General features: G+C 42.5%; 3 protein-coding genes across 8 annotated transcripts; 1 reads left to right on the plus strand and 2 right to left on the minus strand.

Annotated features, from left to right (window-relative positions):
* Positions 1–21,935: 21,935 nt before the first annotated feature.
* On the minus strand, positions 21,936–27,374 carry LOC140895850 (uncharacterized). 2 transcript variants are annotated; one of them, XM_073306623.1, is made up of 4 exons: positions 26,607–27,367; positions 24,925–25,027; positions 23,453–23,596; positions 21,936–22,481 (listed from the first exon to the last, which is right to left on the minus strand). In XM_073306623.1, exons 2-4 carry the CDS (start codon positions 24,997–24,999, stop codon positions 22,035–22,037), a joined length of 666 nt encoding a protein of 221 aa, XP_073162724.1. In that variant the 5' UTR covers positions 25,000–25,027; positions 26,607–27,367; the 3' UTR covers positions 21,936–22,034. The 2 variants fall into 2 exon arrangements, 1 of the variants encoding a protein (XP_073162724.1); XR_012154374.1 differs by lacking the exon at positions 24,925–25,027 and having other exon boundaries at positions 26,607–27,374.
* Positions 26,813–72,528, plus strand: CREB1 (cAMP responsive element binding protein 1). Of its 2 annotated transcripts, XM_073306621.1 has the most exons (8): positions 26,813–27,072; positions 49,539–49,660; positions 53,432–53,578; positions 55,356–55,456; positions 59,354–59,496; positions 60,729–60,911; positions 62,203–62,353; positions 65,856–72,528. In XM_073306621.1, exons 2-8 carry the CDS (start codon positions 49,547–49,549, stop codon positions 65,998–66,000), a joined length of 984 nt encoding a protein of 327 aa, XP_073162722.1. In that variant the 5' UTR covers positions 26,813–27,072; positions 49,539–49,546; the 3' UTR covers positions 66,001–72,528. The 2 variants fall into 2 exon arrangements, with proteins under 2 accessions (XP_073162722.1, XP_073162723.1); XM_073306622.1 differs by lacking the exons at positions 26,813–27,072; positions 49,539–49,660; positions 53,432–53,578; positions 55,356–55,456; positions 59,354–59,496 and adding an exon at positions 60,111–60,364.
* A 12,727-nt stretch (positions 72,529–85,255) lies between these two features.
* Positions 85,256–94,697, minus strand: METTL21A (methyltransferase 21A, HSPA lysine). Of its 4 annotated transcripts, XM_073306624.1 has the most exons (5): positions 94,084–94,299; positions 93,092–93,978; positions 92,500–92,676; positions 90,909–91,020; positions 85,256–88,012 (listed from the first exon to the last, which is right to left on the minus strand). In XM_073306624.1, the coding sequence occupies exons 3-5, from the start codon at positions 92,656–92,658 to the stop codon at positions 87,615–87,617; spliced, it is 669 nt and encodes a 222-aa protein (XP_073162725.1). In that variant the 5' UTR covers positions 92,659–92,676; positions 93,092–93,978; positions 94,084–94,299; the 3' UTR covers positions 85,256–87,614. The 4 variants fall into 4 exon arrangements, with proteins under 4 accessions (XP_073162725.1, XP_073162728.1, XP_073162727.1 ...); XM_073306627.1 differs by lacking the exons at positions 93,092–93,978; positions 94,084–94,299 and adding an exon at positions 94,645–94,697; XM_073306626.1 differs by lacking the exons at positions 93,092–93,978; positions 94,084–94,299 and adding an exon at positions 94,318–94,352.
* Between the last annotated feature and the right edge of the window lie 19,585 nt (positions 94,698–114,282).

Genomic DNA, 114,282 nt, shown 5'->3' on the forward strand with positions numbered 1-114,282 from the left:
TCCTCCTCCTCGTCGTCGTAAATCATTGAAATTGAGTTAGATCCTCTCAAATTGAGGCACAAAAAGCCAGTTATAGATCTATTTTGCAATGCTGGCTGACATGGCTTCCATTTGTGACTCAGTGAGTGACATTACTTACTCAGAGTGCTTCTCTGACAATATATGCCCTTACTGTGAAGACGTGTAAAATTACAGCGCAATGAATGAAACCCAGGAATGCTTTTCTAGGCATCCTCTCAATTTCTCTCTCCTAAATTAGGGTTGGGGTGATGTGTCCCCTGCCTGTGCCTTTCCCTAGCGTGGGTTCTTTTTTCCTCTTCTGCATGTAAGCAACTCTCGTGAGCAGGAGTGTGCACTGAGGGGTGAATAGACCCCCTACATTTCTGGAACAAATACTCAGGCACTTAAAGACCTACACTGAAGCAGCTCAGTCTTCCAAGTGCAACACTCGTATGGAAATCACATTTGCTCTGGTGCAATTTGCCTGAAAGCAAACATTACAGGTGACCATATTAACCTGATTTTTCAAACAGATGAGCTCTGCAAGGGGTTTAAGGAACCATCGATAAATTACAACATAGAGTAAAATTCCTTCTGCCGCCTTTACTCTCCCTTATTGGTGTGAGTGTCAAACGGTCACACTCACATATTCGGCAGAATATCAAGGATCCTTTTCTTGCATTGCAATCTACAGTGCACAGCACAGGGCTCATTCTGTCTCCTGCACAGCAATCTAACCGACAAGACCAATAGTGTTAAAAGCAGCATTTTACTGGTTTACATCTGAAATGTAGACAACGCAATGTGAATGCCTCAAGCTGGTCACGTGGTGCAGGGAGCAATCATAATAAGCCTGGCCAGATTTCACTGCCAACTGGAAGGGCCAGATGTGGGGAACAGATGTGTTGTGAAGGTGATGCCCTCAGCCATCAGCAGGGGGAGGATGGATGCTGCTCTCACAGCTCTTCCAAATCAGCATCCCTACTGGTAACTTTAGAGCTCAGCATTAATGCCAGCTGCTAACATTTCTGCCATCATCAGTGCTCCTGGCCACCAGGAAAGAAGTAATCAATAAAGAGGATGGGGTGGAGGGTGGGGCATTTGAGCCTTAGTATATTTACAAAAAGAAAAGGAGTACTTGTGGCACCTTAGAAACTAACAAATTTATTTGAGCATAAGCTTTCGTGAGCTACAGCTCAATGTTTACAATACATTGCTTTGACGCTGCTGTGAATGCACTGACTTTACAGTGCAGAGTCAACACTGTTTGGTTATCTTAGCCACTACCATGGGGGAGCTATCTATTCTACAGGCACCCAGGGCTGCCAGGCACCTGCCTCCCATGGACAGCCATTGGCCGTCGGGTACCTGACTCCCATCTCTGCCTGTGAAAAGCTCCCTGTGCCTTCACATTGTTCAAATTCATGCCTGTTGCCCTGCAGCAGGCTCAGCACAGCTAAACACCCGTGCACTGGACCCATGTCAGCTTTGAGCTACTGAACGCTGTGCAATCAATACGCCTCTGTTAGCGGCGTGCTGGAGAGATCCAAAGCATATACACGTCATCAGAAATACCTATCTGTCTCCCATCTCCTTAATCAATAGCTTTGTTATTGTTTGCATTATCTGCCTATACGTTTGGTCAATATGTCTAGCTAATGGGCAACATGAGACAGGAGAGGATTTCAGTTTCCCCAAGGTGTGCAGCAGCAGTAGGACAGTCACAAAGCACTATACAGCCAGTGCAACGCACTGTGTGCCGAATATCAAGTTGTGTCATGATGTGTCACCTGATATTGAGTATAACACTGGGGGAAATGTTGAGTGTCAGGTGGAGCAGGTAACAAAACACCAGCTTTGTGGGAGTTCTCCACTGTACCCCATAATGTTCTCTGCACGCCCTGTGTTAATAGCAGGTCGCTCAGTGTACCTAGTTGGCTGCAGCTGGCCAGTCAGCCATGTTCCCTGTTTATTACAATTAGCCCACACAATAATGAAATCCAAAAGGGAGACAATATTTTGATCCACTTGCTGCACTTTAAAATATTTACTGTTTTCTGAAATACAGATTTGGCACCAACCTTGCATACAGTATGCACACCTCAGGGAATAACTGAATTACTCACTTGTGAGTGATCACTGTGAGATCATTCCCATTCTCCTTGAAGTCTTCATCATCCTGCCTTCAGTCATTAAGTATGCTTTCATCTGTATACATCAGTTGATATGTATCATCAGTATGATGCATGCACACACAGAGCCCTCACAAAGACACGACTCAGGTTATTGCTACACTAGCTAAATCTTGGCTTTAATGCATGCATATACATTATAACTGTTTGTTGCTTTATATAGCATATCTCACAAACACCAATGAAATTTCCAAAATTAAAAACTAAACCTAAAATGAGACTCACTTTCACTTCATCAACACTGGAATGTTGCCATCTCTGGGGTGGGACAGAGCTGCTATTATGCATTTGTTTGTAGTGTACATTCATTTAAGACCGGTCACTGTAGCCTTCATAGCTTTCCCAAAAAATAATCTCTCCTATTAAATTCAAATCCCACATAGAGATTTCTGGTGGTGTTAAATGTTCTTTTGTGTGAAACAGAGTTAAATGTGAGAGAAGGAAGTTTGCCTTTCCTTACAATGACCTCGGGAATGATTTAATTAAGCCCATATTCCAATCCCAATTTATATTCTGAAATAGTGTCCTCATGACAGCTGCTCCTATGTGCTGTGTTTTCCAACAAGCAGAAATGCAATAAGTTAAATTAAAATGCCATTCTAGTTTCTGCTGCCACCAAGAGATCACCTCCAACAATGCACTTGTCTCTGAATCATTACTGATGAAAAAAAAATCTTTAAAAGGGTCTGAAAAGCCACCTGAAAGCCGACACCTTCCTTCTTTTTCATCAGGATCTGATCTTACTAGCTGACCTCCACAGTTCTTTCGTTTCCGTGGAATCCCCCACTGCGCCAAAAGCCTGATCCAAACCGACTGCAGTCAATGGAAAGTCTTCCATTGACCTCCATTGGAAAGTCTTCCATTGACCTAATGGGCTTTGGCTCAGATGACAGTTAGGAAAGTAGAGCTATGCTGTGATGCCAAATATCCCACCGGCCATTCCATAACGGCCTGAAGAAAGAAGCAGCTTTGGAAATTAAGGAATGGAGTAAAACTAAGCATGTGAATCAAAAATATGCAAAGCCTCAAAATAGCTGTCCCAGGAAATGAGGTGCTGTGCTGTTTGGAATGGCTCATGACCGTGAGTGCCAGCCCCAGGGCATACTGTCAAGAGGCAGGACAAAAAACCCCAAATGGGTGTAGGTTCTATAATTAGATGTCATCTACCAAGTAGCAAGTGTGAACACCTCAAGCCTTGACCTGGAGTCACTGACAGTCCCCTGGGCATTCCAGTCTATCTTGCCACCCAGGCAAGCTTGACTTGATTCAACAGCCGGTGAGGGTCCCGTTCTTTCCTAACCCCAATTCCAGCTGATGCAAGTGTTTAGGAAGGGGCTGTTGCTCTTGGGCTTGCCACCAGGATAGCATGGTTCCCTCTTGTTCTGTGCAGGGGCCACAACAGCGGCTACCCAGTGGGTCTGGGAGCATCAGAGATCCAAGCTATAGGGTGTGGGTGATCCAGAGTCTATAATGCCTGTGCGCAGCTGCCTGGGAGGAGGCCAATGCAGGTGGTGGGCTGTGAGCACCACAGGGTTTAACCATGCCTGCTTCCTTCCCATGTCTCTCCTATAGAATGTATCGGAGCAAGAACAAATGGATAGAAACGGGCAATCGGGAAGTTTAGGCTTGAAATTAGACGAAGGTTTCTAACCATCAGAGGAGTGAAGTTCTGGAACAGCCTGCCACGGGGAGCAGTGGAGGCAAAAGACATATCCGTCTTCAAGACTAAGCTTGATAAGATTATGGAGGGGATGGGATGATGGGATAGCCTAATTTGGCAATTAATTGATCTTTGACTATTAGCGGTAAATAGGCCTAATGGCCTGTGATGGGATGCTAGATAGGGTGGGATCTGAGTTACTACAGAGAATTCTTTTCTGGGTGTCTGGCTGGTGAGTCTTGCTCACATACTCAGGGTTTAGCTGATTGCCATATTTGGGGCCAGGAAAGAATTTTCCTCCAGGGCAGATGGGCAGAGGCCCTGGGGGGTTTTCGCCTTCCTCTGCAGCATGGGGCACGGGTCACTTGCTGGAGGATTCTCTGCACCTTGAAGTCTTTAACCCATGATTTGAGGACTTCAATAGCTCAGACATAGGTCAGGGGTTTGTTACAGGAGTGGGTGGGCGAGGTTCTGTGGCCTGCGTTGTACAGGAGGTGAGATTAGACGATCATAATGGTCCCTTCTGACCTTAAAGTCTATGATTCTAGGAGAGCATGCTTACGGCTGGAGATACGGATTTGTGAGCACAACATGGTGCACTGGTTTCACGAGTGTGTAATTCAGCAAGGGGCTTTCAGCTGGGCCTTGGGCTGGATGTGAATTTTGTCTTGGCAAAGCAGGTAGGTCATGTGCTGGGAACAGCTTATGCCTCCATTGCATGGGGGCTGGTGCCCTGTGAGGACACATCAGACGTCATTGTTATCTGCCTGGGGAGAACAACCTGGGAATGTATTCTGGACTCCAACTGATTTGGAAGGCTGAGCAGGATATAGGGCTGCTGGTGGACATGTTTCCTGGCATGGGGATAGTATGGTTGGAGATACTAACCTGCAGGGTTTGGTGGACTGCAGTCCACCCATGAAAGGTGGATAGGGCCTGGAGGATGGCCAGATGTAAAGTATCAGTTATTAGCCCAGAGGGCAGCTGAGCTTTATCAAGAGAATGGAGTGGACCACTCTGATATAGGTGCACATTTGTTCCTGGGTGATTTCGGTATTGGGTTGGCCAAACTTCTTGGTAGCCTGTGCAGAGTGGGGTGAAGGCCACCAAGCTGATGCTGGCACCTCCTTGTGGCAGGTGCCCAGTGCAGGAACTTGCTTATTTAGGCTCCAGATCCAAAAAGGTAACACAGTGGGCATCCTGAGGGCATGTCCTTAGGAGATGGGGCATTGTGTCTAACTCCCTGGGGGCAAAGGTGAACCAGGGGCATGGGCATTACTAATAGGCATTGCCTTGCCAATGCACTTGAAGTCAGTGCTGGCTGGAGGTCAAGGTCCCCTCTCACTTTAACCGCTGAAAGGGGGAGGGATGCTAGTGGGTGAGTGGAGGTGCCCAGAAACCCTCCTAATGTGACAATTGGCTTCCCCTGTGGTGGGAGGCCCCAAGAATTGGCAAAGGATCAATGGGGTAGGAGTCACTGTGCTGGGCTTTCCCATGATGGTTGAACCTTGGATGTATCTGACTAATAAAGGTGTGGTCTGGTTAATACCCATCCCACATGTCCTTGCCTTCTTCCCCACAGTGAGTACACCAGTAGCTACAGGTAGCCAGGAGATGCTTTAAAAAAAGTAGAAAAAATAATGCACAGGCAGGGGCTGATGAAAGTGAAATCCTTGGATCCTTGGGATTTGAGCCCCAAGGTCAGATGCAACGGTAAGTCAGAGGTAGAATGGGAGATGGGCAAGAGTCCATTTGGAGCAGGGGTGGAAGACTCTGTCTTGGGGAGGGTAACCTGATAAAAGATTGTTTCTTGGAGAAGGGAGGAAGGAAGAGTCAGTTCTCTGGCCCCCAAAGCGGGCTGATCTGGATCCCTTGTAGCCCTAATGCAGGACACAGATCAATGGATCTGCTTGCTCGTACCATAAGCCACTACGCATAACTAGAGATGGCGCTAAGATGCAAAGTTTTAATCCACTTTCTCAACGTTCAGGGATTTTTTATTTTTATTTTATTTTGTTTGGTTCAGACCCAGGTCTTCTCACAACTTCGTTGCAGCAGAGCAGAATTTAGAGTTACATGGGTGAGTTAAATAGACTCACTGAGGAATAGTGCAGAAAACAAAAAAATGTCTCCCAGTTTTCTTTAATAAAGTATAATCGGAGCCCAGCTGGACTGTGCAGAGAAAGAAGTGCTGGCTTTTCATTAAGTCTACTGTGCTTCAGAACTGAGCAGTGCTTGGCATTAGAGCTTCCTAGCGGCCTTACTGTTGTTTGTACAGTATATGCCTAGCCTGCCCTTTAGTGTTCATCAGCTAGAACTGCATGGGCCAGTGTTTGAAATCTACAGTCTGTCTCCCCTGTTATTTACAGTGAACCAGTTTTACGTTGCTTTAATGCCACCTGACTTCAATGGAGATATTTACTCCTGATTTACCCTGTAAGAGAGAGGATAGTCAGACCCATTCTTTTCTCTCTGCTGGCTTCCATTTATCAAAATCACAGCAGTTCGAGATGGAAACAACCCACCACCATGATATTGAGTCCATCCCCTGGCATGTGCAGGATTCTGTCTTCCGATAAAGCATATCTCAGAAATGGAACAGATACTACACTTGATATTAGCCAAAATCAATATGAAATATGTATCAAAATTCCTAGTTTGTTTCTAGATCCCAATATGAAATTTTCAAGCGTGAACATTCACAGTGACAATATAAATTGGCCCAAATCCTGCAGTCCTTACTGGGGCAAAACCACCATCAAATTGTAATTATTTGTATCGCTGGGACAGCAAGAGGTACCAACTGAGATCGAGGCCCCAATGTGCTAGGTGTTGTACAGGCACAAAGTAAGACACAATCCATGCTCCAAAGAACTTAAAAACTAGATAGACAAGACTGACAAAGGGTGGGAGAGTAAACAGAGTGACACGGGGTCAGTGAGAGAGCAGAGAATAGCCCCCAAGGCCCCAGTCCAGTGCTCTAGCTACTTGCCATCTCATTAAAACCAGTGAGTAAGACCTGAGTAAGGACTGCAGGAGTTTATCCCTTATGGTTACCTTTAGTGTTATTTCTAGGGCCTCACTTTCTCTGCTGTGGTTCCTATAGGGTAGCAAACACCAAATTGGACAAAACCCATGGAAGATAAACTTCTGGGTATGTGGCTTACATTGGCAGAGGAATGGCCAATGGACTTAATTGTTAAAGGAGACTTTCTTCTTCTTCTTCTTCTTTTTTTTTTTTTTGGTGAGTGGGATAAATGTAGAACTACTGCACCCTTCCTAGGAAATCCTTTAAGGCTGATATAGAAAAACAACCAGTGAAGGTGCTTAAAACATTTACATTTGTTTCATTGCAGATAACAGACAACTGCTACCATTTCAAGAGCAAGTCTTGCTGTGCTGAAGAAAGTTCCAATTGAAACATTACAGTCGCTCATTATCTGCCGTTAAACAAATGTAATAACGATATCTCTCTTCTGTGCTTGTTTCAGCCTCAGGGCTTTTTTTGCTTAGGATGCACAGATGTTCTTTGGTTGGTTTGCGTAAAATAAAGTCAGAGAAACCTGCCTTGGCAATCAAGAAAGCTACAGTCCCTCACAATTATTTATGGATTGAGTGTTTGTGACAATGTCTGGACTGACAAGCCTGAAGAGTGATGCTTCCTGGTTATCTGCTGAACAAGATATAGCATGCAGCAGCAGTGCCTGGTTTGGTACCTCAAACTAGAAGTGAGGGACCACACATAGAGGTGAGAATGTAGCTCTTGGCCTCTATACTTCTACTGCCAACAAAGGCTGCCATTTCATGTCAATTTCAGTTGTGCTTTTGTGATGTGAATGCCTGTCTAATAGGTATTGAACTGAGACCGCCAACTCATTTTATGTAGAACAGCCATCATTATATGGCAACAACTGAGAAAGTTACTGGGTAGCAGACAAACACTAGAGAGTTTCCATTTCAGTGGGAAAGTCCCAACCAAAAGGACGAAAAAGCTGATCCAAAACTCATTGAAGTCAATGCAAAAACTCCTATTAACTTCAGTGGGTTTCAGATCAGGACCTAGGAGCTACTGCTTAGCACTGATGAGGTCTTTAAATTAAAAACAGTGAAAAAACATTAGTACAGGAGGAAGGATGGAAAGAACCTAACAGTTCCAATGACATTGACTAATCAGTCGTTTAATTATCTTATTTGTTTATATAGCACCCATCACCACGTATATTGGGTGCTGTGTAGAAGTTAAAAACAACAATCATGAAAATAAAGCTGTGTCTTATTATCCAGAGAGAAGCAACCACCCTGCTAAAAGAAAGACATACTAAGAATATTCTAAAAAGGAAGCACCAATTAAAAAAGAGAGGACGAAAGGATCAAAGATGAGCTGACCTAACAGTGAACCTTGATATCTACCAGAGACCAATGTAAAAGAGGAAGGATTGTTTTATGTATAAGGGGCAGGAATGGGATTAGGAAGATCCAACTTCTGATTCTGCCATGGATTTGCTCTGTGACTTTGGATCATCAGAACCTCTCTGGAACCCACTTCCCCAGCATCCGTAGAATGGAGATGATAGTATTTCCCTCCCCCACTAGGGTGTTCTAATTCATTCATGTCTATAAAGTGCTTTAGGACCCCTGGATGGAAGGCGCTATACAAGTGCAAGGAATGAGAAAATATTTATTATTCAAAGGGACTTGGGAAGACACACTCAGGAAGTGAGTCCCTCAACAAAGAAGACCTAGCCCAGCTCACTCCAGATCAAACTTGGGACAAAGAGCAAGGGCAACCCTGTCAGCTTCAGCAACTTTGGAGGGACTCAGCGGGAGAGAAAGACACTCAAGTACCTCAGATAAGCTGAACACAAGTATGGTAATTCGTTAACCTTGTTCGTTTCACTTGGGAATGCTTGTATGATATGGATTGGCATGGCTGGAGTATGGGTTGATATGTCATATATGGTTTGAGTTGGGAATCTCACTTTCAAGATGTAAAAAAGTTTGTAACTAGAAATTAGGGCTTCCTTCATTAGTAAAGTACAGGATATTCCACCATCTTAGATAACTCAAAAGGAAGTTCTGGTGAGGAGAATATAGGAAATGGGTACATTACCGACCTTTTCTGTGCCTCTGCTGGGCACACTAAGCTGTCTTCTGCCTCACTTAAGAAACACTAATCACTTTACAATGGAGATGACATCAAGCAGAGAAGAAGGTTATAGAGAATTAATGGGTCAAAGGATTTTATTAGCAGGATATTTCCCCTATAGGTCACCATTCTGAATATGGTCAAGGTTGGTAGTGATCAAAATTTGGTACAGTCTAATGGCTGGTTAATGCCCTATACAAAATTAGTTATTCATTCTTGTTCCTAGCAAGCAGGTATCCATAACCAAGAAACCCACCATCACAAGTGACACCCTTCCTGGCAGTCTCAGAAAACAGGCAGTGCTTGAGAGCACAAACAGAAACAAATTGAATGGCCGCAGCTCCAAGATAGCTCCAGTGCTGTGCTGATCACAGTAGTAGTGGTATTCCCAGGATTAAGATCTGCAAAGTTGTTTTTCTCTTGTGCTTTCTTTGTCATAGTTTTCTATGTGCAACTGAAAAGGATTGTTTCTTTAGCATTACTGGTATGGTTTAGTGCTGTCTGACCTGTAAGAATATGTGGCATTGAAATTCTAATATATTGAGCTATCTTTTTGCTGAAATTCATGGCTTCTCTCCTCACTTAACACATTGGGTTAAATCCCAAAACCTGCTGAGTATCTGTAAATCTTATTGAAGTCAACAGCCGCTTCCAGAATTTGGCACTGTATTTTAATTTAGATTTCAAAGTTTAAAAATAGCTGCAGATGGGTGTGGTACTTGAGTCCAACCATAAGGGATGAGAATACATTGGAATGCAGTGTTCACGTACAAAAATATCTTGTAATTCTGGGATCTCATACCGAACCTGTACCTCATGAGACTTTGCCATTGAGGACAAATACAAATTATAGAGATGAGGAAAATCAAGACGGGCTATGGTTTGGTTTTGCAAAGTATCATCCACTGGGTTTTTGTTTTGCAAAATCAAAATCAAGCCTGGTTCAGATCCTGGTTCCATTGTAGCTGAATCTCTAAAGTTCAAACAACAAGGAGACCTTGTGGCACCTTAGAGACTAACACATTTATTTGGGCATAATCTTTCGTGGGCTAAAACTCACTTCATCAGATGCATGGAGTGGAAAATACAGTAAGGAGGTATAAATACACTCTGTATTTTCCACTCCATGCATCTGATGAAGTGGGTTTTAGCCCACAAAAGCTTATGCCCAAATAAATGTATTAGTCTCTAAGGTGCCAAAAGGACTCCTCATTGTTTTTGCTGATATAGACTAACATGGCTACCACTCTGAAATCTAAAGTTAAAGTAACATTTAGATCAATGGTTTGGGGTCTGACCCTTCTTAGACAAAACATTAGGGGAAACCATAAAGGAGACATTATTTCTCAAGGAACTTAAGTTCTCTCAACCATCTACTTCTCAACCATCTTCCTTGCTGTTATGTTCTTGAATCTTTTTCTATATATAAGAAGTTAGGAATGGAGGATGCATTTCCTTACTCTGAATAACTTGTTTTCTATTCTGGCTAGGACCTTTTCAACATGCAATCATTTGAATTACATCTAAAATCTTTTCCTGTAGTGATGGCACCATATTATCTTTCCAAGCCTGATGATCCTGTTTTGGCCATCATAAGGCTCAAGGCTCTAATGCAGAATGTCATTAGCCTCTTCATAAAATGCTAGTGCACACAACACAGGAGATACAGGGATCATTGATTTAGAGATGACATTGATTGATCATGCTAGAGAAGGACAAAATGGCCTTAATGGGGCTGAGGATCTGGCCCTACCCTTTCTAGATAATAGGATATCCTGTATATAATTCTGTGGCTACATGTTATAGTTATATGAAATTTTACAAAAATCTCTATTTATGTTGACAGTGAGCCAGCTCCTCAGCTCTACAGTTAGTGTAAAATGGCATAGATCTATTGACTCCAGTCGATTGTCACTTTCCATCATCTGAAGGTTTATCCCTCTGTATTTATTCTTGGTTTACAGAAATTTTCCCCTTTTTTTTTTAGCAAATAGCAAAGTTTTAGACTAGCTCTGTAAATTTATTTCACAAGCAGGCATTGGATCATTTGAAATACTAATCTGATCTCTTTGCTAGTGTTAGGTGTATTTGCCCAGCAGTCATTGCCTGTCCCAGCTTCTTTTGAGAGCTTAGACAGTATCAGCAGAAATTCCTCCATGGAACAACTTGTCATATTTACAGGTAATAAAAGACATTTCAACTGCATAGCTCAAGATCGTAATGGCTCATCCCCACTGTCATTTAACAAACCCAAAAGTCCCAGGCATGCTAGGTGCCTAGGCTGCAGTATGGAAGGTGGAAGATAGTATTCAATATTCTGAAATGATAATGGAGGTTCTGTTTATAAACTGTTTAGAGAAGATTATCCCAAAGCCTGATGTTTAACTGAAGAAGTGGCCTGAAGACTGGTCCCTTGTCACAGCTGTGGGAATGAATGTGACGATTAGAATATGCGCTGCTGGTCCTGCCCAGGTTTCCTAGACGTCAGGCCCCAACTCTCTCAGATGTTGGCTGTTTGATACACATTCTCTTGTAACAGGATTGTGGAAGGATACTTTGCAGTAGAGATGTTCTGTCGGTGTTGGGAATGTATGTTTGGGAATTTGCCGTATGTGATGGGGCATCTACCCAACCCAAGCCCCGACCGGGTTAATGTGGGCCAGAGTGGACCAAATAACCTTAATCGCTGCACCTGGAGGGGAACCAGGGATTGATAAGGCCTAATGGCAGATGAAGCCCAGCTGGGGGAGGAGCTGGGATAGGATTATGAACCTGGAAGTGAGAGCAGAAAGGTGCTCCAGGGAGGAGGTCTACAGTCACTCCCCAGAGGGAAAGGGAGTTGGCCAGGGACAAGGAGGAGATCCAAAGTGGGAGAGTAAACCCTGGAGTCCTGCCCTGAAGTGGGGAGTTTGACGCACAACTGAGAAGGGTGAAATAGCCATGGGGAGCAGAGGAAGTTGCAGTAGTAAACCCAGAGATAGGCAAGGAGATCAAGAGATGGGGTAGGAAGGAGCCCGGAGAAACAGCAACAGGGTCTGAGACTGAGCAGATGTGGATTGCTAGTCATAAGGTCTGAGGGCTGGAGCCCGGAGTAGTGGGTGGGCCCAGCTTCCCCTACCAGCCACTGGGAAAGTGGCACAGGATCCAGAGACTTGGAACAGAAGACTGTCAGAGTCAGCATCTATACAGCTTGTCTGGTGGGATTACCCCAGAAGGGGGGGAAACTACATAGTGACCTGGATGGAGGGCCAAGTCACAGGAAGGGAGCATCCTGTGTCACAGAAAGAAGAGGGGCCACAGTGTAAACAACCCCTAGACGGGGGCACCAGACAGGGCGAGAAAGAATTCCCAGATCTAGCTGTAAGGAGGCATTCCTGCAGAGAGTGGAACCCCCTGTACACCCTATCACGTAAAGTTCTAGAAACACAAATGCTAAGAAGATTTGTCTTAGGTGCACATCCATATTAAGTGTCCTCAACTCTTGTGGTATAAACCCAAGGCTGATGATACCCAGTGTTTTTCATAAAACTCATGCTGCTGGAGTCAGTAGATTGCAGGAGAATCTCATCTTCCATTTTACTGGGAAAAAAGTAAGTGTTTAGCCCTTATAATTGTGGAGATATGTGAAGTGAGTGCATCCTAAAGGCTCAAAAGACCGAAGGCAAATTTTTTAAAATTTAAAAAAAATTAATCTTATTATTTTTAAACCAATCACATGATTGGGGGGGCTGATATTTTGGACATGTGGGGTTGGCAATAATGTATGAGATTCAGAACAGTGCTGCTGGTATAATAATTACAAACGAAGATGTTAGTAATCCACGGTTGGAAGATGCGTTCAATACACCTTGAAAAGTATTGCTCATGTGGTTTGCTTAAGAATAAAGTTGCTGTACGTATTACACCTAAATTCTCAAAAGTGGCTAGTCATTTGAATGACTCACTTTTGGCATGCCCACTTGAGATACCATAGAAAGGACCGCACCTCTGAAAATCAAGCCCCTCTCAAGTATTTCCAATTGAGCACCCAACAATTGAGTCACCCAGTAGACATTTATGGAAATTTAGGCCATTTGCTTTATGTGTTATGTTTATTTTTACTGGCTTTCTTTAACTCAAAAGCAGAAGGCTATGATTCTTGATAGCTATGTCTTGGTCAGAGTTAAGGCTGTGACTGGAACAGGTAGAAGGGGGAAGAGTAGGAGGAGAAAGTGGCAGAAAATCAGAGGCAGGATTATGGAATGCTTTTAAAGAGAGGAGACACATGAACTTAATGAAGAAGAAGAAGGAAGGCCAATACAGAGAATGAAGTAGGAAGAAAACATAACTAGAGTAGCAGAAAAAGATGGTCTTGCCAGGGCATTTTGGAAGAAAGGAAGGCCAGAGAGGAAGTGGTTTTAATATTCAATACGGAAAATACCCAGAGCATGGACTAACATTTTGGCAGCACTTTGCTTTCAGCAGTTTGTCCAATGAGGTTTTTTCAAAAGAGCTATTTTATTGTACATAAGACATAGTACAGTGATAAAACTGCAGGAATCTGCTTCCAGGAGTCCATTTCACGCCTTTATATTCCTGGAAAATCCCCACCAGCCCTGGAAGGATAATGTTTTACTGATGTTTTTATTTGATTTTAAAACTCAGAAAAGGACTTCTCCTTGCTTGACAATGTAGTAAAACATATTCCAGAACAAGAAATTCTGTGCAACTCCTTGCCACACAGTTATGAGAAATCTAAGAGTTTTACACAAGTTAAAGAGGGGTGTTTACATACTACGCACATAGTTTCCCTAATAGTGCATTCATTTTTAGATGTACATTAAAACCATCTTCTGGGGAGCTCTGTTATAATGAAGTAGAATGAAGCTCCTGGGCTTTTCCCATACATTGCAATGTGAAAATCACAATACTGCATTTAGAGACAAATCCACCAACCCAGGTAAGTGCTGGGTAAGGCCCTGAATGCCATGGAACCAGAGCAGTTCAGCTACATGAGGAAGGACAGGCACTGGCCTCCTCAATATCATGGGGTACAGCACCAAACTACCTTTTGCAGCATCACAAGCTTGTGTGGTGTGTTGGCATGGTGAACTAGGTGTAAGGTCGTTTGATTGCCAACTACATGGATCTACTGGACAGACCCCTGTGCGTAGGGGGTTACAGATACTGTAAGCCAGGAATTGCAGTGGTAGTCATGAAGAGAAGCTCCTCTACTCTGCACATGATCACATCCCCTCTCTCTACTGCTCCTGCACATGCTCCATCTGTTTTGACTTTGCTCAGTAGAGAAGATTTCCTCCATTTGCTCTATGAAAAAAGTGACTTCACTCCAAGCAGGTTTCCACTGCAGCAGGATCCGTATTTCAAATTGCAGAGGTTAAACAAAGTCACCAATTTCCTTGGACTAATCGAGCGTGTGATTTGCCTTCTTGTAAAGCCTGTATTTGGCCAAGAAGATTTACTACTTGGTGTGACAGTAAATGTCCAAATGCAGTTGAGGCAGACCTGAGCTGCAGTTCATTAACTTTCAGTGGGAAGATGTTGGAAAAAACATTTCTATTTTTGGTTATTTTATTTTAAGTTGCCTTTGAATTTAGAGCTATTTAAGTAATAAAGCGCTGGGGAAATCGTGTGATTCTTATTCTTCATGGTTTTTGTTCTCATCTTGATGAGCGAGCAAGCCTCCCTGAAACAAGAAGAAAATGGGGCCACAGAATGCTCTTTTCTGTAGACATCTGAAGTTAAATCTCCGCCTTCTCAGAATCAGAGACCAAAATGGAGAATGACATGCCTTTGTGTTGTTTCTGTTTTCTCCCCAGAAACTCATGATCTGGGATTGTCTGCGCTACAAAATTGCCATGTTTGTCATGGGAATACCAGACATGGCAGTCTTACCGCTTCCCCTTCACTGGTGTCAGAATCAGTTGTCCCATTTATGTGACATGGTCAACTGAATCCAACATTCACTGCAGCGAAATGTGCTAGACCCTTCATTCTGCTAAGTGCCTAACATACTTTGCCACAATAGCTATTAAGCTCAGTTATCCCTGTCCACACTTGTGGGGAGGGCAGAAGCTGCTATGTTTCACACCCAGTGGTTCTGTAATGTAGACACATTCTTAATGGGAGGAGGCACTCTGTTGTTGAACATCTGGGGCCATTTGACTTCAGTGGAGCTACACTGATACACATCAGCCAAGGATCAGGCCCCATTAACTGAATGCAGTATGAAAATGAACCATACCATCAGAATATTCCTCATGTAATATATTTTGATGCTAAATTCAATGTTATGCTGCTTCCAAATTTTCAATGGGCTGCAGATTTTTGTATTGACAACGTAGCCTGCGTTGTAGAAACTGGCAGTGAGGGGCTGGTGAAGGCCTTTTGGTAACCTGGGAGGTGTCGAAGGTCATTTGGAACTGTGGGATAAACAGATAAGATAATGTTTCTGCTAAAATAATCGACAGTGACCTAGTTAATTGTGTTGACATCTGAATTATCATTAGATTTCTGAGTGAGCCAAATGAGACTAATTCAGAGCTATTGCTACAGATCTTCTGCAGATTCTGGAAGGCAGTGCTGCATTGATTAACAATCATCTCACGTTGGGAAGGGTTTATTTGGAGCCATAGGAGATGGAACCATAAGATCTAGAAGGAGAGTTTATATTCTGGAGCAGACTTCTTCAGCCAAGCGTAGATTCTGCGGCCACAGAATCACAGCATTCACTGGGATCCTGACAACTGGGCCCTAAGGTGCCTAGATTTGTTCATGATTTATGCCTGACGGCTCTGAGGATTTGGTCTGCAGGTCTTGAGTCATGGTGCTAGATTCTCTTTTGGATGCAGATCCTCTATCTGGGACACGGTTCCTATACTCTAACCATGCACTGGAAGGAATCCTTCCTTCTTTGCAGGCCACACAGTGGCAACGTCAAGACTAGCCCACGCAAGCGTTCTCTCTCTCTCTCTCTGCTTGGGAGAATAGTGAATAATTAGCGTAGCTGGAAATCCACAGGACCCATCGCATCTTCTCCTCTCTTCAATAACTCTTGTGCTCAATGGACCACTTACACAAGCTCCCCAGGTCCTAGCCCCACATTGCTCTGCCACCCTGGTGCAGCTGCATGGTCCTTCAGGATTTGGCAATAAGAGGTTTTGACGGTACATTCCCTGGTGGGAGTACCTTTTGTATTTCTTTTTCAGGAGCTCTGATTTCATTTCAGGGGTGTCAATTAGAGCCCTGCAAGTGTATATGTTTATTTTAGCAATATTATATATTGTTGTGGACTACCAGTGTTAGGTGTGAGAGAAGGACAAACCAGTCCAGATTATTATTTATTTACAGAGGATCTGCCACATATTGCAGCCACCTATGATCTTGCCTTGATCAGTTGTCTGCCACTATCCAGAAAGTACCTTAGGCAGAGGGCAATGGACGATTAGTGCTATACACAAGAAGCCAGCTGCCCAGGGGAAACTGACTTGAATTCTACAAAGCTAATTAATTTGCCTTTAAGGCTTAATAGTGAAGAAAACTAATTAATCTTGCTGGGTTTCACTCAGCATCAAGTAAAGCAACTCTGTGCATGTAGTAAGGATGAAGGAGACTGATTCCCCACAGCAGCCTTATCTTGGATAATATTTGACACTCTGAATAATCAGCATATCGTGATGGCACATTTTTACAAGGGTGAACTCCCCCCCCCTTCTCCCCCCCGAGACAGCAGTGAAAATGAACATGCAGGCATTTGGGAAACATCCATTCATTTTTAGGTAAAGATGGCTTTGCATCTTACAGTCCCAGTTTTGCCTATCTTCAATGTTTCGTTCCGATTTGATTGGGGGCAGGGGGGTAGAATATGTGGAAGGCCTAGGTGGGAAAGGGCCAAGAGTGAGATGGCAAAATAGCTGGCATGCAATTTCACAAGAACATGTACAAAACTTTCACACAGCTCTACTCCTCTTCCCGCAGAGGGGAATTTCACGTCCACCTCCACTGTAGAGATCTTCTATGGCTTAACCGTGGGGCGGGAAATTAAGAGACCCTGGAACATGATTCACAATCCCAGTCCCAGTGATGAACCAAGGGATTTTGTAAGGAAGAATTAGTCAGCATGAGAGCCATGAGTTAAAAAAAAACCACCAGCTAATGAGGTTGAAGAGATATTGAGTACTTTTGTGTGAATCTGTTGTAGTTATTAGTGGTGGTTTGCTCTACAGTAATTGCATGCAACAGTGAAGAAATATTTCCATCTAGTTTAAACTGAAGTTACAAAATCAAATTATTTAAACCCTCATATATAATGCTACCTGGAGGTATTGTGACATAAGTATAGAAAGGGTAAGCATTTTCTTATATATATATATACACACACACACACAAAATCCAATGAATTGCTGTAATATTTCAAAATTAGCCAATAAGAATTACATTGTAGAGTCTGGTTCATGCAGTTATTTTGTGGAGATATTGTTTGGGCTGTAAATTGGGTTTCAGGCTATGGCATGTTATAAAGACAGCGTTTGTTGCTCGGGTGGACAATCTCCTCCTGTCCATAGACAAGGGATGTAATGCATCCTGCTGGACTTCTCCCTGGCATTTGATACCATTAATCAGAAAATACTTCCAAGAAGGTACAGAATGGAAATGGCTCATGTCCTTCTTCTCAGACTGAACTCAGAGGATAATTATGGCAAATTGTTCCTCCTCCTCCAGAGTTCTCAGCTGTGGAGTCCTACAGGGCACAGTCATCTCCCCCCCATTATTAAATATTGATACAAAGCTATTGGAAGAGCTGGTGAAATAGCATGAGCTGAAGTGTTAATGGCACACAGTTAACACACAGGTCTACATCTCGTTTACCCCAGAGCACTGCCCCTGTCTGGAACATTTAAACTTCAATAATGGAAGGCTTGTGTGTGCAGGAGCAGGGCATCGCCTATGAAACTTATTCCCCCAAGAGATAAGAATAACTATCACTGTCACAAGTCAATGCAAACATTTATTCAATAGCTTTTCCTCAATAATTTTTTCACGCAGAGCTACACAATACACTCACATCCTAAAACAAACAAAAAACCCTTGTGAACTGATCAAGTTATTCTAGAGAGAGATAATAATTAGGTAGCTGCCAGAGCATCCCAGATATAAACGGCTAAGTTCTGCTTTACCAGGACTCACGTACCTGAGCCGTTGTTTACCTGGGAAAAGTGTTAGTGCTTTAAATGCCTCTTTGTATAGTAAAGAATTGTTTGCTGTGCCCACAACTGAGGTTGCAGGGTATTTCTAGTTGTATGTGATTTCATTCTCTGGCAAGATTTTCTTAACTGAGGGGAACCTCCCAGGTTTACCAAGAAGCCTAGTAAAGAAAGCTTTTGAGGCTGGTTCTCAGTTGCCCTAGACTTTACATAGTCATTACACCAATACAAACTGAATGCAAAGCGGATTACTATGAGGGCTGGTCAAACATTTTCCATTAAAACTATTTTTTGGTGGAAAGTTGGGTTTTCAATTATATGACTGTTTTTATGAAAAGGGCCTACTTTCCACAGAAAATTTCAAGCTTTCATGAAAAATCAAAAACCAAAAGATTTTGACCAACTGCCATGAAGCACTGTCTCCTCTCACTAAGCTGGGAATTCCATGCTGGAACCTAGGAAATGTAGTCCAATCAGAGAGCTTGGCTTATAGAGGAGAATGGGACAATCAGGCACCTGCCCTACATACAACTCCCATGAGGCATTGCGATGACATTTCAGAATCTAAATATTTTCAGTTGCATTTTCAATTTTTCACTGACACTTAACATTTTCTGTGGGAACAACCCTCCCCGTCACCATTTTTCAACCAGCTCTAATAACCATACTGATCTGGGAATGTTTTGCAGCCGCTTTGCACTGGTGTCAATGACTACACAAAGGGCAGACTGTGGAGAATTAGGCCCTGTGTGTATTGTATTTCACTACTTTTTTCTAGGAAGTTTCAGGTTTTCCATGTTATGGCGGAAGCAAAGGAGTTTGAATATTACATTGAGCCCGGTGAAGTTGGGGTTTTGCTGCCTGAGAATGTATTGTTCTTAAAATTGTTGTTATATATTAATTTCTGGTAGCACACCCTGTGGTTCTAGGCCCTTTCCAAAAGAAAAGAAGGCATGATCCTCTGGGTGTGTCCTTTCAGTTTTGAGGTTGGCTACTCAAACTTATAGGACTTTTAGGAGCATTTTTTCTGGAAGGCAACAACAATTGCCCTGAGCCTTCAGGACAGTTATTTCAGCACTAACTGGTTTTGATGTGGTCACAGCAGGCTTTGTGTTTATCAGTTATTTAGCATTTGTATCATGCTTTACAGCCATAAAGACAGCGTCCCTAAAGAATTTAGAGTCTAAGGCTATGTCTACACTACGAAATTAGGTCGAATTTATAGAAATTGGTTTTGTAGAAAGCATTTTTATACAGTCGATTGTGTGTCCCCACACACAAATGCTCTAATGCACACACAAATGCACACTCTAATGCACACACAAATGCACACACAAATGCTCTAAGTGCATTTAGTTGGCAGAGTGCATCCACAGTACCGAGGCAACCGTCGACTTCCAGAGCGTTGCACTGTGGGTAGCTATCCCACAGTTCCCACAGTCTGGGTAGAAATCCCAATGCCTGGTGGGGCAAAAACATTGTCGCGTGTGGTTCCGAGTACATATCGTCAGGCCCCCCCTTCCCTCCCTCCCTCCGTGAAAGCAACAGCAGACAATCATTTTGCGCCTTTTTTCTTGGGTTACCCATGCAGACGCCATACCACGGCAAGCATGGAGCCCGCTCAGCTCACCGTCACCGTATGTATCCTGGGTGCTGGCAGACGCGGAACTATACTGCTACACAGCAGCAGCTCATTGCCTTTTGGCAGCAGACAGTGCAGTATGACTGGTAGCTGTCGTCGCTGTACTCCAGAGTGCTCTTTTAGCCGATCTCAGTGAGGTCGGTCGGGGCACCTGGGCAAGCATGGGAATGACTCAGCCAGGGCATTACCCTTTTAAGTTTCGTCTCATGGCGATTCAGTCCTGCCAGCAGTTGTACTGCACCGTCTTCTAATGAGCAGCCAGGAGACGACGATGGCCAGCAGTTGTACTGCACCATCTTCTGCTGAGCACCCAGGAGATGACGATGGCTAGCAGTCGTACTGCACCGTCTGCTGCCAGCAAGATGTATAAAGATAGATGAAGTGGATTAAAACAAGAAATAGACCAGATTTGTTTTGGATTCATTTTCTCCCCCATTCCTCCCGCCCTCCGTGAAATCAACAGCCTGCTAAACCCAGGGTTTTGAGTTCTATCCTTGAGGGGGCCATTCTGTTTCTCCTTGATGCAAAGCCACCCCCTTGGTTGATTTTAATTCTCTGTAAGCCAACCCTGTAAACCATGTTGTCAGTAGCCCCTCCCTCCATTAAAGCAGCGGTAGACAATCGTTTCGTGCCTTTTTTCAGCGCAGACGCCGTAGCACTGGGAACATGGAGCCCGCTCAGATCACTGTGGCAATTATGAGCACTATAAACACCGTGCACATTATCCAGCAGGATATGCAGAACCATAACCTTCAAGAAAAGCGAAACCGGGCGAGGAGGAGGAGACTGCAGCGCGGTGACGACAGTGATGAGGACATGGACATAGACTTCTCACAAAGTACAGGCCCCTGCAATGTGCACATCATGGTGTCAGTTGGGCAGGTTCATGGCGTGGAACGCTAATTCTGGGCCCGGGAAACAAGCACAGAGTGGTGGGACCGCATAGTGTTGCAGGTCTGGGATGATTCCCAGTGGCTGAAAAACTTTTGCATGCGTAAGGGCACTTTCATGGAACTTTGTGACTTGCTTTCCCTTGCCCTGAAGCACAAGAATACCAAGATGAGAGCAGCCCTCACAGTTGAGAAGCGAGTGGCGATAGCCCTGTGGAAGCTTGCACCGCCAGACAGCTACCAGTCAGTCGAGAATCAATTTGGAGTGGGCAAATCTACTGTGGGGGCTGCTGTGATGTAAGTAGCCAATACTATCACTGAGCTGCTGATATCAAGAGTAGTGACTCTGGGAAATGTGCAGGTCATAGTGGATGGCTTTGCTGCAATGGGATTCCCTAAATGTGGTGGGGCGATAGATGGAACCCATATCCCTACCTTGGCACCGGAGCACCAAGGAGGCGAGTACATAAACCGCAAGGGGTACTTTTCAATGGTGCTGCAAGCACTGGTGGATCACAAGGGACGTTTCACCAACATCAACCTGTGATGGCCGGGAAAGGTACATGATGCTCGCATCTTCAGGAACTCTGGTCTGTTTCAACAGCTGTAGCAAGGGACTTGCTTTCCAGACCAGAAAATAACCATTGGGGATGTTGAAATGCCTATAGTTATCCTTGGGGACCCAGCCTACCCCTTAATGCCATGGCTCATGAAGCCATACACAGGCAGCCTGGACAGTAGTCAGGAGCTGTTCAACTATAGGCTGAGCAAATGCAGAATGGTGATAGAATGTGCATTTGGGCATTTAAAAGCGCGTTGGCACAGTTTACTGACTCGGTTAGACCTCAGCGAAACCAATATTCCCATTGTTATTACTGCTTGCTGTGCACTCCACAATATCTGTGAGAGTAAGGGGGGAGATGTTTATGGTGGGGTGGGAGATTGAGGCAAATTGCCTGGCCACTGACTACGTGCAGCCAGACACCAGGGCAGTTAGAAGAGTACAGGAGGGTGCTTTGAAAACCAGTTTCAGGAATGGCCAGGCTACGGTGTGAAAGTTCTGTTTGTTATTCCTTGATGGAACCCCCCCACGCCCACCCCGGGTTCACTTTACTTTCCTGTAAGCTAAGCACCCTCCCCTCCCTGCTTTGATCACCGCTTGCAGAGGCAATAAAGTCATCGTTGCTTCACATTCATGCATTCTTTATTTATTCATCACACAAACAGGGGGATAATTGCAAAGGTAGCCCGGGAGGGGTGGTGGAGGAGGGAAGGACAAGGCCACACAGCACTTTAAAACTTTACAACTTATTGAATGCCAGCCTTCTGTTACTTGGGCAATCCTCTGGGGTGGAGTGGCTGGGTGGCCGGAGGCCCCCCGACCGTGTTCTTGGGTGTCTGGGTGAGGAGGCTGTGGAACCTGGGGAGCAGGGCGGTTGGCTACACAGGGGCTGTAGCGTCAATCTGTGCTCCCGCTGCCTTTTCTGCAGCTCAACCATACACTGGAGCATATGAGTTTGATCCTCCAGCAGCCTGAGCATTGACTCCTGCCTTCTTTCAGCAAGCTGACGCCACCTACCACCTTCAGCCTGCCACCTCTCCTCGCGGTCATATTGTGTTTTCCTGCACTCTGAGATTGTCTGCCTCCAAGTATTTTGCTGTGCTCTGTCAGTGTGGGAGGACAACATGGGGTCAGAGAACATTTCATCACGAGTGCGTTTTTTTCGCCTTCTAATCTTCACTAGCCTCTGGGAAGGAGAAACATATGCATCGGGTGGAGGGAAAAAAAGGGAGAGTGGTAGTTAAAAAGACACATTTTATAGAACAATGGGTACACTCTTTCATGGTAAACCTTGCTGTTAACATTACATAGCACATGTGCTTTCATTACAAGGTCGCATTTTGCCTCTTATTGAGGATATGCCCGTTTGGTGTGAGAGATCATTCACGCAGGGCCGGGCAACAGAATTTGGCTTGCAGGCAGCCATGGTAAGCCCCAGTCTTTTGGCTTCTTTAACCTTCATAACATGTGGGAACGGTTTCAAACAGCAGCGCCCTCATTTCCCATACGAAGTAGCCGTTGGGTTGGCCACTAAAAATGGGTTGGCAATTTAAAGGGAGGGGGCTGCGGTTTCCGGGTTCACGTGCAGCAGAAACCCAACTAACCCACCCCGCCCCCCCCACACCCCCCAAATTCTCTGGGATGATGGCTTCACCCCTCCCCCCAACTCGTGGCTAACAGCAGGGAAGATTTCTCTTCCTCCACAGGCAAACAGCCTAGCAGAAATGGGCACCTCTGAATGTCCACTTACTAAAACCACCCTATTTCAACCAGGTGACCATGAATGATATCACTCTCCTGAGGGTAACACAGAGAGATAAAGAACAGATGTTATTTGAATGCCAGCAAACGCTGAGACCATATGCTGCAATGCTTTCTTCTGCAATGATTCCCTACTACGTGCTACTGACCTGGCGTGGTAAAGTGTCCTACCATGGAGGATGGAATAAGGCTGCCCTCCCCAGAAACCTTTTGCAAAGGTTTTGGGAATACATCTAGGAGAGCTTTATGGAGATGTCCCAGGAGGATTTCTGCTCCATCCCCAGACATGTTAACAGACTTTTCCAGTAGTTGTACTGGCCGTGCATGCCAGGGCAAATTAATCATTAAACAAGCTTGCTTTTAAACCATCTATAATGTTTATAAAGGTACACTCACCAGAGGTCCCTTCTCCGCCTTCAGGGTCCGGGACCCCGCCATGGGTGGGTTCGGGGGATACTGGGTCCAGGTCCAGGGTGATAAACAGATCCTGGCTGTTGGGGAAACCAGTTTCTCCACTTCCTTGCTGTGAGCTATCTGCAACTGTTGGATCATATTAAAGAAGTTCTGTATTAAAATCACAAATGAGTTTGATTCCCCATAGTTTAAATTCCAGGGTATTACTAATTAAGAGGTTTCTTGGGTTTTGGTACTGTTTCTCTCCCTCTATGTGTGAAACTTGCAAGCTGCTAATTGTGTTAGTACATTCTAAGACAGAGTCTGTTCTCAAAGCAATTCTTTGTAACAACAAGTACTCACACAGAGAGAGACTCAGAGCAATACTCTGTAACAACAGAAACAGCACACAGAGACTCCCCGCCCTTTTGTTGTATTCATCTCGCTTTGTTAACAATTGTGATTAAAATAGAGATAGAGGATGTATGTGGATGGATGCTTGGTGTGGATAATAACTGAATGATCAGGGAGGTGCCAGCCTAAGAATTCAGTGTCCATCGGCTGAAGAAGTGGAAGTGGAAATAACCAGAGGACCCCCGGAGGGCAGACTAGAATCCACCCAACAGCCTCAAGAATGGGAGAACCAAAGAACAAGAAAACATCTGGCAGCACGGAGCCGTCAGGAATGTGCCATCTGCTGATTGATTCAGCAACAGCATGATGAAGCAATTCCCAGAGACTGGCATAGGAAGAAATTCCTATAAAAATGGACTCTAGAAAGTGAGAACTTTGGGTTCTGATTCTGCAAACCAACTTCCAGGAGCATCAGATGTGCATCTGACAAGGCCCTGCTCCCTCCTCATGTTCAGGCCACCTGGCCAGTGGCTTGGCATGAGCAACTCTAAGGCTGGTAACTATGATAACAACCTTGCAGAACCTGTGAGTGTGTATGTGTGTATGAATGAATGTGTGAATAAATATGAAATTGAGTGGAATGTTATAGCTCTAACTAACTGCTTACTATGATTCTTTCTATATTCACAATAATTGTGGCATTTTGCCTTTTCCCCTTTAATAAGATCCTGCTGGTTTTTATTTTATTGGTATAACACAACCTCCTCCTCATCATCATCTTCCTCGCCCCCAAAACCCGCTTCCGTGTTGCCTTCCACTGCTTGGATGGAGTCAAAGCACAGCGTTGGGGTAGTGGTGGCTGCACCCCCTAGAATGGCATGCAGCTCATTATAGAAGTAGCATGTCTGGGGCTCTGAACCGGAGTGATCATTTGCCTGTCTGGGTTTTTGGTAGGCTTGCCTGAGCTCCTTAATTTTCACATGGCACTGCTGCGGGTCCCTGTTATAGCCTCTGTCCCTCATGCCATTGGAGATTTTTTCAAATATTTTGGCATTTCGTCTTTTTGAACAGAGTTCTGCCAGCACGGATTCGTCTCCCCGTACAGCGACCAGATCCCATACCTCCCATTCGGTCCATGCTGGAGCTCTTCGGCGATTCTGGGACGGCATGGTCTCCTGTGATGATGAGCTCTGCATGGTGACCTGTGCAGGTGCGCTCGCCACGCTGGCCAAACAGGAAATGAGAGTCAAAAGTTCATGGGCCTTTTCCTGTATACCTGGCCAGTGTATCTGAGTTGAGAGCGCTGTCCAGAGCGGTCACAACCGAGCACTCTGGGATAACTCCCTGAGGCCAATACCGTTGAATTGCGTCCACAGTATCCCAAATTTGACCCGGCAAGGCCGATTTCAGCGCTAATCCCCTTGTCAGGGGTGGAGTAAAGAAATCAACTTTAAGAGCCCTTTAAGTCGAAAAAAAGGGCTTCGTCGTGTGGACGGGTGCAGTGTTAAATTGATTTAACACTGCTAAATTCGACCTAAACTCATAGTGTAGACCAGGCCTAAGGCCATATCTATACTACAAGGAATATACCGGCATAGCTATGGTGCCCTAGTTATGCTGGCATGACCCCATAGTGTAGATGCAGCCTAGGCTGATGGAAGGGTTTTTGTTTTGGTGGTGTAGGAACACCACCATCCTAAGCAATTGTAGCTGGGTTGATGGAAGCATTCTTCCACTGATCTATCTGTGTCTACACTGGGGGTTTGGTTACCATAGCTACGTAGCTCTGGGATATGGAACAACCCTGAGTCATGTAGCAATATCAACCTAAATTTTAAGTGTATACCAGGCCAAAGACCCCAATCCTGGAAGGAGCGAAGTATGCTGATCCTTGTGCCAGCAAAGAGCTTCTTCAGGCTTGGGGCCTAAATCAGAAAAACATAACAGGAAGGAGAACAGAAGGGGTAGGGAAGAGGTGGAACCCAGACTGGAGGAGGGTTCAAAGGAGGGAGACAAGGTGGGAAGGATTTGGGGAGTGAGGATTTCTTTAGGATTCAAGAGGGTGTCGCATTGCTTGAAAGGAGCCAGGCAAGGTTAACGATGGGTGAGGGAGCAAGACAGGGTAGGGGTGAGAGCGCAGAGAGCGTGTCTGCAATGTGTTGGGAGGAGACAGGTTAGTCAAGTACCCTAAACTGCTGCTCTTATGAATATTGCAATGGAGAACTTAACGGTCCCTCAACGGACGGGGGCTCTCATGTCCCAGCTGACCCCCGCCCACGCTGCGGTACCTGGTGCATCTTTCCCAGGACAGGCGGGGAGGGCTGGCGGGGCATGGGGCCCGTGCATGGCATGGGGCCGGGCCGGCTGGGGTGGGCCGGTGAGGCATGGGGCCCGTGCCCTGCATCGGGCCAGGTAGGCAGGGGGGCCAGGCGGGGAGAGGCGGCGAGGCGCGGGGCCCAGGCTGGTCTATGTCAGCACTGGCAGTGGGCTCAGGCGGGCACGGTTCGTGGGGTGGTTGCTGGGCCCTGCTCCCACCTCCATGACAGCGAGGGCCGAGAGCTCTGAACATGCCCCACTCAGGTCTTTGGCTCCCTGCCAGGAGCCGGGCCCCACCACCCTGCAGGCCAGCGCCAATCGGGAATTTCCGTGCTTCTCCCCCAGCACTTCGGCCATTTCCGGAGAGCGGTGCTCTCCGTTCGGGGCCACGCTCAGCGACTCCTCCCGAGCTTCGGTCATTTCCGTGACCTTTCGGGGGTTGCTGTTCGTTTCCGATCGCTGCCCCGCGCTTCGGCCGTGTCCGTACCTATTCGGGCGCTGCCGTGAGTTTTCGGGCGAGTTGTCCTGCGCTTCGGTTTTTCCCGTACCTAATCGGGCATTGCCGTGAACCCGGTCGGCCGTTCGGCTTTTTCCGTGTTCCTTCGGGAGTTGCCGTGCGCACAGGTAGTCGCTTCGGACTTTTCCGGACAGATTCGGCTGTTTCCGTGATCTCCGGTCGGCTGCGTTCGGGCGCCGCCGCGCGGAGTGTGGCTTCGGCCTTCTCCGGGAGAGCTCGGCGTTTTCCGCGCTGGGCCGCGGCGCTCTCGGCGCTTGCTCCCTGGCTGGCTCTCCTCAGTCGGCCGCTGCCTGCCTGTCGCCGGGCTGGGAGAGCCTTGTGTGTGAGTGACGCGGCGGAGGTGTAGTTTGACGCGGTGTGTTACGTGGGGGAGAGAATAAAACTGCGGCGAGAGCCTAGGCGCGAACGAAAGCAGTGACGGAGCAGCCCGTAACCGGTAAGAGGAGGAAGGCGCCCAGCCGAGGGGGGGATGGAGCCGGCGGGGCGCAGGGAGCAACAGGCGCAGGACGCGGCCCGGCCTGCACCGCCAGCGGGAGGGGCGCCCGCTTTAAAGATGGAGCCGAGCCGAGCCCTGCAACATCCCCGCCGCCGCCGCTCCGAGCGCGGCGAACAAAGAGTAATGGCGGCGGGAGCCGGCCCGCGGCCGCTCTGGCTGCAGCCCGCGCGCGGCGCGGCGGGGGCAAGGGGGGCAGCGGCCGCTGCGGTCCCTTCGCCCGGCCGCGGGGGGACCGCTCCTTTCCCGCCTCCGGAGAGCCCTGCCGCGGGAGCGCCGGCCGCCGCCGGGGCGCCGCAGGTCCGAGGAGCCGCTGTCGGGAAAGTGGCGCCTCGCTAGTGCCTTGTGGCCCCCACCCCGCCCACCACCACAAACACACACACACACACACAGCCCGGGCTGGCCCCGCCGCGGATCGTCCCCCCCGGGACGGCGGGTCCCCTCAGCCCGCCCCCACGGATCGTCCTCCCTCAACAACCGCCCAAAGCCCGGTCCGCCCCCCTCCCCGCCGCGGATCAGCCCGCCAGCTGCCCCCCAAAGCCCAGCCCGGCACTGCATCGCCCGCCTCCCAAAGCCCGGGACGGTCTCCCCCGCGCCCCCCACTGAGCTGGCCTGCCCCCGCCGTGGATCGGTCCCCGCCGCCCCTCAGAGTCCGGGCTGGCCTTTACCCCCCCAGCCCGGGCCGGCCCTGAAGCTGTTCTCTTCCCCTCTCCCCCTGTCCAGACCGAGTTGTTACTGTGAGAGTAGGGCGATGTTTTACTCGATGAGAAATAGACCTCTTGAAAAGTGTATTTTTGACACCTACAAGGTGCTGCGTGCAGACAGCTCAGTTCAAAGGGTCAGTTACTATTAACACACCCCACCACGTATGGCACAAATATCTCTTAGATTAAAACTGAATTTGAAAAGCTTTTTCTCTTCATGCTTATTCAATTTAGTTTGGATACTGAACAGCCTAGTTAGTTTCACTTTCTGACTGGTATGCTACACTGTGCTGTCTGGGAATATCTGGTTAAAGAAACTGCAATTAAACTATATAAAAACATGTGTAGTGGTTTTAGCTTGTTGCAGAACTAGTTTTTCTCCAATAAAAACTTTTTAAGAGTTTATGTTTTGGGCCAGACTTGATTTGATGGGATCCTCTTTCAAAGTGGGGTATGCAAATATTCAATTCTTGAAAGGCCTGAAGAAGAAACTTTCCCAACGTCTACTACCACATTGCTTTTCATGAAAGTTCAGTCGAAATACTGAGGATGCTTATATCACAGAGCAAATAATAAAGATACAGATGTCTGTCTGTAACATACTCCTGGTATATAGTAGTAGAAAGATACGCAGTCTTGCTAATACTTTAAAATACTAAAAAATGAATTTCACCATAAGCATTTTTGTAGTTAGCTTTGGTTTGGCGCTCACTCTTGCCATTAATTTTGCAAGTTTCTTCAGTGGGAGTTCTGCAGGCAGAAAGATAGCTGGATTGGACCTATACTATTTCTCAATACTTCTGTTAATATCTGCTCTCTCTCCCACATTATCCATAATTCTGAAAAATCTTTTTAGATAGCTTATGCTTCTTTCTGATAATTGTGACTGTAGTTTTTATTCCCCCTCTTCAATGTCCGTACTAGAAATTCTTAATCTGTGATTTTTTTTCACTTGCTGTTGTACACCTGCTTCAGCTTTAGGATTCTGCATCTTCTTGGACAGTAACCTTTTAAAATACTCTGCAGCTCATTTAAAGGCACAACGTTCTCAACTTTTTTTTAAGGACTGTTGTGATACAACAGTGCTCGAACCCGGAAGCACACCCCTTCCTGGTGCTGTTTTGTGCCTGCCCAAAGATTGCAGTTTGGGGAGGGCAATGCCCATGTTAAAAAGTGGGGGCCTTGCCCTCCCCCATCCCCCAACACTTCTGCAAAGGTTCTGGTGCCCTTGTGAGTCCTACAGTAGGTTTAAAACTTTTTTTTTAATTCTTGTATATGTTTTTATAAAGTACATGTGACTTGTCTTTTCCCTCCAAAACAAATTTTTCCCTTTTTAATATATAAAGTCATGTTAGCAACCCAGTGTTTCTGGAAGAACTCTAGCCATCAACCGTGTGAAAGAAATAAAACTCTTCAGTTAGGGGGCAAAAATCAGTTTTTAACTTTTCCAGAGGTTCTTGTATATAAAGCTGGAAATTACGGGGGAATATTGAGTGTCTCCCTCCACTCCTGCAAAGAGATGACTGTAAAGGGTTAGAGTACCATGTGTTGATGGATTATTGTGCTTTTTTTTAAAAAAAAAAAAAAAAAAAAAAAAGTTTTGAAATACTCTGGTGAGAGTCTCTTCATTCCCTTCTGTTTAGCTGGTTTTTGTTTTTTTGGAGACCCTTTATGCCTTAGTCCTGTAATCAGGTCTAACTGTACCAATCAGAATGCAAGATTGGGGTCTTTAAATTACAGCAACTGTAAAGCTGGGATGTCCCAAAATTTAATTTTTTTAAGACAGTTTCTCATTCACAAAAATGTTGGGCTCTAAGTGAGTAGGTAAACTGTTTCTCATGTATGTGAATTCATCTCTAACCACCAGTGCCTTTCCTCTTTGCAGTGGAAGCCACATACTATTCCTGATTCCCGCATTGAGTAGTATAAACTTGACAATTAGAGGAGTGCTGGAAAATCTTAGGAAACTGAAGGGCTGATACAGCACTATTGAAATCAGTGGATCTTTCTGTTGATTTTAGGGGGCTGGTGATTCAGTAATTAAATATAATATGCTTTTGTTTTGTAAAAAGAAAAGGAGGACTTGTGGCACCTTAGAAAAGAAAAGGAGGACTTGTGGCACCTTAGAAACTAACAAATTTATTTGAGCATAAGCTTTCGTGAGCTACAGCTCACTTCATCAGATGCATTCAGTGGGGCATCCAATGAAGTGAGCTGTAGCTCACGAAAGCTTATGCTCAAATAAATTTGTTAGTCTCTAAGGTGCCACAAGTCCTCCTTTTCTTTTTGCGGATAAAGACTAACACGGCTGCTACTCTGAAACATTTTGTTTTGTGTAATTCATTCTTAGTGAAGTGGATTGTGTTTTTTAATACAAAAGTGTTAGTAAAGTGACAGTAAATACTTGCATCTTATTATTTTACATCTGCAAGACTTACCTCTCATCTATCCCAAACCTATCCTATTTGAGGATAGGAAGTAAGACACTAAATCACTGCTTTCTAACCTGCAAAATACCTGTTTAAGAACTTTACTACTCCCCTCATCAAAATATTAAAGCTTAAATTAGTTTGCTTTGAATGTGGCTATATTTTTGTCAATAAACTTAATGCCCTCTTTAGATTGTATGGGAATCTTGTCCTGGGAAGGGAGGAGACTGAACTTCTAGCAGAGGGGAGAGGGCAGTCCATTGGGTGTTGGCTGCCCAGCTGAACTCTGGCTCCTCTGTGGAGAGGCTCCCCTTAGGCTTCATAGGTCAGAGTGGGACTGGGAGTAGTGGTGGTATCTCCCAAGTACTGGTAGCCTTAACATGGGGCGGGGGGGGGGGGGGGGGGTAGACCTTCAGAACCTGATTATTTCTTACTTGCTTTAATCTTTAGTGACATAATCTAAATGTCAATATAGTTAGTTATCCTAGGGTCCATCTGCAAAACAAAACCTTCACTGGTGGTGGTATGCTGCTACAATCATCAAATGTAGATATGCCACACTGACACAAATTACTGCAGAAAATCACTGTTCTGCTGGAATAAAAAGTATCAGTACAAGCCCTGTCTTGCACTAGTGCAGAGCTCTACATCACTATGTAGCTGCAAATTTTGTTAATGTAGGTAAGGCCCTACATTTGTAAAGATACAGTAGATGTCACTTACAGTTACACACTACTCTCATTTTCAATGCTTTCTTTGCAACTAGCAGGCCTGGTTGGAGTCTTATTGATATGTATGAGCACATCAAGAACAAAATGGCATCCTTTTATTTATTTATTTAAATAAATGCAGCAAACTGTCCAAATTGGAGCATTGATCTTACATACTCCTACATCTTGTAAAGTTGTCTATGATACAGCTGGCATGTTTAAACGTTATTTATTATTTGTATTGCTATCTCACTGGAACTGAATCCTTAAAGTAAAAATTGTCACGCTACCTTGTCTGTGGTCAGTGATTATGAATGTCTGTAATCTTATGTCTGAGTGTTGAAAAGCATCCCTGTAGATGAGTGTTTCTCTTCCACTTCTCCCAGTTGTTTCCCTGTTCAACTGCTAATATTTGGTAAATGCTTCAAAAATTTACATTTAGACCAGAGAAGTGCAGCATATTTTAAGAAGAAAGGCAGGAGTGCACATTCCCATGCTGCTTTCTCCCTGATGCTGGCAAAAGCAGTAGTTCGAAATAGACAAGGATTTCCTCAGTTTCCTATTGCCTGTGTTTTCCCTCTCTGTGTGGGATGTACACTATCCATCTAGGAGAAGAAAACAAATTGTGGGAGTCTCCTGATAGTTGTTAAAATACAGCTCTAGACATTATCTTGCTACTACGGCTGACTCAATAACTCATGCGCGACCTTAAGCAAATCCTAATTATTGTGCAGCCATTTCCCCCTTAGTAAATGGGCATACCTACCTATCTCACAAGAGTGGTGGTTGTTTGTTATGCACTTTGTGATCCTTGGGTGAACGGTGCTAAAATAGTGCTAAATACATAGGAATTGCCATTCTGGATCATACTAGTGGCCTGGCACTAGTATTACCATACTCGTGGTCTGACAGTTAAAAAAGCTAACCATGTTAGGAACCTTTAGGAAAGAGAGAGATAATAAGACAGTCAATTTCATAAGGCCATTATATAAATCCACGGCATGCCCACACCTTGACTACTGTATGCAGTTCTGGTAGTCCCATCTCAAAAAAGATAATTAGAAATGGAAAAGGTACAGGGAAGGGCAACAAAAATGATTAAGAGAATGGAACAACTTCTTTATGAAGAGAGATTAACAAGACAGGGACTGTTCAGGTTGGAAAAGAGATGACTAAGTGGGGATATGATAGAGAGCTATAATATCATGAATGGCATGGAGAAAGTGAATAAGTGTTATTTTCCCCTTTGCATAACATAAGAACCAATGGAATTAATAGGCAGCAGATTTAAAACAAACAAAAGGAAGTACATCTTCACACAACACACAGTCAGCCAGTGGCACTCGTTGCCAGGGGATGTTGTCAAAGTCAAAAGGAATAACTGGATTCCAAAAATAACTTGATAAGTTCCTGGAGGATAGGTCCATCAATGGCTATTAGCTAAGATGGTCAGGGATGCTGTTATACCAATAAAATAAAAACCAGCAGGATCTTATTAAAGGGAAAAAGGCAAAATGCCACATTTACTCTGAATACAGAAAGAATCATAGTAAGCAGTTAGTTAGAACTATAACATTCCATTCAATTTCATATTTATGCACACATTCATTCACACACACACACACACACAGAGGTTCTGCAAGGTTATCATCATAGTTACCAGCCTTAGAGTTGCTCATGCCAAGCCACTGGCCAGGTAGCCTGGACATGAGGAGGGAGCAGGGCCTTGTCAGAAGCTCAACTGATGCTCCTGGAAGTTGGTTTGCAGAATCAGACCCCAAAGTTCTCACTTCGTAGAGTCCATTTTTATAGGAATTTCTTCCTATGCCAGTCTCTGGGAATTGCTTCATCATGCTGTTGCTGAGTCAATCAGCAGATGGCACATTCCTGATGGCTCTGTGCTGCCAGATGTTATCTTGTTCTTTGGTTCTCCCATTCTTGAGGCTGTTGGGTGGATTCCAGTCTGCCCTCCGGGGGTCCTCTGGTTATTTCCACTTGACGCCTTCTTCAGCCGATGGACACTGGATTCTTAGGCTGGCACCTTCCTGATCATTCAGTTATTATCCACACCAAGCATCCATCCACATACATCCTCTATCTCTATTTTAATCACAATTGTTAACAAAGCGAGATGAATACAACAAAAGGGCGGGGAGTCTCTGTGTGCTGTTTCTTTTGTTACAGAGTATTGCTTTGAGTCTCTCTCTGTGTGAGTACTTGTTGTTACAAAGAATTGCTTTGAGAACAGACTCTGTCTTAGAATGTACTAACACAATTAGCAGCTTGCAAGTTTCACACATAGGGGGAGAGAAACAGTACCAAAACCCAAGAAACCTCTTAATTAGTAATACCCTGGAATTTAAGCTATGGGGAATCAAACTCATTTGTGATTTTAATACAGAACTACTTTAATATGATCCAACAATGCAGCCCCATGCTCTGGGTGTCCCTGAGCTGGGACTGGATGGATCACTTGATGATTGCCCTGTTCTGTTCATTTACTTTTTGAAGCATCTGGCATTAGCCACTGTTGGAAGATAGGATACTGGGATAGAAGGGCCATTGGTCTGGCCTAGTATGGCCATTCTTATGGTCTTATGTCTGGTCTGAAGTACTGCCTCCAACAGTGGCCAGCATCAGCTGCTTTAGAGGAAGGTGCTAGAAACTAATAATGGACTTTTGTTACTCTGCTCTAGAGTCAGTTGGCTGATACCCTGAAGCATAAGCATGTATGCCCTTTATGTACATTTTCATACTGTTTCATGTGACTAGCCATATAAATCTCTAATCCTTTATAAGTATTATTTGAGCGATAGCATATTAGGTTGAGGATAGTTTTGTCCCTCATTCCCTGGGGTTAGGCAGGGTCTTTTTTTGAAGTAGAAAGTGCCTTGGATTGCTTTGTAGACAGACCGACCTTTTCTGTTCCGTATAAATAGTGACATTCTTTCAAGGCCAGACAGGTTGGGGAAAAAATCCTGTTGTCCAGCAGCCTGGGACAATCAAGAACCCAATCTGAAATTTACATACTGCCTTCCAGACTAACTTAAATTTTAAAATTATGGATGCATTTATAACTAAGGATGGATGATGTGGACTCTGATCCTTATTCGTGGCTGCAGTGCTGAGTGGTTTATGTAAATTTGAATTTTTTTATATGTGCAAAATAAATAAAAATGTGATGCAGCAGTTTCAGATATTTTGCAGTCACATGCACACTTACCTTGTCACATTCATTATTTAATTGTCTTCCTGTGGCACTCTTTACCTTGTATGTTATCCTTTCTCAACTCTGTTTCCTTCCTTGGTCATGCTTTATTATTCATCTTGTTAATTTTTCAACCTCACTGCCCGTTTTTTGAGCTTTCTGTTACTGTCGTTTTCTAAAGGCTCTCTCTAGCTGCAACAGAATTTCCCAGAACCTTCTAGCACTTTGATTATATCTCTTCGTCTGTTACATAGACACCACTAGAAAGAACGAGGAGGACATGTGGCACCTTAGAGACTAACAGATGTATTTGAGCATAAGCTTTCGTGGACTAAAGCCCACTTCATCAGATGTATGCAGTGGAAAATACAGTAGGAAGATATAGCTATATATACAGAGAACATGAAAAAATGGGGGCTGCCATACCATCTCTTAATGAGACCAATCAATTAAGGTGGGCTATTATCAGCAGGAGAAAAAAAACTTGTAGTGATAATCGGGATGGCCCATTTTAAACAGTTGACAAAAAGGTGTGAGTAACAGTAGGGGAAAAATTAGCATGGGGAAATAGTTTTTAGTTAGTGTAATGACTCATCCACTCCCAGTCTTTATTCAAGCCTAATTTAATGGTGTCCAGTTTGCAGATTAATTCTATTTCCCCATGCTAATTTTCCCCCTACTGTTACTCACACCTTCTTGTCAACTGTTTGAAATGGGCCATCCTGATTATCACTACAAAAGCTTTTTTTCTCCTGCTGATAATAGCCCATCTTAATCGATTGGTCTTGTTAAGAGTTGGTATGGCAGCCCCCATTTTTTCATGTTCTCTGTATATATGTATATCTCTTCCTACTGTATTTTCCACTGCATGCATCTGATGAAATGGGCTTTAGCCCACGAAAGCTTATGCTCAAATAAATTTATTATTTTCTAAGGTGCCACAAGTACTCCTCGTTCTTTCTGCTGATACAGACTAACACGGCTATCGCTCTGAAATAGACACCCATTCTAAATCTTCTGCTTGGTGTCTCAATAGCAGCAAAGAATAGACCATTATTCCATTCTGCAAACAGACCCACCAGCACATCTGATCTGGGGTTAAATACGATAACCTTCTTCCTGTATGGGTTTCCTTCTAAACCCCATTGAACTGTAGAAGAAAGCATGATTTACCTGAATCGGCCCTTATTCTGCAAAACTCTTCCTCTGGCTCTGCTTCGCTGGCAGTACCTTCAAATGTACTTGTGTGTGCTCTCCACAAAGTGCAGTAGGAGATATAAGCGGGGCTTAAAAAATCCACACCCTAGTGGGGTGTAGAGAACTTCCTCTAGAGAGAGTATAAAACCAGTACCATGAAAACAACAGGATTCTGGTCACGCTCTGTGAAACTGATCACAGTCATGGCTGTTTCTCTCTTGCTGCTCTAAAATCTCCTACAGGGGAACAGGATAGGAACGGTCTTTTCCCTTTTGCCTCATTCTCACAGAGTGACTCCAGTAGATGGAAGCAACAAATGCAGATTCCAAGTATAGGCAGAGGCAAGAACCAAAGACTGATTATTTTAACTGCGTCTGTCCACAGTGACCAAAGTCATGTAAACTTGTCCATACTGAAGCCATGAAAGCTGTGACTGGGCAAAGTATGTGGGTGATCTAGGGAGATGTTCCCCCTTTCAGAAGCCTGGACATGTGTGGGGGGAACATAGCTATCCCTTGTCAAAAGTCATGGGGAAGGAGGGGTAAGGAAAGAATCCCTGCAAGAGGCAAGGTGAGAGAACACCTTGGGTCCCCCTTTTTCCAGGTAGCCATGTGACAGGAAGAACTCCAAAATGTCATGTTCCTTCATTCGAACCTCATAGGTGCTATGGTAATACCGATATAAATAATATGAAACGTGAAACCCCCAAACAGAGTCCAGGGGCACTATCTTGGTGGGGATCTGAGCAGTCCCCTTCAGCTGCTGGAGCAAGGCAGACAGTATATTTTTCAGGAGGCACTGCCCCTTAGAACTCACTGATGATGCTTCCTACTCTGCAGGACAGTGGTGAATTTGGCCTTAGTAGTGTCCTTATCTCAAACGATATGCAGCTTGGCCTCTCTCTTTCTCTTTTTTTTTTTGAAGTAAGAATTGTGCCTAAAACTGGATTAGCAAGTTGTTGCCAGTTAGGATTACAATGCATTGCAGAGCGGTTCACATTTCTTTTGGTTGGTGAAAGCCAGAGAAGAACAATGTTGCCCATTGCTAATAAATAATCAACACTTTTTTCAGAGAAGCAACTGTAAGAAAAATGTAATTGCCTACCCATCCTCAAAAAGCCAGCACTGAACTCAGCAAACCTTTCCAGTTACCATCCCATCTCCAAACTTCCAGTCTTAGGCAAAATCATTGATTAAAATAGTGACAATCAAGCTCTATCTCATGATTCTGTCGACATCCTGGATACATTGCAATCAGGCACTCTAAAAGATGATCTCCTCCTGGAAATGGAGAGTGACTTAATCTTAATGCACATACTGTTTGATATGCCTGTAGTTTTGGCTCCAGCCAAGCATGGGGTGCTCCTTTTCCACTCGTATTCATGACATAACTAGATTTAGACAGGGCAGAACTACAGTGGCTCAACTCATTCCTTCTAGCAGGACCCAGAGAGTAGTGATGCTTTTCATCCCAAAGGCCCTGCCCTGTGGGGTCCCTTGAGGATCCATCCTGTTTCCCCATCTCTTCAGTATCTACATGGCTACTTACAGAGATGGTAAGACATCTGGGGCACTGATGCCAATGGTGCACCATTGACACCTACCTGTCTGTTTTATTTTACACCAAGGCAACCAACAGCATCACAAGCATATGCCAATGTGTACATGAAACAAATATCCATGAAGAGCAGCTGGCTCAAACTCAGTCCAATCAAGAAGTGATACTGGTTGGAAGCAGGGAAATACACTTAAGAACTAAGCTGGACATTGTCCTCCTTTTCCATTGAACTCATGTTTGACTAAAAGATAAAATAGCATCAGTACACGAAAAAACCACCTTTCATCTGTAGCTTGTTAAGAAACTCCACCTCTTTCTGGATCTGGGCACACTTATCCATGCATTTGTTATCTCCACATTGGATCACTGTACCAGGGCTGAATGTAGAAGCAAAGCAGAGTCTCCAGTTTTGTGCAGGAAGAGGCTTCTCACTACCTCAACAGGACAAGCTGCTGCAGGTACCTCAGCCATGTGTTCCACTCCCTCTCCTGGCTCCCGGTCTGATTCCATTGCCAGTTCAAGTTCTTAGTCCTGATTTTCAAAGTCATCAATACCTCAGGACCACCTCTCATTCCTATCTATCTACCAAGACAGCTATGCTGCTCTAGAGCAATGCAGTTCTCGAAATTCAAGATGAAGTATTAGTGTTCTAGCTTGGGGAGGTTTAAGTGTGGAGATCAGAGTAATCCAGACCACCCATAAGGCATATTGCAAGACCCTCTTTTGAGAATGCCTTCCTGCAATGGCCAGACTGATTAAAAATACATGGAAAAACTATTCACTGAGTATGTTTTTTTTTTTTTTAAGGCAGAGTAATTTGGGATTAAATTTAGCAAGTTTACGTTTAGATTTTTTTTGGGGGGTGCTGCCAAAAGTGGCTTACAAGTTACATTGTTTTAGTACAACAGGACAATTAGTATAGAATCAAGACTCCTTGTATCGCTTCAGAAACAGTTTACAAGAGTAGTGACATTGAGTTAAATGGGGGAGTTCAATTAAAGCAAGATGACATTGACAGTTTTGTTTCAAAATTAGTGGAGCCTGAAAGACAAAGTAGTTGTAGAGAATGGGGGTGTATGTGTATAACATAATTCTTTGTAAGTGTCTCAAAATTTAAGGGGTGACCTTGCGTGCACATGGCTTCTAAAGACTTTCATTTTGTGCCTAATGGAGCGAGTAAAACTTTAAAACAGTAACACTCTATAGGTTGAATTCATAGATATTGACTGTTGTTCTTAATTCACTACAAACATTTGGCCTCTGTTGTTTCTAGCTATCTTGCTTCCAGATTTAATCCACTTCACATAGTAATCCATTAATAAACTAGTAGAAAAAAATCAGTTTAATGAACATGTCCATTTTTGTTTTTTTCCCTTATGAACTCATTAAACAGATTTTAAAACAAAAGTCTTGTCAGTGTTCATCATATGATATAACCTCGTATTCATATGTTTGGGGTTGAATATTTGAACTGTCATGTATATTCCAAACATCAAACATTATGAAAAATGTTTTTTGTTTTGTTTTTTTAATAATCTATTCCTGTAAAAGCTGCAGTTTATACACGAAGCAATGATTTTGTACAACCTGACTTACAATAATGCTTACTTTAGTGCTCTAGATTCTAAAGTGGGTCAGATACATTCAAAATGAAGTTGTCACTTCTGATCAACTTATAAAATCTGAGCATAGAGAAAGAATAGTTGTCTGACATTCTGTTACATAGTACATAGAATTTATTAATTCTATTGATCACGTCTAAAACTTGACATTCTTGCACTGAACGTCTTGACTCAGTTGCCAGTTTTTATAATACAAAAACATTCCAGCTGTAAATGTTGGTTTTACCACTTTGGAGCTTCAGCAGTAGATTTTTCAAGTTCCAGTATTTTGCTTCATGCTCAGATGGTCTTAGTGTTCAAATCCACCCCAACGTAGAAAGGAAAGGAGTGGCCTGGATAATAGAAATCAAGCATTGAGTCTAATTTATCATTTACTTTTTTGTGACTGAATAACAATTTTTAGCTACTCAGAGTTGCCACCCAATATTATGGGAAGGGAGAGAAGACATGTTTTGTTGTCTGGAATCTATTTAGTTCCAGAATCGTGGGGATTTTCGCTAGGATTTTGTTTCAAAACATAACCTTACATACATAATAGACCAGGATGGCACCCCCATTCTGATTGTGATCTCTGTGGGCCATCAATCCAATCCTAAAATGGGATACCTTGATCAGTGTAAGGATTGACGTCTATGTTCACACCGTAACGTTAACCTACGGTCCACAAACAAATGAGTTTGGCTTGAAAGACTACAAATAATGGCACTACATTTAATACAGTGTGTAGTGTTTTTTCTGATACCTGCTTTTGTAGCCTTAATACATATTTATCTGTTATACAGATCCTCTGTAACCATATAAATCAGATAAGGAAACACCTGTGCTGAGGCAGTTTCCTTGCTTTCTAGTAGAGCTGCAAGATTGCCACTTGCGTACGGATGTGCAGCATTCCGGTTTAGTAGATTACTGCAGGTTGCATTTAGTGTTCTATGCCTGCAGAGAAGTTTTGAGCTACTGACTTTTTCAGAGGGCATTAGTTTAAAGAAAGCTGCAACGGGAAACTTACATGTCAGTTTTTTGAAGGAAATTAACATTTCAGAGTAACTTGGACTTTGTTAATTTAACCAGTATGTGAGGGACTGAATGATTAGAGTCTGTGAATCTCTGCACTGCAGAGGGAAAACAAAGTCTGTACAAGAGACTATCCTTATTAGACAGCCTGATATCTTAAGCCAGCTGCAAAGTATCCCCCCAAATATGAGTACAATTCTACTTCACCTTTCTTAGAAGACCACCTCTGTTGAGCAACCAATCTTTGCTCCCCTAACTAGTTGTTTAAACCCAGTTTCCCTGTATTACTAATATACCCTTCACTACCCACTTCTCGGCAGTAACTAGTTATTGCCTTATCGAAAGTCATACACTCAACATGCAGCCTAAGTGACCGGGATAAGTGCAGACATCCCCGTAAAGGGGGAATCCACCACCAACACCAGGCCACAGTGGTTCAGGACTACCGTAGCCTCTGCGGCTGGTGAATCCAAGCAGTTACGTCTGCACTGAACCTCACCCAGTGAATTGGTATGTATGAAGCCAATGTGGCACATGGATCAAGATCCTTAAATGGGTTCATCTCACTTTTTCCTGAAGCAGTTACTCTAGGTCTAACTGGATGGGGTCTTCAGAGATTAGAATATACTTGGGGGAAAAATAAATGTTCTATTTAAATGAAAATGACAGGTCTGCCATCAATTCCAAATCCTGATAAACTCCACACAGTGAGAAACGGGTGCATGTTTGCCTCTTCAAGTGGCGCTTAACCTGCTCTTGCTTCTTTCCTGGGTCTCATGGCGTCTTCATTTCCTTTCTCTGTCATTTTTCTTATTGTTCACACAGACATTACCCTGCTTTCTGTTCGCTTCGCTCTCCCACTTCCTCTCTCTCAAGGGGTCTGCTTTCAGAATCAGCTCTTCTCTCTTTTATTCTGCGCTGCCTAGCTCTTTTAGCCAAAGGACCATCAGATGCTAATGTTCCGAACCTACTGCCACTAAAGGAGATTCCCCAAAATATTTCACATGCTATTAAATAGTAAAAGAGAAGAGAATCACTGTGTTGTACCCCCTTACAGTAGTGAGCCTGACATTAGGGAGCTGCAGTATTTGAAAGCAGCAGTATAGGGGCCCCCATTTGAGATCATAAACCCAAATGACACATGTCTTAATACTGATGTGATTCTAGCTTTGTTTTTTTAACTGCCAATCAAAATGGAAACTGGTTTGTAGTTTAATGCTGGACACAAGTGACAGTGTTACAAGGGTTCGATTTATTACTTGCTACAGTCACTGGCTTCAAGGTAAGTTGTCAAGAAATGTAAACTCTCATGTGTCCTTTTCATTCTCCAGTCCTCAGTTCTATACCCAGTATGATTCTGGCCAAAGATAAAAGGAATAATTGACTAGGGCCAGAAATTAAACCCATTATCGAACAGTATATTGCTGAGCATGACTCTAGTTTACCGGGCCTACACCACCTGTCAAGAACTTGTTTTGTAGAAGAGGTAAGTGTCTAATAATATAGTAGGATTATCAGCTCCCAGATTCTGCCATCAAAAAATAACCTGACACCTGCTCTTTACATAGAGTTAAAAACTTTGGTGTTTAAGTCACATTGGCCCAGTCTAGTAAAGTGATCGTTTTAGTGGGCTATCATGCTGCTACAGTGACATGAGTGCAACTTTCTGAATTATATTAGCTTCAATATTTTGATCTTTGATATCAGCACCAAGTTAAAAAGGTGTGCTCTTTCATTTATTGACATTTCATTTTTGTCAGAGGAAAATGGTGTGTGTACTATTAAGGAGAACCACAAAAAACTCAGTGGGGTTAAAAATAAGGTACCGGTACTTTTGTTTTTTTTAAAGTAAATAAATAAAAAGAAAAGATACCAAGCTGCAGCGAAACACAATTGGAATACAGAAGTGAACAGACCACATAATATTTGTACTTAATTCTGTTCTTAATAACGTGTGCGGTATGCTTATTGAAGTCCATGGGAGTTGGTCACATACTTTCTAGGGCAAAATTTAGCCTTCAGAATCTCTATTGCTTGTATAGTTGCAATGCATGGAGGTGTTTGGGGATGAGGTTGTTTTGTTTTTATTCTTTTTGTCTGCATACTTATCAAAGGTATTTCAAATCCTGGAACATATATCAAAATTTCAAATAAAAGCAAACAAACTGATTATCCTTTTAGTATCCTACCTGTGTGCATCCAGCTGGAAGCAGTAAATCATATTCATGAATTAAAGGTGACTTGTAAAATAACTTTTTAAAAGGGAGTAGGGGTTGTGCCTTTTTCTGTTTTTGTTCTGTTTCTCTTTGATAGTGGAAGAATCTCTTTGGATGGTAGGGGGAATCTTTTTCGTGGTGGCTTTTTTAAACATCCACCTCAAATATTAAGTTTGGTCCTCCTTTTTTCTGCTGGAAGCCTCTTTAGAGGATCCAGAGAACTGGAATAAGAGCTTTTTTAGCTCTCAGGTGACGGGACAGGGTATAGAATCTTAAATAGTTAGCAATCGGGTATTTAAGTTAAATATTGTGCTGCTTCCCAGGGGTTCTCAGGGTTGTGAGGCACCTCGCTATCACCTGCCGTTAGCATGAGGAAGCCTTGTCTGTACCTGCCTCATCTGTACCTGGGTCAGCTTCCTGACTCCTCAGGCAACACAAGCACTCCCCTCTAGGCCAATGCAGACCTTGCTTTCTCTACAAACTAGCAATAGGCACCCCTGGAGCCCTCCGATCATGTCTCTGAAGCATCCAGCCCCTGGTCCATTGAACATGCACAGTATTCACAGATTTGTTGCCTCTAAAGAAATAGTATACCCCAGCTTACCCATTTCACTTTAGGTCACCACTCCACTTAACACACAGCACTTATACTTGTTTTCACTATTGACGTGTCTATGTTTATTTTAAAAAGAAGAGAGATAATAGCAAAGTAGAAGTATTGGAAACAAATTGTTACATATAAAATCATAACAAACATTCTACCACCTACACTTACTTCTCTAGATACTTTCATGTCTTACAGAGCAATGTTCACCCAAAGTCCTTCCAGCATTTTTACAGCCAGCATTATACCCCAACAATCTATTGTCTTTACTCATAAATAGGATCCCCTCCTGCTGTTTATCTCTTGAGGATTTTGCATTAACATATTAACATCATTAAATCTTGATTAACATTTGGCTCAGTATGCACTGTGAGACACACTTCCTGCTTGACAGGAATCTGCCTGAGACATATCACCTCCTAGTTAGCTACCTTAAGAATGTCATTTTCAGTAGAGACACACAAGTCCTTAAATACTATCTGTAAAACATAGTGCAGTGATGATGACAACCACAGGGCTGCTGGCTCTCTTTAGAGACCTCACATGTGCCACCCTTTAATGATTTATCCTAGTATCTGACCCAGGGAGTGCCTGTAAAACTTCATGCACTCTTTCTGCCAGTTGGCACCAAGAGGTTCCTGGGTCACAAAACTTGCTGTTATTTTTTTAAAAAAAGGAAGAGAGTTGAATAAAAATATCTTCCCCTCTCATTTAGGGTCTAATCCAAAACCCACTGAAATCATTGGTCATTTTTCAGCTAGGTCTATAGGGTATTTCTACATTCTGCACAGACAGACTTGCACTAGTTTTGCTCAAGCTAGTGAGCTAAAAATAGTGTGGCTATTGCGGTATGGTCGGAGGCTCAGGGTAGCCACCTGAGCTTGGACCTAAGGAGCTGAGTGGGCTTGGACTTTGGCAGCTAATCCAAGCCACTGCCCATGCCACCACGTCCACACTGCTATTTTTAGTGCTCTACCTTGGGCAGAGCCGGCACCTGTCTCTCTGCCTGGCTTAGGAGGCATGCTCCCAGCCGCAGGTAGGTAAGACCTGGATTTCTAAAATTAAAAAAAAATAAAAATCAGAAATTGTGTAAAATGACACACATCTCTTTCTATTCCCTCCATCACTTTCCTGAATTTCACATGCTCATGGCCTCCCAAAACATTCACATTTTGGACTAGAATATTCCATGCTTCTAGTCTGTGTAAATACTTGTAAAAAAAAGTTTTAGGAAAACTCTTTCAGCTATAAGTTCAGCAAAGGTGGGGGGAAATGCCCATTTAAAAATACTCTAGACATTCGTTTTTTTGGCAGAATACACAAAAAATGTCCATATCAAGTTTTAAATGTCAAACTAGTGACTTTGATCATTCAAAAAGAATAATTTTAGTTTATCAAAGATGAGTGAATTTGTGCATTACTAGTTCAGGCCCTGATTCTGCAAATGTCTGGCAATGGGATGACTCACATGAGTTAAATTATGCATGTATGTGTTTGCAGGACCAGAACATAAGTGCACACTTATGGAAAGTGTGCAGCAGGAAATAAACTCTGCAATTAGATCACCACCATGTTCTCTTTTACTTAAAACAAAACAATTTAAATTCAAAAAATCCTAGATAGTAGTGTAACATTCTGGTTGTAGTGTTAAGCGTTCAAATTAGAACATTCCAATAGTTAAAAATGCTAGACAACATTCACTCAGACATCTTGTGTGTATATTTTCTCTATCTCATTCTTCCTGTTAAAGGAAAATTTTACTGTATTATGGTTAGTGTGTGCCAAAAACTACACAGGAATTTCCTGACTTGGGTGTTCCACAGCTCTGATGTTACATTTTGTACTTATGATGAGATCAGACACTCACATCCTTGGTTGTGAGATTTTAATTGAGGATGAAAATAATTGTAGCCCCAATAATTTTTGCCAGTTGTTTGTCATTTAGATAGCCAAAATGAAGTAGTGAAATTATTAATGGGAGCTACATGAAATTTGTTTAGATACTGTAGTACAAAGGCACTATAATGCTAGATTATTTCCTACCTGAACATCCTTGAACTGATCTAATGCCAAAGACTGCCAATAATGTTTGCACAAAAGTGACATAGAAGGGGTCAAAATAGAATCCATGCAGTTTGTTACAGATTCAAAAACTGGATATATGTATCTATGTAAAGACACAGTGTTTCTTGAAATAGTATTTAAATTTATTCTGTTAAATATACTTTGGCTTTCTGATGTCTTAAGTATCAGTTTCTTTAAGGTAACGTATGAAATGGGTGCGGAGGGAGTTACATCCTTTTTTAAATTATTATTCTTATTTTTGTTGTATGAAGAAGGCCTGAAAGGTTTTCTACTTGATGATTTCCTTAAAAATATCAGGAATGTTTCAAGGGATGTTCATTTTTTTGTTGAAGACCTTACTGGAAGACTCAGAAATATGCAGGGATAGCTTGTTCACTCCTTTCTTGAAGGGGCAGGGTGTTAAATCTTTAACAACGAGAAATTTTCTCTGAAGTGTGATACCTGAATAGAAGGTAAGAGTTTTAAACAGTCTGAGTTTTAAACACTTCCCATTTCAATTAATCGGGGTTCAGTTCCTTTGTATGAGATGTCAAGATCATACTAATTTTCCAGTCATCCATACAGTATTCCAGGAGAGACAAGACTTCAATTTCTAATGTAGAAAACAAGAAAACAAAAAAACAAATCTTTTCTGGCTGCTGCTAGGGCATCTAAATCATGTTGAGGGAAAAGTCAGATCCCCAGAGTGTGGCAGCAATCGATTTTTGTGAAGGTTCAATGGAAAGTGAGAGCTGCAGGGGAGTGTGGAGATGCAGGGAGAGGTGGAGAGGGAGTGGAATGTGATGTTCAAGAAGGAGAGTGACGCACTTAGGAGAATACGTGGGATAGGAATAGACTGAGAGAAACGGGAATGTGGGGTACAGGAGGGAGACTGTAGAGGTACAGGTGGATACTGTGGGGCATATTTGTTAAGTTTACTCGTCTGTAATACCCTGGATCAATATCTTTTTTTTTTTTCTTTAGATATAGGTATAACATTTGCTACCCTCCAATTCTCTGTTATGGTAGCTGTTTTTAATGAGAGCTTATGTGTTTTTGCTAGCAGCTCAGACACTCAAGACTTTTCCAGAACCCCTGGGCCTAGTGACTGCTTTTTAAGTGATCTATTTGTTCCAGCAACTATTCTTCTGTCACCTTAGTCTCTGGTAGTATGTGATCTTTACTACCAGAAAGGAGTGGATCTGGGAGAGGAATAACATCCTCTGTTGAAGACTATTGTAAAGAAATCATTTAGCTTCTCAACAATGTCCTGATCTGCCTTATTTGATTCCATTAATCCCTGGTTTATAGCTGAATTTTGAACCTGAAATGATCATACACACTTCGTAAGGTTATGACAAAGATGTTAGATGTACACTCACCCAAATTCTTGTACAAATGTCCTTTCTGTCTCTGTTTTTGCATCTGTCTCGACAATAGGACTTAGAGGAACAATACCAATAGAGTTTAAGGGGGAAGTAGACCAACCGTTACTGTTTCAAAAGTCTCATGCATTTTTGCGCCTTGATAAGCAGTGCAGTGGAGTGCAAACTTGCAGTTTGTTTCATTTATGATGTCTTTGATTGCTATGGTAATACAACTAATAAGTAGTAATAGTGCATAGGACTGTTTTTTTTAAGTTACTTTTTTGGGGGAAATTAAATGGAATATGAAAAAGATTTGTGATAGTATAGCAAATAGTATTTTAAAAATCTAGCAGATTTTCTCCCTAGAGAAGTCTGGATAAACACATCGCTAAGGTTTGCCAGACAGCAAGAATGTGTCTTCCCTTCTTTGACACAGAACCGCTTTACTGTACATACCAAAAAAAGACTTGCACATATACACAGGGTTTCACAAATATTAAGTCAATGGAAAAGCCATGAATAGCATGTATGTAAACTATATACATTTTACAGTGAACTTTTAAATCTGTGGAAAGGTCTGATGACCTAAGGAAGACTAGAAAGTCTTCATGGTCTGAAGAAGACATTATAATATCCAGAATGACACTTCTGTGTGCTATAGATGTTTCATTGTTCCTTGCAAACTAAAATCTTTGCTGACTTCCTGAAGTCCTCAGCTGAAGAGCTTGGGTTGAGAGGTTTAGGACAGCTCTGGATCATGGACTAACTATTGCATGGATTCTCGTGAAGGTTCACACTACAAATATGTTCCTAGTTTAGAAGTGAATTATGTACATCAGATTGTTACACAGCAAATCTTAATATCTGTTTAATAACTTAAAGAGATTTCCATGCAAAAAACATAATCAAAGGTCAGAGTTAAGATTGTAAATAAATCTTTCTAACTTTAAAGATAGATAAACACTGGCGTTCACAAAATTAAGCATTATAAAGGAAGGAAGTTTATGGTTTTATTTTTAAACAAAATTTAATAACTTTGAACTATAGAACAAAACAACAAACTATAGAATATATAAAAATGATGAGTTAAATTGTCTCAAACAACCTTATCTCAACCCCATTATCCTATCTATGCTCAAACTCCATTCATGAGATATTCTTAGGCAAGCAACCTTTACATTTTCCAACTAAGACAAAATCAACCACATACTACACATCCCACAATTGAAATACTAATATCTGCATCATCTGCCAACCAAATGGCCATAGTATCTCCAGTCTGCTCTCTCCTGACCAACCAGCAACCCGAACATCACACCTTTTAGAGGTCAGACACACAAAGACCTATCCAAATCTCACCTTACCTTCCTAATATTGTTCCCTCAGACCCACCATTGGATGCAATGAACCAATCTTAAATTGTTCCGATCCTCAGTGGCAGGCTTCCTGTAGATACTAATAGATGAAAATTGTATTCTGTGTATGAACAATGGTGTGGCCCCTGCAATCTGAATTCTGATTGCATGATTCATGATGGTTACCCGGCCACAGGCTGTGTATTTCTTGAAGTCCTAATGAAAATTTGTAAGGTATAAACTGCTTAAAATACATTAAAACTACAAGATTCACTGCCAGATTACCAAATTATAGAGTATCAGGTATCTGTGAGCTGTGATATTTGTCAGACTCATGTCTGCCTTCTGTGGAATATACAAATTCTGGCATCAGTGGGAGGCAGGGCAGAGTTTGGAATGCTTTGGAGAACCTAACTTGCTTTTTCCAGAAATGGAGAGGGTTTTGTGCTTTTTGTTTTTTAAGTGTAACTTAACCTTGATTTCCTTCCTTTGCATAGTGTTTGGATTTTTAGAATCACTGTGTTCTTATGTTATATTTCCCTTAAATTAGTGATACTTAATTACAACATCACTCCATCTTAACCAGGGACTTTTCTAATTGTTTCCAAACTGATGTTGGAACTACATATGTGGTACTTGATAGCACTAAAACTAGGTTGCTGATTTGAGGGAATATTTTTTTGTATTGGAATGACCACGTTTTGGTTTATGCACAGTGCCTTCCTCTTTTCCCATGGAACATGACTAAGGTAGTTGGCACCTGTATCTTTCCATTGGTATTTTTCCTGAAGAAAACAAAAGTGCTTACGCAAAATTGGTCTTCTGTTGCTGCTTTCAGTATTTATGGAGCTTTCTCTTTAACAGTCTGGAAATATTCAGTAGAGGCTAAACTGGTCCAGAATTCACTCTTATTGTTGATCATCATTCCACAGATACTTGTTTTAATGCTGTTTACTTTCATTGGTCTGATATGCAGTAACTCTAATCCAAGCCATCGAGATTTCATATTTTACCCAGGACTGAAGTGTGATAAACAGAATGAATGTGAAAGACAATGATCGCTTTAAAAGAGAGCAGTGCCTATTCCCAAAGAATATACATTCCAGTAATTCTGAATCACAGTTCTTGTTGAAATGGAAGCTTCTCTACCATAATATTTCATATGAAATGTTTAGACCACCACCATTAAGAAGTGACTGGTTTGTACAATATTCAGGTGCTTATTGAAAGGTAGTGTGATTGGAAGACTTCTCTAAACTTTGAGGCAATTCTTTATTACATGCTAAATATTTTCTTTTGAGTATTTAAAGGCGATTGTAACGTCACTTTCACAGATTGGTGCAGATTTAACATTCAGTAAACTCTCCCTACATGCTTGCTTTTTGGAGTTATGCAACTTCATTGTATAGAATTTTGTATGTTCTACTGAAAAACACTTATTCAATTAACACTTAAAATAAGATTGTATTAAGAGCTGTCTATGATGCGTAATTTAGCCAAGGAAAATTCATGTTGTATACAAAACAGCATAAAGCCCTCCGACATTTTTATAAAGCTAATTCCAAAAATATTTCAAAATATTATGGGTTGATTATTGGAAATCATGCCAAATCCCTTATGTTGGTATTGGTCCATTCTGGAAGTGACTTCCAGTATTATCTATGTTTATTTTCTTTGGCAGGTGAATTTTACCCACAATTGTGGGTAAAATTTTATTCACAGGAACAGCATTTGTAAGAAACATCCTGCTCAGTCCAAGGGATGGCACATACTCACTTGCTCTGTGGGGATGGTCCGTGCACAGTGTGATCACAGATAGGATTTGTGGGGAATGGAGCATGAATAGTTCATATAGAATCTTCAGCGAATTTAGCTGCCAAACTTAAGTTGCTGAGCATGTGCAAACTGTAGGTTTTTTTGAAGGTTTATATAACTTGGCCAAATTGGGGCAGGTTTTCGTGGGGATGGCAAACGGCATATAACTGACGACAGGGAAAGCCTCCTGAGAGATTTTGAGTCCCTGGAAGCACTAGAACTTCTCAACAAAGCGGTTGTAAGAATATTTTAACGTAGGGCAAACAACGTATTTTCTTCAAGTCTTGTTATTAGAAATTGCTAAACTATTTTTACTGAAGCTTAACAGAAAATTCAGCCTGAGACAGACAGCTGGCACAGAAAATTTCTTCCTGAATGGTTAAAAGAAAAATTATAAGCAACTGAAAACGAGGTCTTATGATATGAAATGTTGGCCTACATTAACTGTATGCATTGCTACCAGCTCCACCGATAATAATGGAATTACATGGATACGTAAGCCATGAAAGAGGCAAACCCAAACTCATGACACACATCATTGTGATTGTAGGTAACTAAATGACCATGGAATCTGGTGCAGAGAACCAGCAGAGTGGAGATGCAGCCGTTACAGAGGCAGAAAGCCAACAGATGACTGTACAGGCACAACCGCAGATTGCAACATTAGCCCAGGTACAAAGTGGTTTGGTTTAATATTTTTACAGCATTGTTCCCAACTGCATAAGGTGTCAGAAGGAAACTGTTTTCTGAGGAGGATGAGAGAATGTTCCATTTTATGTGAGTCTGGAACAGGGAATATGTGTGTTTCATTTAATTTTGTAATGAGAGTTGTACAGTACTACTTGTTGATTTAGCTTCAGTATCATATTGGACTGTGTTAGGACTGAAGTAGTTTTAATGTATAATCCATTTATAAAGAGACTACAGATATAGACTTTTGAATTACTTTGTTTTACTTGTAGCATTCCTTCCCAACATCCTTTAAAGATACTTCGAAACTTTGAATTTCTGTGTTTCTGTACTGACTTGTATAAACAGGCTTTTGCTTAGTTTAGTTAGGAACTTTGTTATGACAGTATACCTGTTTCTTAAGAAAACAACTGATTTGTTTTATATGGTTAAATAATGCAGAGAATACTGCATTATTAACAAAAGGGATGGATATAACGAACATTATAAGCAACAGGAACAGACTTCCATTTGTTGTATGCTGTTTGCTTTTAATCAGAAACTCAAATTCTGCAGTTGTCTCCCTTTTACTGGGGCACTATTAGACCCTTTATTGTCTCAAAAAAAGTTACTTTGTAGAGGCCAGAAATAATGCAAATCTAATTATCTTCTTAATTTCTGGAACCCAGTTCTTTCCCAGGTTCCATTGATGTTTGCCAGGAGTAACTCCAGCGTGTAAATGAGTATAGAATATGGCCTATGGCATCAGTCCCTTGTGTAACAGTTTCACTTTGTAAATTATTTGCATTCCCCCAAAGTATATAAAATTACGTCTCACTCTCATCTCTTTTTTTTGTGAATTTCTGATGTCTGTCTTATGGCATGATTATGAAATCATTTACCACTTTCATGTTTACAAAAATACATGACACCTTGTAATAGGCAAGTGTTAAACTCTTTTCACTGGGATTATGGTTTTATATAATCGACATTGAAACACTCAGAATTTAGCTGTATAGTACTGCAAGTACTTTAGAGGACAGGATTTGAATTCAAAATGATCTAGACAAATTAGAGAATTGGTCTGAAATAAACACAATTAAATTCAATAAAAAGAAGTGCGGAGTTTTTCATTTAGGAAGGAAAAATCAAATGTACAAATACAAAATGGGAAATAAGTGGTTAGGTGGTAGCCCTGCTAGCAGGGATCTGCGGATTATAGTGGATCACAAATTGAATATAAATTGACAATGTGATGCAGTTACTTCTGGGATGTATTAACAGGAGTGTAATATGCAAGACACTGCAGGTAATTGTCCTATTCTACTTGGCACTGGCAAGGCCTCAACTGGAGTACGAAGTCCAGTTCTGGCTGCCACACTTTAGGAAAGTCCGAGAAGACCAACGAAAATGATAAAACCTGACCTATGAGGTAAGGTTAAAAAACCTGGGCATGTTTAGTCTTGAGAAAAGAAGACTGAGGGGAGACCTGATAACAGTGTTCAAATATGTTTAAGTCTATTATAAAGGGGACAGTGATCAATTGTTCTGCCTGTCCACTGAAGGTAGGACAAGAAGTAATCTGCAGCAAAGGAGATTTAGGTTAGATATTAGGGAAAACTTTCTAACTATAAGGATACTTTAACACTGGAATAGGCTTCCAAAGGAGGTTGTGGAATCCTATCATTGGAGGTTTATAAGAACAGTTTGGACAAACACCTGCAAGGGATGGTCTACGTTTATTTGGTCCTGCCGCAGTGCAGGGGCTGGCCTTGATGATCTCTTGAGGTCCCTTTGAGCCCTATGTTTCTATGATTCTATAATTTTATTGTTACATTTTTCGAGGGCTAGGGAATGCTCCCCTAGTAAAGAGAAAAGTTATACTTGCTATTTTGAATAAGGTAAACTGATTCCATTAGGTATGAGTCAGAAACATCTGCTGAAATCATTATCAGATGTTGGCTTAGCTCAACAGCACAACAGCCTTCAGTTGATCAGCTTTGCTTTCATTGGCAAGAACTGCTTCAGTCAGTTGGATTCATTATTAATAAGGCCACATGATGATGGAACTTAATTTGTCTTTAAAAATTACATTAAAAAGCGGATTTTTCTGCAAGTTTGTTTCCCTTCTGCCTGAGAAGCTTGTCTCCCAGATTGTTTACTACCCTTCCTCCAGTCAACTGACATCATGGCACAAGTGCCCCTCAACTGCCAAAGAAGAGTAGCGCTGTGCTACTGTAGCTCCTGGTTTCAGCTGCAGATGGCACATGTGAAATTGGTCAAGTGCCGCTGTGCAGCAATGCAGTGCATCTTTGCAGCAGCCATCTTCACAATAGAGAGCAAAAAGACAGGCACCAAATTTGGAGAATAAAGGGGAGACACCTGGGTGATCCAAGTACAATTTCCCTTGATTTTCTATCAAACAAGGCTTCCACATAAAGGATTGTTGGTTATGGAAATTCAGAGATCAGTCTTTTGAAAATCATTCATTTGTTAAGATATAAATGTGTTCACTTCTGCATTACAATAAATATTAATGCTGCTGTATGACATTATTTGAGGTTCATAGAATTTTTTTAGTCAAAAGTTATTAAGTTGCCTGAAAACTCCATTAAACATAGTGACATTGATTAGCATATTCAAACTTGGGTCTTCAAGGGCTTGTTTGCATGACACAGCAATATACACTAGTGCGTGTTAACGTAGCACTACACAGAACTTTTTATGCTCGCCAGCAGGGTCTGCGTGGCCCAGTTAGCGCACAGCACATTGGTGTTCTTTAGAAATCACACCCCTATAGTGTGCATTGCTTCACCATGTAGACAAGCTCTAAATTAAGCTTCAAAAACCATATTTAGGCACCCATGTTTGAAAATTGTAACCATTGTTCTTTGTAGCAATAAATTTACTCTTAGTTGTGTATCTTTCAGTATAACATTGAAATGACTACCTAGAAGCCATTTGTTTCCATTGAAAACATGCATTGTTACTCTGTTTGAACAGTTGGTCTGTAGGCTTCATTTAAAAGGACATTGCCAGCTACTTGATTTGATTTACTTCGTGGCTATACTTTCTAACAAGTCTCAAAATTTGACTCCCTAACTAATTTTGACTTTTTACAGTTGGCAAATACTCTCCTGCATTTTCTAGTCTGAAAACAAACAGCTCGGCTCCCATATGTTTCTGCTTGTGAGTCAGCAACATCTCATAGAATCATAGAATATTAGGGTTGGAAGAGACCTCAGGAAGTCATCTAGTCCAATCCCCTGCTCAAAGCAGGACCAACACCAACTAAATCATCCCAGCCAGGGTTTTGTCAAGCCGGACCTTAAAAACCTCTAAGGATGGAGATTCCACCATCTCCCTAGATAACCCATTCCAGTGCTTGGAAGGAAATATTCATTGTAGGAATATTCACAGTTCTAGCAATATTTAATTGCTGCAAGGGAGGGACGCATATTAGGTTTTGATTACATTACCTCAAAAAATAAGTGTTTCCTTCATTTCTTGGCAGTGGTTTTATAACATGATGTTTAGAGCCAGTGGGACATTCTTCAGAAAATTAAGTTACAAATTAGGACAAATGTTGGGCCGAGACAGGGGTGTGTTTTTTTGTTTTATTTTGTTTTCTGGTGTCCCTTTTAAACACTTTTGGTTACCAAAGCCCTTCCTAGGAGAAGAGGCATCATCCTTTTACTGCTAAGAATTTTCTTGGTAGTCAAATAATGAGATGCTGCAATAATCTAATATATATTCCCTCTCTCTCTTTTGTAGGTATCTATGCCGACAGCTCATGCAACATCTTCTGCCCCAACGGTGACCTTAGTACAGTTGCCTAATGGACAGACAGTTCAAGTCCATGGAGTTATTCAGGCAGCCCAGCCATCCGTTATTCAGTCTCCACAGGTCCAGACGGTTCAGGTATGTATTAAAGGCTTTCAAACTCCTAACTCATGCATTCTATATAACCTTATCAGTCCACCTTAATCAAACTTATGTGTGTTCTGTGTCATGTCAATTTAGAATATGTTGAAAGGAAAGTCTGTACTGTACTTGTTACCCCATTACTTTTGTCTCTTTCTTTATGGTTTATCTGCTTTTCATTTCCATACATTATTGAGTTTCATTTCCCTCTAGAAGTTGGTAAGCCTATTAGGTTGTGCTTTTTGCTGATACTATTTCTATATCCGGCTTTTACCTGCTGCAAGGTTAACCATTACTAGACCCTTTTTATGTCTGTTTAGTGACTTGTAAGATGTCTTATTTCTGTATCTTAAATGAACAACAACAAGAATTTTAGAGAGTGCCGAATTATTAATGTGGCTGATGTTCAGGAATCAAAGTTTTTGCTTCTTGGAAAACATCTGTACTGATTTGCATGTGTATTTCTACCTCTGGCAGGTTGTAATAAGTGATTTTAATATTTTCGTTTTGAATGTTAACTTTATAAAACCTTAATAATTGCTTGATGCTGTATAAACAAAGAAAGACCGTTCATAATGCACAGGATGAAAAGCCAATCTCAAAACTTATTAAAGACGTGGAGAAAGGCTTCAGTAGTCCAGAAAGCTTTAGTCTTAATCTCTACTGTGGTTCCTTCTCTGAGCAACATTTTAAATTACCTTTTAAATCCAGTGTTGCTGAATATGGAAGCAGGAACTATTTAGGCTGTTACTGACCACATAAGATAAGGATTGTAAATCATTTTTGGGGCATTGGGAACCCACAGAGATGAGAACTAAACTAAGTTAAAGGCTAACTATTGAGATTTTTTTTTATAGAGGTATTTAAACCAGTATTGATTTTAAAAAACATTAGGTGAAACTCATGCTTTAAAATTGGATCATTCTGATAATGATCTTGGTTATTTCCTTGCATTGCTTCAGTTCTGTACTTTCGTCAGCCTCTACCTACCTCAGACCACTGGAGTTAGAGTTTAGTGTTTTATCCTGTTAAAATCTGGAGATGCACAATTTTCAGATGGTATGTGGCACTTGTTTCTGGCTCTAGTGATTCAAGGTAAGAGACTGATGATGAAATCATGTTGGAATTCAGAACAGAGGATGAAATGCAAAAATGTGTTTGGAATGGTGATATTTACAGTCCAGTACTTCACAGTCTGCTATGGTTGTATAACCTGTTAGCATGGCACCAAGGAGGCCTTAAGCACCAAGTATACAGCATAAAACCAGGAAAGGCTCCTGCAGGACCTCCATATCCTTGTAGAGTTTTATAATTGGTTCTGTCACAACTGCACTCCTCATTCCCTTTGTCTCCAGACCCTTCTGCTTTCAATCCCACGTTGCTTCTAGTTACTGTGTCTCCAGACCTGACTGCCTACCTTGCTTTGGTTCTTTGGACTGGATGGAAGCAGGATAGAAAGAAGGAGTTATGGAAAGAAAAAAGTGGGTGGAACCATTATTTATAATAATTTGCCCATTATATATTCTCTCATTTGAGTGACTTAATTGTTAAATACATTTCTGAAGCTAGATGGTTGAGTTTGGGCATCTATGTATCCAGTAACAAGTGATCAGCTATTACTTCTGATTTTCTAGGTCAAAGTCCTGTATAGTACTTGTATTGGGAATGTCTTTCGCATACTGTGAAAACTTGCTTTTAGTGGTAGATTTATTACTGTAGAAGTAGCTTGTTAAACTTGCTTACAGTGGTAAATTTATTCTGTTCTTATTTACAGATCTCCACTATTGCAGAAAGTGAAGATTCACAGGAGTCAGTGGACAGTGTCACAGACTCTCAGAAACGCAGAGAGATCCTTTCCAGACGACCCTCCTATAGGTATGGATGTTAAAAGCTGAAGCATTTTGCTTGATGCATTTATTCAGCAAATGGGTAGACAAATAGTGTGTTTCTGTAGTTAATGTGAGATCTACTTTTTTATTAAAATATTCCTTCAGTGACACATTTCCATGACCAATTTCTGATGGGATGCCAGGAGATAAGCAGAATAAGATAAGGAGGAAGAGAAAAATATCTGCCGTTATGGAGAGATAGGAAAGAAAATCAATTGAGAATAAGCTGAATGCTAAATAAGTCTTTATGTGTAGCATTTAGATACAACTGTGAGAGGAGCCTTAGAAGTCGCTTAAATGGATATTTAATTCTTGGAGCGCCACTGAAATGTGCAGGCAGGTTGCTGCTGTATATTCTGTAGTCTCTGTAAAATCAACCTTTCTGTTTGTTGTTAATGTTGAAACACTAGCAACAGTCAGATTTAATTCTTTCCTTCACCTGAGACTTTCAATGGAAACATGACATTGTGTGGCTCATTAAAACTGCTGTAGGTGGTATTTCAGAATTTGCCATGCTTCTTGGGGAAAACTAGTTAATAACCAAACAGGCTGTAGGTGCCCAGCAGAGAGAGAAGTGGCCTAGTCAAGCTAGTTTACATGTATTATTCTCTTCAAAATGCTCGAAATCAGGAACGCCGTGGGTGTGAGTTAGAGCTAGCCTTCGGCATCTGTAACTTCCATGTAAGCACTTATGCAGCAGAACAACTGGTATTTTTCTTTAAATCAGACATTCATGTCTTCCTTCCTTTAGTAAATGCCCATGAACGTTACAAAGAACAGCTCATTCTGGCAGGGTTGAATTTTCTTCTGTATTTGAGTAAATGAATTACTTTTTAAAATTCAGTACCGTGGAGCAATTGATTATATGTAATTCCATTCAGCAATGCTTTTTGGTGTGCTGAAACTGACACTTATCCTTACTTTGACATGTGAAGGTCTAGAATGAGCCCCACATCCTCAGAAAATGTGCAGGGACAATGTCAGTAGCAGATATGGAGACAGTACTGGAATCACTTATTTGGATCAGAATTGGCCTTGGGACCCATAATCATACTTCACACTAACTCTGATTTGGGGAGCCTTAAAATGAAAATCTCACTTTTTGTTTTAAAACGTACTAACTATGCAGTTTTAATAAGCAGTCACAGCTCCCCTCAATGTCAAAGTGATTTGTGGGTGCTCAGTACTTCTGAAAATCCAGTTATACATTTCTAGCCCTTTTTTTGAAAATTGGCTTGAAAATATAAGCCAGTCACCTGGCTTGAAAACTTGTTATTCATTTTTCCTAGCGTGCACAGGTTATTCTATGTCCCCTTCTATAGCCATTCAGGGTCTTTGAGGGTCCATTAAAGCCATGACGGCAGGCTTCTAGATTTTGTGAGTGCCCCAGGTATGTTTGTAGCTGTGGAGGGCAGGGCTACTGGTGTTAAATCTGCCACAGACTTCCTCCTAGTCAGCTGTCTGCAGCTGAGCTTTCTCCTCTGTTGAGCACCCAGTATGACCTCTGACCACAAGGAAAAGGCAGTTGAACGAAATGAGGCAACAGAGTTTAGTGAACAAGACAGAGCACTGAGAACAAGGGACTCATGCATTCTCATCTCAGATTTAACACTGACTGCGTCTCTAGCCTTGATGAAGTCACTTAGGGCCAGATTCTGTTCCCCTCAAGTCAGCTTCTATGTGCCATTTAGGCAGGGGGCAACTCAACTGGTATAAAGCTCCTATGCCAGCCAGCCTCCCCACCCCAGCGGAAGGGTCATGTTGGGACAGAAAGGACCAGAGTACAGCCAGTTCTCAACTAGCATAACCCAGGCTGCTGTAATTTACATCAGGGACAGGGCTGGTAGAGATCAGCCCACAGAATCAGGGAGCCATAACGAACTCCTTGATGACCACACCTTCACCTTGCTTGTCCATTTTTTCCTCAGATATCTTGCACTTTTTCCACGCCACCTCATGTGCCTGTGAGAAAGTCCCCATCTAAATTCGTAAAGCCACCACCTTATCATCTTTGAAATTCCTTCTTAACACTTTACCTCTGCCACAGCACCTACCATGCCCATCCGGCATTGGTTAGGAAAGTGGTGAGCTGTAATTTCTGCTTTTCTGATAACTGCTGTTTAGTTTTATTATTACCTCATCCCCACAACCCCCCATCTGTTTTGTCTGTTTTGTCCACCTGTCTCATCTTTTCTGTCTCATCACCTGTCTGATGCCTACATTGTAAGCTCTCCAGGGAGATGACTGTTGTCTTTGTTACTTGTCTGTGCAGCGGCTAGCAAAATGGGGAGCTGATCCTCAATTGGGGTTCCTAGGTACTAACAAAGTCTAATTAATAACAACAACAAAGCCCTGTTTCTATCTCTGTCTTCCTCTCAAATTGTTTGGTAATTGACTAGCCTCCTTGGAATACAGCAATATAGGTTTGGCTACCAAAGCCAGGCAGGAAAATTCAGTGTAGTCTGGGCCTGGGTTCTTCAAATGTTTTTGGATGAGAACTAGGGGTGCAAACCACATCAGAACTAATAGATGCTTCATACAAAAACAAAAGAAAATCCCAATTTGCCTTGCTGCCTAATGAAGCCTTTTGCAGTTGCATACGATGGAGCGTGCAGTCAATAAAAGAGAGTTTGCCACTCCTCCGTATTCTTGGTAGAGAGAGTTATCAGTCAGATCGCATCACAGCGGGCAGGTGGTAGACCCAAGTATTTTGGGCAGCTGTTTTGTTGAGCAGCTATCCCAGTCAGTTCTAGACATAGTCAGTGAGATCCATGGCCTTTATGATTACAGTAGAACCTCAGAGTTACGAGCGTCTCGGGAATGGAGGTTGTTCGTAACTCTGAAACGTTTGTGACTCTGAACAGAACGTTATGGTTGTTCTTTCAAACTTTTACAACTGACATTGACTTAATACGGCTTTGAAATTTAACTATGAAGAAGAAAAATGCTTTTAACCATCTTAATTCAAATGAAACAAGCACAGAAACAATTTCCTTACCTTGTCAAATCTCTTTTTAAGCTTTCTCTTAATTTTTTTAGTAGTTTACGTTTAACACAGTACTGTGCTATATTTGCTTTATTTGATTGATTGATTGTCTCTGCTGCTGCCTGATGGCAAACCTCCGGTTCCAAATGAGGTGTGAGGTTGCCCAGTCAGTTCATAAGTCTGGTGGCCGTAACACTGAGGTTCTAAGGTATGTTATGTTTTGTCCATTTTGGCTTTAAATAATTAAGCCAACTCAGTAATTAAACCCAAATTGCTCCTTCCCCCCTTTACTATTGCAAGTCCCAAAGCTTTCTCAAGCAGAACAGTTACCTAATCTGTGGATTTAATTGTGTGACTTTCATTAAAATGCCCAGCTTTGTCTCCTGAACAGATGGTAGGTCATGTGCTGGTTGCACTTCACAATAATTTCTGCCAAGTTTTTGAAACTTAAGTCCCTGGGTGAAGTTTAGGCCTTGGTGGCCTCTGCAGCAGGTACACTCCTCTGAGTGTGGGTGGGGGCAATGAGGGGGTTTGGTGCTTTAAATGCTCTTGCTTTCTTTTTTCACATCTTTCTGTGACTGAAAGCAGAAAACTTGTAAAAAGTATATAAATGATAAAGAAGTTTTTGACGAAAAAGGGAAAATGTGAGTTCTAGATCCAAGTATGCAGAAACACACAGGCTATTCTAGATTGATTCCACAGCACCCTTTTCTGATGGCATTTTTAAAACAGTTACCTAAAATCGTTTTAAAGTGTGCTTTAACTTTTCTTCCCATCCCATGTATTTTATTTCCCTATTTGCTACACTTTTCAGTTTTCCCCAGCACCAAGTAGCTAGTAGAATTGATTTTACTTTCACTTTTTGTTAAAATTTTTACAACACACTGTCTTTGCCAGAAAAATTTTGAATGACTTATCCTCAGACGCCCCAGGAGTGCCAAGGATTGAAGAAGAAAAGTCTGAAGAGGAGACATCAGCACCTGCCATCACCACTGTAACAGTGCCAACTCCAATTTACCAAACCAGCAGTGGGCAGTACAGTATGTAGTTACGTTTATTATTGGTTGTGGTAGTTGGACAGGAAGAAAGAGAACTGTTAAATTCTACTTGCATGACTGTTTGGGCTGGGGTAAAAGAAGCCAATATAACACTAGTTTAATCTGACCCTTATGCAATGTCAGAAGCCTTATTAATCCTGTTCCATGACTCTCTCTATATACTAGGGTCTGTGACTTTTAAGTACATTCCAGCTGTGGGTGTGTAAAATGTATAATTTACATTCCCAAGCCCTGTTGGTTGCTGTTAGTATGGTACATGTTCTACTTTCCATCAGCTAAAACAAACAGATGAACTCCTGTTAAGTGTACAAGAAGGGGAAGAGAAGACCTATCAAATGACTTATTCCTCTTATAAGTGTCCTTTTAAAAGCATTGTGCTATAGTTGCTCCCTGGTCTGTTCCCCAGTCTGCCTCTTGATTTTTTTTAGAGATTGATGTTGCTGACACTCCACTTCTACCATCGATGTACAAATACTGTTCCTGCCAATATCTGCTCTGTCTGATACATCCTGATATAGATGTGGAAAAGCAGAGAAATACTCTAGAGGCGCTGAATGAGGGGATCTGTGTAAGATGTGCTCCCACTGCAGCCTGAATACTGGCATGGAAATTATTGGATTGAGGAAGTGAAAGGGAAGAGGAAACAAAATTATTAGACGGAATGAGAGGCTGGATATGTGTGTGTGGAAACAATGCATGGGAAGGGGATGGAGAGGTAGTGGAGAAGGAGATTCAAGCAGGAAAAGACACTGGAGAACAAAATGGACACAGCAAGGTGAAAGTGGAAGAGAAAAGCGTGTAGGAGAGGAATTAGAGGAAGGAGCAGAAGGAAAAAAAGAGAAAAGAGCAGGTAGCCAACAAGAAAATCATCAACTCAGTAAATACTACAATTCTTGGCTCTACATTGGGCGGGATATAGTTCATCGCAGGGATGTGATTGATAGGAGAGGCAAAACTTGGTCTATATTTTTGTTTGTCAGAAAGGTGGCAACCTTATGGTACTGAATGAAATGATAGGTCATTGCTGAAGAATGACCACTTCTAAAATACAGTTATAGTGACCTATCTGATGTTAAGGTATGTAGTTATACGAGGGATTTAACTCAGATGTTTCAAACTGTTCTTCTGTAACTGGGCTGTAAATGGTAAATAACCATGTAGGATATTGAATAAATTAATCTTTTAACTATTGTATCAAATGTACTTGTTTTCAGTTGCTATCACCCAAGGAGGAGCAATACAGCTGGCTAACAATGGCACAGATGGAGTACAGGGCCTCCAGACGTTGACCATGACGAACGCAGCTGCAACCCAGCCTGGCACCACCATTTTACAATATGCTCAGACCACTGATGGACAACAGATTCTTGTACCGAGTAACCAAGTTGTTGTACAGGGTACGAAACGTCATAATCCATCATTTTATGTTTAGTCCCAGGGGAATTTAACTTGCCAAAATAATTCCCTCAAATATGTCAGAAAAAGCAATTAACAGTTTTGGCACAGATCAAATTCTAAAACAGATAAAATAAATTCAAGACAAAACTATATGTCACATTTTCTCTCACTCGAAACAAACTTAAGATATTTTTGGATATAGAAAATGCTTCTATTTCGGTTCCTGAAAGCTAGTTAACTTTTGCTTTGTCCATACCGTTATTTCCTTCAGCTCTTTCAAGAGAATGTTTGCTATCTGTTCCCCAAAACCTGTGACACAAATTTCTTGAGAGTTCCTAATTTCTGTCAAGTGGTTATCTGCAATGATGATAAATTAGAAGTAAAGTTTTAGGAATGTTTTCCTGTTCTTTGGGCAGAGATCTGTTCAAAATCTTTTCTTTCCGTAGGGGAATTTTCCTTTACTAGTAATTAACTGCCCTCTCCCGTTAGAAATCACTGTTCATTTTTAATGCTCTTCCTGGCATTACAAAACAGACATTGTTAAAAAAGGATGCTTCTGATTTTGCTCTGACTCTGTTCAAGTCATTCGAGCGAGAGACTTTCAAGCCTTGATGAATATTAGTGCATTAAGATTAATAATATGTATGAGGAAAATATGTCTTGTTGATCTTCTGTCTTGTATATTTTTTTAAAAAGCCATTTCTTCAAGTAATAGTGAAAATGCAATAGACTCCCAAGTAAATAAAAGCTGATCATAAAGAAATAGCATTGTGCTATGGGCTGTGTTTCAAAGGTTAGTGTCTAAATTGCACACATGCCTGCCATGGATACACATCCTACGTTTCTGCACAAAACCCCCAGATACCAGTTCGCATCTGCAGTTAGTCATTTGGAGTTCACTTGAAAAGTACAGTTTGCCTAGGAAGATCCTAAAAGCTATTTCCTGCTTACCTTGCTAGACTTATGGTTGCTTAGCCTGTTCACAAAATAGAACTGTCAGAAATCCAGTGGAAGATAAATGTGCAGTAGGACCAGCAGCTGCAGATAAATCTAGTTATCAGACACAAGCTAAGCCCTCTTCAGCAAGAATGGATGCAACCATAAATATACTAAACTAGGAATGAACTACCGATAACCCGGATAATGCTAATCCCTCCTGTATTGTAGCCTAGAGTCATCACCTCATTTTATCTGGTTATGCTTAGATTGGTGACTAGGTGTTATTCACACAGTATTTTAACAGTGGATTCTCACAGTGCTGTGTAACCTAACACTATACTTCCCTTTCAGCTGCCTCAGGAGACGTGCAGACCTACCAGATTCGCACAGCACCCACCAGCACCATTGCACCTGGCGTGGTCATGGCCTCCTCCCCAGCACTTCCCACCCAGCCAGCAGAGGAAGCTGCACGGAAGAGAGAAGTGCGTCTAATGAAGAACAGGTATGTGTGTAGTGTTGATTTTGCTTTAGTTGTGCATAGAATTAGAGTACTAAGTGTTAAACTCGTGCAATATACACATTACATTTCTAACAGGTCTCGAGAAGAGTGGGTGTGTAATTGTTTATGCAAATAGATTCCTGGCCTTTCTCATCCCTTTTATGAAACACTATCTGAAGAAGGTCAAGCTTCTTTAAAGATGCCAACTAAGACAAACAACATCTGGTAACTCAGTATATTGTGGTTATGAAGCCATAAGACTTGGCTGTCAGTTCATTCTGCAAGGGCTGAGTTACCCTTTCAACTAGCATCTGTTAAGTAAATACATTTATGCAATCTCCTTTCCTCTGTTCTTTAACTTAGCCTTCTGTGCATTCTGCTGATCACTAGTCCCTGTGCTCACCTCCCACTTCGGTGAATTCTCTCTCTCATCTCACCCATTCCCTTTGGGCACTTGCCCCGTGGGTTCTATTCTCTGGAGGCAGCAGGAGCCAAGGGGAGGGGTAGAGAAGCAGGTGCTCCTCTGAGCCTGGAGTCTCATGTCTCAGCAGTGGCAGCAGATAGGGTGGGGGAGAGAGAAAAAGGAACTCTACGCTATGAGGTAGGGATGTTTGGAGAAGCAGGAACTGATGAGGCGGGAGAGAAACAGCCACTCCCCCAAGCCTATTACACTGTGGGGAAGGAGGGCAACAAGGAGCGTGGGGTCAGAGAGAGGCTGGGAAAGAGCCTGCTCAAGTCCAGATGTTGTGGAGGTGAAAGTGGCTGGCTGGGAGTGGGAAAAGGAGAAAGAGGTTTATCTGATTCCGCCCCAACAAGCTTGAGCTCCCCCTTCAGCTCCTCCCATTTGGGCCCTCTGTGACCTATCTGAGCTGCAGAACAGGCCATGTATTTGACACCTCTGCATTAAACAGTAAAGAAAATGGAAAGAAAGAAAATGGCAATGTTTTCTGTCATCTGTGATGGGAAAGAAATCCTGGGGGTTGTGAAGGGTCTGATTGACTGACTTGTTCCAAAAAGCCAACTGTGTTACCTCGGTGAGTGTATCTTCTGTTTATTGGTAAGCCAGGGATACACTGCGAGAGGTCATCACATGAACAGAGTGTTGTGCACTGTTTGAGTAGTATGAATGAAGAAATAACTAGTGCTGAACTGCAGAATTCACCTTTTCAAAAGGTCTTTACCCAAAAGGTCCCGTCTCCTCTTTCAGGACAGGTTTCAGATATTCGTAAATAGTTGGTGTAACTGTTTACCTTCTAGAGCCTCTTCTATTTGAGAAACCATAGGGCTCTGCTAGTTGGCATAAAGAGGACCTGGGTCACAGTCATGAATTGACTTTATGTCAGTTACACAGAAGTCTTATGCAGCTTCCAGATGACATGTGGATAGAGCAGGGGATTTGGGTTCTTTTCCTGGCTTTGCCACTCTGTGACTTTAGGCCTGTCCCATCATTCATTTATGTCAGTGGGGTCTTTCCATTGATTTTAATGGGAAACGAATCAAGCCCTTTGTGACCTTTGGTTTTAACCCTTCTGGTCCTCAGTTTCCTTATCTGTAAAACGGTCATGATCTTATTTATGTACCCAACAGGGGTGGTGTGAGATCTTTTGAATGAAAGGCATTACAAAAATAGGGATCATGCCCCCAACTCCACCCTCTCAAGGGATCACCATGAGATCCAGGCCTTGTGCAGAGTGATCCAGATCATCACGGTCATGCTGTTGGAGATCCCCCAGCTGGTGGATGACCCCAGAACTCCCCTTCAAAGAGGGAGTACACCCAGGGCAGAAACTGGCTGTCACACCCTCTCCTTGTTGCATGTAAATATTGCCTTCCAAATGTCCTGGTTGCTACAGCTTTTTACCAGATCCCAGTGCCCCCTAGCTAGGTATCCTTTACAGATCTTTTATCCAGCCTTCCAGTCAGGTCTGGTAAACATTCATTTTTGAGGTTCTTGCCTCTGGTTGCTTCAGTGCAGTATTGTAGCATTTTGACACCTGTTTTTCCTCTACACTTTGGTGCTGATAATTTAGTGCCTCGTAAAGTTTTTGCCTCTTTGTTATTGCTTCAGGATGCACTTAGTTTGGCACTGTTGAGGTATTTTTCATTGATGCTCTTAGCGTTCTGGTACCAGCACTGCACTTAGAGGGCTGGCATCTGAGTTAGGGGGCTTCAACACCAGTTTTTACAAAGCAGCCCTGTGGCTTACTATATTGAAGCTTACTTCATCACTTTTTGGTCCCTGTATTATTGATACAATAGACACTGGTAAGATGAGTGTACTGTGTCCATGTGGTTGCTAAGATTGAAATGCTGTAATATTAAGTTTCAGAGTAACAGCCGTGTTAGTCTGTATTTGCAAAAAGAAAAGGAGGACTTGTGGCACCTTAGAGACTAACCAATTTATTTGAGCATGAGCTTTCATGAGCTACAGCTCACTTCATCGGATGCATACCGTGGAAACTGCAGAAGACATTATATACACACAGAGACCATGAAACAATACCTCCTCCTATCCCACTGTCCTGCTGGTAATAGCTTATCTAAAGTGATCATCAAGTTGGGCCAGGGAACCTGGATTTATGCAGGAAATGGCCCACCTTGATTATCATACACATTGTGAAGAGAGTGGTCACTTTGGATGGGCTATTACCAGCAGGAGAGTGAGTTTGTGTGTGGGGGGAGAGGGGCGGAGGGTGAGAAAACCTGGATTTGTGCTGGAAATGGCCCAACTTGATGATCACTTTAGATAAGCTATTACCAGCAGGACAGTGGGGTGGGAGGAAGTATTGTTTCATGGTCTCTGTGTGTATATAATGTCTTCTGCAGTTTCCACGGTATGCATCCGATGAAGTGAGCTGTAGCTCACGAAAGCTCATGCTCAAATAAATTGGTTAGTCTCTAAGGTGCCACAAATACTCCTTTTCTTTTTGTAATATTAAGTGCAGTGATATGAACAGTGTCAGTAAAATGAGGGCATTGTTAGCAAGGTTTGGTACAGGTAGAGGACAAATACACGAGTGCCTTAAGTATAGCTTCTGTTGCATCGGGTAAACAAAGCTAAACATTTTTTTATCACTGCTGTCATTATTCAGTTGTGCCATAGCAAACGGATGGGTTTACTAGAAAGATGAACATTGCTCTTATACAGGTTTTTTACTCATCTTAACCCTTATTATAGAACCCAGTGAAATTGTAGCACTCAACACAAAGGCCGCCATAGTTACGATACTGTTCAGAGTCACATTCTAAACCAGGCAGAATTTTGTTGGTGTTTATTTGCTGCTACTTATATATTGGAGTGATCCTTGTGATTTTGATATGTTCGTGATTTGAGATGTAAATCATTATATACTTAATTTCTTCCTGAATTACAAATACCTCTAATTCTACAGCCAGGTTCTGAAAACACTGATACTGTTTTGGCAGTTTGACCTGAACAATCAAGCTCAAAAGCAGCTCATGGTCTCAAATGTTCTGGGTTTGAATGGCCTTTTTTGCTTTACAGGGAAGCAGCACGTGAGTGTCGCAGGAAGAAGAAGGAATATGTGAAATGTCTAGAAAACCGAGTGGCTGTGCTTGAAAACCAAAACAAGACACTGATTGAGGAGCTGAAAGCACTTAAGGACCTTTACTGCCACAAATCAGATTAATTTTGGATCCCATTTTCACTTGTCAAGGTGGGATAGAGACTGGTTTTACCCACAACCAGAAAGACAAAGTAAACTTTTTATTTTCTAAACATTTCTTTTTTTTCTATGCGCGAAACTGCCTGAAAGCAACTACAGAATTTAATTAGTCTGTGCTTTGCATTAAACTGTGAATGTTCAAACACTTGCCTCCACTTCTCCTCCTAAGAGATTATTTTCATCACAACTATCCTGAGCGTGAAGAAGAAGAAGAAGAAGAAAAAAATACTTCTTTCTCATGCCCCCCATCATTTTCAAGGAGTAATAATGTTCATTTGTGAAGACTTGTGGGGGAGGAGGTTCTTTTGTATGATTTCAAGAGTTTGTGCTGACCTCTTTTGATTGCCTTAGGGACAGACTCACCCTCATCCTCTTGGCCTGAAGTACTTTGTGGACCACATATATATAAAAGTAGGTATGGTGCGATGAAGAAGCAATGGTTGCCAAATTGATACATATTCATTATAAACAATACAAATATATGGCTGAGTGGCATGCCAAACGAAGGGAGCTCCATATACAGATTCTTAGTATGGAGAGAAAATTATTAAACTAGCCCAGAAGGCTTTTTGGTGCGTCATCTGTAATCTCTCCGCCTTCTAGATTGATAAAAGCTTCTCCATACCTCAGAAACCATTTAATTGAAACTAGCTCCATTATTTGTCAGTTGTTGCTTCTTGCGGTAGGTGTATGTATGTGTGTCTGTGTGTTCAATATTTTGAATACACTAAAAGAAATTACCAACTGAGTGAAATATCTTGATATTGGATGGGAAATGAACTCAAAGTATACAAAGGTAACATAGAACAGCTTTTGTTTAGAAGACAGTTACATAGTAAACAAGAGTAATGCTTAAAGCCCTACCTGTTTTTATCCAAGACAACTATATCACCAACTCCATGTATAAATTCACTGATGAACATGGAATTCCTCTGAATGTCTCAGCTGTACTCAAACAAGTAGGTTATCTGCATTACTTTTATGTTGAACACTGGTTTCCTACATTCTTTTTCAAACCCTGAGGCCTCCCTCTATACTTAAAATTCGTCTTTGTAAGACAACTTCAAATATGAGGACTACAAATGTGACTAAATATTCCCTACTGAATCCACTTTTAGCAGACTTTTAGGGTGAGAACTGTGTTTGGGGGAAATACTGACTATGAACCTGCCCATCCTAACCATAAATGTACATAATTTATTCAGTGGATGGTTTTAATGTAAAGGGCCAGATCCAGCAGATACTTTACTTATTGAGTAAAGTTACTCACATGTGTCAAACATTTGCAGGATCAGGCCCTTGAGTATGCACTGAGGGCATAGCTATTTTTCCCAGAAATACATGGCAAGAAACAGTAGATGTATCATGTTAAAAACAGTGAACTCTGTACTCAACATTAGGATTTCCATTGTGTGTCAAAAAGAATCATGTTAGTTTGTGTATTGGCCCTTTAAAGCCAGACTGTGATGTTTTAACTTGGTCATTTGATGAAATAAGTTTGCTCTGGATCTCAGGTCCTGGTTATTATTTCAAGCTTTGTGTATATAGACATACACACAAGACTATGGTCTGTACTAATACCTAGGCTATCTAAGTATTAGCTAATATTTTCTCCTGTTCACTCAGTCTGTTTAAGGTAAAATTTCAATTTAAGATCCTTTTAAATGGTGAAAGAGCCAAGATGGCATTATAATAAAAGACACTGAGAGGACTGTAAGCAATTGACTCAAACAGCTGTAAGCAGTATTGAAAGTTCTGGCTTTCTTATTTGAAAGGGCATTCGGTTTCCAAGAGGTTTAAGAAAGAGCATTATTGTTTCATCTTGGGTCAGAGATAACTTAAGGTCAAGTTTTGTTTGTATGTCAAATTAAACAAAACTGGAACATGAGTATCAGGATTGTGAAAGGATAAGTTTTCAAATCTAAGATTGTCAAATAGTTTTTATACATGGCCTATTTTTATCTGCAGTAGAGGAGTGATTTTCCTTTTGTATTTTATTTTTTTAAAATTTAGAGGTCACTGTATGAGTTTAGTGATGCAAACTTAAAGAAAGCCCCCAAATTCTCAAATGTGCTTTTATTAAAATTTGCAGATTCTTAAAGATGGAGAATACATATATTGGAGTGAATTTGTGCCCCCCACTCTAGACAAATAGCTTACTATAAATGCATGGTATTTTCTCAGAATTAGTGCTAGAAGCAGAATTCCTGATGATACTGCAGGAGTGGACTACTGATTGCCTCATTTAAACAATTATATGTAATAACTCCAGCTCTGAGAATTAAAAAAGCTGTAAATACTCTACATGAAGCAAGGTTTTTCTCACTACAGAACCATCCATTTGCAAAAACTTGGGTTTTGTGGTGAACCTGCATGAAATTAGTTGATGATCTCAGATCTGTTCCTTTTAGAATATTGGCACTAATTAGCACCTTCGTTAATAGTCTCTCAGCAGAGAGAGACCAAGAACTGAATAGGCTGTGGAGACTGAACTGTTAGCCCCAGAGGTGCTCCTTCCAGGACAAAGTGGAATCATTCACTGGGCAGTGTGGGAAAGCTCCCATTGCTAATGTCTGTGCTGTACGTGTCCTGTGGATAGGCTCTTCAGGGTTAACAGTCCAGACCCTCATCAGCATTAAGGTCGCACACACAAAAATTGAGCCTTCTAAACTACCCAAAGGTCAACAAGAATCTTTATTTTTGTGCGCAGCATTGAGGATTTGGGGACTTGGATTTCTTTAATGGAAATGAAACAAGTCAAGAATAAAAATTATCATATTAGACCAAGTACAGGGCTGGCTGATTTTACCAGTTTATGCTTTAGTATTCACATTGGCCAAAAAGGGAAAGAAAAAGACAATACAGGAATCCAGTAACAAATAGCAAGGTGTTGGGGGTAGTCAGCTTTTATAACTTAGGGCCATTTTGCTGTAGAACAGAAATTCTGCTGAAACTAAATGGGAGGCTTGTTTTAGATCTCACGGTTGTGAGTTTTCACGCGTTAATAGCCTGGTTTTAACTGAAGAGAGGGTTAGAAAGGGCTAGATCCATTACGTTCATAATAAATAAGAATTGATTTCAAATATAATTTTTGTAATGTCATTATTTTTCAGAACAAAGGCACCAAGCAGGCAGTTAAGATATTGTCAGAGGTGCTCTCTTAATTTAGATATTCTTGGAAAAAATACATATGTATAATATGTACATATATATATATATATATATACACACACAGTATATAATCTACAGCTCTGAGAGCTTTTAAGTCAGGAATGCTGAGTATTATAGTATATTGAGGTCAGAAACAATTTTTACTTTTGTGTGTGTGTGAGTGTGTGCGCACGCTTACATTTTCAGTAGGTTTGGGCTACATTATTCAGGCGCTTATTATTGATTTTTTTGTGTGTGTGCTGTTGTTCAGTTACCCATTTTAAAGGATTTTATTTCATCCTTCAAAGCTATTGTGTTTTTCTTAGATGGAGATTTTGAAATAATATAAACAATTGTTTAAAAACTCTCCCCCCCCCCCCAAATTATTCACTTTTGTGCTTTGTCTCTTTGGCAGCTATAAAACAAAGGCAAAAATAATTGGAAGGGGTTTTACTAAGAAACCACTGGTAAGACTTTTTTTTTTTCTCATGGTGTAGGGGCTATGCATTTTTATTTGACCAATGATTTCACCAGATTTGGATAGTTGCCAGCAGCATTGCTAGTATCTGAAAGCACAATTCCAGCCAGTCATGCTCTTCAGGACGAAGTCATCTGTAGGCTTTTGGTTGTTCTATGGTTTGTCTTTGTGTCTCAGACCTACTGGCTTGTCTGGTACTAAATGTTGACCAGAAAGGTGGTGGGGTGTTTGGAACCATACAAAGACTCAGGAAAAAATAAAGGTTAATTTAACAAGGACAAATCACCCTATACATAACATTTCTGATCTAAATTTGTACTACCGTTTTTTAATCTGGGCTTCCAGTAGACAGCAGCTGCAGGCAGTCATCTGTTAATTAAAACTGGTCTCTGCTTATTTTTAAAACAGATAGCCAGTGCTTTTTGCAAGTTAAAGCAAGAACAAGTCTACACTTTAAAGTTAGTTCATTATCAGTGGTCACAAACCTGTGGCAGTTATAGGAAGGTTTCTCTGCGTTTCTGAGATCCTGTTTGTATTGCCATTTTTTGCCCTGAGAACAGAGTTCGTGACATAACATTCGCCAATGACCTAAAGGAAAGGTTGTATATTTATTTTTGTTACGTGATATGCTTTGTAAATGTTTGATAAAATGTGCACTTTTACAAAAAGAAAAAAAGCTTAGAGCAATTGGATATTCGCTTTGCTTGAGAAGCTCCCTGACATGATTATTACAGACCTACTACCTGTTTGTGATTCTCACTCCTCTCCACAAATCTGTTGACTCTTTCATGAAGAGCTTTCAGCATGAAGCCTGTTAGCACGTGACTTTCAGCAGGTGCTACTTCAAAATGGCAGGGGATCTGAACTGGCAGTACCAAAAGGCTAGATACCCAGGTCTAATGTAAGGGATCCCATTTTGTCACTTAGGAACACATACGGGATGAATGTTAAATTATTTTTAGACAAAACAGAACTAGTTCAAAGAACTCAAGTGAGAAAGGGGAATTAATTTGGAAGGAAAACTGAAACCTTTTCAGTCACGTTAGTCCCCTGTCCCCAGTTTGACATCTAGTTGCACATTTCCGGAGCTGCATACCAAGAAAACAAATGCAAAAAGATTTATGGATTCTAGGCACCAGGAAATGGAGGTGCATCTAATGATAACTCGCCCGTTCAGCTTTAAAAAAAAAAAAAAAGCACAGCTAACTCTCTTTTGCAGTGGCAATGTGGGGAATTAATGACTTAGCTATACCCTGAATCCTTGTAATGTAAGCTTTTCAAATGTCCTGTACATTCACGGTTTGTGTGGACTGTAACTAAGGACTGGTTTCCTTGATCTTCTGAATTTGCTAGTTATAAAAGATACTGATCCGAGAGGGACCTGAATGTATCATAAAGCTGAGCTAGGTTGGGAGGATTCAAACCAATATACAAACAGGGTCCAGCTGGGATTTGCTCAGGGTAGGTTCAGCTCTGTTAATAGATGTAGCTTCAATATTTCTGTATCTTTAGGGAAGAGGGACCAGATTCAATTTGTAAAAAGGATTTGTATTTCAGGTTTTTCAGCTTGCAATGTTTTTTGTAAGTGTATTTAAATCATAGCCTGTGAAGAGAATTGAACAGGCAAATTTGCCTAGCACAAATTAAAGACCTTGACCTGTCTACATTCTGGTACTGCAAGCGCAGTTCCCAGCTGCACTTTTTGGCTCACGATATAAGATGGTAATTTTAGATCTCATTCTCACCAGCAAGAAATAGGGAAAGTTTACTGTCCTCAGGAGACATACATTGGGCAGGGAAGAGGGTGAGGGAAGGGAGGCTAATGATCCAAGGTTAGCACGTTTAACGTAAGCTGACCGTTTGCTGTACTTGTGACTTGGAAGCATACTGGTATTGAAATCAGTTCCTTGAGTCTCAGCCTATGGCAGCATTTCTGTGAAGTAAGGGGAAAGCTGGGATAACATGCAGTGGGGTAACCAACCAGAAAAGGGCCTTGTGCCCATTGGCCATCTGCAAATGGTTACGGTTAAGAATCGGTGACAGCAGGGTGCTCTGCCCAAATTATATCTTATCCAGGTGCCACTCCATTTTGTGTGTGTAATGAAATTATTTATATTTAAAAAAGAAATAAAATTATAGAACTGCAAATTTGTATGAAATTTATCACTCTACTGCTTGTATGGACTTTCTGTGGTGAGGAAGGGAAGGGGCAGAGTGAGGTGGTAACTAGCAACTGCTCCCAAACACCCCCCACAGACTTGTCCACATATCAGTTGTTCATGTCAAAAATAAATCATTTCTAGGCCAGATTTATAATTTGAAATGTTTTTAGAACAATGTTTTTCAGGGAGGTTTCTAGAGCAAGGATTATTATTAACTATGGTTATTATTTTTTAATTTAAGATGGAGAGGGTAAAGCTCACCTCACCCCATGTCTGATCCTTTACCCAAAACTATCAGCACAAAACAGGGTATTTCAGACTTAACTCCAGCATTTCTGTGGGAGTTAAATTACTAAACAAAGAAACCTTGATGCGGGAAATAAGTTCCTATTACAATTCCCTACATTCTAGAAACATCCCTGCTTTAATTTTTTTTTACTTAATCTTTTTGTGCTTTATCTGTGTTTAAAAAAAAAATTGTACTGAGTTATAATGCGTTTTATTAACACTATGTACATATTAGCTGCTTTGTGTTTCAGAATGGTAGTAATTGCTTTGTATATTAAAGTGATCCTTGTGAATTTGTGAATTATTGTCATAAAGAAGTGCTTTTTCTTACTGTAACCTTTGTGGTATAAACTGTCATAAATCCCTTTTTACACAAACATTGATGTGCAGTCACATAAACATGCTTTTAAAAACTCTACAAAGTCTCTTTTTTGTGGAGTGGGTTCCATTTAGACTGTGTTGGGGGAAGCAGCTACAAAGCAGTTAGGTAAGAAGTTAGCCATATTTGATCAGAATAATGGTCTGTCTAATCCTGTATCCTCTATCTCACAGTAGCTGTTTCAGAGGGAGATACAAGAAATCCTGCTGTAGGCTGTTATGGGATAACCTGCCCATAGGGAAAGTTTCTTCCTAGCTTAATTCATTAGTTTAAGTTAATTGGAGATTGGTTTCTATCCTGAAGTACAAGGTTTTATATTCCTTCCAAAAAAAAAAACACAACGGGACCTTTTGATTTATTTTTAATCCTCTGCTATTTTCTCTCTTTCTAAGGGTCTAATCCTTTATTTGAAACCTACTGTCATGGTGGCAGGGAGTTTTGTGGAATAATTGTGTGTTGTATGGAAAAGGTATTTCCTTTTATCGGGTTTAAATGTGTTGCCTTTCAGTGTATTGAACATCCCGTTGTAAAACCTATACTATTGTTTTAATCTAGCACTATCCAAAGTAGTAATAGAGAGACAAGGTGGATGAGGTCATATCTTTTATTGGACTAGCTTCTGTTGGTGAGAGAGACGAGCTTTCAAGCTGAAGAAGAGCTCTGTGTAAGCTCAAAAGCTTGTCTACTTCATACACAGAGGTTGGTCCAATAAAAGATATGACCTCACCCATCTTGTGTCTCTAATATCCTGGGACCATCATGGCTAAAATACTGCAAAGTAATCATGTGTGGCAGGTCAAAATGCAGGGAGGCACTGGGATCATGCAAAGATCGTGACTGGGTTGTAATCTACAAATCAGGTCAAACAGTGGGGGTAAAAGCCAGTGGACCAAATCCAGCACTGCCGTAAGCAGATGCCTCTCCATTAAGGTCACTGGAGTGCAGTGAAGTCCTCCATCCCCTTTCTATGGCTGGTTTTCAGTGACCACCTAATTTCTTAATGGAACATTTTTCTTTTGAAAATCCACCATCCCATCTAGGAGAGGATGACACCAGGGCTTACCCTCTCATGAGTACTGAAGTAAAACTTGGCTCGAATTTCATTGTGAAGGAAGTCAGTTAACACTATACCATATAAAGGTAGTGGTAGGAACTGCGAGGCCACATGAGGGTAACTTTGTTTAGCACGCTGCAGAAATGCTATTACAGTTACATAGTTTTTGCTGGCAAAAATATTAAACTTGTATCCATGTCACATGTCTTTGCGGTTGCTTTCCTGAGTAGAATGGGTCTTTTGTCCTGACCGAAAAATACTTGCACAAGATGCAGTTTTTTCCCTATGTTAAGGCCAAATTCTGCCCTCAGTTTTAGCCACACCACCTTATTGAAAACAGCTGCCTGGATGTAGCAGAGAATAGAATTTGGTCCTTATGGTGTAAATATTTTTAAGCATCTTCTTAGTGTTAATGATATTGTAAACAAGTTCACTCCTTTATTAAATGTTACACGCTGGAAGATTTCAGTAACGGCCCTAAGGCTTCATAGCAATGAATCCTAGTCAATATCCTGTTTCAGAGTAACAGCCGTGTTAGTCTGTATTCGCAAAAAGAAAAGGAGTACTTGTGGCACCTTAGAGACTAACCAATTTATTTGAGCATAAGCTTTCGTGAGCTAAAACCCACTTCATCAGATGCATCGTGGGTTGTGCAGTCCACCACCAATGACCCATTCCTTTTTCTGTTTGCAAAACCTGGCTCTGTCTCTGATGTCAACTCTAAACTCACTTATGTCCTTCCTGCATCTCACTAAACTGATCGCAAAGGTAGAGTCCTTAGCTACAACAATTCTGTCTTCTGGATGCATAGAGAGACAAGGTGGGTGAGGTAATCTCTTTTATTGGACCACCTTCTGTTGGTGAGAGGGACCTGAAGAACAGCTGTGTGTGGCTCACAAGTTTGCCCTCTCACCAACAGAAGGTGGTCCAATAAAAGAGATTACTTCACCCACCTTGTCTCTCTATGCATCCAGAAGACAGAATTGTTGTAGCTAAGGACTCTACCTTTGCGATCAGTTTAGTGAGATGCAGGAAGGACATAAGTGAGTTTAGAGTTGACACCAGAGACAGAGCCAGGTTTTGCAAACAGAAAAAGGAATGGGTCATTGGTGGTGGACTGCACAACCCACGATGCATCTGATGAAGTGGGTTTTAGCCCACGAAAGCTTATGCTCAAATAAATTGGTTAGTCTCTAAGGTGCCACAAGTACTCCTCTTCTTTTAGTGAATATCCTGACCACCTCCCTGGCCTGGATCCTATGGTTTTAACTGACCAGGAATTTCCTAATGGAATATTTATTTGTCTTTTTAAAATTCATTACCCCATCAATGGGAGTGTTACAGTAAGAGTCCCCGTGCAAACACATACTTACGTAAAACTCCCGTTGACTTCAATCAGACTCCTACGGTGACACATGTGGGAGTCTTGCACAAGTAAAATGAGTCAGATTTCATCCTGAAATCCAAGTGTGTGCCCTAAACACTTAACACAAAGGAGAAATCAAAGATGTGTTCACCTGGGATTATGTAACTGTATGTTCCTGCTGTCATCCATTCTATTACAATGCTCGTGCACAGACTGATGTACCCAAAAGACATTCATATTGACTTCTGCAGTACTAGGGGGGAAAGCAGCAACATAAAATTTGTCAATGGAATCTGATTACTTTACAAAACACATAGTAAACGATATTGCTAAAATGAATAATTGGGATCTATTAATAATCTAATACCAATGTTCAGATTACAGAATGGAATCAGTCAATTGTCCTAGATTCCAGATTTTCTTAATCTCACACAGGATGTGTTGAATCCTGAGGTCCCTTCTCAGAGCCCTCACAGGGCTTAATATTTTTGTATGTAATGAAAATCAAAACCATACTCATCCACTTTCCCTTTAGTTCCTTTGGCTCTATTGGCTAAATATTTGGGGGAGTCTTTTTCTTTCTTTTCACTTGTTTTTAATTTCTAAACATGATAGCTCTTTAAATAGAATTAACTGTTTATGTCTCTTGTTTTTTTAACCATCTGCTATGCTCATGACACTTTAAAGTGTTAACTGCTAAATTGATTGAATTGCCTTTTTCTTTTACACATTCTTTACTCTGCATTAACTTGAATCTTTCACTTTTGTTACTTTTTTAAACACTTTTTTATTTCAACTGATTCTTTTTCTCTGCATTTTATTTTTGTCTACCAGTTTTCTCACAGGTCTGGATGGGGCCAAAATACCATTAACTCTTCTATCAGGAGACTTGTATGGCACCTGTGTTCTCTTTTGCTATTTGCTAGCTCACCTGTACAACTTAATTTGAAAGCAAAAGCGGGTCCCCTTAATGGATGAAACTGGCATTCAGCTCCTCTGGATACATGGTTGCCAGGGTCCATCCAAACTGTAAAAAGCAGTTTTATTCTTACCAGCCATTCTGTACAAGTGGCATTGTTAGGTTCCCTTATTGTCATTTCTTAATGATGTCCCTATCAAATATGTTGGGCTTACAGTGGGGAAAAAAATCCTTTTGTTAAGTTCAAGTTGGAAATCTGAAAAGCAGGTTGCTTTTCTGCACCTCACAATCAGAAATAACAGTTGTGTAGGACAAATTGTCATCAATCACACACACATGCCCCGCCCCCGTAAGCCTGTTGCCTCAAAAGGGCATTCCCAGGAGTAACCCAGCAGAGCGCAGTAAGCGTGTGGCTGATGCGAATGGAATCCACCACCACGTCTTGCCTAAAGAGTAAAACTATGGGGGGGGTTTGTAACTAAAGCCAGCAGCTGTGACTCTGAACACACCCAAGGAGCACATGTGTTAAGAAAGTAGGTGCTGATTTCATGCGGGTGGTTTTCAGCAGAAATGCATGTATACTTCACGCACACACGTTCCAGCCACTGGTTTCATGATTTCTGTGTGTATATAAAGTCTGCTGCAGTTTCCACGGTAAACATCTGATGAAGTGAGCTGTAGCTCACGAAAGCTCATGCTCAAATAAATTGGTTAGTCTCTAAGGTGCCACAAGTCCTCCTTTTCTTTTTGCGAATACAGACTAACACGGCTGTTCCTCTGAAACCGGTCCTAACAAAGCCACCAGATTCTCTGTGGATTCCTACAGCCGGCTTACCCTGTACTGCTAATGGGTGGGCAATCATCTATTACAGTAGTTCTCAAACTGCGGGTCACAACCCCAAAGTAGGTCATGACCCTGTTTTAATGGGGTCGCCAAGGCTGGCGATAGACTTGCTGGGGCCCAGGTCTGAGCCCCACCGCCTGGGGCCAAAGCCCAAGGGCATCAGCCCTGGGCTGCAGGGCTCAGGCTTTGGCTTCAGCCCTGTGCATCGGTGCTCAGGTCACAGGCCCCCCCATCCAGGGCCGAAGCCCTGGGCTTTGGTTTAGGCTCCCGCCCTGCCCAGGGCGGCCGGGGTCAGGCTTCAGTCCCCTGTCCTGGGGTCGTGTAGTAATTTTTGTTGTCAGAATGGAGTTGTGGTGCAATGCAGTTTGAGAGCCTCTGGTCTATTAAGAAAACACCTCAAATTCAGTCAATTATTTCCTTGGACTGCTGCTGGCTGTTAAATTAGTTACCATCTTCTGTGTAAGAAGAACTGAGATAAGCTAGGGAGATATTTCCTAAGACGAGCAATGTATGCGCTGGATCTCAGACTGGCTGTCTGATAAACTATGGTTGTTCTCTGTAACAGGGTAGCTGGTCCCTTCCATGAATTCAGACCCAACTTTCCTGCCTAGGGGCACTGACAGAGTCCAGATCCGAGAGTGCAGGATGCTCAGGGATGGATGCCCTGAAGGAGAGTTCAGAATTCAGACTCCTGAGACGGAGTTCAGAAGAAGTGCAGAGCTGGGCTGAGAGCTACATGGGCAGGGATGCCTCCGAAGGAGAGAGTGGTCAGCGTTCCCTGGTTGAGCAGCGGAGCCAGATCAGGCTGGTGAAAGCAAAAGGCAGAAAGGCAGTCTGGGTCACCTACAAACTTCCCCAGGCCAGAGAGGGCTGAAAGTGGCAGAGGAAGATGCCTGTTGGCTCCCTGAGCCGGAGAGCTGAAGGCTGAGGAATGATGAAGGAGTGAGACAGCTGATGTCTCTGGTCAAGAGCTAGACTTAGACCTGAGAATGAAACCGGAAGCACAGAGAAGCACCCCAGCTAGACGGGGTGAGCGACCACAGAGCGGTACCTGAGACCCGGAGTGTGGTGAGAGATGCTGGAGCTGTACTATGGGGGCGGTTGTAGGCATGGCGAGAGACGTTGGAGCTGTACAGGATAGACTGCTGGGACTTGAAAGATTGACTGCACTATTTAGACTGTGCGGGGGAGGGTTAGATTATGGTTGTGGGATTTTTTTTGTAATAAATTAACTCTGCAGAGGGCTATTTATACTTGGAAACAAAGGCCTGGCCTTAATGGAGATGCTGGAAGAAAGGAGAAAGTGAGGCAGGTGCACTAGTTGTCCTATGGCCTGCCCCAGGAGGGCTCCCCAGGAGAAAGGCCACCATATGACAGCCTCAAACAAAGGCGGGGGGTCAGGGAGGTAGCCAAATTGAGTTGTGTATTAATCTCTGTATGGTTAAGTTCAGTCAGTCACTGTCCTTTTTAATTTCTTTACGCTTAAAAGTAACTCTCATCCCACGAGCAGACGCAACCCCTGTGTGGATATGTGTTCTGTGTGGCTTCTTATGGCCTCCCACATCCAATTTAAAGGGGAGGGAATTCAACAACATCACTTCCCTCCTCCCCAAATAGCCTGCAGTGAGGTTAGCTGAGTGAGCAGCATGCAGCCTGGGGGGGGGACGGATGGGACAGGAGAGAACAGCAGTAAGCTCTAACTAGACACAGCAGCAGTGTGAGGGATGCAGCACAAACTCCACTCAACAAACAGATGGCAAAGTTACACACACACAGAGTGTGAGTGCAGCCTGTGCGGGTGATGAGGACAGCAAAATGCTCTCGCTGCTTCTCATCCTCGGAAAACGTATTTTGGCACCAAGGAACACAGAAGGTTCCTGTCTGGTTCTGAGCCTCTTCCTTCCCCCTGCGGGCAAGTTTCTGATCTGAGCTCTGCTTTGCAATCATGGGTGAACTGACTGACACACGTTTCTGCGCCAAGGCTGCCAATGAAAAGTTGTCATGTGTATCAGTTTCCTGCCAGTAGGCACTGAAAAGCAGTGGTGCCCCACGCTACGGCTCTGAAGGAGAGCAAACAAGCCACCTGTACCCTTCCCAGCGTGCAGTATACTGATATGCAACAGCTAAGCTGAACTGGGCAGGCAATTCAGCTCTTTCCTCTGGTAAGTACAAGGAAAATGAGAGAGGGTGACGGCTTTAATTCTCAGAGGCTGTTCGGCCTGGAGCAGTCAGGGCTCTCAGGAGTTGAAGTACAGTTCAGCAGCATCTTTCATGGGCCGTCAATAATTACAATCCTTGGCTCCCATTTGCCATTTCGCTGCACCTCATGTAGTCACTAACGCCAATGCAAAGTGAGTGTAAAGCACAGCCGAATCAGAATGGCCGTATTTCAGGCTCCCTTTGCCATGCGAAGAACTGCACAAGGTGCGGGGAAACAGAGAATCAGGCCCTTGGTGAACAGACCTCGCTTTTCCCAGTATGAACACAGAGCTGGGTGGAGTAGCACTTTACACACAGATGTCGCACTTGCTAGCCACTACGTAACTTGTTTTGTTTCTGCTAGATCAGCGTTTCTGCTACGGCTGACCACAAATCCCTTAGCATTGTCTGGGACGCCATTAACTCTCCCGGGTTGGAGCCCAGAGCACATGAATTCAGCCCCCTTTTCTGTTCCACCATAGCAGGTAAGGGAAGCTGGACCATTACAACCCTCTGATTTCATTGTAGGCTCTGGGAGGAGATGCATTGAAGTGGGAAACCCTTTGTTGCAAGTTGTTAAATAATAAGCAGAAGTGACACTAAACCCTGAGTTTTAAGTTCAAATGTCAAACTGTTCTCCAGTTGGAAAGCCCCTCTTTGCACCAAGATCTAGTATGGAAGCTACTTGTTTATTCCAGGGTGTGGGACTGCCTCGTTGGCATTTCTTCTGGTCTGCTGAATTGAGGTTACTACATTGTGTCAATAGTTTCCAAGTGGCAACCTGCAGGTGTAAATGCCCACAGCATGAAGCACTGCAAGACACTAAGCATGCTGGCCTCAATCCTGCAATGGGACTACCCATATTCTTAATATTAAGCACAAAATTAAGTACTTTACTGGATCAGGTTAAAGTGTTCAAAGTAGGGCTGTCAATTAAAAAAATTAATCACGATTAATCGCACTGTTAAAGAATAACAGAATACCATTTATTTAAATATTTTTTGGTGTTTTCTACATTTTCAGATATGTTGGTTTCAGTTACCACACAGAATACAAAGTGTACGATGCTCACTTTATATTTATTTTTTATTACAAATATTTGCATGGTAAAAAAACAAAAGAAATAGTATTTTTCAATTCACCTAATACAAATACTGTAGTGCAATCTCTTAATCCTGAAAGTGCAATTTACAAAGATAGAATTATATACAAAAAAAAAAACTGCACTCAAAAATAAAACACTGTAAAACTTTAGAGCCTACAAGTCCACTCAGTCCTACTTTTTGTTCAGCCAATCACTCAGACAAACAAGTTTGTTTACATTTGAAGGAGATAATGCTGCCCGCTTCTTGTTTACAATGTCACCTGAAAGTGAGAACAGGCGTTCTCATGGCATTGTTGTAGACAGCGTTGCAAGATATTTATGTGCCAGATGTGCTAAAGATCTCTTCATGCTCTTCATGTCTCTTCATGTCTCTTCATGCTTCATCCACTATTCCAGAGGACATGCGTTCATGCTGAGGATGGGATCTGCTCAATAACGATCCAAAGCAGTGCAGACCGACGCATGTTCACTTTCATCATCTGAGTCAGATGCCACCAGCAGAAGGTTGATTTTCTTTTTTGGTGGTTCGCGTTCTGTAGTTTCCACATTGGAGTGTTGCTCTTTTAAGGCTTGTGAAAGCATGCTTCACATCTCATCCCTCTCAGATTTTGGAAGGCACTGCAGATTCTTAAACCTTGGGTTGAGTGCTGTAGCTATCTTTAGAAATCTCACGTTGATAACTTCCTTGCGTTTTGTCAAATCTGCCGTGAAAGTGTTCTTAAAACGAACATGTGCTGGGTCATTATCCGAGACTGCTATAACATGAAATATATGGCAAAATGTGGGTAAAACAGAGCAGGAGACATATAATTCTCCCCCAAGGAGTTCAGTCACAAATTTAATTAAAGCATTTTTTTTAAACGAGTGTTATCAGCATGGAAGCACGTCCTCTGGAAGGGTGGCTGAAGCATGAAGGGGCATACAAATGTTTAGCATATCTGGCATATAAATACCTTGCAATGCCGGCTACAAAAGTGCCATGCAAATGCCTGTTCTCACGTTCAGGTGACACTGTAAATAAGAAGCGGGGAGCATTATGTCTCATAAATGTAAATAAACTTGTTTGTCTTAGGGATTGGGCCAAAAGAAATCTGATGAGGTTCAATAAGGATAAGTGCAGGGTCCTGCACTTAGGACGGAAGAACCCAATGCACAGCTACAGACTAGGGACCGAATGGCTAGGCAGCAGTTCTGCGGAAAAGGACCTAGGGGTGACAGTGGACGAGAAGCTGGATATGAGTCAGCAGTGTGCCCTTGTTGCCAAGAAGGCCAATGGCATTTTGGGATGTATAAGTAGGGGCATAGCGAGCAGATCGAGGGACGTGATCGTTCCCCTCTATTCGGCATTGGTGAGGCCTCATCTGGAGTACTGTGTCCAGTTTTGGGCCCCACACTACAAGAAGGATGTGGATAAATTGGAGAGAGTCCAGCGAAGGGCAACAAAAATGATTAGGGGTCTCGAACACATGACTTATGAGGAGAGGCTGAGGAAACTGGGATTGTTTAGTCTGCAGAAGAGAAGAATGAGGGGGGATTTGATAGCTGCTTTCAACTACCTGAGAGGTAGTTCCAGAGAGGATGGTTCTAGACTATTCTCAGTGGTGGAAGAGGACAGGACAAGGAGTAATGGTCTCAAGTTGCAGTGGGGGAGGTTTAGGTTGGATATTAGGAAAAACTTTTTCACTAGGAGGGTGGTGAAACACTGGAATGCGTTGCCTAGGGAGGTGGTGGAATCTCCTTCCTTAGAAGTTTTTAAGGTCAGGCTTGACAAAGCCGTGGCTGGGATGATTTAATTGGGGATGGGTCCTGCTTTTGAGCAGGGGGTTGGACTAGATGACCTCCTGAGGTCCCTTCCAACCCTGATATTCTATGATTCTATGATTGGCTGAACAAGAAGTAGGACGGAGTGAACGTGTAGGCCCTAAAGTTTAATGTTGTTTTGTTTTTGAGTGCAGTTATGTAACAAAAAAAATCTACATTTGTAAGTTACACTTTCAGCATAAAGAGACTGCACCATGTACTTACATGAGGTGAATTGAAAAACACTATTTCGTTTATCATTTTTACGGTGCAAATATTTGTAATAAAAAAATAGTATAAAGTGAGCACTGTACACATTGTATTGCGTGTTGTAAATAAAATCAATATATTTGAAAATGTAGAAAAACTTCCAAAATATAAATTTCAATTGGTATTCTATTGTTTAACAGTGCGATTAATCATGATTAATTTTTTTAATCGCAATTAAATTTTTTTAGTTAATCACATAAGATGAAGTGAGCTGTAGCTCACGAAAGCTTATACTGTAATAAATTTGTTAGTCTCTAAGGTGCCACAAGTCCTCCTTTTCTTTTTGTGGTTAATCGACAGCCCTAGTTCAAAGCTCTTTGCAGGATCAAGCCCTAAAAGAAAAACTAAATGTACAGTGATGACAGATCAAGAGTGTGAGAGGAATAAGGGTGGACAGCACTGGAAATTAGGCCAATGGGAAGGTAATTGAGAGGCAGGATCTGGAGGCCAGCCATGCACCAAGGAAGAGAACGTGAATGTTCTACAGTTTTCTTAATGCTGTTCAGCTGATCCACAAGCTCACTTACAGAATGAGCTTTATTTGCTGTTAAATTATGGCTTATGATTTAGAGGTGGGGTGTTTTTATTGAAGATGCAGTTTCCCCATCATCTAACGGGAATTAATATTTGTTTTCATTATGCTGATTTTCGTTGAGCGATGTGTCTACAGCTTTAGTGACACCTTGTGGCTTGTGAATTACAAGAAAATATTCCTAAAAGCAGATCCACAGAATAGTGCATTTCAGGCCACATCCTCCTTCATTGCTTAAAATTAACGTTCTTAACAGATCACTTCTGAGTAATCTGCAGTGCTGAGAAATAAGAACTATGGCCCCAGGTCAAAAAGCTGGTGGAAATGGACCCAGGGAAAACAGCTTAGCACAGGCCTGATTGGGACTTAAGCACATGATTTAAGCACATGCTTAAAATTCTTTTGTGAATTGGGGCCTTTATAAATTGAGCGTACAATAGACAAAAGTAATTCAAAAAAGAAACTGTGTATTTTTTGGTTTCAGAGGAGCAGCCGTGTTAGTCTGTATCTGCAAAAACAACAGGAGTACTTGTGGCACCTTAGAGATTAGAGCATTTGTTAGTCTCTAAGGTGCAACAAGTCCTCCTGTTGTTTTTGTGTATTTTTTATGCTTTACAAATACATTTGGAGATATAGGTGCTTGGCCTTTGATATTTGACTACTTTTGCTTTCTCACCTCTATTTTTCCTTCTTTACTCTCTTCTTCGTTTTGATGTCATCTTTTCCTGATTTTATTGTCTATTTTCTCCCCCGCCCCATTCCTTTTTCTAATCAAATTCTGTTTTAACTTGGTAACTTGTTTGTTCTTTCATTGGTTAACATTACACGTTTGCGTCTTTGCAAGAAGACGGCGATAGACCGTAAGCTCATGGGAGCTCTGACTGCTTCTTTCTGTGTCTCTACAAAGTGCATAGTACAATGGGGTCCAGCTCTTGACTGGTATTTCTAGGAACTACCACAATACAAAGGATGATATTTTTCCCTAACAGCAACTACTAAGACCTGCTGAAAACAAAACAAATGGTAAATGGACTCGACCCTGTATGGGGAATATATGATTTAGGGGGTGTTCAGGGTGAATGTACTGTCAGTTTGCTATGGAGAGGAGGTGGCCCCTACTCTCAGAGAGAGGGGAAGTGACAGTTGGGGGAGAAAAGGCAGGCAGTGGGCAGCCTGAGAAAGAGAGAGAAACACAGAGGCTGGGAGTAAATGCAGAGAAATAGGGTGTGGGGAGAGGGCAGCCAGAGAGGCAGAGGGAAACCAGGACTGAGAGTAAGTGGAGTGACTGAGGTTGAGCAGGGCATACAGAAGAGGGTTCTGCTGGCTGGTCAAGTCAGTCCATGTTCGATAGCCTGTTCCTGAGCTTCCGTTCCTCACCATCGGTTCTGGTCATCTCCTATCATTGACACGGGTGGTGCCAGAGAACTGCAACAGGCGAAGCAAAAGTCCTTCAGATCCCATGGGTCTGGTCTAACATCCACTCCTGCAAGCGAGCACCACTGGAGTCAAATCCATCCCTTCAGGAAGTCAGGAGAGCCACTCAGGGCTCAAAGGCTGCCTTGAGCGTTAGATAGTACCCTGTGACATATCTGGGGAAAGGGGAACCTTGAACTAACATAATAAAAACAACAGCAACCTATAATAGCCTGTGCATACAGAGAGAGATATATTTCTTTATTTAGGGGGTTATATTGAGTTAAGTACACTTAGTAGTAAGTTTCTGTGTGTTATAAATGTTTTTATTATATACATTCTTCATCTATTTAATGTTATTGTAGGTAGGTGGAATCCAGTTCTGTTTGTTCTGGTTTAAGTTAAAATCCCTGTTATGTTATTTTATTTATTTTTTGACAACCAGTTGTATTATCTTGGCTCTCTCCTGCTAGGTAATGATGAACCACTGTGATGGACCATTACTAGATCTTGGTTGGTGGTTTTGGGATGGGGTGACCCTCAGCTGTATTACAAATTATCAACACAATAACTCGACTCTGAGAGGTCTGTTTACAAGAAAACAACCCCCCATCCAGAAATAGCAATTCTCAAGGATAGTAGTCAAAACAGATGATTTAGCCACAAACAAATTAGGATAGAGAATCAAATGTAGGGCTGGAAGAGACCTCCAGAGGCATCTAGTCCAGTTCTATGAATTGAGGCAGGACCAAGTAAACCTAGACCAGAGGTTGTCAACCTGTGGTCTGCAGACCACCAGTGGTCCGCGAGCTCCATTCAGGTGGTCCGTGGATAGTTCCCTCTAAGGTGCGCACCTGGGCAGCCGCACACAAGAGAATGAAGAACCACCCCCCTAATTAGTGTAGCCGGACAGGCGTGGCTCCACTAATTAGGTGCCTGGACCATGGAGAAGACGCACACGTAAAGTGAGGTGGTGGACTTGGGGGGGGAATAGGGCGTAGGTGGGAGGGGACAGTGGAGTGAGAAGAGGGGTTGGGGGGAATTTGGGACGTGCAGGGCTGCGGTGGCCAGAGAAAGAGCCGACTTTCCCCAGCTCCAGGGCTGCCGGGGAGAGACCCCCCCTCCTTTCCAGCCTCAGCTCTGTGGCTGGGGAGAGACCCTCCTCCTTCCCAGCCCCAGCTTGGGGGCTGCCGCGGCGGGGGAGAGAGGGCACATCCATCACATTAGAAAGGTAAGACTACGGATATTAAAATACGAGTTGTGTGCTTTTATTTGTGGAACAAAAAAACGTTTATTATTAAGGGTTTTTTTTTTAATGTAGCGCTTTTATCCAAAGTGATTTACAATAGTTAGCTAACAGTACAAATAACATTTGGAAAGATTATTAAGTGGTCCACTGAGACCCTCAGCAATTTTCAAGTGGGCCGTGAAAAAAAAAAAAAAAAGTTTGAGAACCACTGACCGAGACCATCCATGACAGGTGTTTGTCCGACCTGTTCTTAAAAAACCTCCGATGATGGGGATTCCACAACCTCCCTTGAAAGCCTGTTCCAGAGCTCAACAACCCTGACAAAGTGTTTCCTAATCTCTAACCTAAATCTCCCTGGCTGCAGATTAAGCCCATTACTTCCTGTCCTACATTCAGCAGACGTGGAGAACAATTCATCACCATCCTCTTTATGAGAGCCCTCAACCTATCAGGTCAGAATAATAGAAGGAGTTTCATGACAATGGTGTAACTGAGGTGGTGATGCTTAGAACACTATGCTGTAACCATTCTTTGAGACCCAAAGGCTGACGAGGTCTTTAAAAATCCATTTCTCTTGATCTCACAATATCCCTTCTTTTTGTGCATGTACACACACGCACATGGGTGCATACACACCAAGGAATGTTCACTTTCTGTGTGAATCTTAACATTTCTTGCTCTAAAAATCACCCTGCTATTTGGCATATCCTGCTATTGACAGGACTTCAGTGTCAAAGTTCCTACAGCCGGTGGGAAAAAATGAAAAAAAAACAAAAAACAAACAAACAACCCAACCACAAAATTTAAAAATTGTTTCAGTTTAGCAGGGCTTTTTAAAATTTTCATGAAATATTTTTTTTTAAAACGTTCAAACTATTGTTTGTTTTCCCCTCACTTTTTCCTTTCTGCTACTGAGTGTCCACGGTTTCAGATTTTTGGACGCTTTTCCTTTTTCTTAGTCCTGGTCTACATTGAACAATTACACTGACCTAGCTACATTGCTCAGGGCTGCGAAAAATATCATGCCTGGAGCACCACAGCAACCTACCCCCGGAGTAGACGCAGCTAGGTCATCAGAAGGGACACCACACACCCTCCCTAGGAGCCTGGTGGGAGTGGGAGGACCGGGGCTCACGTTCGCACCTTAAGGTTTGGGGAGAGCAAGGATAACAGGGAGGCAAAAGCTCCACCCCATAGGACATAGCTACCACTTTCTATTAATGTAGGAAGTGTCCATATTACAACACTACAGTGGCATAGCAGCGGCTGGCCCTTTAAGGAGAGGTGGGCCTAAGTCCTCCAGTGACAAGCCTAACTTGCCTCCCCAGGTGAGAAAATGATTTTGGTCATGTGACAGGAAAGTCATGGGACTAAGTCAGGCCAAGCCTAGGGATATATAAGGGAGAGGCCTTGGGGACACTAGGAAGTTGCTGGATAAAGAAGTCAACCAGCACACAACCCCAGGATGGAGGACTGTGAGATCCCAGACTTGCGAGGTAAGTTACAGGCTGGGGAGGCCAAACTTTAAAGCTACAGTCGCAAGGAGGACTCAGACCCTAAATCTGAAGATGAGTAGAAAGGAAGCTTTGTGGGAGTTTAATTATATTCAACGAATTAGACCCCAGGAGAAGAGGAATACTGTTTCAAAGACTTTGCTTATGACTGAATTATTTTAGCAGAACTCAGAGGGAAACTGAGGCAGGGTGCCTACAGGGCTGCCCTAGGCCACAATGGGGTGACCTGGGACAGTTACTTGTCTCTACACTGTTTAGTTTACATTTTTCCCCACTCGAACTTTCCAAAGTTGAGGGAGCTTTGAAAAGTTACAGCAAGGAAAGAGAGAAAAAATGAGGGAAAAATAGACGAAGTGAAAGGGAAATCCCTCAACATCCTTCATTCTATTCTGTTCAGTGCAAAAATGGGGAGAAAAGAGGAGGAAAACCCCAAAATCTGATATTTTGAAACATTTTCAATTTACAAGAACTAAAAGGAAAATGTTCATTTTGAAACAAAAAAAATGTTCGTAATTTTCTGTCAACCAACTGAACAACCTTCATGAAACGATATATTCCTGCAAAACAGCTGTTTTCAATTAAACCCTATTTTTCACAGGGAAAAAGTTGAAACCAAATGACCTTTTCTAAGCTCACTCAGTGATAATGAGAATGTTGACAATGAGCCTTATACACATGAGAAGGGCGGAGCATACAACCTTCAAATGTGCTCAGATACCATGGTGACAGATGTGGCATAAGAGGCTAGATGGATCCTTTTGAAATTAAGCTCATCAGTACAAGTTACAGTATATGTAGTAGAAATAATAGTAGCAAACCTTCAGGTAGTGTTTGATATTAGAGAAAAGAAATGCAGTCAAAAGTCTTCCTTGTGAATGCTCCTCTGTGCTTTGAATACACGTACATCTTTACTGGGATCGTAGTGGACCTCACATACCGAAAATCGTCCCTCCAGCATCTCCAGGAAATTCTGATCCCGTTGATAGCGAATCCGACACGATAACAGAATAACAGTATGTTCTGAGCACAAGTGCTCCAGTGTCTGAAGCAGATCCGCAAAGGTGTCTTCCAGATAAATTATGTCTGCGCCCAGGATAAAGTCAAACTTTCCTGGCGCGAAGTTCCCCAAGTTTCTTCCCCAAGTCAGTTCCTTTACCACGGCTCTTGGCTGGAGGTCAGGAGGTAAGTTAGCCTGAACGTTTGACTCGAGAAATTCCAGTGCAGCTTCCCTGTCTGTGATGGTGACATGAGCACCTGTGTGGCACAAGGAGTGTAAGTCTCAAGACAAATAACTGTTGCCCACCGATACAGCTTTTGGAATATAATGGTTTAAGGGACGCAACTTCAAGTTCCCATTAAGAGTTAACAAAATTACTGAACAACAATGAAAACATTTACTGAGCTGCTTGATTTTAAGTCAACTGACACTTGGAATATTTAGTTTTATTTATGTTTAATGGTAAAAATAGTACTATCAGATCAAAATTGTTTTTGGAATAAATGACTATTTCTTTTTAGAAAGACGGAGCCAATTGCTTTCTGTCTTTCTATGAGGAAACTACAGAATAAATTGTGGGAGATTATTATAAAAAAGTCTCACTGATTTTTGCCCTGGTGTAGCATCAGATTACCCCTAGGGATCCAGACAGAGCAGATGGGTGACTGAAGAGCCTTAGCCGCAGCTGGTTTTTTCAATGGATGTTTAAGTTAATGGTTGTGATAGTTTATTTGAATTTGGGCAGAGTTTTAAATTATAACGGGGTTCAAAAGAAAATCAGATAAGTTCCTGGACGATTGATCCATCAATGACTATTAGCCAAGATGGTCAAGAACACAACCCCATGCTCTGGGTGTCCCCAGCATGATGGCCAGAAGTGGGAGTGGACAACAGGGGTGGATCATTCAATGACTGTCTCTTCTGTTCATTTCCTCTGAAGCACCGCATTGGCCATTGTCGGAAGACACAATGCTGGGCTAGATGAACCATTGGTCTGACCCAGTATGGCCGTTCTTATCTTATAATTTAATAAATATTTGATTAGTTTTTTCACCCCCATTTTAAAAGGAAATCTGCCATAGTGGCTAGAATTTATCTCTACAGAGACATTACACTTGAATATAGTCATGTTTTAGTTCAATGAGATATGATCGGCATGGCAAGTTTAGACTCTACACAAATGTGTGTGCTGTCTGCTCTAGACTATAGAATTGTGCTAGTTAACACATGTTAAAGATGACTTAACATTTAAGAATTGACACACCGGAGCAGATCCTCAGACAGGATAAACTGTCATAACTCCACTGACTTCAATGGGGTCAGAGTCAGATCACTCCCACCCCACTTCTACACCTATGTAAATTAGCAGAAGAACTCATTGGCCTAATGAGAGTTTTACCATTGACTTCATTAACTACACTGAGTACAGAACTAGGCTAAACTGAATGCTTTTGAAAATCCCCACCTAGGGCTCCAATCAAATCCACCTTCACAGATCCAAGTGCACGATCAAATCCTACAGCTACAGCAAAGGTAAGGAAAAAAATAAGATGGGGGGGGGGGAGGTGTCATTTTAGCGTATGCGTAACATGCCTCCGGTGGCATGTGACAAGGATTCATCCCTGAATTTGGTCCGCAGATTGGATCATTAGCTTCCCCGCTTGGACTGGGCACCGAGGGGGAGTGCGACATGAATCCTGATCCATGCCCCCCCAGGGGAGGCCTGGGGAAATAATGTATTTTTAACACACACCGTGCAGGAATTAATTACAGTTAGAACAAGTGAGTTTCTCTGATAAAGAAGGCGCTAGTTTTAAAATCATCAAATACCGGTTGCTTTTCAAATGAAAATCAAACTAATATTAGTTAATGTTAGGGGAACTGAGCATTTGTCAAGAGTTGTCGGTGGTCAGGCAAAGGAGTCCTGGGCTACATTTACTCTTAATCTGTGCTACCGCTAGGGTGTTGAAATAAACAATGAGTGAATACAGCAGGAAGCAAAGCTAGGGCTGTGAGATACCAGACTTATCACTGGCCCCACTCTTGGTCTAAGGATGCCATGACTCACTAGCACCCATTGTAAAGGGGAGGCAGCACAGCACAGTGGATGGGACATCAGACTAGATCAGGAGACCTGAGTTCTGTTCCTGGCCCTGCCACTGGGTGACTGACAGAACCTGGGCAAGTTGCTTAATTGCTCTGTGCCTCAGTTTCCCTGCCTGCAAAAACAGGGTTAATAACGCATATGCATCTTTGTAAAGTGCTTTGCTATCTGTTGATGGAGCTCACTGTACAAAATGTGAAGTATTAATAAAGCTGAAGGACATAAGCACAGCATTTATTCCCTGTGGGAGAATAGCTACAGAAAAGAAAGGGATGCCACTGACAGGGCTGTCCCTAGCTATTTTGGTGCCCTATGATGCCCCCCCGTGGGGGGGCTGTGTGAGGCCCCAGGCCTCCACAGAGGGAAGCAGGGGGGGTGGCCCCAGGCCTCTGCTGGGCGGCTGCGTGGGGCCCCAGGCCTCCATGGGGGATGGCTACTTCCTGCAGGAAGTGGAGTGACCTGGCCCCAGCCTGCTCCACTCCCCTGGCTCCCAGCCGTGCTGCCGGCGAGTGCTGGGGGGCGGTTCCTCCTTTCCCCCCAAACCTGGGAGCCAGGGGAGCGGAGCAGGCTGGGGCCGGGTCACTCTACTTCCCGGTGAGTGCAGGCCCCCCTGCTTCTGGAGTCCTCGGGGGAGTGGGGGCGGGGCTGGGGCGGAGCAGGGGTGGGGGCCATGGGGAAGAGGTGGGGCAGGGTCTGGAGCAGCACGCAGCTGTGCAGGGCACCAGGAAATATGGTGTCCCAAATTTCCTGCTGCCCTACGCAGCTGCCTGCTTTGCGTATGGGTAAAGACGGCCCTGGCCACTGAGCTCACCGCCACGGAAACAGCAGGCAGCCTTAAGGGGGTTCTACTCTGAAGCAACCTGTTGTAGCACCATCACCACAATAAATAACGCAGGAGGCTCTGAAGCCGAATAAGAAAGGAGGACGAGCCACAGATGAAACATCACAGTAACCGTCACATAGCGTGGCTGTTAACTTACACAGCAACCCTGTCACCTATGTGTGAATTTTACAGCGGTACCAATTCCTTAAAGAAAAAAAACACTTACCCAATAACGTGGCCACTATTCCCAGCAATCCAGTTCCTGCTCCTAGTTCAATCACTGAGCGCCCTTGTAGATCAATACTTCCCATCTCCAGATAAGTACACAGGACTACAGCCTGAACCAAGAGACAGGACTAATTAAGAATTGGGGATCGTTTTAGTGATGCCAGATCACAGTATTTCTGATTGAAACCAGTAGAGAAGGTTGCAAGAAAGGTGTGGACAATCAAACACCTCAAGTCTGCAGGTATACTTCGCCATCCGTGTTATACAAAGGCTGACGGGAGGCAGAAAGGAATATCCAAACTATCAATCCTGCAAAGGAGGTTAAAATAATGACATGGGATGGTTTCTCCATTAAATCCAAAACACAACAGAAGGAAGCAGAAAAAGAAACAGTTGCACTAAGAAAAGAAAAGCAGGATTTTTGTTGATGCAAAAAATTAATGCAAAATTGCAGAACTGTTGAGAGGCACCATTGCCCTTTATCGTATTTCTTACATCTTTCCAAAACCTTTTGGTTTAATCTTGGTACGCATGCTCTTCCATAGTGTGCGTGACAGTCAAGCAGTTGAGTGTAATGGATTAAGAGCACTTCTATTTAAGTACAAAGTAAATCCAATGTGAGCTACTGTTAAGCAAGGTCCCACACCCAAATCATGACTTTGCAAGAGCATCTGCTATAGAAAATTCTGTCTCACCAGTATCCTTAGGAACAGGATGATAGCTGTGTTAGCGTATATCCTCCAATTAATGCGAGCAGTTCAACTGCCAAACTCATTATTTATGACCAGAGAGAGGGGCATGATTTAGTGGTCAAAGTACAGGTCTAGGACCCAGGTACAGCTAAACACCAACACAAACCCAACCATTGACGACTCCTGTGCTTTGGGTTCTCTAGCTACAACATGACGCTACTTAACTATCTCATCAAGGTGGTATGGGGATTAGTGGCTGCCCAGCGCTTTGAAGATTAAAAGAGCTATGCAAATACGAAGTATTATTTTATTAAGACTTGGTTAAAAAAAATGGGAAAACAACTTTGTGATAAATCTTGAAAGAGGCCCTATTTCCCAAAGTCTTTCATGATCTTTTTTTCCAAAATGTTAAACTTTCTATTGCAATAATTGTCAACATTTTTCATTTACCAAAAAGTGAATTTTCTTACTGAAAACAGGAGTTTCCAGTACACTAGCAATCTAACAAAAAAATTCTAAAAATATTGAACATTTAGATCAAATTATTAATTTTTAAATGTTGCAGAAAATTGTGAAAATGGAAAGTTTTGATCATGCCGACAATGTACCATAAAAAGTTTTTTTTGTTTTTGTTTTTTTTAAATATAAAAAGAGCACTTTTCAATTGGGGGAAAAAACTTCTCATGCAGAGAATTTGCAGCCAGCTCTCCTAAGCTGCTGGGCATGTATTTCACCTCTCTGTAAAATGGAAATAATTGTACTAGCCTTCTTTGTAAAGAGTTTTGAAGTGTACTGATGAAAGACACTACACAAAAGCTCAGTATTATTTGGGGTTGGACTTGAAACAGACACATATTCTGCACAAATTGAAAATATATTTATTTTAATCATACATACGGCATCCCATACGACTGCAGCTACACCCAGTTGCTTCCAGTTTTGTTTGATTTGGATTGTGTGGTTGGCAAAATGATACACAGATGAAGATTTATGGAACTTCTGCAATCCCCAGACCGCACTGTCATCATAGGGAACCAACGCCATTTTATTATCCATCTATCAAATCTCTCTAACCTATGGAACAAGGGAGAACAAGTCTATGTGAAACCTCAGTGAGAAAAGAACATCTGTTTTGTCCTCTCAAACTAATTTGGCTTGTTTTAAATAACGAGGGAGATTCCAAATACCGTTTTGGATCCTAATAATTCACTCGTTGTTTAGCTACAGTGGAACAGCTTCAACGAGAGACTGAAGGAGTCCCACGCGAGACTTTCCCTTAGCTTGGTGGTTATGGCATTCACCTAAGGAATTTGACCACCTCTTCTCTCACTCAGCTGGAGGGGGGACTTGAACTGGCGGTCTCCTGCATCCCAGTTGAGTATCCTAACCTCTGGGCTAAAAGTGGAGGAAGAAGGCATTCCTCTCCCTCTCTGTTTTGTGTAAACTCACCTGTAGGGGCTCATGCAGTAGGTGCTCTGAGCACACTTACCAAATAGGCCCCTCAGGTGACTTAGACAGAGGAATGCCGATATTTCCCGGTTCACATCATCAAAGCAGCTGTTTGCGTAAAATTCTTTGAATAAGATAGCAAGACAGGGTGACAAAGGTGGAAGTGTTTAATCCTGCTGGTATGTCATTCACGGGAACGTTGATTAGTAAGAAAAGATTTAGGTGGCTTGGACATGTGAAGGAAATGCCAGACTACAGGATCCTGAAGAGCGTGCTGTACTCTGAAGCTCGCGGAGGGCCTAGAAAGAAAGGCAGACTGCTGCGCAGATTTCGGGGTGCTTGCAAAGAGAACTTAGAATCCTTTGGAATCTCTGTGGGTGATTGGGAAAGGAACGCAGAGTGCCGCTCTGGTTGATGGAGTCAGCTTGTAGATGGGTCGAAGCATTGCGAGGTGGACTGGATCAAGCTTCGTGGATGACCGGCGACAGAGAAGGAAAGAATCTGCTGCTTGGGCGCAGAGCGTTGCTTGTGCGTGGGTGTGCCCTGCTGGTGGACGGAGCGGTCACGAGCCCATTGGACTCAGCAGCCACCAAAGAACTCCTTGGCGCATACGCCATGCTCTGTAAAGACCCCTGGTACCACTGACTGATGGAACCCGCTGGAGACGGCAGTCTAGGTTCCCTGCCCTAAACTGTCATGCCTTCTGATGATGCTCAGTCCCCTATACCCCTGGGAATCCCATCACCCACTCTGGTGGGTGGAACAAAGACAGCTTAATACCACAACGGTTTCAGACCCAGCATGAGGAATACTACTGGAGGCTGCAGGAGGAATTCAAGGAGAAGGTAAATGATCCCCCGCGGAATTTGGCCGGGCCGTTGGGAGTAATGCTAACTCCTCTAAGCATGCCCAGGTCTCGGCCAAACCCTGCAACAGGAAAGAAAACAGAGAGTGTGTGTGTGTGTGTGGCGGGGGGCGGGGGGGGAGGTGAGCGTAATCTGTGGGGCTCTGTAAGGCAAGGGAGATCTGTACCTGGCTGCGGCGTCCCCAGTGGGCACCAGGGAAGCGCTCGGAGCTGCCCGGGCACCAGGGACGCGCGCGATCCCACGCAGGGCTGCAAACGCCCTTGCAGCGCCCTTTGCCCGCCGTGCACACGCTGGGGGGGGGGGCGGCCCCTCCGGTGCAAGCGAGCCCCCCCCCCCCTCCGGTGCAAGCGAGCCCCGGGGCCGCGAGGATCCCTTGCTGCACCCGGGGCCGGGGACTCACCCGCCACCGCCTCGCTGCAGGCCGCGCTGCGCCCCGGCCACCCCCGCCCCTTAAAGGGGCGGTGTCGCTCCCTGCTCCGCCCGCCGCAGGGGGAGCTGGCCCCGCAGGGGAGGGGGCCGCTGGTTTCATGGGGGGTCCCCAAGGGTTAAAAAATGCTGCAATGGTCGCGGTGGCTGCAGTGAGTCGGGGGGGGGGGAGCAGGATTCCCTGCTCCCGCGTGGGGCCAGACCCCCCCATGTCTGAACGCAGCCCCTTCCTTCCTTGGGGGAGAGGGCACAGCTCCCCCCAAGCCTCCAGTGGCCCTGATCGAGGGGGATGATCATTTACCTGCATTCCTGTGGCATAAGGGAGTCCTGGGCCAGGGCCCCAGCGTGCCAGGTACTGGACAAACCAGAGCGGAGAGACAATGCCTGCCCCAAAGAGTTTACAGTCTAAGGGTTGGGCCAGGCAGGCGGGGGAGTGCGAGGGAGCGCTGAGATGGTGGACGCAATAGTCCAGGGTGGTCCCCTAGGCTTCTGGCTGCAAGCCCAACGTTGCCATGCTGGCAGCTAGTTAGAGGCAAACTGGGATTTGTTCTGAAAGGGTGGAATAAATTGAAGCCTTTTTGAAATCGAAAGCCTCTGAAATATTTCCTTTTTGAGAGTTGGCAAACATCCAGCCTTCCTAAGGCCTGTTGCTTTTCACACTGTTTGCACTAGTATAACTATGTTGGTTATGGGTGTGATTATTTTCCCCCTGGTATAGTGATACCAGTACAACCTAGAGTGGGCACTGTTATACCCGTATAAAGGTGCCTTGTACTGGTGAAATGTATTTCTTTTCCCAGGTGGAAGTTATAAGCACTTTTATACTGGTATAACTGCGTCCACACTGGGTGGGTGGGTATTACACTGCTTTAACTATAGTGGTACAGTTAAAGCAATACAGCTTTGGTGTGTTGACAATTTTTACTGTTTTATCCCTCAGAAAACACTCCAATCAATAGAGTTAAGGTTTTAAGGGTGTGATTTAATATACATGTTGTTTAATAAAAGGAGGACTTGGGGCACCTTAGAGACTAACCAATTTATTTGAGCATAAGCTTTCGTGAGCTACAGCTCACTTCATCGGATGCCACAAGTCCTCCTTTTCTTTTTGCGAATACAGATTAACACGGCTGCTACTCTGAAACCTGTTATTTAATAGTAATTATAGCTGGTCTGAAAATGCTTTCTTTCTGGATATAAAGCGGTAGGTTTCTTGCGTTACTGCTAAAAGAATGCTAAACTAGCTCTATGGGCTACACATGGGGAGATTTTGAGTTTACAGCAAAATATCAAAAACTGAACTATTTTGAATCCGAAATGCCCACACTGTACCTTATGGGAGTTGTCCTCTACAGACGGAACTCCTCAGCCGGACTACATCTCCCTGATACACCACAATCTTTCCTATGGTGAGGCCATGTGTCGGGGCAGGTGCATGACCATGGTGTATCATGGGAGATGTAGTCTGGCTGGGGGCCCATTGAGGAGGAAGGGAATATGAACCACCAGGGCAGCATTTTAGAATTAAAATATTAGGGGTTTTGTCCAGAATATTTCAGTTTGGGGCCAACCCCCCCCCCCTTTTTTTTTTTAAAATCTGATATTCAGGGTTTGGGATTTTTTATTTTACAAAAAAATCAAAATTTTTCAAGGTGCACAGTTATTTTTCTTTGAAACATTTTGTTTAGTCGGCAGTCTGTTTTTCTGTCAATCTGTTTTTCTGTCAGAAAATTTTCAGCTATCCCTAATAATGTAATTTATATATAATGTGGGCAAGCTAAGATTTATTATTTCCTTAACTGTCCATTGCCTTGCTTTAAATAGCCTGAGTTTGGTAGGCCAGTGTTTCCCAAACTTGGGGTGCCACTTGTGCAGGGAAAGCCCCTGGTAGGCCGGGCCGGTTTGTTTACCTGCCACATCTGCAGGTTCGGCCGATCGCGGCTCCCACTGGCCGCGGTTCGCTGTGCCCGGCCAATGGAGGCTGCAGGAAGTGGCGCGGGCCGAGGGATGTACCTGCCTGTTTGCATTTGCACGGCTATGAACATGACCTAAGCACCTGGAAGTTTTCATTACTCATCTCTAAATAGGTTTCAGAGGAACAGCCGTGTTAGTCTGTATTCGCAAAAAGAAAAGGAGTACTTGTGGCACCTTAGAGACTAACCAATTTATTTGAGCATGAGCTTTCGTGAGCTACAGCTCACTTCATCAGATGTTTACCGTGGAAATATCTCTAAATAGTTCTTGGGTAACCACAGTTGACCATTACTGCAGCACTGAACTTTTAGCTTATCTTGGTCAAAGCATATCTCAGGATTGGAAGATGCTCTGCATAGTGGCTGTTTGGTGTAAATGTCCCTGCAGAGTTGTTTGTGTAGGGGGTTTCTGTCCATCTTATCCTGTTTCTGTTCAAACGCTACTTGTTTAGCCTAGGAAAGCAATAGGACCTGACATACTGCGTCTCTCTTTTTCCATCTTCAATATCCGGTTATGTGGAGCCTAATCCAAGGTCCACTGAAGCCATTGGGTGTCTTCACATCTATTTCATTGAGCTGTGGGTCTGGCCTTTATGGCACAGACTAGGTCTATCCCCTGAAAAGATACAGAATCAGATTCTTAAATGAGATCCCTCGGGCAGTGCAAATGAGACAGAATCTAGCTGTGAAGGGGCAGCAGGGAATTGCCTTCGTGTAGGGAAACTCCCTGTGATGTTGCACTCCATATGTTAATGGAAATATGCTTATGAGTGTAAATATAATATAACTGGAATATGCTTTATGCAAAAGGTCTCTTGTAAAGTGTCATTACAAAGCTTATAATCTACTGAGTGTGTTCATCCTATTTGTATGAATGTATCATTCTTGTACGATGAAGTCAGCTGTTGCTCATGAAAGCTTATGCTCAGATAAATTTGTTAGTCTCTAAGGTGCCACAAGGACTCCTTTTCTTTTTAAAGTTCTATTGTAATTATGCAAAGTGTGGGCCATTAATGGTGGCTTAGGATCTTGATGGCTCCCATTAACTAGAACAATTGGTTGTAAATGGCTCTGTTTACTTTAAGCCTTCCAGTGTTCCTGTGAGTCAGGCCAGAAAGAATGGAGGCTTGGGGTCTCACAGGACATGTGACCATGTCACCTGGTACTGGAATCCATCTTAAACCTGGTGCTTTTCCATTTAGAAGGAAGAGTGCAGACCCAGAGAGACAAAAGATTCCCGCCTTGTGCCAAAGCTATAAAAGGGAGTGGAACAGAACAAAGGGGGCTGCAGTTATGAGAATCTCCTAGTTACCACCTGAGGTGGAACTAACAAGAACTGTACCGGGGAAAGGATTGGGCCCAGACTAAGAAGTCTAGTCTGTGAAAGAAGCTTATTGGAAAATCTCTGAAGGTGAGATTTACCTGTATTCAACTTCTTAAATGTATTAGGCTTAGACTTGCGTGTTTTGTTTTATTGTGCTTGGTAACTTACTTTGTTCTGTCTGTTATTACTTGAAACCTCTTAAATCCTACATTTTATACTTAATAAAATCACTTTTGTTTATTAATTAACCCAGAGTAAGTGATTATACCTGGGGGAGAAAACAGCTGTGCATATCACTCTCAGTGTTATCGAGGGCGGACAATTTATGAGTTTACCATGTGTAAGCTTTATACAGAGTAAAACGGATTTATTTGGGGTTTGGATCCCATTGGGAACAGGGTTTCTGGGTGCTGGAGTCAGGTGACCTGCAGAGCAATTTTTGATTAAAGTCTGCAGCTTTGGGGGGCGTGGACCAGACCTGGGTCTGGGTTGCAGCAGGCTAGTGTGTCTGGCTCAACAAGGCAGGGTTCTGGAGTCCCAAGCTGGCAGGGAAAACGGGCTGAGAGGTAATCTCAGCATATCAGGTAACAGCCTCAAGGGGGTCTCTGTGACTGAATCCGTCGCACCCACCTGGCATAAAGCTGCTGCTGCCTATGCACCACCCCCTGGATCTCCCCAGTCAGGGTGCAAGGGACTATGGCAGGGCTCCACTACATCGGTCCACCACTGGCATAGAATCTGCCGATCCTCCTCAGCTGCTCTAATAAATGGTCAGGGACAGTGCTGACCAGCCCTCAGGATCAGGGAACGTAACCAGCTCCCAGATGTCCCACTGCTCTTCTGCATTGAGCACAGCTTGGCTGCAGGAGAGAACCTGTCCCAAGCTAGATGAAACTAACGTGGTAACATCTGAAGCCTCTCATTTTCAACACAGTTGGTCAAAATCAGTTCAAGCTCTTCAGAGACAATAATAGTCTGCATAAGGATGGGATGAACCAAACTTTTTTGAGGGAAAAACTGTTGCCATAGGGAAATGGGCAAGTGAAATTCCAGTTTCCCAAACCAGTTTATACGTGCCTCATGCTAAGTAAACCCCATGATTAGAAGCATGCCAGGGCAGGTGTAGTGATTCAGCATGTTGAGGTTTAGTGCCTTAAGTGCTGATTTGTTGTTGTTAGTACAGCAAGTGGGAACTCGAGTTGCTAATGCTGTTATCTGGCTGCATTTCTGGATATTACATGTGTGGGCAGTATAAGAAAAAGCTCTCACCTAGTGATGAGAGCAATCGCACTTGGAAGGAAATCTCAGATTGGTTTAGTTTTGGAATCACTTAACCTGTGCTTATCATGACTCCAGAAAGCATTGGGCAGGTAGGGTGGTTGTTTCTTTTCTTGAGTAATGTCCTTATTATAAGGTGACTCAGAAGACCTACCATCAGGTAAGCTATTTGACACCACCACCAACCCTAGAAAAAAAATTCTGTCCATAAAGTGATACACCAGTGATCCCAAAGGAGATTGTTAGGGGGCTTATTCCTTCACCCACTTACTTCCCTGGTCCTTCTCGCATGAATAGAGAGCAACAATACCCGAAGTCCAAAGGTGCAAACAATTCGATGTTTATTGGGGTGAACTTCCAGCAAGCATGATTCCAGTTTCCTTCCTTAGTATCCTCCTTCCCAGCTCTGACACCACAGAGCCTTACACCTGTGTCCCTGTTCCCATTCCTACCCTTAGCCAAACATGATTCCAACTTCCTTACTCCCATTCCCTGTTCCCATTTCCCCCTTTAGCAAAACATGATTCCAATTTTCTTACCCCCGTTCCCATCTCACACACCCCCACCCCCACCCCAGTCACTTCCTCATTGACTACAGATTATATAGTAAAACTTGAGTTCTGCTTAGCTATACCTTAACCAATCATTTTCCTGAAATTTAACTAACCAATCCTAACATATTGTAACATGATTATGTAACCAATTATATCCCACCACCTCAATTAGTTTACACCCAGCAAAATTAATTATACAGCAGACAGGAACAATCACAGAACCAGACAGAGATTATACAGACAAACAACAGCAAAGTGGGAACTATAATGACAAAACAATACAGAAGTGAGGATTTCACATCCCAGCTATTGATAAGTGAGTTCTTGCCAGACAGGATGCTATCAAACTAAGTTTCCTTTTACATTTTCTAGGCACTTCCCTTTCTCTGGAGGTGATAGGAATACAATCCTGTCCTGATAGTGCCTAACAGCCCAATAGCACCTTATTTCAATGTGACTAGTTTGGAATGTGAGGATGTGACCGTTCGCTTCCCAGCTTATGGCTGCCTCTGCTGCTTAGCCAAAGGCCTTAGCCTAAGAACAGGGCCTCAGACTGTCACAGTAAGAGAAGGCCCTTACACCGGCAGACAGTGATTTTGATTCTTTCTTTTATACCTCTATCACTAGCCAAGTGATAAGAATACACCTAAATTCTTAGAGTACAGGCCTTTGCAGACAGGCCTGAATATCTATATCTTAACAGAGATCATTTGGGGAATGACATGATAACAAGACAGCGCTATGAGTAAGTCAGGGATCCTTAAATACCTTCAGTGGATACCATACCAGGCCAGCTCTATGTCACATAAAAACTTACTTATTTGATTTCTACCTTCTTCCCAGGTAATGTCTTTGTTTGGTACTGACTTCCCTTGAACCGAAGGAAGTAGATTAGTCTCATAAGGTACAATCCATGAAGCAGCTTAGGTACCTAAACCCCCATGCATAGCACTACTTTGATCTGCAAAACTCCAGCTTGGCTGCCACCTAACCCTGCTTAAATTCATTTGGCACCTAAATTTCCACGGAAAGTTCCCTAGCTCTCTGAGTTTTAGACCGTGCAGCAGGTGGGTGGCTGCCACCCTCTAGGTGCCCGGGCACCTATCTCCTAAGGCCCAGAGTGATTCATGAACTGGGGGACGATAAGCATTTGCCTTAGGTTGCGTGTAGGGCCCAATCTTGTAGATGGTCGCTGATCATGCCTACTGGATGGGATCCCATTAATCTGGTGGAAAATAGGTGTTCATCTGCCTAAGTAGCATGTGGGGCCTGATCTCACAGGTGGCCTCGCATCATGTCTACCAGATTGGGTTCCATTCAAAATCTAGAGGAGGAGGAGATGGTGGTGGTAACTTTTATAACTTTCAGCTCAGTGGTCAGAGCACTCACCTGGGATGTGGGAGACCCAGGTTCAATCCCTCGTCCTCCCCCGCCCCCCCCACCTTTGCAAGGAGAGAAGATGGATTTGAAGCTGTTCCACCATGGATAAATAATGAGAGTGATTGGAGCAGGGGGTCTGGACCCAGGGTGCCCTGCGCTACAGAATCATTCTTGCAGGAGAGCCTGAAGAAGCCCCATGTTAAAATGTCCCATAGCTCAGTGGTTAGAGCAGTCTCCTGAGATGGGGGTGACCCCTGTACAAATCCTTTCTTCCCCCTCTGGCTGACCCAGGGGGATTGAATGTGGGTCTCCCACATCCCAGGTGAGTGCTCTAACCACTAGACTAAAAGCTATAGGTCACCGTCTTCTCCTCTCGCACCGAATTCATTCCCTCAAGTGGCTGCGGGGCCTACGGTGCCTGGATCCAGACAGTTGGTTCCCATTCACGGATCACTCGCTGAACGAGGCCACCTCCCTGCAGCCTGGATTTAGGCGCCGATCTCTGCGAGAAGGGAGGGGCTTAGTACACCCCCCTGTTGTTGGCATATCTCTTTGGCTCCCTTCGGCAGTTCCTCTCTTAGCGTGCTGGCTTTTGTGGCTTGCATTCTTAGGGGCCTGTCTCTCCCCATCCATTGTATAGGGAGCCTAGGCGCCTGACTTAGCTTTGTGGGTTGCAGTGTTGTTCCTGTGATTTTTCTAGGTACCTAAAAGCAGTTGCTACGATGCTCCATGCTGCAACACCGAAGTCCCTTCGTGGAGTCCATCCATCTGCTTAGAAGGCCAGTACAGATTAGGTTCCTGATCCAAGGCCCACTAAAGTGAATGACCATTTTCTCATTGATTTAAATGGATTATAGATCTGGCCCTCTCTACAACAGTTTCCCTTTAGTCATTCTAAATCTGCTATTTACCAATTTTTTTTTCTGTCCAAACTCATCAGCTCTCATGATATCTTATCTTGGGTATTACAGGAGCAGAGAAGAGCTACATGGCTTCCACCACAGTGAGGGACAATAAAATAACTGGCAGGAGGTACCGACAGAGAACTGATCTTGAGAACTTGCCAGAGAGCTGAAATACTTAATCTCTCTTATGTTAAGGACTTAGCTAAATAAGAAAGTTGCATCAGTATTACTTGACTCTGCTTTTAAGCTGATGTACTTTAACCAGAGCAAAAGGCTCGGTGGACATTCTTATTTCTGCGTAAGAGTGGGTTACTTATATTTAGCTAAACCCTGCTCCTGATCAACTTAAACCCCCTTATGCCAAAATAAGAGCATCCATGCAGCCTTTTGCAGCAGTTTAACTACATTGGTTTAAATTCATGCCCTACATTACACAGATGCAACTTTTTTGGGGGGTATGCAAGTGCTGAACTCTGCTGACTTGAGGAGTCACAGTTCTGAAGTCATCCTTGAACCTGGATCTGTTGTGTGACAGCATTGTGATACTTGTACATTACTAGGATAGCTTTCCCTCTCTGTTTTTTTCTAAAAAACTTGTAACATAGATACTTGTCTGCTGTAGGATGAGCTGAAATAGGTTTAAATCAAGAAACACTGCTTCAGATACATTGTTATGTGATTAATGTGGAGGGGTCTTTCGCTCAGTTGGCCACTTGATGGGATCATCCGGGTCTGTATCTCACTATCAGTGAACGCTGCCAGCTCAGAAGCATATAAGCTTCTTAAGTGATATCTAACAATTTCTTTTAAGTGTTATTGTGCAAATAATATTCAGAAGATCAAAGAGTCAGGTAGATGGATACAAGTTAATAAGGTTTATTTTTAAAGCAATAGTTGTAAATATGTTACTGACATCTTCTCTTTCCTGCTTAATAACTAAAATCCTTGGCTTCTGTTGAAATTACTTTGATCATAATGTGAAATCCTACCCACTACATACATTGTGTGACTGCACATGGTAGCTTGCAGTGATTTGTGATGTGGAGAAAATACTGCACTAAAAAAGCAATCTCTAGTTACCAAGGGGAAATGTGATATAAATAGAAACATTTGGATTTTTTTCACTTTGCTTGTGAAAACCCATGTTGTCCACAAGTCCCTAATAGCTGTAGCTTATTCCAAACAGTTCTGTTCAACAAAAGACTAGCAACAACCATTTGGGTAAAGATTTCCAGTTATTTATGCTGCTTATTTCTTTCTTCTGTATAAGAACATCAGTCCCTTCTGTGCTCCATTCTGCTGAATTATTGAAAAGTATCTTTGAAACGAACATTTTATACATAGATACTTTGCTATGAAAATTTCATGAAACAACTACGATTAGTCAGCAAAGAAAATAGACAAGGAAAAGACAGTGACTTATTCTTCTTAAGAACCACACACAGTCACAAACAACTGGACAGTTCTGCTCAAATGTTCAGCCGTGAAATGATTAACAATTTTTACATTTACACATTCATCATTAGGTTTCAACTTTATCACACAAATAAGATGGATGGGCAGTTTACATTTCAGAGGCATTGAGCTAAATTAATCTCTGTTGAAGAAAATGGAGTAACACCTGGGATGAATTTGGCTCATTGTATCTGTCAGACTGCAGACACAAGAAGATAGCATTAACCTCAATTTGATCTATCTTTGAAACCAGGGAGGCCAAAATCTTTGTTTCAAATGAAAGCTTAAGTTTTGCAGAAACTGAACAGAGAAGTGGCAGTTTGTCCTGCCTGTTCAGTAAGACTCCTGCAAAGAATTATTGGATATTGGAAAGGAATCCAATTTGTGTGTTCCTTCACACACTCAGCTACAAAAATACACAGATGCACAATTTAATAACAGAGCTGTGTATGAACCGAAATGTAAGTGATTTTGGATTCTTCTGCAGAATAGTTTCCTTCAGTAATATTATGTAAGTGCCTGAAACCTCACCTTGATAATTAGTCACACATAATCTCCACCTTTATGAAAATGCCTTGCTACAGAAGAAACGCTTTGCTTTTAATGGCGTGATATAACTTATGATTCAAAGGTGTTGCAATTTTGAAAGATAACTTACTCTGAAAGCTTAATTAAGTCATGATAACAAGAAACAAGACAAATCAACATGTACTGGATATTAGCATGATACAGTAGGCGTTTCATGCAAACCTGATGTGCTACAATACTTAGACATGTGCTGTCACTTAGATCACAAACCATGAATGTGTTTGCAGTGCTACTCTCACCATTTTTCCCTCAACAGCAGCCGCCACCGGCAAACAGTCTTTGTAATAAAAGACTTGAGAATCTCAAGATGTGAGGCTAAACATGATCGGCTACCAGTTGGTACCAAAATATTATCTTCTTCTCACAGCACCAGGATCTGAATCAAATACCCCATGCCCAAACAAAATAACGATTGCTGGGGTCAAGGATCAGCCCTGTGGTCATTCCAGAAAGAGCTAGGAAAACTAACGTTGAGGGTCTGAGGTGGTGTAATGCATTCTACTGCCCAAGGCAGCTCTTTGTAAACTTGAGAGCTTGTCCTCTCTCACTAACAGAAGTTAGTCCCATAAAAGATATTACTTCACCTACCTTGTCTCTCTAATATCCTGGGAGCAACATGGCTACACGTACACTGCAAACGTTAATTTTAATGGCTGTGAGCAGACCAAATTTCTGTGGGGATCTGGGCTTTGATTCCTCCCTGCCTCCGTACCTTACCTAACATAGGGATAATATTTCCTTTCTGTCAACTTTTGTTTTGTCTTATAAGCACTTCATGGTCTCTCAGTATGGCCCAGATCTTCAAAAGTGCACCTAAATCTGGGGGCAAGGCACCTAAATACCTTTGAGGATATGGGCCTATGTATCTATACTCTGCTTAGCACAGTGGAGCCTTGATGTTATTTACCTTATAGTATCATTTAGATGACCAATTAACAACACTTTCAAACCTGTGTGCTTAAAATTAGGCTCCTAAATAAAAGTTTGGCTTCTTTTTAGAAAGTGCTGAGTACCTTCTTTTTAAAAAGGGCTGAAGTGCTTATAAGACAGATTGGAGAGAGTCCAGAGAAGAGCGAAAAAAACGATTAAAGGTTTAGGAAACATGACCTATGCGGGAAGATTGAAAAAACTCGGTTTGTTTAATCTGGAAAAGAGAAGACTGAGAGGGGACATGATAACAGTTTTCAAGTATGTAAAAGGTTGTCACAAGGAGGAGATAGAAAAAATTGTTTTTCTGAACCTCTGAGGATAGGACAAGAAGCAATGGGCTTAAATTGCAGCAAGGGAGGTTTAGGTTGGACATTAGGAAAAACTTTCTGACTGTCAGGGTAGTTAAGCACTGGAATAAATTGCCTACGGAGGCTGTGGAGATTTTTAAGAGCAGGTTAGACATACACCTGTCAGGGATAGTCTAGATCAGGGGTCCCCAACGCGGTGCCCGCGGGCGCAATGGCGCCTGCTGGGGCAGTTCTGTGCCACATTTCACTTCTATTTAGGAGCCTGAATACGGATTTAGAAGCTTAAACTTTAGGCACCCAGATTTGCAGTTTTATTTACAGCTGCTATCTTATGTAATTGGAGAAGAAATTATAGAAACGAGCAGAGTCCTTAAAAAAAAATAGCATCCCCCGAAGCAACCTGAACCTGTGCGAAGTTTTCCAGTTAAAACAGCCAAAATCCTAGGTTACAAACACAAATATCAAATACCGTGCCTGCTGCATTAATTATATGTCTTTTCTCTTCTCTAAGCACTTTAAACCCTTCACACCGCTGATAGGCTGTAATCAAGTCTACATAATAACATCCTCAAGTAACTCAAAGCTGTTCTGAGGCTCGTTTATAGCTCCTCCCCAATTGTGGGTGGTGCTAGAGGGCTCTTTCCATCTGTGGCCCACCGCTAACGGCCCTGACTCCTCAGGCTCAATAAAAGGGTTACTCCTGCAACATTATTCCTCCAGAAGAACTTTCACATCGACATTCCACTGCCCCAGGGCCAAAGTGCTGTAAAAGATTTGCCTCTTCCTCACAGCAAAGGAAACTTTTAAACATGACCTGTAGTATCAACTTCTTTCCTGCTACAGCATGCTAAGTCATAGAAGAGGTTCTGCCAGGTTTCTGCCTCACTTTACACACAATATCGCTGACTAGGCTTTAAGCTTTCCTGAGTTGAAGAGAGATCCCATTTCCCTTGCAAGCATTTTAAAGAGGTGGTTGATTCTACTAGCTGCACTTCATTGTACTACTTAGCTACCCACAAAATTAGTCTACTCAGGACAAACTGAAGGTAGGATCAGAACAGAGATAGTCAAACCAAACCTCTGTATAGGGTTGTGTTTTGACATACTATGGATATCAATACAGCAATCTTTACATTGCCCATAATAGCACTTTAGATTGCTGCTGAGACAACAAAGGTGCTCATTTTAATCTAGGACAGAGGCGTAGCAGTCTGCCTTTGTGCTATCAAGCATGGGATGGTAGCCTTAGTTAGGCTATATTTACCAGTAGCCACGAGTAGCATGGAGGTGATAGAAAAGTGCAAATCTATGTGGTTACTGAAAATCTAGGCGTGTGTGTTTCACTCACCCTCACTGATGAATGGTTAAATCAAGTCTTAATAGGTCCGAAATTCATACTTCACTGTTAACTACTGTTTTCCTTCGGGCTCTTTCACTTAAATGGTGATCCTGCCTGCTATAATTTCATTGCATTATTTGCCAGCTTCAGAAGAAAATCATTCCAGCCAACATTCTTGTCCTGTTGCTTGGTGGTGGATTTTCCAAACAGAAGATTTTCTTTTCCCAGAATGCCCACTGTATGCCACAGGAAAACACCCAACTCTGAGCTTTTGTTTTCAGTTGGTTATACAGATTCAGCCTGCTGATTCACTCTTCCTGTAGCTATGTTTCTGTCTTGGCTCCTGTCCAAAAGATCCATAGAATGCCCTGAGAGAAAGAGCGGAAATACAGTCATCTGTGACAGCTGAAATACTTTCTAAGAAGGGAGAAGATGAAGGAAGAGCACTCCTAAACTGGTGGCATCCACCTATGGATGTGCGAGAGAGGAGGTTGTGCATTGGGAAAGAGGTTGCGGATTCTATATCCAACACTGGGTGAAGATGCCCCCTTAGTGTCAAGATCTCCGTTAGAATTTGCAAGATGAGACTCTCTTAGCAACGGGAAGCACAGCATAGATGTTTCAAAGAGCCATTCTCCCTTTACAGGAATAAGGGCTGCTACAAAGGGAGAGGAGGGAAAGGACTGGGGAAAGCATCAGAGCCCCTGTTGGTTGTGAAATAGCTTTTAGGAGCATCTCAATTCCTTGCTGCAATTAGTTTGGGTAAAAATATACCCTAAATTTTTGGCATTTTTCAGAAGCCATTATTGAGACCAGAATTCCGGTAACTATGGTTTCAGCTACTGTATCTTTTTTTCTCTCCACAAGACTATTTCTCCCCACCCACCCCCAGATCTCAGGAGAGAATGGTTTTACACAGTGAAGCAAGGGTGTAAGGAAACAGCATTAATTATGTGGTTATGAACATTACTGCTGAGCTTATAAAGTGGGGGGGGGAGAGTTCATGAAAACATATAAAAATCAACAGAGAGAGCTAACCACACCAGGGACAGTGTGGGGATTCAAAATGTAAAAGACTCCTCTGAGATGCAGGATTCTTTTCAAGGGCCTCCCTGATTCTATATACGGAGCAGGCAGACACAATGAAAAGACAGAATGACATGCTCTCATGTGTGCACAACCACAGCTGCTGGCTCTAATATTAGTCTGTCTAACTTGACAGTCTTCATTTAATAGGCATCCTTCAAATTATTTTATATAATAACTTGCAGGATGCATATCAAAGATATGCTTATCACCTAAATGCTGTGCACAATAGTCACTGAGCCAAATTCCTCCCTGGTATAACTCCTTTGACGTCCTTGGAGTTACTCCAGGAATGAATTTGTCCCATTATATTTTCATAGCTTAAAGGAATCATAGATGTTAGAGAGAGAAAGAGCCTGTTAGAATATAGGCTGCTCCTCCTAATGTCATTGTGACATGACAACTAGGTCCACCTATGAATCCTGAACAATATTCAGAGGCTGCTTGAAGTTTCCCTGGTGACCTTGGGTGGCATTTCCAGGCTTTTGAAAGTTGATTCCCCCTTTCAGGAAAACAAAACCCATCACACCGCCTTCAACCTTATGTTGTTAAACCCCTATCCAAAATGAGCTGTCAGAGTAGAATGCGCAGATCTACACAATATACTTGCTCTCCTTTCTTACATAATTTGACAGAGACATACTTTAACTGTCAACATTAACTATCATTGTTAGCATTCACTGAAATGCATCAGGACTTCTCACCTTTGAACTACTGTGTCAGGATCTCTGCAAACTCAGACATTCATGGCTGCATAGGTTACACTTGGGTAAGATTTTCTTTGTAATCATAATAACAAGAGACTTACTTTTTTCCTTTGTGAAAGTGGAGATTCTGGAGAACAATTAAGAGGCCTGTCTGCATCCCTTTGGCTCTTGGGAGGGAGAGTTGGTATGCCCTACCCTTTGGAAAACACTGATTTAGGGCTTGCTCCTGCTCCCTTAAGTTAATGGAATTCCTGCTCTTGGTTTTCACTGCTGTATGACCAGACTCTGATATTCACAGTATTGCCTATGTCATCACCTCAACTGGATCAGTTTAGTTCTCTAGCAAATAGATATTCTCTGTGGGGCCATAAAATACTGAGAAGTGCATATCTAACCATAGGATGGCATGTTCTAAAAAAAAAAAAAAAACAACCTAGCATGATCTATTCTTGATAAAGCATTCATTTTTATATTAACAATATCACATGGTGTCGTGGGAACAATAATGTAAATACCACTTTTTAAGTTCACATTACACATTCAGAAGAAAAGAATGGTCAATGATTCTTCTCTTCTTTAGTGAGTGGTTGAAATTTGTTTGAAATATGATTACAAATTGAAAAGTTTACTCTAATTATGGATATAGGGGTGTTTGAATCCAGGAGTTTGGTTTATGCACTTCTTGTTTCAATTGCCCCTTAGATTCCCATCACTGGCCACTTTTAAATCAAGATTGGATGTTTATTTTTTAAAAGTGATGCTCTAGTTCACATAGAACTATTTTGGGAAAGTTCTGTGGCTTGTGTCATACAGAAGGTCAGACTACTGTCAGACTACATGACCACAGTGGTCCCTTCTGCCCTTGGAATCTAAGAATCTATATTAGTCTTGTGCAGTGTGGAGTTGTGTGTTCAAATGATAAGATAAAATGTAATTCACAAAAGGTTAATTGAGCATTAGTGGTATGAATTTAAACTTACAAAAGGTACAGTTCTCATAGCAATGTAGCACTAACCCACACTACAAATGTTGTAAATAATAAGTATAGATTTAATTGCCTAATTAATAGAATTAGTAAGTAACTCTCCCACTGTCGTATATTATAACTGTTGATCTGTAATAAAGTTATATTGACCTTTATAGCACAGATCCTTAGCTGGTGTAAACTGCCACACTTCAACCTAGCTATTTCCCGCAGCTAAGGATTTAGCTCTACTTCTTTGCACTTTAGTGAAACTTCTTTGCACTCTAGTGAAACTATAGTTTCAATTGTCCTATATATGCTGTGGGCCCAGACAGGATAAACAGTGTAGTAAGGGGATTCTGTATGTAATGGGGAATTCCTCTTTCCTACAAACAGTCAAGAAAATATTGACTCCAATCCACTGGACTGCACAGTGGTGTGGCACTGGTTGGGTGTGAGTCGGTGACTAGTTGCTCTCTAGCGACTGTCAGACAGAGAATAAAAGGTCTACTAATAGCAGCAACCATGGAAATTTTCCTTTGGGTCAAGGGGTGGAGGCTTTCTGAGGCAGCACGACAATGGTTCAAATCTCATGTATAGAGTAAACTGCTTGCAGCACATGAATTCATTATGCTGGAATTGATCATATTCAAACCCCTGTTTATTGTGTGAAATATGGAACAATGTCCATATTTGTAGACCAAAGTGATTTTGTTATAGTGGGAACTGTCTGATGTATCGACTTAGATCAAGCAGAAAATCAAAATAAGTAAGACAGTGGAAGAAAGAGACCTAGGGCTGGTAATAAACTGTGATAGTAGATACAGTGTATTGCTATTAGCAGGGAGTCAATAGGGTGTTAAATTTCATAAATAAGGGAATAATGTTTCAATCAAAGATATAATGGTCTCTCTCCACAGGCCTGAGTAAGGAAACACTGATTAAAAAAGGATATCCTGGTCCTGGAGAGAGTACGAAGTTTGATTCATGATATGAAGGATCTGGTTTATCAAGAAACAAAGCCTCCAGTGGCAAAATAACACTGCAATAAAAAACTTTCAGCACCAAGACTCAAAGCTTGGGTGGGTCATCTGATTTGGGCTCACAGGGCTTGGGCTGCAGGGCTAAAAAACTGCATTGTAGACGATCCAACTCGAGCTGGAGCCTCAGCTCACTCTTCCCCATCCTGGGATCTCGGAGCCCAAGCTGCAGCCTGAGCCTGAATGTCTACACTGCGATATTATAGCCCCACAGTCTGAGTCCCATGAGCCTGAGCCAGCTGACCTGGGCCAGCTTCAGCCGTGTCGTGGGTTTTTATCACTGTATAAACATACCCCAAGAGTTAACTTGATAAACTTGGGGAACAAACTGAAGACCCCCCATTTCTGTACCTAAAGGGACATAACAAGATCTGGATATGACTTCTTATAGGATGGGAAGTATAATGTGTGGCCATATTTGGGGAATGTGGAAGGAAAGGGTTAAACTAGATACTAGGAAAAGTGTTCTTCTCCTGGAGTTACTGACATGTGACACAGTTTGCTGTTTTGGGGTTCCCAGGGGCTGGAGTTTCCTTTTGGACTTTGATCTTTATGAATAAGGCTGTAAAGGGAAACTGACTTCTGATTAGTTTTCAGAGAAACTGACTTCTGATTAGTCTCTTTTCTTCTTGCATCCTGCTCCTTTTGTAAAGAGCTTGTTGCAGAAGGAATATGTTTATCCTAATCAATCTCCTTTGCAGCCTGATGCATCAAGCTCAAAATCCAGCAAGAAACTTCAGCCTCTGGGAGTTGTGTAAATCATACACTTCCACTTGCTAGTAACTGTGGGAGAAAAGACCCACATCAATGCTCGTTCCCATCATAGGCGCTGACTCCATGGAGAAAAATTTATGGGTGCTCTGCACCCACCAGCAGCCAAGCTCCCCACCGCGCCCCCCCTTCCCCAGCCTTCTCCCGTGAGCGCACCGTGTCCCCACTTCTCCAACCAGCACTTGCCACCACGAAACAGCTGTTTTAAGCGGTATAACAAGCTCTAGGAGGGAGGGGGGAGAAGTGGGAATGCAGTGCGCTTAGGGGAGGAGGCGGGGAAGAGATGGGGCCAGGGCGGGGACTTTGGGGAAGGGATTGGAATGGGGGCAGGGCAGGGGCGGGAGGGGACTGGGCAGGGGGCGGGGGAGGAAGGGGTCGAGCACCCACCGGCGCCAGCAGAAGTCGGTGCCTATGGCCATCATGGTGGATTTGATTTCAATCATAATTTAAATCACTAGTCAGGAAGACTTGATTTAATTATGGTTTTCTACATAAAAGTACATTCTTGTTGGTTGTTATAACCTTAATACAGATTCTTCACAACTCAGAGATAGATGTAGGTTTCATTTTTAGAAGATACACACTATACATTTTTAAAGTGATTTATTTTGAAAACTTTTCAGATTAGTTTTATAGCTATATCAGAAAATGAATGATTGTTTGGTTATTTCATTTACCAAAGGTAATTGAAGCAGATATTTATGAAGTCATTGGGAGGTGAACGATCTCCAATTCAACAGGTTAATCATTAATATTTGGAGGATTTTCTTGCCATGCTGTATTAGGAGGAGAACGTCACCAGACAGGCATTTAAATTGTTGTATTTAACTAAAACAATGATGTTATGTTTTCAACAGCAAACATATAATATTTTAACAAAACAAGCATCTGTGCCTTGCTTCTCACATTTATCTCCAGACTTCTCCTTATCAGATCTATTCCGCCCCCAACATTCTTCTGTTCATTGAACTTTTTGAAACTTTGCACTTTTAGAGAGAGGTAAGGGATTGACTCTCTGTACACAAATTTGCAGAGGGACAATAGGGTCTGTTATTTCTCCCCTCTATTTATTTATTTATTTAAAACCATTTTTTTCAGTTAACAGGCATGCTACCTCTGGAGACACAAATCCACAGTCTGAGAACTGCAAAACTAAGCATCTCTGATGGTATCTTCTAGACTGAGCACTGAGTCCCATTGGGTACATAGAAAGATTAACCTAAATAATCTGTACAGAATTAGAATTTATAATCCCTATTCCATGATGAGATATCTTTGAGCTATAATGTATCTTAGTTAAAACTATCTTTAGATAGGTTTTTTTCCTCAAAAAGCATTTTATAAAAAATAATCCGATTTAAATAAAAAAAATCAGATTTATCCACCCTAGTTCCCATCTACCTTTTATGACTGGTACTCTATCATAGGGTGAGTCCTAATGATCAGCTGGGTTGGAGTCTGGTTAACCACTTTTCAGAGTAACAGCCGTGTTAGTCTGTATTCGCAAAAAGAAAAGGAGTACTTGGGGCACCTTAGAGACTAACCAATTTATTTGAGCATAAGCTTTCGTGAGCTACAGCTCACTTCATCGGATGCATACTGTGGAAACTGCAGAAGACATTATATACACAGAGACCATGAAACAATACCTCCTCCCACCCCACTCTCCTGCTGGTAATAGCTTATCTAAAGTGACCACTCTCTTTACAATGTGTATGATAATCAAGGTGGGCCATTTCCAGAGAAAACCTGGATTTGTGCTGGAAATGGCCCACCTTGATTATCATACACATTGTAAAGAGAGTGGTCACTTTGGATGGGCTATTACCAGCAGGAGAGTGAGTTTGTGTGTGTGTGGGGGGGGGATTGGAGGGTGAGAGAACCTGGATTTGTGCTGGAAATGGCCCAACTTGATGACAACTTTAGATAAGCTATTACCAGCAGGAGAGTGGGGTGGGAGGAGGTATTGTTTCATGGTCTCTGTGTGTATATAATGTCTGCTGCAGTTTCCACAGTATGCATCCGATGAAGTGAGCTGTAGCTTACGAAAGCTCATGCTCAAATAAATTGGTTAGTCTCTAAGGTGCCACAAGTACTCCTTTTCTTTTTGGTTAACCACTGTTCCTCATCTCTCTCATTCAGTTGTCTGTGTTTTAACCTGCAACAGATTTTTTGCATCCCCAAACCTCAGTCTTGGCAAAGTGCCTTTTAAGACCACATTGAAACATAGGGGTTACTCGGGGGCTAGGATTTGTCTACATCAGTGGTTCTCAACCAGGGGTCTGTGAGCAGGTTTCAGGTGGTCCGCCAAGCAGGGTGATTTATTCACCCCCCTGAGTGACATAAATTATGCCAATATAAGCTGTAGTGTAGACCTAGCCTCAGTGTTTTGTGTACACAAGCCCTAAAAGGCTACTCCAGGGGTTCTCAAACTTCATTGAGCCACAATCCCCTTCTGACAACAAAAATGACTTCATGACCTCAGGAGGGGGGACCAAAGCCTGAGCCCACCCAAGCCCAGGGGAGATGCATAGGGGGAGGCGGGCAGGGTCATTCCCCCCAATTTTTTGCTTGTACTGAGGCAGGCAGGGCCTCTGCCCAAGACCCACTGCCCCGGGGGGAGAAGGGGGAGCCCAAGCCTCACCACTCCAGGCATGGGGGCCAAAGCTGAATTTCAAGGGCTTCAGCCTGTAGTCAGGGGGCCTGCAACCTGAGCCCTGCCGTGCCACCCTGGGCTGAAACCCTCAGGCTTTGGCTTCAGCCTTGGGCACTGGGGCTTGGGCTTCAGCCCCATGCCCCAGCAAGTCTAAGCCAGCCCTGGCAACCCCATTCAAAGGGGGGTTGCGACTCACTTTCGGGTCCCGTCCCACCGTTTGAGAACTGCTGGTCTAGTCCAAACCACTCTTGTATTAAATGACATATTTCTCTAGGGTAACATGCCTTTAGACTTTAACAACATGTTACATGGACATAGGTGGTACTAAAGTTTAGCAGAACTAGCATGCAGGTGAAAAACATAATTTATCAGTATAAGGGTTTAGCCCACATGTAAGACTAGGACTATATAAATCAATAGGTTCCTGTATTTATAACACTATTAACTCAGCTGGACTCTAGTCATATAGCATTTATAACTTCTTCTCTTCATAAGGTGGATATCTTGTTTCTAAAAGTATATGTTCATATATGCAAGATGCACCTTCAGTTACGATTATTACTACAAAACGGATATCAATTCCACTAATTTTTGGATAAATGCCTGTGTTCTAGGGTCCTTTATTTCAATATATTCCTGCAAAAATCTTATTCTCTTCAATCTTTTGTGGTTTCATTCTTA

This window comes from Lepidochelys kempii, chromosome 11 (genome assembly GCF_965140265.1).
Source record: "Lepidochelys kempii isolate rLepKem1 chromosome 11, rLepKem1.hap2, whole genome shotgun sequence".
Lineage (NCBI taxonomy): Eukaryota > Metazoa > Chordata > Testudines > Cheloniidae > Lepidochelys > Lepidochelys kempii.

Coding starts and splice junctions, on each gene's coding strand:
- LOC140895850 (XM_073306623.1), bottom strand. CDS start 24,999: ATGCAGAGCTCATCATCACAGGAGACCATGCCGTCCCAGAATCGCCGA. Junction 23,597..24,924: donor CAGCATGGACCGAATGGGAG/GTATGGGATCTG, acceptor ATGATCCAACAG/TTGCAGATAGCTCACAGCAA. Junction 22,482..23,452: donor AGGCGGAGAAGGGACCTCTG/GTGAGTGTACCT, acceptor TCTCCTTCCCAG/AGGCTAGTGAAGATTAGAAG.
- METTL21A (XM_073306627.1), bottom strand. CDS start 92,658: ATGGATAATAAAATGGCGTTGGTTCCCTATGATGACAGTGCGGTCTGG. Junction 91,021..92,499: donor CTGCAGTCGTATGGGATGCC/GTATGTATGATT, acceptor CTCTTGGTTCAG/GCTGTAGTCCTGTGTACTTA. Junction 88,013..90,908: donor AATAGTGGCCACGTTATTGG/GTAAGTGTTTTT, acceptor TGTGCCACACAG/GTGCTCATGTCACCATCACA.
- CREB1 (XM_073306621.1), top strand. CDS start 49,547: ATGACCATGGAATCTGGTGCAGAGAACCAGCAGAGTGGAGATGCAGCC. Junction 53,579..55,355: donor CACAGGTCCAGACGGTTCAG/GTATGTATTAAA, acceptor TCTTATTTACAG/ATCTCCACTATTGCAGAAAG. Junction 60,912..62,202: donor TAACCAAGTTGTTGTACAGG/GTACGAAACGTC, acceptor CTTCCCTTTCAG/CTGCCTCAGGAGACGTGCAG.